This window comes from Martes martes (assembly GCF_963455335.1).
Source record: "Martes martes genome assembly, chromosome: 6".
Taxonomy (NCBI): domain Eukaryota; kingdom Metazoa; phylum Chordata; class Mammalia; order Carnivora; family Mustelidae; genus Martes; species Martes martes.
In genome coordinates this window covers 115,920,094-116,031,564 of record NC_137893.1, presented here as the reverse complement: position 1 = coordinate 116,031,564, position 111,471 = coordinate 115,920,094, and the positions used below count along the sequence as shown (strand labels likewise).

At 48.0% G+C, this 111,471-nt stretch overlaps 2 protein-coding genes across 2 annotated transcripts; both read left to right on the top strand.

The window, feature by feature from the left end:
• The first annotated feature begins 12,879 nt into the window (after positions 1-12,879).
• PPARD (peroxisome proliferator activated receptor delta) lies at positions 12,880-94,970 on the top strand. Its single transcript, XM_080806580.1, has 8 exons — positions 12,880-13,014; positions 16,766-16,849; positions 80,015-80,245; positions 88,992-89,146; positions 89,911-90,049; positions 91,307-91,509; positions 91,688-92,138; positions 92,875-94,970. Exons 3-8 carry the CDS (start codon positions 80,116-80,118, stop codon positions 93,120-93,122), a joined length of 1,326 nt encoding a protein of 441 aa, XP_080662706.1. The 5' UTR covers positions 12,880-13,014; positions 16,766-16,849; positions 80,015-80,115; the 3' UTR covers positions 93,123-94,970.
• Positions 54,570-57,599, top strand: LOC308343998 (large ribosomal subunit protein eL19-like). The gene has a single exon (XM_080805284.1). The coding sequence runs from the start codon at positions 56,047-56,049 to the stop codon at positions 56,677-56,679; it is 633 nt and encodes a 210-aa protein (XP_080661410.1). The 5' UTR covers positions 54,570-56,046; the 3' UTR covers positions 56,680-57,599.
• Positions 94,971-111,471: the final 16,501 nt, after the last annotated feature.

The following is a 111,471-nucleotide window of genomic DNA, read 5'->3' as shown; positions in this document are numbered from 1 at the left end:
CTTTATTTGAGAGAGAGAGACAGAGAGAATCTCAAGCAGACTCTGCACTGAGCCAGGAGCCTGACATGGGGGGGGGCTCAATCCCATGATCCTGAGATCATGACCTGAGCTGAAACCAAGAGTTGGACGCTTAAGTGAATGCACCACTGAGGCACCCAGAACTACGGTCCTCTTTCACACTGTCGCCTTCCCTACTTTCTGTAACAAGGTTCACCACTCCTTCACCCACTATCTTTCAATGGTGGACTGTGGCGGGGTGGGGGGATGCCCTGGAACACTAAACAAAGCAGCAATTTGCAATGCTGGTGCTGGCTGTGGGTGCTGAGAAAATGAATGGCTTAAAAGCTGGACAACAAATTCTTTTTGTTTTCAAGTCAGGAGGTTTCTAAATCTTTGCTTCAAAACCTAGAAGGACTTAATTGCACTGTCAGCTGAAAAATCATTAACAATATCTTTTCATAATAGATCTTTGTGATTTGGGGGGTTTTTTGGTAAGCAACTGGGATTTGGATGCCACTGCTGTATCAAAATTCTCAATTCCCATCTACTTATTGATGTGAAATGAAATAAGCATAAATGAAAACACGGGCCTGGAATTCATGCTGAATGCCGTCTCGTTCCAGCAATAACATATTCAACTATGAACATAGGAACTACCTGGGGAAAAAAGCAGCCCATCCATTCATTAAGAAATACATTTCTAAGGGTGCCTGGGTGGCTCATTTGGTTAAGTGTCTGCCTTTGGCCCAGGTCATGATCTCAGGGTCCTGGGATGAAGCCTCACACTGGGCTCCCTGCTCGGTGGAGAGCCTGCTTCTCTTCGCTCTGCTGCTCCTGCTGCTTGTGCTCTCATGCTCTATCAAATAAATAAATAAAATCTTAATTATGTAAGAATGATGATTCACAGACCTATACCCCTGAAACAAATAATACATTATATGTTAATAAAAGGAAAAAAATACATTAAAAATTGTTTTAAAAAAATTTTAATGTAAAAAAAAGAAAAGAAAAGGAATACGTTTCCAGGGCACCTGGGTGGCACAGTTGGTGGAGTCTGCTTGGGATTCTCTCTGCCTCGGCCCTCCTGCTCATGCTCTCTCTCTCTCTCTCTCAAAATAAATAAATAAATCCTTAAAAAAATACATTTCCAATGTATCATTTGTGTTTATGCATAATACTTATAAAAATCAGAGCATTTATGTTGTTTTGATCAATTGTGTGTTACTAATTTTGTAATGGTCACTCAAACCAGAAAAAAAATTCTCATTTAGAGTTTTATAGTTACTGGGGCCCCTGGGTGGCTCAGTTGGTTAAGCGTCTGCCTTCAGCTCAGGTCATGATCTCAGGGTCCTGGGATCGAGGCCCGCATCAGGCTCTCTGCTCAGCAGGAAGCCTGCTTCTCCCTCTCCCACTCCCCCTGCTGTGTTCCCTCTCTTGCTGTCTCTCTCTCTGTTAAATAAACAAATACAACCTTTAAAAAAAAGGTTTTATAGTTACATGAAACTTAAAAATTTTTTAAATTTTGGGGCACCTGGGTAGCTCAGTCTGTTGAATGTCTGCCTTAGGCTCAGATCATGATCTCAGGGTCCAGGAATTGAGGCCCTCTCCGCCCACTGAACGAGCCCCCAGGGTTGGGCTCCCTGCTTAGCGGGGAGCCTGCTTCTCCCTCTCTCTCTGCTCTCCCACTCATGCTCTTTCTCTAAAATAAATAAAATCTATTTTTTAAAAAATTTCAATGTATAGACATATTTTGGTTGCAGAGATGTATGATATGGTAATCAATAAAACACTTAAGCAAAAAAACATGTTACACTGATCAGATTTTTGAGGGGAAAGTGGAATGGAAATGCAAGTAGAAGGACAGAAAGAGACAATGTAATATTTTCTATTGATAAAGAAGAGCTTCTTCATGTATTTTTAAGATGGGTGATGGTAAGCGTCACATCTCTATGGGATTTGGGTCTTATTCAATACATTTAAAAGGGTAGTAATGCAGTTTTATGTGAAAATGTCAACATTTACAGAATAGTAGAAATGACATCCATTCTCTATGTTTTAAGTTTTTCAACTAATGGTGAAAAATATCAGATGTCACCTTAAAAATGTGCAAGGAGCTTCACAGTTATATTTTCTTTTAGGAATAGAGAGGCAAAAAAACTTGAAGACTACTTCCATGAAGGTAGAAAGGACTAGGAAGGTAGAATGAGGCCTGGTTATAGACATTCTTGGAAACTAGGTAGAGTTTAGACTTGAAGTGGCAAGCCAACCCTTAAGCTTCAGGGTCAATGGGGTCCATTCCAGACTTTTGAATATTCTATGACTGGCCACAGGGAGGTGTTGGTGGTTGAGGTATTAGATACTGAAAGGCAGGTCAGCCTGATGCCTGAATACCATCCACATTGGAACTGGCACAAAAGGCTCTCAGTCTTGAGGGATGGAACTGGGTGGGGGGGCAGGAGAAGTTATTTTCCAGTCTTTAATTCCAGGATTAGAAAGTAAGTCCTCTGCCCTTTCCAACATCCTGGACAAAGGAGAATGTAACCAATCTCGGATGCCCTCAGAGTTCCTCATAAGCTCTGGAGACCACGTAGACAGCACAGCCACGGCGGGCCCAAGTCATCCCTGTAGGTCTTCTGTATGAGGAAGAGTGGGGAGGTAGTGCAGTCAGCCAGAGAGCAACAGCCTGGTTGCAGACTGTGGCCAGAATCCATAAGAAGCCTCCTCCTCCAGGACAGTGTGCATCAGGCTCCCTATTCAGCAGGGAGTCTGCTTCTCCGTCTCCCTCTGTGATCTCTTTCACTCTCACTCTCTCTCAAATAAAACAAATCAAACCAAAACAAAACAAAAAAAACCTTAAAAAAAATGAAGATTCAAGAAACAGAAACTGACTGGTTTAAGTAAAAAAAAAAAAAAGATTTTATTAATAGCATATAGAAGGGTTCCTTAAGTAATTGGGAGGATGAGCGAAAGACAGTTCAGAGGCTGTCTGGTCAGGAAGGACACACAAGAGTCCTTATGAAGACACCCCAGCTGCTTCATCTGGGTACAGATGCCACTGATTCCATGGCTGATATCACGCTACACTTACAATTGCTGCTTCTTATGGCTAGAGATTGGGTGGACCTGCAGCTCTGCCACTTACCCAAGTGGATTCCGTGTGCTTCCCAGGTTTTCCTTTCCCCAGCTTCTGGTGGAGCCTTTTGTATGGTGATGCCCTAGCTGAAAAGGGGGACAGAAGTAAATGCCTGGCATTGTGGAGCTTCCACAGTGGAGGAAGAGTCTATGGTGGGAGATTCCCCAAATATAGGAAAGTGATCCAGAAGTGAGGTGGCAGAAAAACCAAGAAGCCTTGAAGAGGATGGATATACACAAAATGGCACATTCTGAGGCTAGCCGTCCTGTGGCAAAGGGAGCCATCATCGTTTTATATGAGGTACAAGGGATGTTGTAGGAAAGATACAGGGGAATGGGACCAGCATCAGAAGGTCTCGTCTATGGAAAACAATCTGACTTAGTTTACTTCCAAGGAAGAGGACTGACACTACTGGATAGGCACACTAGAGGATATAAATTTCTGCTCAACATAAGAAAGATGTTTCCTTTTCGTTCTTAAAAAAAAAAAAAAATGGGGAGGAAGAAAGATGGCAGAGGAGTAGGTGACCTAAATTTCATCTGGCCCCAGGAATTCAGCTAGATGCTTATCAAATCATTCTCAACACCTACAAACTCAACATGAGAGAGAAGAGAAGAAGAGCAGCAATTCTAGGAACAGAAAAGCAACTACTTTTGGGAAGGTAGGACTTGCAGAGAAGTGAATCCGAATTGACGGGAAGATAGACCACGGGGGGAGGGGCCGGCTCCCGACAAGTGGCAGAGCAGTGGAGCACAAAATTGGCACTTTTAGAAGTCTGCTCTGCAGAGGGACGTCACTCCAGAGGCTAAGTGGGGGTGGAGCCCTCCTGGGGACAGTGTGGTCTCAGGACCTGCAGGGTCACAGAAAGACCAGGCGTGTCTGAGTATGGCAGAGGTGCCAGGTATCAAAGCGGAAAAGGGGCTCTCAGCTCGGGGTTACCTTAAACCATGATCCAAGGCACAGTCAGGCCACTGTTAATCAAGCAAGGACCCCACAAGTGGCAGATCTAGAGAGACCCCCTTTTCCCCTTCAGAAGGAGTGGCACGGAAGCATGTGACAGGAATCTGCTGGGTTTGGAGACTCCAAACAGGGCCATGCGCCAGAGACAGAAATGCTTGGTCACAGGCTGGGTGAGCTCAGACCAGGGAGATAGGAGGGATTGACGGCTTTTCTCCGAGGGTGCCCTGAGGAGAAGGGCCCCAAGCTCTTGGCTCCTCCGGGCTGGAGATTGGGAGGCTTCCATCTTTATTCCTGTCCTCCAAAGCAGTATGGAAAGGGTTCAGGGAACAAAAGCTACTGAGACCAAAACCGCGCAGATTACTTAGCCTGGCCCCTGGCAAGGGCAGTGCAATTCCACCTCAGGCAAAGACATTTGAGAATCACTGCAACAGCCAGCCACCCCACCCCCCGCAGAAGATCAGCAAGAACATCCAGCCAAGACCAAGTTCACCAATCAATGAGAACTGTGGAACTCCAGAGCTAGAAGAAAGCAACACATAGAATTCGTGTTTTTTTTCCCCACGATCCTTCAATCTTTCAAAGGTGAATTTTTTAAATTTTATTTTTTTCTTATTCTATTTTCTTTAACTTTTCCTCTTTCTTACTTTAACATTTTTTAAACTATTTTATCTTATCAATAGCTTTAAAAAAAAATCTTTTAGGGGCGCCTGGGTGGCTCAGTGGGTTAAGCCTCTGTCTTCAGCTCAGGTCATGATCCCAGGGTCCTGGGATTGAGCCCTGCATAAGGCTCTCTGCTCAGCGGGGAGCCTGATTCCCCCTCTTTCTCTGCCTGCCTCTCTGCCTACCTGTGATCCCTCTCTCTGTGTCAAATAAATAAATAAAAATCTTTAAAAAAAACTTTTAAAATTTTCATTGTTATAGTCATATTTTAGCCCCTCATTATACTTAACCTTATTTTTGGTATATATATATATATATATATATATATATATATATGATATTTTTTCTTTAAAATTTTAGGATATAATTTCTTCTAATAGATCAAAATATACCCTAAAACTAGCACATGGCTTTATTCTAGTCTCCAGACTGATCACATTCTCTCCTCTTTTCTTTCTTCTTTTTCCAACCAACTTTTTATTAATTCCTTTTTTTAGAATCTTTCTAAATTTTCACCTTTACAGTCATATTCCATCCCTTCATCGTGTTTACCCTTATTTTCATATATATATATATATATATATATATATATATATATATATTTCTTTCTTTAAAATTTTGGGAAATAGTTTCTTCTAAGAGACCAGAACAGACCCAAAATCAAGTGGGTGACTCTGTTTACCAGTCTAATACATATATATATATACTTTTTCTTTTTTCTTTTTAAAATTTTTCCCCCTTTCTTCTCCCCCCAGTTTCGGGTCTCTTCTGATTTGGCTAGTGTATATTTTTCTGGGGTCTTTGGTACCCTTTTAGTATTTTGTTCTCTCATTCATCTATTCTTATCTGGATAAAATGACAAGGCAGAAAAACTCATCACAAAAAAAAGAACAAGAGGCAGTACCAACAGGTAGTGACCTAAACAGTACAGATATTAGTAATATGTCAGAACTAGAGTTCAGAATGATGATTATCAAGGTGCTAGCTGGGCTCAAAAAAAGCATGGAAGATATTAGAGAATCCCTTTCTGGAAAAATAAAATCCCTTTCTGGAGAGATAAAAGAACTAAAATCTAACCAAGTTGAAATAAAAAAAGCTATTAATGGAGGCTCTTACTGCTAGGATAAACAAGGCAGAAAGAGAGAACTAGTGATATAGAAGACCAAATGACGGAGAATAAAGAAGCTGAGCAAAAAAGAGACAAACAAACTACTGGACCATGAGGGGAGAATTCGAGAGATAAGTGATATCATAAGATGAAACAATATTAGAATAATTGGGATCCCAGAAGAAGAAGAAGAAAGAGAGAGAGGGGCAGAAGGTATATTAGAGCAAATTATAGTAGAGAATTTCCTTAATAAGGCAAAGGGAACAAGCATCAAAATCCAGGAGGTACAGAGAACCACCCCAAAATCAATAAAGATAGGTCCACACCCTGTCATCTAATAGTAAAACTGACAAATATTAGTGACAAACAGAAAATCCTGAAAGCAGCTTGGGACAAGAGGTCTATAACATACAATGGTAGAAATATTAGATTGGCAGCAGACCTATCCACAGAGACCTGGCAGGCCAGAAAGGACTGCATGATATATTCAGAGCACTAAATGAGAAAAACATGCAGCCAAGAATACTATATCCAGCTAGACTGTCATTGAAAATAGAAGGAAAGATAAAAAGCTTCCAGGACAAACAAAAATTAAAAGAATTTGCAAACACCAAATCAGCCATATGGGAAATATTGAAAGGGATCCTCTAAGCCAAGAGAGAGCCTAAAAGTAACAGACCAGAAAGGAACAGAGACAATATACAGTAACATTCCCCTTATTGGCAATACAATGGTACTAAATTAATATCTTTTAATAGTTCCCTTGAATATAAATGGGCTAAATGCCCCAGTCAAATGACACAGGGTATCAGAATGGATAGAAAAACAAGACCCATTGATATGCTGTCCACAAGACACTCATTTTAGACCCAAAGACACCTCCAGATTTAAAGTGAGGGGGTGGAAAACCATTTACCATTGTTAATGGACATCAAAAGAAAGCTGGGGTGGCAATCGTTATATCAGATAAATTAGATTTTTAAGCCAAAGACTATAATAAGACATGAGGAAGGACACTATATCATACTTAAAGGGTCTGTCCAACAAGAAGATCTAACAATTTTAAATATCTATGTCCCTAACATGGGAGCAGCCAATTATATAAACCAATTAATAACAAAATCAAAGAAACACATTAACAATAATACAATAATAGTAGGGGACTTTAATACCCCCCTCACCAAAATGGACAGATCATCTAAGCAAAAGATTAACAAGGAAATAAAGGCTTTAAATGACACACTGGATCAGATGGACATCACAGATATATTCAGAACATTCCATCCAAAAACAACAAAATACACATTCTTCCCTAGGGCACATGGAACGTTCTCCAGAATAGATCACATCCTGGGTCACAAATCAGGTCTCAACCAGTACCAAAAAATTGGGATCATTCCCTGCATACTTTCAGACTACAATGCTCTGAAGCTAGAAATCAATCACAAGAGGAAAGTTGGAAAGAAGTCAAATACATGGAGGCTAAAGAGCACCCTACTAAAGAATGAATGGGTCAACCAGGAAATCAAAGAAGAATTAAAAAAAAACTCATGGAAACAAATGAAAATGAAAACACAATTTTTAAAAATCTTGGGACACAGCAAAGGCAGTCCTGAGAGGAAAGTATATAGCAATACAAGCCTTTCTCAAGAATCAAGAAAGGATTCAAGTATACAGCCTAACCTTGCACCTAAAGGAGCTGGAGAAAGAACAGCAAAGAAAGCCTAAACCCAGCAGGAGAAGAGAAATAATAAAGATCAGAGCAGAAATCAATGAAATAGAAACCAAGAGAACTGTAGAACAGATCAACGAAACTTGGAGCTGGTTCTTTGAAAGAATTAATAAGATTGATAAACCCCTGGCCAGATTTATCAAAAAGAAAAGAGAAAGGACCCGAATAAATAAAATCATGAATCAACGAGGAGAGATCACAACTAATACCAAAGAAATACAAACAATTATAAGAACATATTATGAGCAACTCTACGCCAGCAAATTTGACAATATGGAAGAAATGGATGCATTCCTAGAGATATACAAACTACCATAACCGAACCAGGAAGAAATAGAAAACCTGAACAGACCCATAACCAGTAAGGAGATTGAAGCAGTCATCAAAAATCTCCCAACAAACAAGAACCCAAGGCCAGATGGCTTCCCAGGGGAATTCTGCTAAACATTTAAAGAAGAATTAATATATGTTCCAAAAAACAGAAATGGAAGGAAAACTTCTAAACTCATTTTATGAGGCCAGCATTACCTTGATCCCAAAACCAGACAAAGGCCCCACCAAAAAGGAGAATTACAGAGCAACATCCTTGATGAACACAGATGCAAAAATTCTCACCAAAATACTAGCCAAAAGGATCCAACATTACATTAAAAGAATTATTCACCATGACCAAGTGGGATTTATTCCTGGCCTGCAAGTTTGGTTCAACATCTGCAAATCAATCAATGTAATAAAATACATTAATAAAAGAAAGAACAAGAACCATATGATACTCTTAATAGATGCTGAAAAAGCATTTGACAAAGTACAGCATCCTTTCCTGGTCAAAACTCTTCAAGTGTAGGGATAGAGGGTACATACCTCAATATCATCAAAGCCATCTGTGAAAAACCCACAGCGAATATCATTCTCAATGGGGAAAAACTGAGAGCTTTTCCCTTAAGGTCAGGGACACGGCGGGGTTGTCCACTATCACCACTGCTATTCAACATAGTACTAGAATTCCTAGCCTCAGCAGTCAGACCACAAGAAGAAATAAAAGGCATCCGAATTCGCAAAGAAGTAAAACTCTCACTCTTTGCAGATGTTATGATACTTTATGTGGAAACCCCAAAAGACTCCACTCCAAAACTGCTAGAACTCATAGAGGAATTTAGTAAAGTGTCAGGATATAAAATCAATGCACAGAAATTACTTGCATTTCTATACACCAACAGCAAGACAAAGAAAGAGAAATTAAGGAGTTGACCCCATTACAATTGCACCCAAAACCATAAGATACCTAGGAATAAACCTAACGAAAGAGGCAAAGATTTCTGTACTCAAAAAACTATAAAGTACTCATGAAAGAAATTGAGGAAGAATCAAAGAAATGGAAAAATGTTCCATGCTCATGGATTGGAAGAACAAATATTGTGAAAATGTTTATGCTACCTTAAGCAATCTAAGCATTTAATGCAATTCCTATCAAAATACCATCTATTTTTTTCAAAGAAATGGAACAAATAATCCTAAAATTTATACGGAACCAGAAAAGACCCCGAATAGCCAAAGGACGGTTGAAAAAGAAAGTCAAAGTAGGTGGCATCACAATTCCAGACTTCAAGCTCTATTATAAAGCTGTAATCATCAAGACAGTATGGTACTGGCACAAAAACAGACACATAGATCAATGGAAGAGAATAGAGAGCCCAGAAATGGACCCTCAACTCTACGGTCAACTAATCATTAACACAGCAGGAAAGAATGTCCAATGGAAAAAAGACAGTCTCTTCAATAAGTGGTGTTGGGAAAATTGGACAGCTACATGCAGAAGAATGAAACTGGACCATTTCCTTACACCACACACAAAAATAGACTCAAAATGGATGAAGGACCTCAATGTGAGACAAAAATCCATCAAAATCCTTGAGGAGAACACAGGCAGCAACCTCTCTGACCTCAGCCTCAGCAACTTCTTCCTAGAAACATCACCAAAGGCAAGGGAAGCAAGGGCAAAAATGAACTAGTGGGACTTCATCAAGATCAAAAGCACGGCAAAGGAAACAGTCAACAAAACCAAAAGACAACTGACAGAATGGGAGAAGATATTCGCAAATGATATATCAGATAAAGGGCTAGTATCCAAAATCTGTAAAGGATTTATCAAACTCAACACCCAAAGAATAAATAATCCAATCAAGAAATGGGCAGAAGACATGAACAGACATTTCTGCAAAGAAGACATCCAGATGGCCAACAGACACATGAAAAAGTGCTCCACATCACTCGGCATCAGGGAAATACAAATCAAAACCACAATGAGATACCACCTCACACCAGTCAGAATGGCTAAAATTAACAAGTCAGGAAATGACAGATGTTGGTGAGGATGTGGAGAAAGGGGAACCCTCCTACACTGTTGGTGGGAATGCAAGCTGGTGTAGCCACTCTGAAAAACAGTATGGAGGTTCCTCAAAAAGCTGAAAATAGAGCTACCCTATGACCAAGCAATCACACTACTGGGTATTTACCCTAAAGATACAAATGCAGTGATCCGAAGGGGCATGTGCACCTGAATGTTTATAGCAGCAATGTCCACAATAGCCAAACTATGGAAAGAACCGAGATGATCTAGATGACCATGAACTGATGAATGGATAAAGAAGAAGTGGTATATATACACAAAATGGAATACTATGCAGCCATCAAAAGAAACGAAATCTTGCCATTTGCAATGACGTGGATGGAACTAGTAGGTATTAAGCTGAGTGAAATAAGTCAATCAGAGAAAGACAATTATCATATGATCTCCCTGATATGAGGAATTTGAGAGGCAAAGTGAGGGGTTTGGGGTGTAGGGGAGGAAAAAATGAAAAATGGGATCGGGAGGGAGACAAACCACAAGAGACTCTTAATCTCATGAAACAAACTGAGGGTTGCTGGTCGGTTGGGGCGGGTAGGGAAAGGATGGCTGGGTTATGGACATTGGGGAGGGTATGTGCTATGGTGAGTGCTGTGAAATGTGTAAGCTTGATGATTCACAGACCTGTACCCCTGCGGCAAGTAATACATTATATGTTAACAATAACAACAACAAAAAAACCCCAACCATGTTTGCATTATGAAAAAGACATGCTCAGAATAAAAACGTGGAAAGATAGTAACTCCTAGAAACACAACCCAAAGACAACTGCTGACAAGATATTGTGTTTCCTTTCAATTTTTAAAAAGATTTTATTTATTATTTATTTGACAAAAAGAGACACAGAGAGAGAGGGAACACAAGCAAGGGGATTGGGAGAGGGAGAAGCAGAGTCCCGGCTGAGCAGGGAGCCCAATGTGGGGCTCGATCCCAGAACCCTGGGATCATGAACCCAGACAAAGGCAGATGCTTAACGACTGAGCCACCCAGGCGCCCCTCCTCTCAGTTTTTTTCTATCCTTTTTTTGTTTCCCAAACGGTGTACATAGTTATACATGCTATATATATCTCATCAGATTTTGCCTTTTCCCACTAATATCATATGATAACATTCCTTCCCCCCACCCCTATTTTTTTTTACCAACTTTGCGGAGCATAATATTCCATCAGGAGCATACAACATTATTTACTAAACATTTCTCTGTTGTTGACAATGACCTTAGCCCCTAGGTTTTTGTTTTTTAAATAATATTGCAATGAGCAATGGAATTATGTGGTCTCAATATTAAATGCATACTTATTAAATATATTAGTCTCTCTCTATATATCTTTTAAATATAAGTATGAAATGAGGTGGAAAATGTAGTATCTTGAGAACACTCCCAGAATTTCTCTTAGGAAGGGAGCTATTTTTACTAGGAGAAATAAGACTCTTAGTGGTACAAAGGAAGATCTTTAGGGCACGAGTGTTAGCGGGAACCCTAGCAATGAAGAATAGGGTTAAGTTGTCTCTATCTGCCTGGAAATCAGGAAGAATTTGTTTTTCTCCAGAGAGGGTGGGATAGAGAAGAGAATGGTCCGGCCGGGAGAGGAGTTAGTGATCTGGGAGAAGGCTAGACCCTAAGCAGTGAAGGGCCAGTTAGAATACCTCAAAAGCATTGTTCAGAAAAGACTCTAAAGAATGTCTGGTGTGTGAGCCTCAACTGTTTGCAATGCATCATGGGACCCTGTTCCGGGGCTCAGCACATCAGAATGTCTTCTCTACTCATGAATGTTTTGTGTGGGAAGATACGTGGGCAGTCCTCAGGAAGAGCTGAGTTTCATCTCTGCATTTTTGAACCGTGGCACTACAACAGCCTGGCAGAAACAAGAGCCTGAAGGCATCGAGATTTAGAACACAAATCCCCGGAAACTGGCAGAAATCTAGGGAAGGCTTTGACCTCCACGATTCACTCTTACTTCAATCGCGAAGGGCAAGGAGTTTGACGTCTGAATGCACATTACAAAGTAATGCACATTTATTTCAAAAAGTACAAAAGAGAGGGAGAGAGAGAGAAGCAGGGAAAAAAAATCACTCAGGGTTCTATCATCCAGACATCTGAGGGTGTGGCCTGAGGAATATATTTGAGAGGGAAGGGGTAACCTTAACTTTAAGGGCGGTGTTGAGAAGGGAGTTACACATTGCTGGTATACCTACGAGTCAAGTTTTGTTCGTCACTAGATGACAAACCCAACTTCTCCCATACTGCCTACTAGCTGCTAGGTATCTTTTCATGGTCTATCTGAAGGCACAGGTTTGGGATAACAGGTCCCTTCCAGGTCTCAAAAAACTAGGAAGCAAGAGCAGAATTTGCTACAACAGTAAGGAGAATGCTCCCAGTTTAGGTGGATATTCAGGAAGATAGGTAAAAACTCCATAACTATAAATTTCTAGTTGCAGAAGCCTGTAAAGGGAGAAAACTCATTAAAATTACAGGCAGCATTGGCTCCTTCAGCGTGGTCTGGAGACCCAGGTTCTAACCTCGGCGTTGCTTCTCACTGCAAGTCACTCACCTTCTCTGGGACTGTTTCTTCACTGTAAGGACGTGGAGGCTGTATTAGACGACCTCCAAATTCCTTTCCAGCTTTAAATTCCCTTTTGTGATACTTGCTGGACTTGTTTTACTGGCCCTGGAACAACCCCCCCTGCTCCTCCCTCAGCCGCCGCGCCCGCATCCCGCACCAGAGGGCGCTGCAGGCGGGCCCTGAGGGGCGTGCGGTGGGCGGAGTGCAGAATCAGAGGAGTCTCCAGGAGGCTCTGTGATTGGCCCCGGCCGGGGCGGAAGGGGGCGTGGAGAAAAGGGAGGGGGCCGAGGTGCGCGGTGACGTCAGGGTGGTGGGGGCGGGCCCGGGCCGCGCAGCGTGTGACGCCGCGGCCGCCGCGGAGCTGGGGATTAATGGGAAAAGTTTTGGCAGGCTTCGGAGGATCCTGCGGAGCCTGCGGGACGGCAGCGGCGGCGCGGGAGACGGCCAGGACAGGTCAGCCCGGGTCGGGGGAAGCAGTAGGCGGGCGGCAGAAGGAAGCGGCTGGCCCGGGCTGAGGCGGCCCACGGGGCCGGGGCGTGAGGCCCGGCGGGGAGTGGAATGGGGGGAGCGGCAGGGGTCCGCGGCGGAGCAGCTGCGGCTTCCCGACACCCCGGCCCCGGCCGGTCTGCGGGTCTCCTGGCGCCCCGCCGCCCCTGAGCCCCCGGCCTTTTGGACCCCCATCACTGAGCCCGAACCGCGGGCCTCCCCCACCCTACTCTGTGCCCCCTCTTGGGCCTAGTGGCTTCGTCTCCTCCCACTTCTGTGGCCGAGACCCGAGAGCCGGGTCTAAGGCTCGGGGTCCTCTCTCCTTCCCTACTGTTGTCTCTGACCTCTTCCTTCATTTCTTCCCTGGTGTCTCCAAATCCATTGCCCCCTCTCCCCAGGGTCTCCTCGGGGGAATCTTCTCTGTCCCTCTCGTTATCTCCTGCCTTCGTCCTCCCACCCTTGCCCTGTCTTTGCTCTTTTTCCGTCCCTGTCCCTTCCCCCTCCCCCCCCCCCCCCCCCCCCCCGTTGCCTGGCCCTTCTCGGGATTACGGCTCCCGGTCATCTTTGCGGTGTTATTAGGCTTTTTCTGTCCTTTGCCAGCAAGCCCTGTCTACCTAAGCCCCTTCTACTCTAGCTACCCTCAGAGGCCCAATTTTTGCCCCTCTCTCTAATTTCCTTCTGATTAAGCCCTGTCCGCTGCATTCCTGTCAGCTGCCTCTCATTCCCTTCCGGTCCCTTACCTCTACTTCAGGGAGAAACATTAGCTCCACACACTACTCTGCTTTCCCTTAATTTGCTATTGAGATACCCGGGGTGGGGGGGGGGGTGGGAGAGTGTCCAGCCCCTGATTGAAGTAAGAGCTGAGGTAAGTAGCAGCCATGTCTGTGTGGGAGCATTTACTCAGGTGTTGCATCAGGGATGGTGTCCAATTTGTAGACCATTCTAATCTCAGCTTTAATACTTCCCCTTTATGGGTCTGTTGACTTCCAGGAACCCTTGGGGAGAGAGCAGCCGCTGACTTGGGTGTGTGCCAGGGGTAGCTGGAGGCCTCATCCAACTCTTTTCCCCTTCCAGGAAACAGGGCTCTCTGTCTTTCCACTCTGGATGTACCAAGCACAGTTACACCATGATACTCCAGATTATCTCTGGCCTCACTCCCACCCTTCACCCTTTGCCCCATCCCCAAAAGCTAAGAGGAGTCTCCAGAAGTTGTGTCCCAAAGAATCCCTTAACCTTTTTCCTCTGTACTGGCTCCAAGACATTTTTTTTCCTACTTGAGTTTTGAAATAGATTGCTAGCCTGATAGCCCTGGGGCTGGCAGGCATCTGTTCCATTTGTTACTGGTCACCTGAACCAGCTTCTGATTTTCACTCATGTATCTCTGATCCATTGAATGTTAGGGCCTCTGATGAGTAGGTTCTCTTGAAGGTTCTTCTCCCTCCCGTTTTCCTTGAGAGCTTAATTTCCTGTGGATCCAGGAGGAAGGCTGACCCCTAAGTTCTGGATCCTTTGCCCTGTCAGGTGGATATCTGCCTGGGGAGTTGGTGGGGCTTCATTAGATGGACGGTGTCAATGTTTCTGGCCACTCACAGAGATATATTCTCTGGGGCCAGAGAGCCCACCACCTTCCTGCTATGTCTGGGGGTTTAACCTTCTTGTCAGGCAGAAGTTCTTTTCAGATGCCTTCAATTTGAGCTCCTTTATTTGGCATTGGTCCCCTGGAGAGATCTTTAGGAAATAACATTATCCTGTTTCTGGCCAGACTGATCTTGGAGGATTCTGAAAGCATGACCCACTCTCACATTTAGAAATGAAGCCCTGTTGTTTCACCTGGCTCCGGGTTTCTAGGTCTCCTCTTTTGAGGATCGTGCTCTCTGTCTTTGAGCCAGAATTGGACACAGAATTGGCAACCTTCAGGAGCTGTGGTGGAGAGCCAAGTGAGCCAGCTTAGACCAGACTTTAAAGTTTGGGAGCCCTCTTGTGTATTGACCCTTTTCTGTGAAAGGAATAGGACTGTGGACGTCTGAGCCACTCCCCTCTCCATTGACCCCTGAGTCCTTCCCTGAGCAGTGCCTGGGTGGAATTTGGATAGAATGGACCAAAAGGGGTCCCTTGTTCTTACAAAAAGCATCCCTCCAGAGTTTTAGTGCGTCGTTCTGATGAAGGTGAGGTCGTGCGTTTGGCAGTAAGTTAGTCCAGTCTGACTCCCAAGGACTTTACCTGACTCTTTCGAGAGGTTTGCTGCTCCTCTGTCTTTGCTTACCCATTAGTGGTACTCTCCACTGAGGCAGCAGGTAAGAGGGGCTTAAGAAGAGGTCAACCCAGTCCTTATGGAACAGCTTTGGCACCACCAGCTCTGGCTGGTAAGCTTCTTGCCATGTGTCCACCCTGTGGCCTTGGCGGTGGTCAGGGTTATCAGTGACCACGTTCCCATTCAGTGAATTTTGCAGAGTTTGGGTCAGCCTTCTCTCTTTTTCAAAGGTGTGGGCAGGCAGGCCCCTGACCTCATTCTACAGAGGATGTAGCCCATCAGCTCCTTAGTTCTTTTGTTTGGCTATTTCTTCTTGCCTCTCCACTACCGTTTTCCTCCTTTGGTGTAGGCCTCTACCCATTCCAGAAGAATGGCCCTTACCCGACCTGTGGTCCCTCAGGGCCTGATAGAGGCCAGCCAGGGTTGCACGCTGGCCTGGGCAGCAGGTAGGCCTCTGCTCTCGATAGAGTGCTGCTGTTCTGGCTGTTGTGCAAGCTGTCCCGAGGGCCTGCAGATCCCGGCATGTCCAATCTCTCTCAGGAGGAGTCGGACCTGTCACTTCTAAAGGCCTCAGCTGTAGAGCTCGTCACTGCGGCCCACCTCCCAGGGTGGTCCCTGCTGGCTGGGGAGCCCAGTTGCAGGGCCCACTACCCATGCCTGAGCAGGGCCTGCAGGTGCCAGGAGTTGCCTCACTGCCCTGCACTGTCCACACTGGGATCACTCTCTTCTTCCTCCCCGCCCAGTGTCTCCACGAACTTTGTCTGTCCCTCCAGGCTCTGGCTTGTGTCATGTCAGAAGTTCTGTGTGCAGTGCCCTCTTCTGTGCCACGTTGTTGCACATGGCACGGCATCTTCTGCTTGGGGATGGTCTGATGTTCCTGAGTATTTTGCTGTGCCTTTGGATCCAGGGGGAGGAGCCATTTGCAGCAGCTTTGTTTCACCAAGTCAGAGGAGAGCTGGGTGCTTGCTCGAACCTGGCAGGGAGGAGATGGCCCCTTGCATCAGGTTTCAGCCATGTGGGTCTTCTTCTTGGCAGATGGTTCCTGGCCTCCGTGGCTCTGAGGCTGGTGATTCGGGTGTGACTGTAGTCCTGCTGCCACAGGGCTTTGGTCAAGGACTCAAGCATGACTCAGGGCGTCTCCATTTCTGAGCTGCCACCTGTGGGGGCTGTTGGGCTCCAGGTCCCTTCTTCCCTTGGCCAGCTCCTTCTGCCTCGCCCAGGGAAAATGAGCAAAGCTGGTGTCTGCTTACTGAGAAATGAGCAGACTCCTTCCAGGATCGGGAAATATTTGCTGACTCAGGCTCAGAATAACATCTCAGGCTGTGTGTGTGTGTATGAGGGACAAAGAAAGAGCCCGCTTACCTAAAAGCAGTTTTGGAGCCCTCGTGTTTACTTAAAACATGAACGCTGCTTTTCTGACCCCGGTGCCTCTCTGCTAAAGATGTTGGGTTTCTTTCTGTCCTGCAGTGTTGTGTGGCGTTTGGGGCATGCACGTGGTACTCACGCAGTGGCTTCTGTTCACCAATAGATGAGGACAGATGCGCCAAAGAGGTAATCCCGTTTTCCTTACACAGGACCTCTGACGACCGACTGAGACATCCCAGGTTTAGGATCCTGGCCTAAAAGATGGGACAGTTTCACTAGGGCTGAGTTCCCAGATCCCAGGTGCCTGTCATAACATGTGGTACTCGTTGCTTCCACATAATGGGCGCTTATTAAATAATTATTAAATGTCTATGGCTTATGTAGTTTTTTGGGGAGTATTGATATTTCCTCACCTTTGCACCCACTAAAACATAAAATCCACAAAGGGCAGAGACTTATTTTATTTCCTGTTGTGTCTAGGACTGCCTAGTGCTGAGGAGATGCTAAATATTTGTTGAATGAATCGTGCACAAACTTTTCTTCTCTGTCCATATGGGTGCCAGGCCACAAAGATGGTGCCTTTCATTCTCTTTCATTTATGCAGCGGGCATTCCTGAGTGTCTGCTAGGTACCAGGCACAGTACTAGACACTTGGGAAGTGATGATAGGAAAAAAAAAACCAGATTCAGTCCCTGCCTGATGGGTCCAAAGTTTGTTGGCACACATGAGATCTGGGCATAATACACAAGAGTTTTTCCTTCCATCTCTGCTGGCATAGCAGGCCCTCACCAGTGTCTGAACAATGTGGTCGGCCTCTCATCACTGTTTCCATGTTTGTTCTCAGGATGCCTGACAGATTTTATAAACTCTCAGAAGGGGAGCTGCAGGGAACTCGATGTTCATTGTCTCAGCTATCTGGGTGACCAGGGCTGTGGGGAGGTCCCTGCTGGGGGCCAGGGGAAACATGGGCTCCTGTCTGATTTGTTTTAATCTCTGAAGTTCAGTGATTCCAGCAGCTGTTTATGGGCTTCACTTCCCTTTCTCTGCCTTTAACACGCTGTGGGTTTTCCTGTTGCCAAACAGGGTGCTGAGCCCACACGTCTGTCTGTCTGTGGGGGCCAGCTCGCTTGTGGATCTTGCAGGAAGGCCTCAGGCAGGGGCCCCTCTGGTTGTCAAACCCATGCCCAGTCCTTCCTCTGAAGGAAATGTGAATGAGGAAGAAGGGGGGTGTGGGAGGCCGCTGAGGTTCCCTGAGAGGGGATCAGGTAGAAGGGAGAGCCACTGAGTTCATGGCTTTGTCATTCGTTCCAGCAGCAGCTGGCCACAGAGCCACATGTCCAGAGCTCACTTGTCCGGTTTATCCCTGAGCTTTGAGCTCCCAGTCCCAGCCAGAAGTTTTCCTTCTTAGTTTCCACTGGCAAAGGTGAGCCTGGGGCGTTATCAGATTTTTCAGTGCTAATCTCAGAAGTCTGTGGTGTGGTCTTTATCTTTGTCTTTCCCATCTGAGGTCAGGTCCTGTGACAGATGTTTCAGATAACAGCCCTTGGCTTCTCCCCCTCTCTCCCCACCAAGGGTGTGGAGTCCGGCTGGGGAGAGAAGACATATGCACAAAAAGATTTTGAAGATATGAAGAGAGCTGGTGGGTACGAGGATAATGGCAGGGATACTCATTTTAGAGTTGCTGATCATTACTTTGGATCAGCTTTGTTCCTGAAGAAACTGGGTTTCAGATTGGGCCTTGAAAGAAAGTTGGTTTGTTTTGAGGTCGGGGTTTTTTTTGTTTTGTTTTGTTTTTAAAAGATTTTATTTATTTATTTGACAGAGAAACAGCACAAGTAGGCAAAGTGGGCGGCAGAGGGAGAGGGAGAAGCAGCCTCCCCACTGAGCAGGGAGACTGATGCCGGGCTTGATCCTAAGATGCCTGGATCACAACCTGAGCCACTCAGGCGCCTCAGTGGTTTTGTTTGTTTGTTGTTTGTTTTTAAGATTTTATATATTTATTTGCCAGAGAGAGAGCACGAACACAAGCAGGGGGAGCTACAGGCAGAGAGAGAAGTAGGCTCCCTGCTGAGCAGGGAGCCTGACACAGGGCTTGATCCCAGGACCCTGGGATCATGACCTAAGCTGAAGGCAGATACTTAACCAACTGAGCCACCCAGGCGCCCCTGAAGTCAACTGTTGTGCTGTCGTAAACAATGAATGTCATAAACATCATAAACGTCATAAACAATGATTCTCAAACCTTTTGACCTCAGGACCCTTTTACAGTCTTGAAAATTATTAGGGGCACAAGAACTTTTATTTATCTTAGTAGAAACTAAAAACTGAGGAATTTTTTTTTAATTGCTAACTTATTAATCCATTTAATAATAAACCCATTACATTTACCACAAATGACATGTTTAAGAAAAAATGGTTATTTTTCAAAACAAAGTTGAGAGAAGTGGCATTGTTTTACATTTTTGGCGATCTCTTAATGTCTGGTTTAACAGAAGACAGCTGGATTCTCATAACTGCTTCAATCTGCTTTTGTCTCTTGAGATATGTTGTTTTATTTGAAGGCCATGAAAAAAATCTGGCCTCACACAGATAGGTTGTTGAGAAAGAGGGGGTAAGATTTTAATAGCTTTTGTAGATAATTGTGGATATTCTTCTTTGATACGATACCAAAACAGGACGAATGGTAGTTTCTTTTTTTTTTTTTTTTTTAAGATTTTATTCATTTTATTTGACAGGCAGAGACCACAAGTAGAGAGAGGCAGGCAGAGAGAGAGAGGAGGAAGCAGGCTCCCCGCGGAGCAGAGACCCTGATGCGGGACTCGATCCCAGGACCCTGGGATCATGACCTGAGCCAAAGGCAGAGGCTTTAACCCACTGAGCCACCCAGGCGCCCCACGAATGGTAGTTTCTTAAAGGGTAGTTGGAGTGTGGAGTCTGAAACCTTACCAATGGAGTTTTCATTCTATAACATTAAAATCCATGGGTTCCTCTTGTGCTTTGAATGGATCTTTTACTTTAAGTTGGTCACCAGAAAATATTGGTTCACTAAGTCACATAAATCTTCTAAATGTTAACATATTTCATTTTACAATATCAATAAATCATATTAATATCACTGATCTCAATAGAAGGGCATTCAAGTGTTGGGAAGCTGTTAAGCTCAGAGAGGTGGATACAAGTTTTCCATAATTTGGATTTTCTCTTGAAAGCTTGATTTTTATCACTGGTAACATACTCTCAGGTTTTTTTGTTTGTTTGGTTTTTTGTTTGTTTGCTTAAAGATTTTATTTATTGAGAGAGAGCACGGGTATATGTGTGTGGGGAGGGGCAAAGGGAGAGGGAGAGAGAGAATCTCAAGCCAACTACCCACTGAGCGCGGAGCCTGCCACAGGGCTCGATCCCATAACCCTGAGATCATGACCCAGGCCAAAACCAGAAATAGGACACAACCCACTGAGCCACCCAGGTGCCCCCCCATACTGTCAGGCTTTTTATTTGAATCTCCCTTTCCAAGAAGAAGTCTGTCAAATATTCAAAGTCTAAATAATTATAATGTGTTACTCTTTTCTTTGAAGTAAAAATATTTCAAGAAGAAAATGACTAGCTTGCAACTCAGTCTCACAATTTTTCTTGAGACAACCATATGACTCTCCTTACAAAGAATATTTAAAAGACACATACTTAAGGGTCATGATTTAACAAAGTCAGTTTTTATTGTCTCATCCAACAGTTCCTTTCCTGATTTACCAGCTGTGGCCCTGGGGGCCTCAGTGTGGGGGAGCCGCCAGGTTCTGTTCAACAGTTGGGTGTTCTGGGTGGTGCAACATGACACCCCTTCTTTATTTTATTTATTTTTTTATTTTTTTATTTTTTTGAGTCCAATCTTCAAAGCCTAACTTCCACCCAGCCTTGTCATCATCTCCACAGCTCTCCAGAGATCATTGGCGAATTCTCCACAGCTCATAGTGCCACACCTATGAAAGAGTTCTCCCACGGGGAGGACACTGGAGGGAGAGGCTCCCTGTGTTGTGGGAAAACCACTTCGTGCTTAAGTTCATTCCTCTACTGTTAGGCCAATAGGTGCGTCAAAGCAGATTTTCATTGCCTTCATTTGCAGTCTTCTGTAACTCCTTGGTCCTTGTCTTAGTACTGCTCTTGGCACTTCCCTCGTCCAAGAGTTGTAACCTCAGAGGCACACAGTTCTTTGGCTTCCGCTCCTGTGGAAGACCAGGCCAACTTTGCTCTCCCAGTGGCAGCTGTAGCCAAGCAGGCCACCCTACATATCCAACAGTCTGTGGGCCCACTCGCTCCTCAGAAACAGGCCTTCCTTCACTCTGCCAGAACCCAGAGCTTTACCTCTCATCCCCTTTCCCAAACAAGCAAAGAAGGTACACTTTCCTCAGTGTCCCTTTGTTGCTTCCAACATTGCCTTGTTTGTGTCTCTCACTCTCTTCACCTCCAGTGCTATAGACGTTTTGGGTTGGGGAATTGTTCATTGAGTAGGCTGTGTATTGTGGGATGTTTAGCATCATTCCTGGCTTGGACCCACTAGATGTTAATAGCAACCCTCCCCTGCTTCTGCCTCCCTTCCCTGCACCAGTTGTGAAAACCAAGAATGTCTTCAGACATTGCCACATCCCCCAGTATGGGGCAGACTCACCGCTCGTTGACAACCACCGCTCCATTGCTTTGCCCACTAAATATTTCTGGCCAGCTGGGTCCTCTGGTGAACATGACATCAGTAGAACAAATACGGGAAGCATGCAGTTCTTACACTGGAAAAGTCTCCTCCTCAATCATCTCACTGAGCCCTTGAGGGCTTTGGGGAGGAGTGAAATAATTCACAATGAGCTGGCATGTTCCAACTCAGTAAGAAGCCATATGACGTCTATGCAACAGAGGGACAGTGCCCAAGGTGTAAAGCAAGGTTCTGGATTGGTTGTGTTTGTCGTGGCTTGCTTATCCAAATATTTCAGTGTCTGTGCCAAAACCATCTTCCTATACCTCTCAGAGGTGCCAAGTAGAATAGAGTTGGTGATGTGTCACAGGTAGACTGCCATTAACCTGTCTGTTCCTGGCATCAGACATTACCAGCTGATGGGCTGCTCTGATCACAGCAGTCTTCCTCCCCTCGCCAAAGCCACAGGGGTTCTCAGAACCCTCTACCCAAGGCAGTTCTCATGAAAGAAGGCTTACCTGCCATCGCAGATCGTGAGCTTGTCTGTCTGGTCCAGACCATTTCTTTCAAGCTTCCCCTCCTGCAAAAGCCTTCAAGAGAGCCCAGAGATCGTGGTGGCTTCCCCTGGGCTCTCAGCACTTGCATCTTGGGATGCACTCCTGCGTGGTCCATTGGAGGCCACAGATTGCAGATGACCCTTCAAGGGTAGATCTCCAAGGAGGCCCACCAAAAGCTAAAGTGCTCAGTTCCAAGAAATTAATTCCCCACCCCGTAGATAATAGCAAACAATGATAGCAAAAGAAAGCACCTGGCCCAGGACACTGCCAAGATTCCTGCTCTGGTCTTTCTTTCATGTAGACCAGAGGTCTAAACTCTGTTTCTTCCACACTCTTGCAGTCTGTCTGCCATGGTGGTAGATTGGGTCATGGTCCCCAAAGGTATGTAGACTGTAACCCCTGTGACCTGTGGATGCTACCTTATATGGCAAAATGGACTTGGCCAAGGCGATTAATTTAAGAATCTTGCAATGGGGAGATTATCCTGGATTATCTGAGTGGGCCCTAAGTGCAGTCATGGGTGTCCTGTGAAGAGGATGGCAAAGGGAGATTTGATATAGAAGAGGGCAGTGGGACTGCAGGCTGCACCCCACAGGCTCTGAAGATGGAGGAAGAGGCCAGGGAGCGTGAGGAATGCAGCTCTAGGAGCTGGAAAAGGCAAGGAAGCAAACACTCCCTGAGAGCCTCTGGAGGAAGTGTGGCCTTGCCAATACCTTGATTTTGGAGTGAAACCAATTTTGGACTTTGAGCTGTAAAAGAATAAATATGTTTTGTTTGAAGCCACTACGTTTGTAGTAATTTGTAGCAGTGGCAATAGGAAACCACTCCAAAGCTCATTTGCCTCCAGGCCCAGGGGGTGACTTGGCCAGCCCTCACTCTTGTTCTGAGGCAGTCTTAAAGCACCCCTGTTGCAAGATTCTAGGTCCTGCCCTTTCCTAGACTAATCTTTGAAGCAGTATGTTCTTTGAGGGGACCTTTTAGGGAGTTCTTGGGAGTAAAAGAAAAGGCCTCAGGTAGTGTCTGATCCTTGCTTTTGGAAGTCACCCCACATCTTCAATCAGTTGAGTAAGAGGGGGTTTCTTTCAGACTGTTGAGGATCCAGGATTAGTGTAAATCTGACCCCACTTCCATCTTCCACTCATTAATGTGCAGTTATTGGGTACCTCGTATGTGCTAGGCGTTGGGGCTGAAGAAGTAAATAAAGCAGATAGAAAAAGTCTTGTGCTTTCATGGTGGTTATGGTCAAGAACCAGGAGAGAGCCAGAATTATGTAGTTAGCATGTCAGATGGTGGTAAATGCTATATCAAAAAATAAAGTAGGAGGGGGTGCCTGGGTGGCTCAGTTAAGTGTCTGACTCTTGGTTTTAGCTCAGGTCATGATCTCAGTGTCATAAGTTCAAGCTCAGCGTGGAGCAGACCTAAAAAATAAAACAAGGGGCACCTCAGTGGCTCAGTTGGTTCAGTGTCTGACCCTTGGTTTCGGCTCAGGGTCGTGAGATTGAGCCTGGTGTCGCACTCCGGAGTCTGGTTGATTTCTGCCCCCCCCCCCCCCGCCATTCGTGTGCATGCACTCTTTCTCTCTCTCTAATAAATAAATACATAAATAAAGTCTTTCTTAAAAGGCAGGAAAGAGTAGTATTACTTTTAAATAGAGGACTTGAGGACAGTCTCACTGAGAAGGTAATATTTGAGCTCAAAGAGAAGAACGAGCCATGTGTGGGAAGAACCTTACAAGCAGAGGGAAAGAAAGTGCAAAGACTCTGAAGCAGGAACATGGCTGGTGTGTTTGGGAAATAATCAGGAGACCACAGTGGCTGGAGCAGAATGAGGGGAGAAGACCCTAGAAGGTGATGAGATGAGGTCAGAGAATTGACAGGGGCCAGATCACTGTTGACCCTGAAGAACTGTAAAATTTCTCCCTTCGCCTGGCTCTAAGCCTCCTCCCTTCTTTCCTCCTCTTCACACCCCCCTCAGCCTTTATGCCTATGTTCCTCAATTCCTTCCCATCGAATATTTGTCATGTCATACCTAGGGCACATCAGCAGGTAAATATAGTCAACTTAAAATACTAGGAGAGGGAGAAGAAAGCAACCTTTTCTTTCTGAATAATAAAGGCAGCTGCACTGTCTGTGGAGGCATGGAGCGGTGTTCCTAGAAATGCAGGTTGGCCACTTTGCTCTCCCCAGGCAGTTCTGGGGGGGTCCCTGGGGGTCCTCACTTCAGTTACCCTCCTCAGACCCATGAGGACCTCCAGGCCCCCATGCCTGCTACTTTGTCCCACTCCACTCTTCCTGGACTAGTCAGCATGGGTCCCACGGCTGCCCACCTGAAATTCTTTCTTACAGCTTGTGCACCTCCCTGCCCTTCCTCCCAGGAGCGGCCCCATAGCCTACCTTCTCCCCAGCTGCCCAACCAAGAGGCTGAGGGTTGCCAGAAAAAGAGAGCCAAGGACAGGAGCTTGTGCCACTGCATGTACATGGTTATCCCTTAGATTCGCCTCCTCCACGCACCCCACTGCCCGCCCCGTGTCTCAGAGCCCTTGATCTGCCCACTCCTGAGAGGGTCCCACTCCCAACCTCAGGGCTCTGCCTCCTCCAGGTCTTCATGGCATCACTTGGGTTTCTAAGAACCCGATCCCAAAAGGTCAGGTAAGCTCAGCTTGAAAAGTCACGCTCTCCCCGGATAGTGACCCCATGAAAGTCCACTTTCCAAAATGATAGCCTGCTGGTAGTTCATGGTAAGCTTCATTGTCATCTGGGGTTGGTTACAAATTGTCTCCATAGATTAAATCCTCCATGCCTGTGTTCCCTCATTTTGTAGTCCTAGGTGACTCTTCCCAGAACGTGCTCTAAATAATGACATCAAATTGTTACTGAAAAATTTAAAATGCTTGGTAACAAACAAATTGACCAATAATAATTTCTGTCTCCCAAGTGAAAATTGCTAGGTGAATAAATTCTCTAACTGCAGAATGTATCCAATCAAACTTGTATTATTCTAGTCTTGTTTATCTTAAAATCTTAAAATCTTGTTTATCTTAAAACACATATATATTATATATTAAGATTTTATTTATTTGACAGATTTTTAAGATTTTATTTATTTGACAGAGAGAGAGAGATCACAAGTAGGCAGAGAGGGAAGCAGGCTCCCTGCTGAGCAGAGAGCCCGACCAGGGCTCAATCCCAGGACCCTGAGATCATGACCTGAGCTGAAGGCAGAGGCTTAACCCTCTAGCCACCCAGGTGCCCCATAGTCTTGCTTATATTCTATCCCAGTGTATGATTTCTATGATGTTTCTTTTTTCAGCATCTTAATGTCCCAGGGTATTTACAACAGCTACTTAAAATTTGCCTTTCATATCCTCACAATCTGACACCTTGCAGAAAAATATTGTATCCATTCTTTAGCCCATTCCCTGACCTACTAGGTTTATCTGCACCCAGGTCAAGGCCTGTCTCTGGTCCCCTGCAAGCCTAGCATAGCCTTGTCTTTTCACATGCTACCATGTTTTGTTTGCTTGTTTGTTTTAAAGATTTTATTTATTTATTTCACTGACAGAGATCACAAGTAGGCAGAGAGGCAGGCGGGGTGGGGGGGAGCAGGCTCCCTGCTGAGCAGAGAGCCTGATGCGGGCCTTGATCCCAGGACCCTGAGATCATGACCCGAGCTGAAGGCAGTGGCTTAACCCACTGAGCCACCCAGGTGCCCCATTGTTTTGTTTGTTTGTTTGTTTGTTTTAAAGATCTTACTTAGAGAGGGAGATGGATCATGTAAAGGGGGAAGGAGCAGAGGGAGAAGCAGACTCCCTCCAAGCAAGGAGCCAAATGCAGGACTTGATCCCAGGACCCTGAGAACATGACCTGAGCCGAAGGTAGAGGCTTAACCCACTGAGCCACCCAGGCGCCCCAGGACAATCTGTTTTTGATTCACTTTTGTACCCCCACCCTGGGCACATTGTAGACAACCAAGAATACCACTCATGAGCTGCTTCCAGTGCTCCCAGGGCTTCTGTCCTTATGCTGCTTTCTCTCTGTGGACTGCGGTCTGAACCTTGCCCTCCTTTCTGCCTTCTGTTTCCATTGTGAGAAAGAACTGGTCCTTTCCTCTGATGTTCTCGGTGAGTCAGAGACCTTGTTGAGTCGCAAGGGAGCAGCTGCAGTGTGCAGTCACGTTCTCGATCCTGACATGTGTTCATTAGCCACAATCAAAGATCCATTTCCCCAGAAACTGGCTCCTTGATGGGCAAGAGGTGCTCACCGAGCGCTTGTCAGACGGAAGAGTGCCTGGATGGCCAGCCTAAGTGGCTTGCTTCCCAGGATGGGCTTAGCATTGACCTACACCAGAGCCCTGTCTGGGAAGTCATTTCACGGGCCAGCAGTCAGACATCGGCAGATGGAAACTTAAGGTCCCCTTTCCTAGTTGTTGCTCTTCCGTTTGGTTGAAGCTTAGTGGAGACAGCTGAGGTTTCTGGTTTTGGCAGTCTTTTCCATATGCCTCCTTCTCTGCTTTCTCCACTGGGGGTCTAGTAAGGGTCCTTTCTCCTACCTCTGGCTTAGTACCTACCGTAGTATGTTATGGTGGAGTTATTGCCTTATTGCCTGCATTCCAGGCTCGGACTGTGAGTTCTGAGAGCTGGGCTCACCTGTGTCTAATCCCCTTCCCATTCCCATACTGCCAGAAGTCAGTAGCTATCCAGGAGCCAAGTAAGCTGTGGCTCTCACGTGTTGAATGCACTGTGCCAATTACTTCCCATGCATTGCATTGGTTAACGCACACAACGTTGAGAGGTAGGAATCCTCATACCTCTTTTACAGATGAGGGTGCTGCGGCTCAGACTGGTTAGGACAGTTGCCTGAAGCTGCATAGCTAATAAATGGCAGAGCTGAGATTTGAACCCAGGTGTGTAAAGCTGTGTCTTTGATTACCACATAGCAGGGCCTCCCCAAGGAGGATGGCTGGTTGAATCTAATTCTTCCAGTTTGGAAAGTACCTGCCTGACTGGCCAGACTGGTGTTGGCTTCCAAGAACACTCCCTGCTTTCGAGCACAGCAAAGTGTCTCTTTGGTCACTGAGCAGAACCAAATGTTGGCAGGCTTTAGAGCCCCCTGCAGTCTTGTTCCAGGTCAGCAGGAAGAGGAGGTCCTGAGAATGGCTGCATTTAGTGTCTCCCTGGATCTGCTTCAAGGCAGTGAGCAGCCCCACATCGAACCAGAAGAAATAACCAGCTAGCTGGTGGGCCAGGCATGTAGAGTGGAAGGGACTTGTAGGAGGGAAAAAACAATCTCTGATCCAAGTGATTAATCAGCCTGTTTTCAGTCTGGTGAAGGGAGAGACAAAGGAGAACGGGGCCCGGTGAGGCACATATGGAGAGAAAGAAAGGAAGGGAAATTGCCTTTATTCGGCTTCTCCCTTGGGCCAGACGTCACCCCATGGATGAGTTCACTGTCCCTCACACCAGCCTGCAAGAAGCGGGTATTGGTATACCCATTTAACAGGTGAGGAGCTGTAGATCACAGAGGTTAAACAGCTTACTCAGGTCATACACCTGACAAATCATGGCCTGAGGTATAAACCTTTTGATCCCCCTGTGCTTCTCAGTTCAGTGCCGGCTTTTCTTGCTCATGTCACTTTTACAAATGTGTGCATGTGTGCATTTGTAGGCCGGGAGCAGAGGCTGGAGGGGAAATCAGGGCTCTGGCTACCTGTCCTGCTCAGCAAATTGGGCCCTACCTAGTCCAGCAGGACCCTGGGCTCAAACTAGCAGTGGCCTTATATTTTTCCCCTTTCTTGTACCTTGCCATCCCTGGTTTATTTTTAGAGAGGTATTTTTATTTCTGCTCCCACTTCCCTGGCTGGAGGCTGGGGTTAGGGTGCAGGGAAAACATGGGGCATCAGAAGAGGCAGAGGCAGGCAGAGGCGGCATCTCAGCGGTGCACTCGGCTGGGCTCTGGGGACTGTGCTCACCTGCTTGCCTTGATGACCTCTCCTCCGGTCACCTGTGGGCCCCGGGGATCCTGGACAAGAGGACAGTTGCCCTTCTCATTTCTTTGCCTTCTCAGAAGGGAATGAGCTCTCCCCTGGAGCAGAACAGGAAGTAGCATGTGGCACTCTTTATATTTTTAGCTCACTGGCTGTTTCTGAGGCTAAGAACTTTGAGAGAATATGGGGTACTGGTTAAAAGCCAGAGTATGTGGGGCTGAGGTCTGTCTCTACTGGTAGCTTTGGGCAAGTCACTTTGTGCCTTCATGGCTTCCTCATCTGTAGCTTGGGGGCACTAACCATAGACCTCTCAGGGATGACCTGAGAATTAAAAGAGCTCATACAGGTACAGCACAGCTGTGGCACTCATTAGGTGTTGATTGTTTTATTGTCGGCCTGTCTCTGGACCCTGGACACCTCCCGCCAAGGGGTGGTTGCCAGTAAATGTTGACTGGACCGAACAGAACTTCAAGACTATTGTTTGGGCCCTGTTTCCAGCTGAGCGTTGGCTGGGGTGGATGTTGGGTCTAGTCAGTGATGGCCTGCAGGACCCCATGGAGTAATTCCCCTAGCAGCTGCCCGCAGCCCACCCCCTCCAGCCTTGACCTGGGCCTTGGGAAGAGGAGTCTTCCAGCCTGAGGACATCAGGAGCCCCTGGCCTTGTGTTTGGTTTTGTACCTTTCTGAGGCTCTGGCTTTGGATTGTGAGCTCTGGAGGGGTTGGGGAGTATGTCCCGAGGGTGAGAACAGTAGCAGGTGCTTCTGGGTGCTTGCGCCAAAGGTTTTGAAGGAGGAGCTTGCCCCTGGCCAACCGTTTTAGCTAGTAATAGTGAAAGACATCTTTGGAAGCTTGTACCTGGGGGCTGAGAAGCTAATCAGATACCATCGCTGCTGGGATTACTGGTGTTTGGGAGGCAGTGTTTCTTAGAATGTGAGCTGGCACTCAGGCCCAAGCATTTCCACGTGTGTGGTTTTTAATTTATCTGAAAATGTTTTAATTAGATAAATAGTGCTTATTCATAATAGACAATTAAAAAATACTTAAGTTGGGGCGCCTGGGTGGCCCAGTCGGTTAAGCATCTGCCTTTGGCTCAGGTCATGATCTCAGGTCCTGAGATGGAGCCCCACGTCCATCCATCTGTCTGTCCATCGTCCATCGGGCTCCCTGCTCAGTGGGGGGTCTACTGCTCCCTCTTCCTCCACCTCCCCCGCTCATGCACGCTCCCATGCACTCTGTCTGTGTCAAATAAATAAAATCTTTTTTTAAAAAAAGAAAAAATTACTTAAGTCATGAGGGTAGAATGGATAGCATGCAGCATAGTCAATAATATTGTATTACAGATTCGAAGGTTGGTAAGAAAGTAAATCTTTAAAGATTTTTATTTATTTATTTGACAGAGAGAGATCACAAGTAGGCAGAGAGGCAGGCAGAGAGAGAGAGAGAGAGAGAGAGAGAGAGGAGGAAGAAGCAGGCTCCCTGCGGGACTCAATCCCGGGACCCTGAGATCATGACCTGAGCCGAAGGCAGAGGCTTAACACACTGAGCCACCCAGGCGCCCAAGAAAGAAAATCTTAAAAGTTCTCATCTCCAGAAGAAAAAAATTATTTGTAAATTTGTATGGTAACTAGACTTACTGTAGAAATCTTTTTGCATTGGATATAAATGTTGAATCATTATGTTGTACACCTGAAGCTAATGTATGTCAATTATACTTCAATAAAAAAAAGAAAATACAGCTGAGCACTGAGAAGGAACTAAAAGTCATACATAATCACGGCATCCATAAGTGGCTGGTGTAAATTTTAGTCTGTGTTCTTTTAGATTTTACTATGTGTAAAATAGTTTTCTTTGAACAGTGGGGTATTATTTAACATTCCATTCTGGGACTTGCCGTTCCTGTTTTTCAGGTGGTTTCTTCTTTCTGCTCTCTAACCTTCCCTGCCCTTTGTGAGTGAGCAAAGAAAGGCGTCTTGCCCAAAGGGGTGCATTTGGGAAGGACAGTATGACTGTTCATTGCTGTGATGGTTTAAAGGGCGGAGGGCAAAAAGGTGCCTATTTCTCCCCATTCGTATTTCTCCCAACCCCCCTCCCCGTCTGTTCTCCCTCCCCACCTCCTGCCTTTTTCTCCCCCTCCTTCCAAACAAAACCCAGAAAGGATACCGCCTCCAGTCTGAAGATTTCTTTTCATGGCTTTTAGGGAGAACCCTCTCATGATTTCAGAAAAAAAGGTACACAGAGAAGAGGTGGGAAGGATGGTGCCTTGGCTTGGGGCAGGGGGAGTACTTGGGAAGAATAATAGAGAGCAGGGCCTGGGTTCCTGGCTGTATTCTGAAACAAGAAGGAATTGGATCGTAGGCTGGGGGGGTCAGGGCAGTGGAAGATTGCAATGGGATCCCCTCACTCCGAGAGCAGGCAGGGCGACCAGGCAGAAGCCTAGAGAATAAGAAGCCCAGATATGGGTCAGAAACAGGGAGAAGGAACTACGTCTCAGTGGGACATCCTCCTCCACCGAGGCTCTGCTCTTTCCATGAACTTGCACCTGGTCTGCTTTCCCCACCTGGCAGTGCCCAGGTGGTTTGACAGGTCTGGTGGCCCCAGCCCTGCTGACGCCCGCATGTTCGCAGCTGCTCTATGGCACCTCGCTGGGCAGTGGGCAGGGGTCTGAGCATAGTAGTCCAGCATAGGGAGGATGTTCCCACCATCCTCAACAGCTCCAATTCTGTTCTAGATAAACAGCCCAGAGTCAGGGAGAAAACTGAAGATGGGGTATTCTGGGAGGGATAAGCTCTGCCTCCCCTTTACTTCTTACAGAGTGAAATGGGGGTCCCGGCAATAGGAGAGGAAAAGGCCTATCTGGGCCCTGAGAGTGAGTGAGACTTGACATCTCAGGTTTCTTCTGGACCACTCTGGTCTGCACATGGGCTGGTGTTGCATGGCGGGGCCAGGAATTCATGGTTATGAGCAGGATGATTTCCATAAGCTGTGTGTCCCTGTGGGCCTGACTGGGTCATACTTGTTTTCCTGTGGGATCCCAGTCCTGGTGCGACCTGTCAGATGCTGTCTGGGCCACAGAGCAGGCTAGCTTCCTGTGTGTCCCCTCAAGGCTGCCCTGCTCCTCTCCCTTCCTCCACTCCTGAGCTATAATTAAGTTCCTCCGTGAAACCAAATCCCTCAGCTGACACAAGCTTGTAACGGCAGTCCTGGTCATTGGGCAGCTCGTCTGGGGTGACTCTGGGGGCTGGTGTCTCAGCCTCCAGACGGTCCTGGGTAGGTCTGTGTGGGAGGTGGAGACCCGCCAGGAAAGGGGTGGGTCTGGTGAGGCAGGGGGCAGGCCTTGTCCAGGAGTCAGAAAGTGGGAAGTCATGAGGGTGATGAAAGGCTGGTAAGCAGCCAGAGAGTGCCAGGGTACACAGAGGGTAGAGGAGGACAGGCAGACTTGCAGGGTGAGAAAGCGTGGACAGGGACAAGCTTTTGAATCACTGAGCCACGAGGCAGAATGTGAACGGCTTATGTTACTTTTTTTTTTTTTTTTTTTTTTTTTTTGAGAGAGAGAGAAGGGGCAGAGGGAGAAGCAGACTTCCTTGCTGAACAAGGACTCATTCCTAGGACTCCAGGATCATGACCGGAGCCAAAGGCAGATGCCTGACCGACTGAGCCACCCAGGCGCCTGGTTCATGTTGCATTCCATATCTTTTTCTAGCATTTTAAAATTGAGATCTACTTCACATAACATAAAATTCACTACTTTAAAGTGTGCACTTCAGTGGTTTACTATGTTGTATCACCACTAATTCCAGAACATTCCCATCACCCCCAAAACAAACCCTATGCCTATTAATAGTTAGTCCCAGTACTACCCTCCCCTCAGCCATCACTTAGCAGCCACTAATCTATCCTTCTCTAGGGATTTCCCTATTTTAGACATTTCGTATAAATGAAATCATACAACGTGTGGCCTTTTGTGTCTGTCTTCTTTCAATCAGCATAACGTTGTAAAGGTTCATCTTTGTGCTTGCTAAGTAGCACGTAATGGTACTTCATTCCTCTTTATTTCTACTTGATGTAAAGTACATTTTGCTTATCCATTGGGTTGCTTCCAATTTTTGGCTGCTATAAACATTCCTTTACAGGCTTTTGTGTGCACATACGCTTTCAGTTCTTTTGGGAATAAGGGTTGGGATTGCCGGGTCATGTGCTAATAACTCTGTGTGTGACACTTTGAGGAACTACCAAAATGGCGGCACAGTGCCCTCACTGTATTTATTTATTTGTTTGTTATGTTTATTGGCTATTTATTTTTCATTGTAAAATAAACATAACATAAAATTTACTATTTTATCCCTTCTTTAAATATACAGTTCAGGGGCATTAAGTATGGTCACACTGTTGTTCAACCATCACCACCATCCATCTCCAGAACTTTTTTTCGTCTTGCAAAAATGAAACTTTGTAGGTAATGCCCCACCCTACCCCTTGCCCCCAGCCCCTGGCAACCACTGCCCTCCTTTCTGTCTCTAGGCATTTGACTAGGCTCAGTAGGTCATGAGTGGAATCATCCAGTAGTTTTGCTTTTGTGACTGGCTTACCTCACCTAACATAATGGCTTCAGGGTACATCCATGTTATTGGTTAAGTTGATTTCGTTACCTTTAAAGGCTGAATAAACTCCCCTTTATCTGTATACAGGCATACCTTGTTTTATTGCATTTCATTTTATTGTGCTTTGGAGAGAAATTCCTTTTTTTTTTTTTTTACACAAAGTGAAGGCTTGTGGCAACCCTGCTGAGAGCAAGTCTCTTGGCCCCATTTTTCCAACAGCATTTGCTCATTTCACGTTATTGTGTCCTATTCTGGTAATAATTGCAATTTTTTAAACTTTTTCATTTTTATTAAATTTGTGGTGATCTGTGATCAGTGATTATGACTCACTGAAAGCTCAAATGAAGCTTAGCATTTCATAGCAATCAAGTATTTTGTAATTAAGCCATGTCCATCTTTTAAGACATAATGCTGTTGCACACTTACTAGACTGTGCCATAGGGTAAGCATAATTTACTTGCCCTGGGAAACCAAAAGCACTGGACTCGCTTTATCGTGATGTGCGCTTGATTGCAGTGGTCTGGAACTGAACCTGCAAGTATCTGGGAGGTATGCCTCCAGCGCATTTTTTTTATCCCTTCATCTGTCGATGATCTTGTTCATCTGTAGCTTTCACCTTTTGGCTCTGTGAATGTACTGCTATAAATATGGATGTAAAAATATCTGTTTAGGTCCTTGTTTTCAGTGTTTTGGGTTCTATATACCCAGGAGTAGAATTGCTGGGTCATGTGCTAATTTTAGTTTTAATTTTTTAAGGAACCGCCATACTGTTTTCCATAGTGGCTATGCTGTTTGACATTCCCAGCAACAGTGTACAAGAGTTCCATGCCCTCCCTCTTGATCGACAGTTTGATTGAGTATAGAATCCTTAGAATTTTGAGGTCACTGCTCTATGTTTTAATATGAATAATGAAGTTAATTGGATTTTGGGTACTTTGTAGTAGGTAATCTGTTTTTTTCCCTCTCTGAAAGATGTCAGGATTTTCTTTATTCTTGGAGTTCAGGCATACCACCAGGATATAACCAGGTATTTATCTTCTTTCCTTAATATCTGCAGGGCCCTAATGGCTGAAGAGTCCTTGGGAAATATTCTACTATTTGTTTCTTCAATGTCTCTAACCTCTACTTCTAGAACTCTGAATAGACTTTGGACTTTTGGGCTTTTTGGTTCACTGCTAGTGTGTAGAAAGATGATTGATTTTTAAAAAACGATTATTGACGTGCAATATTGTATTAGTTTCAGGTGTACAACAAAGTGATTCAATATATACATTAGAAAATAAGTCACCACAGTAAGTCAAGTTACCATCTGTCACCAAATATTGTTACAATATTATTGACTGTATTCCCTATGTGTACAGTATATCCTCATGTCTTGTTTATTTTGTAACTGGAAGTTTGTACCTCTTAATCTCTGTCACCTATTTCATCCACCCCCCACCCCCTGGGACCCATCAGTTTGATCTTTGTATCTGTGAATCCCTGTTTCGTTTGATTGTTTGCTTTTTAGATTCTACATACAAGTGAAATTGCGTGGTATCTGTCTTTCTCTGTCTGACTTAGTTTACTTAGCACAATACCCTCTAGGTCCATTCACGTTTCACACATGGCAAGATTCTATTCTTTCTGATGGCTAAATGATATTCCATTGTGTGGAATATCAGTGGACACTTAAGTTGCTTCCATATCTTGGCTATTGTAAATAATGTTGCAGTGAACATAGGGGTACATATGTCTTCTCAAGTTAGTGTTTTTATTTTATTTTATTTTATTTATTTATTTGAGAGAGCAAGTGAGCGAGAGCATAAGCATTGCGGGAGGAGGCAGAGGGAGAGGAAGAAGCAGACTTCCCACTGAGCAGGGAGCCCTATGTGGGGCTTGATCCCAGGACCCTGAGATCATGACCTGAACCGAAGCCAGAGGCCTAACCACTGAGACACCCAAGTGCCCTGGTAGTATGGACATTTTAACAATAGTAATTCTTCCAATCCATGAGCAGGGTTTATTTTTCCATTTATTTGTGTTGTCTTCAGTTTTTTTCAGCAGTGTCTTACAGTTTTTACAGTACGGGTATTTCACTTCCTTGGCTGAATTTATTCCTAGGTATTTTGTTCTTTTTGATGCAATTGTAAATTTTCTTAATTTCATTTTCCGATAGTTCATTGTTAGTATATAGAAATGCAACAAATTTCTGCATATTGATTTTATATCCAGCAACTTCACTGAATTCATTTATTAGTTTCATGGTGTAGGCTTTATGGTTTTCTATGAAAGTATCGTGTCATCTACAAAAGAGTGACAGTTTTACTTGTTCTTTTCCAGTTTGGGTGCCTTTTATTTCTTTTTCTTGCCTAATTCTTGTGGTTAGGACTTACAGTACTATGTTGAATAAAAGTGGCAAGATTGGGCATCCTTGTCTTGTTTCCGATCTTAAAGGGCTTTCAGCTTTTCACCACGGAGTATGATGGTAGCTGTGGGCTTGTCATATATGGCCTTTATTATGTTGAGACATGTTCCCTCTATACCCACTTTGTTAAGTTTTTATCATAAACTGATGTTAAATTTTGTTAAATGCTTTTTCTGCATCTATTGAGATGATTCTATGATTTTACTTTTCATTTTGTTAACGTAGTGTATTATGATGATTGATTTGTGGATAACGAACCATCCTAGCTTCTCTGGAATAAATCCCACTTGATCATGGTGCCTGGTCTTTTTAATGTATTGTTGAATTCAGTTTGCTAATATTTTGTTGAGGATTTTATGATTAAAAATTATCAATCTTCTATCGTTCAAACTTGCTAAATTTATTTATTAGTTCTAGTAGTTTTTTTAGTGGATTTCTTAGGATTTTCTAAGACCATGTCATGTAAGATCATGTCATCTGCTAATATAGTTTTACTTTTTCCTTTCCAATCCAGATAACATTTGGCTCTTTTCCTGTTTCCTAATTACCTTGGCTACAATCTACAGTACAGTATTGAATAGACATGGTTAGAGTGGATATCCTTGTCTTATTCCTGATCTCTGGGGGGAAGTTCTCAGTCTTTGGAGCTGTTTATTTTTGAATAGGTAATTATTGACATGCTACAAAATTCACAGGATGATCCCTCTTTCCCTCATGGAGGGAGCCCTCATGGTCACTTTCATTTATGAGCGTGTAACTTTATATTATTCTATTATTACGTTATTACCTTTCAGGCAGATGGCTGTCTGCCTTGTTCACTGGTCTGCTGCTTGCTTTACATATTGTATCTTATGCCTCCTGGCATACTAGTACACTGTGGAGCTTCCTCATTCTTTTTTCCTGCTCCCTCATTTGTTGTATGGGTGTGTCAGTCTCTAGTCACAGATGTCCAGGTGATTTCCAGTCTTTGGCTGCAGTGAGTAACCTTGCCATGTGTCATTTAGCACACAGATAAACAGATTGACAGTGATACAGTGTGACAGATGCAGAGATGGAGAAGAAGATGTGCAGGAAGAGCTTGGGGGGAGAGGAAAAGGCTCCTGGACGAGGCTGGTAGATGGCACTTTAAGAAAAGCCTCAGGCTGAACACTGGTATGGGAGGTAGTTCTGGCAGGCTGGGAAGGTCGCACTACGTGAGATTTGGGAAGGGCAAATGTGAGTAAAGGAGCAACAGCTCAGATGTGTTTGGGAAGATCAAGAGTATTAGTTATCTATTGCCTTCTAACAAATGACCCCAAAACTTATTGGCTTAAAACGACATTTGTGATCTTGCGGGTTTTGTGGGTCAGGAGGAAGGTATTATAGTGAGCCATTTTAGAAGACTGCCGCCAGCAGCAAGTCGTAGTGAGGATGGGATTGGCTCGGGCAGGCCAGCATGACAGTGTGCAGCCATTATTGTAGCTAATCCGACACGCTTGGCTGAGAAGCTGAGATTGATGCGAGAACGGTGGGAGCCAGCGAGGGCCCTTGAGTAGGAGAGTAATGTGGTAGCTGTCATCTTGGACAATTAATGCACTAGCATTATGCTAGAGGGGTCAAAATGGAGAGAGATACACAGCAGGAGAATTAGATGAGGAGATATCTGTATTAACTTAGGTGAAAACAGTTGCTTTGTACTGAGCACTTTCTCTGTACCGTGTGCTTTGGGCTCTAGGTTTTCTTATCTTAGAAAGGACTACAAATTTGGTTTGCAGCTAAGGAGACTAACCTCAAAGAGATAAGAAGCTTGTGTATGGTCCCCAGCTAGTAAGTTGCAGAGTGGCACTCATATCTGCCTGGCCTCAAAGACTGCCTTTTGGGGGCCATGGAGATAGAGAGGTGGGGGTGATTGGAGAGGTGAGGTCTTGGCCATGCCTGGGTGCTAAAGAGAGACAGAGGAGTCTCAGAGGTTGACTTTTTCAACCTAGGTGACTAGGACAAAGACGACACTGTGACAGGAAGAAGAGAGGCCAGAAGGGACACTGGTGTGATGGGAGAAGGTGAGTCATCCTTGGAATACTGGGCACTTGTTGGCAGGGTCCCTCCCAGTTGTAGGGGAATCATAAGTAGTTCCTGTACTTTGTATATGAGGTACCCTTGGCCGAAAAGGGCTCCAGAGTGGGAGCTTATTGGTGAAAGGGTACTTCCTGTGGGGCTGTTGTTTGGTTGAACACTGGGTTTACACGTTCTCTCAGCAGCCTGTACACTCCTTGGTGGGGCCTCTGCCAAAGGCTGCTGGTCAGAGCAGTCACTGGCCGGCCCAGATTCAAGGAGAGGAACTAGACTCTGCATCTTGAGGCAGGAGTAGCAAGGGGATGGTAGCCATCTTTAATCCACAGATAGCTGGTAATGGAGAACAGGGATTTCAACCCAAATCTATATGACTCAGACCCAGAGCTCTTTGTGCCACAGCACACCATGTCCCTTTCTGCTGCTGATTCCTTGGGGGCTGCAGAGCTTGCTGGCTCATGTTTGTGTTGTTAGAGGGCAATGATTCTTCCTTTAGTCTCCCAGAGTAGAAGTGGCACTGGTTACCCATTTTTCCCAGGTGAACATCCAAGATCACTGGGCCTGAGAGAACCGTCTAGAACAGGCTTTTTCATAGGAATTTGCTAGCTGCCTTCCCAGGCTCTAGCACCCATTGCTAGACATGCATGGGATTTCCCCATGGAGTTTCCCTTTCTGCACTTAGTAGCCTTTTGATCCCTAGCACTGGCCCTGTGGGATCCTTGTGGCTTTGCAGCCAGATGTGCAGGCTGACCTTATCGTTGGTTGTCTCAGACAGTGTCTAGTCCCATGATTCCAAAACATGGCTCAGCCGGCAGATCCGCCAGGGAATTTTGGAAAAAAATGTAGATTCCTCGGCCTTGCTTCAGGCCTCTTGAATTAGGATTTCTAGGAATGATGTCCAGAAATCTGCATTATAAAACTCCCCATAGACTTGAGGCAGCAAACCTGATTGGGGAAACCACTGACTTCACAGAAAGGTGCCTCTGAGATCATTGGTCAGAGGAGTCAGAGGGACCTGACAGTGATGGTCCTGAGGGCCTCACACTTCACAACCAGAAATGACTCCTGAACACACCCAGGAGATTTCTTACCGCATCTGCTCAAATCTTTGACATTCTTCTGCATTCTTTGATAGTATCTGAACTTTATGGAGACAACTGGTTTTCTTTCTTTTTTTGTGGGTGGGGGTGTGTGTGGAGAGGGGCAGAGGGAGAGAGAAAGGGAGAGAAGTAGACTCCATGCCCAGCACGGAGCCTGAGGTGGGACTCTGTCCCATGACCCCAAGATCATGATCTGAGCCAAAGTCAGGGTCAGACACTTAACCACCTGTGCCACGCAGGCACCCCACTGCTTTTCTTTTAAAGCATTTGCAGAGGGGAGTAAATTCTGCCAGCTGTTGGCAGACCCTTCTTAACTGGGACCTATTTGGTCTGATTTATCTGGAATATACAATTTGTTGGCTTAGTTCTCTGCTTATCTTTGGTGCAAAGACTGTGACAACCCTAGATATAGCCAAGTTAAGAAAATAGACCTTTCTAGTTCTGCATCTTGGATCTACTTAAGGTCCTCTTGTATCTTTTGAAATCCTAGCTGATTGGTCAGTTAAACAACTAACATCTTCATTTTAGAATATTTGGAAAATACAGAGAAATATAAAGAAGAAAATAAAAGCTACCTTAGAATCTTCCTCCCAGAGAATTACCACGGTGAATATTTTCATGAATATTCATTCTTTCCTGCCTTCTCTCTCCCTCTTTCTCTCTCTCTCTCTCACACACACCTTCCTACACTATCTTTTTGAAAACCACGTTGAAGTCATATTGTGATACTATTATTTAGTAGCTTTACTGAGATATAATTCAGATACCATGAAGCTCACCAGTTAAAATGTACAATTTGATGGTTTTGAGTATATTTGCAGAGCTGTGTAACCATTGCTCTAATTTAATTTTAGAACCTTTTCATCATCCCAGAAGGCAGTCTTGTATCCATTAGCATTCACTCCCCATTATCTCCTCCCTTGCCCCCGGCCCAAGGCAACCATTCAGCTACTTGTTGTTTCCACAGATTTGCCTTCCCTGGACATTTTATAGAAATGGGGTTATACAATATGTGGTCTTTTGTGATTGTCTTCTTTCACTGAACATAATTGTGATACTTTAAACATTTATATCACTAGCAATTTGAATATTGTTTTCAAGAATGCATTTTTAATTTTATTTAATTTTATTTTATTCTAAGATTTTATTTACTTACTTGAAATTTGAGAGAGCACAAGGAGGGGGTGATGCAGGGAAGAGGGAGAAGGAGAAGCAGACTTCGTGCTGAGCAGGGACCTCCCCGCCCAGGGGATAGGCACCCCCAAGAATGCATTTTTAACAAAGCAGAACAGTATTCCATCTTATGAGTGTATCTGAGCTTATATAATCAGTTCTGCTGATAATTATTTATCATCTTCTGCTATTATATCTAATACTTCCTTACTCAAAAATCATCTTGTTTGTTAATTTATTGCTTAACTGTCGGGGCACCTGGATGGCTTGCTTGGTTGAGTGTCGGACTCTTGGTTTCTGATTGGGTCATGATCTTGGGGTCATGGGATTGAGGCCCCCCATTGGGGAGGGGGGTCTTGAAATTCTTTCTACCTCCCTCTCTCCCAGCTCTGCTCCTTTCCTTCCTTGCTCACGTGAGCGTTCTCTTTCTCTAAAATAAAAAAATAAAACCTTTTTAAAAAAAACCTTATTGCTGGGGCGCCTGGGTGGCTCAGTGGGTTAAAGCCTCTGCCTTCAGCTCAGGTCATGATCTCAGGGTCCTGGGATCGAGCCCCGCATCGGGCTCTCTGCTCAGTGGGGAGCCTGCTTCCTCCCTCTCTCTCTCTGCCTGCCTCTCTGCCTGCTTATGGTCTCTGCCTGTCAAATAAATAAATAAAATCTTAAAAAATATATATTTAAAAAAAAACAACAACCTTATTGCTAGGGGCGCCTGGGTGGCTCAGTGGGTTAACCCTCTCCCTTCGGCTCAGGTCGTGATCTCAGGGTCCTGGGATCGAGCCCCGCATCGGGCTCCCTGCTCAGTGGGAAACCTGCTTCCCTCTCTCTCTCTCTCTCTCTCTCTCTGCCTGCCTCTCTGTGTACTTAGGATCTCTCTCTGTCAAATAAATAAATAAAATCTTTAAAAAAAAAAACAAACTTACTGCTAAACTGTCTGAATTCCTGACTAGAACAGAAGCCCTTTGAGGATTCCCACTTTGTCTTGTTAACATTGTCTCCCCCTCCCCAGCCTCGTTCCAGGCTACTTAGTAGGTATTCAGTTTTAAGAGTGTCTTTGTGTTTATATATAATTTTGAATGAACCAGAATGTTAAGGCCATCGATAAACTTCACCAAACTGCCACATTCCAGAGAGGTATATTAATTTACTCTCTGTCTGCAGTCTACAAGAGCGCTTGACTTTATAAAGCTAATTTACAGAGGAAGCCCTGCGATGTTTTGTAAATTGGCACTCTCTCACCTGTGAGCCAGTTAGTTTAGGAGTGCGTGCTCACCTGTCCCCTTCTGTGGGCCCCAGAAGTCCTATCTGTTGGGTAAGATGGTGGCTCTGACCTCTTGGGTCTTCCTCATGGCCCTGTGGTACTGTGCCGTTCCCCGTTGCCCTTAGAGAGGCTGCGAGGCATCTTCTGACCACGTGCCCTGTGGTGTGTGGATGTGCTGGGGAGTGAGTAGAGTTGGGTTGGTTAAGTATGTATAGGACATTGGTTCCGGCTGCTGATTGAAACACCATTTGAGGGGCGTCTGCGTGGCTCAGTGGGTTAAGCTTCTGCCTTCGGCTCGAGTCATGATCTCAGGATCCTGGGATCAAGCCCCGCATCGGGCTCTCTGCTCAGCAGGAAGCCCACTTCCCCTTCTGTCTCTGCCTTCCTCTCTGCCTACTTGTGACCTCTCTGTCAAATAAATAAAATAAAAATAAAAAAAGAAACACCATTTGAAGTCATTGGGAGACATGTCACTTTGGAAGTCATGTGTCTTCACAAATAGAACTGAAGAATGCTTTCAGGAAGTGACACAGTCAGCCCAGTGTGCCCCCTCTGAGGGTGGTGGGCACCCCCAGGGCTGGTAGACACTGCCTGAGTCACTGCAAGCCGCAGGCCCTGCTCCTGTCTATACAGTTCCTGTCTGGGAAAGCCGGCTACCCGCCCAGGCGGATAAGCCGCCCAAATAGCTGCCAGGGCTGCAGGCAGGTCTCCCCAGGTCGGGGCGGCAGTCCTTTTCTCCGCAGATGAGCTGTGGCATCTGCGTGTCTTCTAGGGAAGCATGTGGAACAGACACGGGATTTGAAGGAAGAGCCGTTTGGCCGGGATAGTGCTTGTGTGTAGCAGAGAGCGCATGTGTCCTTGTGCGGGGTCAGTTAGAGCCCTGACAGTTCACCTTCTTCCACAAATGCTGGCTGCAACTCTTATTCACCTCCTGTGGCTTTCAGATCACATTGCACGTAGAGTCTGTGCCAACCGTTCGCCCACTCACCCACGTCTCTGTCCTGGGATGCTGCCTCTTGGAACCACGGACATCACAAGCACTACAGATGCCATCACTTCTTTTTTTGTGTGTCTCCTAAATTTCTCCTGCTTGGTCTCTTACACAGTTGTTCACTGTTTGAGTCTTACTTCAGCTTGCTCTGTGCCCACTGCCGTGGTAGACTGTAGAAATATGCAGCAGAAGATTGGCCTGCCCTCTCCCAGGCGAACCATCTCACTCCTTGCCTTGGCCCCAGGTCCCTTCCTCTCTGTGCCTTTGCTATCCTCCTCCCTCTTCCTCTTTCCTGTCTGCCCGTGAGTGTGCTCAGTGCTCTGTCCTTTCTCTGCTCCTCTCACCCTCTTGGCCCTTCCTGGCTAAGAACTTCTTCCCTTATAGGGAAAAATACTGAACTACTTCTCTTTTTTTTTTTTTTTTTAAAGATTTTATTTATTTATTTGAAAGAGAGAACACAAGCATGGGGAGGGGCAGCCGGAGAGGAAGAAGCAGACTCCCCACTGAGCAGGGAGCGCAATACACAGGGTTGGATCCCAGGATCCTGAGATCATGACCTGAGCTGAAGGCAAGACGCTTAACTGACTGAGCCACCCAGGGGCCCCAAAATACTGAACTTCTTGCCACGAATCCTTTTCTGCTGAATGTCAGACCTGTATGTCCCCCTGGCTACTGGAATGCTCAGTTTTCAAGGCAGAACTCACCTCTGTCCCCTCCCTTCCCTTGTTTCCGCTTTATCCGTAACACATCATTCTCAGTTCCTGGGAGCCAAGTGACGGCTTGAACCCTTCTCTCTTCTACCATCCACAGGTGTCCCTCCCATTCTGTCCGTGTGTATCCCCACTCTTCTGATTTCACCTCTCATGGTTTGCATAGTGGCTGCCCAAGGGACATGTTCGTGTCCTAATCCACAGAACCTGTGAATATGACCTTCTTTGGAAAAAGGGATTGTGGGATTCTTGCCTACACTGTGGCTAGGTACAAGCCTGTGCTCGCTGACCTCTGGGCCTTCCCTCGGCCTAGAATAGGGACAGTGTTCCCAGTGCACAGTGATTCCATGTTCTTTATTTCGTTCAGTCTTCTCAAGTCCAAAGGCAGGGTTCTCTGCCTTCCTCTTCCTCCGCATTCCTAGGTCTAGAGAATATGTTCAAGGCTTTATGTCTGTCTAGCAGCTACAAATCCGGTCTGGGTTTGGATTCTGGTTATCTCACTCATTAGCTGAGGGCCTTTGGTAGATTATGAACCCCCTTGAGCTTCAGTTTCCTCTTCAAGAAAATGGGGCTGATGGATTGTCATGCGGGTTAGGTTATGTGGTAGTGTCTAGCACTGTGCTTGACACTGTTTTATAACTGGAGAGATTCACTGAGCTTCTACAGCGAGCACTCAAGCTGGGGCAAGCCCAGGACCTCTGACTCAAATCCAGCCCCTCCCTCTGTCGTCCTGCTGCAGAGTTCTCATCTGTGTACTGTGCTTGGTGCTAGCTGCGGCAGGGGTCTATGATGATGTGATCGTCTAGGAGCGTAAGCAGAGCATGTATACACGTGATGTGGTATGACAAAGCAATTATAAGTGTGGGCTCTGGAGGAGTGCCTGGGCAGCTCAGTTGGTTGAGCTTCCCACTTTTGGTTTTGGCTCAGGTCATGATCTCAGGGTCATGGGATTAAGCCCCATGTGGGGCTCTGCGCTCCGCACAGAATCTGCTCGAGGTTCTCCCTCCTTCTCTTTCCCTCTGCCCCCTCCTTGCTCGTACTTGCTCTCTAAAATAAACAAGTAAAATCTTTTTTTTTTTAATAGATTTTATTTTTTATTTGAGTTATAGCACGAGCAGTGGGGAGGAGCAGAAGGAGAAGGAGAAGCAGACTATCCCCTGAGCAGGGAGTCTGATGCTGGACTCCATCCAAGAACCCTGGGATCATGACTTGAGCTGAAGGCAGACGCTTAACCAACTGAGCCACCCAGGCGCCCCAATAAATAAAATCTTAAAAAAAGGAATGTGGGCTCTGGAGATTGACGTGGTAGATACAAATTCAGGCTCAGTGACCATACCTCAGTGACCTTGGGCAAGTTCTCTTTGCCTTTCTAAGCCTCAGTTTCCTCACCTGTGAACTGAGAATAAGTGGTACACACCTTAGAAGGTAATTGAAAGGATTGAATGAAAGCATGCTCATAAAAACATTCAGCGCATGCCTTCCTCTTTATAAGCCCTAATAAATATTGTTAGAAAGGACCAGCTTCCACTATGGAGAGCAGTAAGTGCTTTGAGGCCCTGAGCCCCTGGGAGACACAACTGTAGAAATCCTGGTGCCCCTAGAATTATGTAACAAGGGGACATGCAGAAAGAACATTTCCAATGTTGCCTCTTCTGTGAACTCATGATTCTTCCCCTGCACTGCACAGGGGAGCTTGTCATTCTTAAACCCAGAGCTCTTGGTATTTCTCTTATGGGGGTTGTTCTAGGTTTTTTTTTTGTATTATGGTTTTCCTTTATACCAACGCACACCCCCTGGGAGCAGGATTGGGCACTGGGTAACTATTTGATTATTGGAGTTGGACCTGGGGATTCAGCAGTGGGAGTAGTCAAGCTACTGCTAGCAAACCAGAGGGACCCTCTGGCTCCTGACCCCCACTTCTAGCGAGTCTTTTTCCCGTGGCCATGAGATGTAGGGTTCCTTCTTCCAAAGAGCTTTCTACTCTGTACATGAGACCTTATGTGGCTCCTGAAGCCCTGTGCACCGCCCCTCTTGGAGTCAGTCGCTGCCTCTCTCACCATCCAACAGGGGCATTGTTTGGATGGGCCAAGCATCAAAAGGAGATACAGATTTAATGCCAAGGTCATTGTAATTCTTGGGACTAGGCACCTGGGGTTTGGTTGTTTTGGGGATTTTTTTTTTTTTTTTAAGAAAGAAGATTTTATACATTCCTTTTTTTTGGTGGGAGGGTGGAGAGGGAGAGAAGCAGACCCCATGCCGAGTGTGGAGCCTGATTCAGGGTTCAGTCTCACAACCCTGAGATCATGACTTCAGCCAAAATCAAGAGTCAAATGTTTAACCAACCAAGCCATACAATCGCCCCCAGGAATTATGTACATTCTTAATACTGAGTGTTAAGATTCTTCTCTGGAAAACTGCAGAATAACCCACTGAACTTGTGACTATCTGTAACTGCTCATGAGACATCATCACCTGGGGGTCTCTAGGGTTCCAGCAATTTAGTATGCCCCAAAATGACCCCTGTATTTTTGGCCAGACCTCCTCTTCCAGAGTTCCTACCTTATTGGGAGCGTCCCCATACCCCCGGTCACCTCATAGTGGCCCTCCATTTTTTCCGTCTCTCCGTGGCCTCTTTTATTCAGTCACCAAGTCTTGTTAATTTTTCCTTCTAAATATTTCTTCTGCTTTTTGCCTTAAAGTTGGATGACATTAGCGCTACTTCAGCTTGGGGCTTGTTATTTGCGTTGATTTTCAACCTTCTGTGTCCTCATGTTCCAGGAGTTTTCTTTCATAAATAGAATGTGGCTGCATTTAAATTTTTAAATCAAATCTGAAAATCTGTCTTAAGTCAGTATAATTATTTACATTTTTGGTATTTGACTTAAATATATCGTGTTTTTGCATACTTTCCTTATACCTTCCCTTTTTTGCCTATTTTTCTCCTTTCCTGCCTTCTGTCAGATTGCTGGAGTTTTCTTTATTCCCTTTACTGGTTTGAAAATTACACATCTTGGGGCATCTGGCTGATTGGAGGAGCATGCAGCTCTTAAAGTCCAGGGTACTTAACATCATACATTTATTTATTCATTTATAAAGACTTTATTTTTATTAGAGAGAAAATGAGCAGGGAGAGAGGCAGAGGGAGAGGGAGAAGAAGACTCCCCACTGACCAGGGAGCCTGACTTAGGGCTTGATCCGAGGATCCCCAAAGGTGGACACTTAACTAACTGAGCCACCCAGATGCCCTGTAACATCTTATATTTAATTCTTTTTTAAATTCTGGGACATTCTCAGGGTACCTGGCTGGCTCAGTCTTTAGAGCATGTGACTCTTGATCTCAGGGTCATGAATTCAAGCCCCACATTGGGTATGGAGCCTACTTAAAATTAAATAAATAAATAAATAAATAAAAATAAAATAAATTCTGGGAAATTCTTTATCTCTTCAGCTCTCTCCCATTTTCTCTACTCTGGCCTTCTGGAATTCCTCTTAGATATATGTTGACCGTTCTACCATCCAAGTCTCCATATCTGTTTTTTTACTGCTTTAGCTCTTTAATGATCTTAAATGTTCTCATTTCTAAGGCTCAGATTGTTTTATTATATCTGGTTTTGGGGGTCATACTACTCTTTTTTGGTCTCTTCCTCTTGGTGGTTTATTTCCTTGCATGCTTTATGACTTTGGGTTGTGAGCCTCATCTTCAGGAAGGACTCTGCTTTAAGGGTAAGTGTTGTGTCCTGGGTTATGAAACTATCCCTAAGAGCAGTTTGCTTCTGGTGGGAACATTGTTGTTTCAGTGGTCCTGGCTCAGTTTTGTGTTTCTTTTTGGTTTTTTGTTTGTTTGTTTGTTTTAAGATTTTATTTATTTATTTGACAGAGAGAGAGCACAAGCAGCAGGCAGAGGGAGAAGCAGACCCCCTGCTGAGCGAGGAGCCCAATTTGGGGCTTGATCCCAGGACCCTGGGTTCATGACCTGAGCCAAAAACAGATGCTTAACCGGCTGAGCCACCCAGACGCCCTATGGCTCAGTTCTTATGTTTATTTCTCGGTTTGGCGCCTCTTCACCATTCTGAGTGTCAAATCAGGTTCAGTTCCATGGGTGTGGCTAGCTGAGCAGTTTAGCTTCTTAATAGGTGACCTATCCTCCAGTAGAGCCTTGGAGAAAAGTGCCAGCTTCTTGTTGCTTTTCTAAACTGGGCAGCCCTTTGAGGCTCTCATCTTGGTATTGGGACTCACAGCCACAGCCAGCCATTAAAACCACTTCAGATGTGGGTTCAAACGTCCGTGGGTCATTTTGGTGTCAGTTCCACTTACTGTTCATGTTTCCATTGTTCTTGTCATTTCTGGCACATGGGGCTATTTCTCTTTCAGATTTGGCTGTATGTTTAAGAATATCTGTTTTCTAGTGTTTCTGTGTGACTGTAGTGGGACGGGGAAGCTCTTTCTTAGTAATTCAGTCTACTGTATTGCTGAAAGATCAAGCCCACATTCTTAGCATCGTGTATGAAGCCCTTCATGGTCAGCCTCTGCCTGTCCTGCAGCAACTTAGCTCTTTAATTTGTGTTTTGTTTTTTGTTTTTGTTTTGGGAGAGTGCAGGTGAGAGAACAGGGGAAGGGGCAGAGGGAGAGGCAGAGTATCTTAAGCAGGCAGAGCATGGAGCCTGAGACAGGGCTGGAATCTCACTGCCCTGAGATCATGGCCTGAGCCAAAATCAAGAATTGGACGCTTAACTGAGCCACCCAGGCGCCCCTGCATAAACTTAGCTCTTAAACTTTACACTTCAGCCAATTGAACTCTGCACACAATGTGTCCTGTGATGTTTGAAAAAAAGCTTAGGTTTTAGAATCCACCTGTTAGTTTTGGAACCTGTCTTCATCCTTTTGTAACTTGTGATTTCGGTCAAGTTACTATCTCTGTGCCTCAAGTGTTCTCATCTGTAAAACGGCAGCACCAGGCATATAGTAACCTAATCCCCATTAACTCCCTCCATGGATGCTGTCTCCAGCAGGCCACAGTCTCAGACCCCTGCACATGCTCGTCCCTCCCGAGAAGTGCTTGTCTCCCCGTGACTTCCTTCCTTGATTTCCCTTGGCAGAGTGGCCATTACTCTGTCTGTGCTTGGGGTCTCTTTCTACAGTAATTACCACTCTGTGGCTGCTTGTTTATGTGTCTCCCTACCATACTCTGACCCCCTTTTGAACAGGGTCTTGTTCTTCTTGGTGCTTTTTCTTTCTGTCACTTAGTGGCTGCTCTGTATTGCCTGTGGAATGGAACTGCATTGAATTTCTCTAGTCAAATAGAAGCAAGCTGGGAGTGGCAAGAGACACCAATGCAGAGAGAGAGAGAGCAGGTAGAGAGAGAAGGGAGTTCGTCTTTTTGCGAGTTTTATGCCCAGTTGATGGCAGTGTGTCAGGGACACGAGGTAACAGTTTTCAACCTAGCTGCTGGTGCCAGAGACTTAAAGCAAGACAACAGCCAGAAAAAGCCACGGAATCCTGCAAATTAAAGTGGTTTCTGGCCTTAAGGATGCATGCCCACATTCCGTCTCCAAACTTGCTTCTCCAAGTGCCAGGGAGAGTAGTACAAACTTTATTATAATTATAATTTAATTTATATAATTTACATAATTATAAATTTATATAATTATAATTTAATTATAATCCCTAGTGGACCCTAAGAACCTCTAACTTCAGAATAAGGCTGCAGTTCTGAAAAGGGCAGTTGCTTTAGGAGTGGACGGTTCTGTGTTGGGGCCTCCAAGGAGACCAGGGTGGAAAAACTCTGGTGTTTAGAGCTACGTGTCACCTATGCCCATGACTGAAAGCCCAGTTCAGGTTTCTGTCCCTTAGAAAGGGTGGCTTGGGGGCGCCTGGGTGGCTCAGTGGGTTGAAGCCTCTGCCTTCAGCTCAGGTCATGATCCCAGAGTCCTGGGATCGAGCCCCGCATCAGGCTCTCTGCTCAGTGGGGAGCCTGCTTCCTCCTCTCTCTGCCTGCCTCTCTGCCTACTTATGATCTCTGTCTGCCAAATAAATAAAATCTTTTAAAAAAACAAACAAAAAAAAACCCAAAACGGTGGCTTGGATAGGCCTGGGCCAGAGCTAAACAGGCCTGTGCCAGCCTTCTTTGGCTTTGCCTGAATCTTCTGGACTCCTGGGACTCCAAAACAGGAATAGCTTCAGAAGAGGAGGGAACCTGATCTTTGAAGATCCCCAGAGGGTGTCTGGCAGACAGTAGTCTGGTGGGAGGATGAGCAATGACCACACTGACTCTAAGTCCCCATGTCTGGGGCTTCAGGAATCAACCTCAACTCAGGGAGGCATAGGGCTAGGGGTTGGTGGACAGCTTGGCCCACACCCCAATTCTCTTAGTTCTTTCCTGACCATTCTCAGTCTGTAGCCATGAATTAAGAACCTGTGTGCTCGCTGCTGTGCTGGGCCTTATTCCCGAAGACACCAGAACAGTAACAACACAACCCCTCTCCTGGGACATGAGTTGGAGAGAATTTCTAGCACACAGGAAGCTGCAGGCAACCATGGGAGACCAATTCGGAGTGGTGCTGCTCTGTCCAAAGATTGCCCTCACAACAGCCTAGTTCTCCTGCTTTGGGCGGTTTGGACCATCAGTGTATTTTTTCTTGGGTGATTTGCTAGCACTGTTACAGACTGGTCTGAGATGACTAGGGCCACCTTTTAGGTTTCTGAGGAATGGCCCCAAATGTGTCTTTATGAACTTGTCCTTCATTCCATTTCTTTACATAACGGCAGGTTAGTTTTACAGTGGCACTTGCTGGTCTCCTGGGGGCAGATCAGCAGCCAGCAATTACTGCTTTTCAGGCATCAAGGATTTTCCTACGGACTCTCAGATTGTTCCTTTGCCTTTTCTAATCTGACTCCATTTTTCTAGGAGAGTACATCTCAAAATGATTGCTGAATCAGGATCTCTGGGAGTGGGCCTTGGAATCTATTATTGAGGATTGGGGGGAAATTGAGCAAATTGAGGTCTGAAGATGTTACAGGTGGATTTATGGATAGGGACTCCAAGTGGTTTAGGTAGTCTGTAGTCTCAGGTAGGTGTGGAAGCTCCACTAAGTCATAAAGGACCCAAGCTCCTTCCCATTCCTTGCTCTGTCATTCTTAGGGTGTGACTGTTGTTCAACATGGTTGTCATGGGCCTAGCTATCACATCTGCATTCCAGGCAGCAGGATAGAGAAAGAAAGAGGGAAGAGTGACATCTCTCCCCCCTCCCTTTTAAAGCTACATCAGGAATGTCTTCTGCCTCTACCACTTTCTGTGACTGAGGGGAAATTATTTAATATCTCAGAGCCACAGTTACCTCATTTGTAAAATGGGCATGATAGCACTGACCTCAGGGGGACAAGGATTAGAGAGGATCATCCATGTCTGGCATGATGCCCAGGCCACAGCGCGTGCTCTCTAAGTGGTGACTGCTGTCGCGGCACATCTTGACACCGTTCCCTTCCCCTTCCCTGCATGGTTCTGCCCTGCTTCTCGTCTTTCCCTTTCCTTTTCTCTGACACACTTTGCCCTCTGTTCCTACCCTGCCTTCCCCCCACATCCCTCTCTTTTCTGCCCCTCATTTTCCTGCTCCCCTTCCTGCTGCCACCTTTATCCCCTACCACCTTGTACCACCTCATCGTTGTATTGTTTCTGTCCCTCTGTCTCCCTGGTGTCCCAAATTAATGGCAAATCGTTGTTGTATTGCAAGAGCCAGAGAGGTTAGAGGTGGTGACTGGCCTTTGAACTGCAAGTCAGCAATGAGTAAGTTAAGAAAACATGTTTAATTGGCTTATTCATGAATCAGTTGCAAATTGCATTTGGCAGTTGGTAAGCAGAGATCAGAAAGAGCAGTGGCTTAGACCAGTAGAAGTTTATTCTCTGTTAGGTTTTTAAAAGAAATCTGGGGAAGCCTGTCTAGGGCCAGCCTCTCTGTTCTGCCATCCCTAGTGTGTGGCTTCCAAGCCCAGACCTGCATCATGGTCTAAGATGGCTGCGGAGCTCCAGCCATCAAGTCAGGTTTCCAGGAAGGAGGGTGGTGAGGGGAAACAGAAAAGACTTAATGCCAAGCTGTCTTTCTCCCTCTTCAGGAGCTTTCTTGGAAGTCCCCCCCCCCCCCAATAGCTTCCACTTCCCTCTTTGGCCTCCCATAGCTGCAGGGGAGGTTGAGAAGTCTTTTAGCTGGACATGTTGCCACCTGAAATAAAATCCAGATTCTATAACTAAGGGGAAAGGGGGGAGTGGATATTGAGTTAATGACTTGTAAGGAGAGTCTGCCACGATTCATTCAGCATGAATTTAGCACCTACGGTCTGCTAGTTATTAGGACAGACCAGGAAGTCCCCGTTCCAGAGAGGAGACACAGATATGTGAACAAGCATAGCCAGCACGGGGTCATAGAAAAAGAGGAGTGGCATGGAAGAAGGCACAAGCAAGCACCCCTCCCACACCTCACATGCCCGCCAGGCCACCCAGGCATTCTCCTGAATTTGTCACCCCAGCCTTCTTCTGTGCCCTCTCCTCTGCTCACTCTCGCTTCTATTGCCATCACCAGCGTGGTCATCGTCGCCGGGCTTGTTTTTGCCCCTTCATTCTGGCCCCGGCAACAGCCCCTAGGACCTGAGGAAGTGGGAACAGTTGGCAGCTGAGTGGGAAGCTCTGGGCTGAGGCCACCCATCCGGAGATCCAGGTTGCAGGCCCACAGGCAGTTAGAAGCTAGGGACAGGCACATTGCCCTCTCTCACTCCGGGAAGAGGGTGGACATTGGTAGGGGTCTTCCTCACCAGCCCACTGGCATTGGCTACGCTCTGCTGTGTCCCTGGCAGCTTGTCATCAAATGAAACCTTTAGAGGAGTAAAATCCTTCTCCTGGTCCCATAAGATAAGCATGATTATTTCATCCTCATGAAGTAATCAGGTGCCTCTTTGACCTGTGGTCTCTTTGATTTTGATCTCAGGGATACCACTGGCCCTCTCTCCTCCTCCGCCCCTCACCCAGCTCCCTTTGGGAATTCAGGGAGGCCCCCAGGAAGCTTGCTGCCAAGATTATTTTTAAAGGTGTATTCTGGCCCTTAAGGATGTAATCTTTCAGGGATTACTAATGGGTTAAAAGGTTGACATTTATGACCCAGCACACTCCTTATGAGCTTCACTGTGACCCTGGGCAAGTGACTTAACTAGGCCCTCCTTGGTTTCCTCATCTGCCAAATTGTGATCCTGGTTGTTACAGAGATTAAGAGGCACGTGGGAAGCACTTGGCCCACATCAGTTCTTGTGACTGCTCTTCCCCACAGTGCCTGGAACGATAGATTGGGGCCAAGGCGTGGGAGGCCTTGGATGCCACAGGAAGGAGTTGGATTTTCTTTTTTCGGCACAGTGAGCTGCAGGAGATTTGCAAGCAGGGCTGTGACAGATCGTATCCGGACTTAAGAAATGTCCCCAGCAGGTGGATGGAGTCTGGACTGCAACAAGGGAGTACCTGAGGGCAGTTCTGGGTGGGGTTGTCCAGGGCCCGAGCCAGCGAAGTCAGGGTAAGGGGACAAAGGACAGTTGAAGAGTCAGTAGTGAGAGAGGACCTGATCCTGATGTTTGAGCCCGTGTGACACAGGGATGGCGTCCCACTGACAGGGACAAGGAGTGTGGGAGGAGTTGCAGGGGGAGGTAGCAGGAGAGGACATGAGCACTTGCCGCCTGCTGGGCATGAGGGGCAGGGCTGCCTGGGGCCTGACCCAGGGATCACTGGGTTTGGGAGGCATGACAGGGTCCTGTGAGGCCTCTGTGTGCTGTTGAGGTAGTCAGCAGGTGAGAAGCCCGGGTCGGAGATCTAAGAATGTGGTCACTGTGTGAAAACAACAGTGATGGTTTGTGCAGCAAGGAGGGGAGCCAGCCAGGGACAAAACCAGGGAGGAGCCTGAGGGGAGGGCCATCATTTTAAAGGCTGTTGAAGGAAGAGCCAGCAGCAGAGTGGGTAGTCCCTAGAAAGGCTGGAGAGAGAGGCAGAGCCCAGATCAAGAAGGGCCTTGTACAGCCCAGCCAGGAGCTTGAGTTCACTCTTAGGGCAGCAGAAAGTTTTTGAGGAGTCCTAAGGACGGAAGTAGATGTGATTCAGTTTGTGATTTCAAAAGTCATTCTGGCTGCAGACTGGGGAGGGGGCAAAGAATGGAGGCAGGGTACCCTTTTAGAAGATTGTTGTAGTCATTCAGTTGAGGTGAACCAGGAGATACTGGGCACTTGGATGGACAGTACTTGGTTCACTGGGTACCTAGACTGTTTGGATCTTGGGGGCTCCTTAGGGGATGAGGGAATAGCTCAGGGAGTCTGACTTCAAGGTTGAGATGTCAACCAAGAGGCCACCCAAGCATAAACCAGGAAGGTGATAATGGAACCCACCTCACTGCTCATCTGGCAGCTGGAGTTTCTTGGTTGACCTTGAAGCTCCTGTAATTCCTCAAAGCCAAGGATAAGGCTTCAGAATGGGTGGCCCTGTGGATGAGAGAAAGAGACAGACAGGCCCTTGCAGAAAGGTTGCTGCAGTCTTCTCTCCCACTTCTGGGAGAGCCAGGAAGCCTAGAAGCCCCCTGGGGGCCCTTGTCCTTCTGCCCCTCCCCCTTAGGTGACTTCTCCCAACCTTGCGTGTGCATGTTCATTGGGAGGTGGGGAAGCCAGGCCCCTCTGAGGCCCAGACCCGTTTGAGCCGCACAGCAGGGTGGGCAGCGCTTTGCCCGATGTGGCCCTAGGCTCTGAGCTCTTAGCTTTGGGCTGCTAAGCAGAAGGTAACATTGCATCAGACACTGCTCCTCCCGAGGCCCCAGGGGTTGGCACAGGTGAGCCCACAGGCTGTTGTCATCTCTCTGACTTGTGCTGAAATTCTGCTGCCAGGCCTGTTGCAGTGTGTGCCTGGAGTCTGGGGCTCGAGTCCAGTTGTCAACAGGCTGTCCTCAGTTTACCCTCAGGATGAACTTCCGTCATTTTACCTTGTTTTTATGTTAAAATGTCTGTTTATATAAAAATACCCCGCCGACAGGTGAGACAGTTATAGGACCAAAAGCGGCTGAATGGCTGTGGGACTGCAGCCCCACTCCCCGGGGAGGGTACAAGTAAGGGTGTTCAGTTTCTTGTGTATTCTTCCAAAATTTTCCAGGCACAGACTCAAGTGTATGTGTATTTCTCCTCTTCCTCCTCCTATTCCCTGTGGCAGTGGGGAGCATAGAAATTGTTTGGACACCTGGCTCCTTGCTTAAGTATGTCTTTGACCTCTTTCCCCACCAGTAGGTACAGACCCACTGCATTTTTTTTTCAATCTTTTTTGTTGTACATATAGCCAATAATTTTCCAGCAGTGCCTTAGATTTGTCAAGTGAACTGTGGCTTATAGAACATTCTTACAGCTGTTTTCTGGTGTGATCCTCCTAGCCCTAGGAGGAAGACAGACGGGAAGAAATTTTTTGCGGCTCAGGATACGCTGTGAGCAGTGAGGAGGCGAGAGAGGTTGGTTCTTGTTTAATGAACAGTAAAACAGCGTCTGTCCTCCAGTTGTTTGGGGAGCAGGATTGAGAGGTTCATACATATGTGCCCAGAAAGGACTTGGGAAGCAGCATCTGTGGAATGAATGTGGTGGGCGGAGGATGCCTTGGGGCAAGCTTCCCCAAAGGGAGTGGAACTTGAGCCAAACCTCTACAAGAGATGGGGGTAGGAATGAGACCAATAAAAAAGGAAGGACATTTCAGGCATGAGCAGAGGCATGGAGTTGCAAACATTGGCTGGGGTTTGGGGCCCCGGGCACTCTTGCTTCCCCATCTAGCCTGGTCTCGTCATTCAGTTAGCAGATGCTCACAGGCCTGCTTTGTGCTCAGCCCTTTTGGTGTCCAGAGAGCAGCAGAACAACTCCGTGGGTGCTCACACTGCAGCCAGGAGACACTGTGTGCGTGATAGGCAAAACTGGTTGGTGTTGGTATGGGTCAGACTCGTGGTTCCTGACTGGGAAGGGGCCAGAAGAACCTTCTGGGGTGCTGGAAATGTTTGGGATATTGAGCTGGGTGATGATCTTGTTGAGAAATATAAGACTTCGCGGGGCTACATGTGGAAGATTAATGCAAACCATACCCTGTGACCCTAGGTGTGTTATATTCCTGTTACAGAGTAAGGAAAGGAGCAAATAAATAGCATATCCCCAGAATAAATCAGTGAGTAAAATGCAATAGCCGGAAAGTGTGGGAAGGGCTGTGCTTGCGGAAATACAGGGACTTAGGAGCACATCGCAGGAGGCTTTTCTGAGGAAATTGTCTATTCGCTGAGATTTGAAGGATGAGGAGGTATTAGTCAGGTTAAGAAAGGTCAAGTGTCCCAGTTGGGAGGAACAACCTGTGCGGAGGCCCAGAGGCAGAGAGCCCGATGTGCTGGAAAGTTCTGGGTGAACATAGTGTAGTGTTTGGAAGGGCTGAGAGTTGAGAGTTCAGACCCTCACCCTCTCTCACTGCGTTGTTTCAGAAACCCCCTAGTGAGAGTCTCTCAGCCTCTCTCTGGTCTTACAGGCATTGGAACCAAAGCACTTCTCTGCTTCTGCCCTCCCCCTTGCCTCAGAATTAAGTCCCACTTAGTAAGTAGGAAGTCAGGGCCATCCATATTGGGGCCCCTTATCTGTCCATCAGAGAGGCGGACTCCCCAGCCAAAGCGGGGAACCCCTCTGTTCCCAGAGCTGCTCTGTGTTTTCAGCTGCTTTGCCTGCTCACTTGGCCTTCCCTGGGAGTGCCTTTCCCAACTTTCTGACCCCGTTGGAAGAAGGACCATAGCAACTACTCCAAAACGATCCCTGCTCATCCCAAGTTAGAAATATTTCTTCGTCAGAAGTGTCCACCTCCCATGTGGCCTCCGTCACACAGCCTGTGTGTGCTCGCTGTCTTCAGGGGCAGTCTCTGACTTACTCCTTTTGGCATCACCCTGTAGGAGTGAGTCTAAGTCAGTGCTGGTGCACAGAGTTCCCAAATCAATCCTGTAAACAATTTTTTAATAGAGGGGCTCTGGCTAGAGGTAGGTGGAAGGTTGCTAGGTTGGTGGGGTCCTAGCAAAGCCTGCCTGGCAAAGTGTCAAGATTCTGGTGCTTCCAAATTCCCAATGTCTCCTAACTTTTCAGGATTTGGGAACCAGGAATTGAGTTTCCTAGGAATTCCCCAAATCATAAGTTATTCTGTATCTTTCATAACATTTCATTTATGAGTTTTTAGTCATATTTTTTTAAAAATTACTAAGTTTTTAATTTTAATTCCAGCATAGTTAACATACAGTATTATATTAGTTTCAGGTGTACAATATATAGTAATTCAGCAATTCTACACGTTACTCTGTGCTCATCGTGACAAGTGCACACTTTTAATTCCCTTCATCTGTTTCGCCAACCCCCCCCACCTCCCCTCTGTTCACCACCAGTTTGTTCTCTGTAGTTAAGAGTCTGTTTCATGGTTTGTTTCTCTCACCCTCTCTTTCTTTCATTTTGTTTCTTAAATTCCACACAGTGAGTGAGATCATACGGTATTTGTCTTTCTCTGACTGGCTTATTTCACTTAGCATCATATTCTCTAGCTCCACCCATGTTGTTGCAAATGGCAAGATTTCATTCTTTTTTATGACTGAGTAATATTCCATTATATGTATATATACCACATCTTCTTTATCCATTCATCACTTGATGGTCACTTGGGCTGCTTCCATGATTTAGCTGTTGTAAATAATGCTGCTATAAACATACATCAATGCGTGTATCCTTTTGAATTACTGTTTTTGTATTCTTTGGGTAAATACCCAGTCGTATGATTACTCGATTGTAGGGTAGAAACACTTGTCATTTTTCACATATATGAGTTTTAAATAAGAATGAGAGGCCAGGTCTTTTCTTTCGGCGCTGTGGCAGCCACCATGAGTATGCTTGGGCTTCAGAAGAGGCTTGCCTCCAGTGTCCTCCGCTGTGGCAAAAAGAAGGTCTGGTTGGACCCCAACGAGACCAATGAAATCACCAATACCAATTCCCATCAGCAGATCCAAAAACTGATCAAAGATGGGCTGATTATCCGGAAGCCTGTGACTGTCCATTCCCGGGCTCGGTGCCGGAAGAACACTTTGGCCCGCCGGAAGGGCAGGCATATGGGCATTGGTAAGAGGAAAGGTACTGCCAATGCTCGAATGCCCGAGAAGGTAACCTGGATGAGGAGGATGAGAATTCTGCGCCGGCTGCTCAGAAGATACCGTGAATCAAAGAAGATTGATCATCACACGTATCACAGCCTGTACCTGGAAGTGAAGGGTAATGTGTTCAAAAACAAGCGGATTCTCATGGAACACATCCACAAGCTGAAGGCAGACAAGGCTCGCAAGAAGCTTCTGGCTGACCAGGCTGAGGCCCGCAGATCAAAGACCAAGGAGGCTCTCAAGCGCCATGAAGAGCGGCTTCAGGCCAAGAAGGAGGAAGTCATCAAGACTCTGTCCAAGGAGGAAGAGACCAAGAAATAAAACTCCCTCTTTTTTGTCTGTACATAGTGACTTTGGCAATAAGACAGATCGGTTATTCAATAAAACAAACTTTTATCTGCCTCAAAAAAAAAAATAGAATGAGAGGCCATAATCTGATTTATTTTTCTGTGGTAAAAGTTTCAGAGGTTTTCTGTAAAAATTGAAAAAACATAATATTAAATGCAGGGTTTATTATTATGAGGAACACTATATTGTGACAAGACTATATATTTTATTAACATGTAAAAATGATTGCTACCCGAGCTAGATATTTGATCATAGAATGTTAAAGGATGAGAACATTAATACAAAATGAATGCCAAATAGAAATAGTGGAATGACTTAAGGATAATACTACAAACATTTAATATTTAAAAGTCATTCTTAAAAAAAAAAAAAAACACGAAAAAAAAAAAAAAAAAAAAAGGGGGCACCTGGGTGGCTCAGTGGTTTAAGCCTCTGCCTTCGGCTCGGGTCATGGTCTCAGGGTCCTGGGATCGAGCCCCGCGTCGGGCTCTCTGCTCAGCAGGAGCCTGCTTCCCCCTCTCTCTGTCTGCCTCTCTGCCTAGCTCTGATTTCTCTCTGTCAAATAAATAAAAAAAAAAAAAAAAAAAAAAAACATAAAAGTCATTCTTAAATAATTATAAATTTTTATTTCTAAATTTCCAGACACTAAAATTCACCCATTTTGGTGTGCACTTCTGTGAGTTTTAGCAAATTTATAGTTATGACCCACCACCATGATTCAGGTAAAGAACTGTGCAGTTACCCCCTCAAAACAATGACATTCCCTTGGCCCACTCCTTCATAGTCAAACCTCCCCATATCATTTACTCCTACTCCATTGTCTGTTCCTATAGTTCTGCCTTTTGCAGAATGTCATATGAATGGAGTCATAAAGTACATAGCATTTTTTTACCTCTCACTTAGCACAATGTATTGAAATTCATCTGTTGCTACTGCATTCATTTGTTCCTTTTTATTGTTGAATAGTAGTCCCTGGTAAGTTTGTTTATCTGTTCTTCACTTGAGGGACCTTTCAGTTTTCAGTTCCTGACAATTTTGAAAAAGCATTCGTATGCTGGTTTGAACAAAGATTTTCATTTCACTTACGTGAATACCTTGGAGTGGATTGCTAGATCCATGGTAAGAATATATTTATCTGGCAATCTCTTTCTCACAGTGACTATGCCATTTTGAATCCTTGCCAGCAATGTATGAGAGTTCAGTTGCTCTTTAACCCTATCAGCACTTAGTGTTGTCACTTTTTGTTTCATTTTGGCCATTCTAATAGGTATGTAGTGGTCTCTCACTGGTTTTAATTTGCTTTTCCCTAATGATTAAGGATGTTGAGCATCTTTTTGTGTGCTTGTCATCTATTTATCTTCTTTAGTGAAGTATTTGTTCAGTCTTTTGCCCATTTCTTTTGTTTGTTTGTTTAGATTTTGTTTGTTTATTTGGCAGAGAGAGCACAAGCAGGGGGAGCAGCAGGCAGAAGGAGAGGGAGAAGCAGACTCCCTGCTGAGCAGGGAGCCCCATGTGGGATTCGAACCCAGGACCCTGGAATCATGACCTGAGCCAAAGGAAGATGCTTCACTGACTGAGCCACCCAGGCACCCCAAATCAGATTGTTTTTTGTCTATTTGTTTGTTAAGCATGTTTCCAAAAACATCCTGAAATTGGACATCAAGGCACACGTTACTTCGTATAGGCTCATTTCCTTTTGTAGTGATGAAAATAATTTGCTTTGATTTAGTTACTGCTTTTACTAATCAGTGATGCTTTATTAGTTCAGATTTTAGATCCATTTCTGACTTTGTGTCCTAGAATTCCACAATACTCATATATTTTGTCTGTATCTCTCCCATATCAAATAGACACTGGAAAATGCCAGTGAACATTACTGAGTAGTTAAGTAGTATTTGAATAACCTAACAGGTGGATCTCCTAACAAAATTAAGAGCACTACACAAAATCATGTGTCAAAATTGCCAATTTAGGGGCTTTCTTTGCTTCTAGACTTATTTCTTAGAATGTACTAGTAGGATTTGTACATACTATGTGTTTAAATATATTAATACATATTTGCAAGAACGACTCACCATTAATGGCAGACAGGGCCATAAACACACACATACAGCATGGCAGTGGCTACAAGCAAGACTCGATTAGATTGTGACCACTTCTCTCCTTCACACACCTGTCCTGGTTCTGAGATGCCAGCCTTAACCTTCAACTCTGCATGTTAGCTTCTTGCTCCTGCTTTGACTTGAAGTCAGTGGAGTCTTTCAAACCAGTAACATCTCTAGATTGATTAAGCTTTAATTTTCACCAGAGGATTATCATACTTTTTCCTATTTTCCCAATTTTTCAGTTGATGTTTCTCAAGTTTGGGGATTAAATAAAACAGATAAATTTTCCAAGAAATGTTGAGAAGGAAATTTTGTATGGAAGTACAGTCAAGAGGTATCACAAGTCAGCATGGCTCAGTTGGTTAAGCATCTGACTTGACCTTGGCTCAGGTCTTGATCTCAGGGTCATGAGTTCAAGCCCCACATTGGGCTCCATGCTTGGTGTGGAGCCTACTCAAAAAAAGAGAGAACGAGATCACAGGGCAGCACTTGACAAAAGCCAACTCTTGTGCCAACTATTGTATGGTTCCCTACCAGGTAAGCTCCACAGGGCAGCCACCAAGTCTGGTCCATTATAATGCCTCTGGGGCCCGGTTTGGTGCCTTTACCCAAGGTGGGTGCATGACCCTTAGAGAATACTCCATGAAAGTTGTTGGCTCAATAAATGGGTTTCCAGCTAATGGCTGGCTGGCTGGAAGCAGTGTGTAAACAGCTGTGGCTGACGATGGTTCACGGTTTAGAGTTTTGTGGAAGATGAGCTTCAAAAACCCTGTGAGATCGTTATTGTGCCAAGCTTTGCACGACAAGCAGAGAAGCCTGAATTTTTATATTCCCGACACTGGATAGGGAATGGAACACGATACATCCAAGTCTCTGTTGAGAGTCATGGGTGAGCTGAAGGCAGAACAGCCTTTTCCTCTCTGTTTTTCATTTGATAAAAGGTCCAAGCTACAGGCGAGTTGAAAGAAGAGTGTGGTGAATGTCTCTTGCTTCCTTCACTAAGATTCATCAGGTGCTAACAGTCTGTGCATTTGCTTGACACTGTGTCATCGATAGTCCACATTCCATATTTGGTCATTTCCTTGTGAATAGATTTCCGGTTATCATTTTTTGGTGCGAACCCACATAGGTAATGAGTGCTTCCTGTTGCTCCACATCAGGCTGCGTGATGGCCCCAGTTGGCCCCAGTAAAGGTGATGCTAGCTTGAATCACCTACTTAAACTGCTGGCTGGGAAGGCTGCTTTTGTTGTAAGGCAGAGCACTTTGGAAGGAACTTTTCACCGATGTGTTTCTCTGTCAGTTGCACCTCCTACTCAGAAGCATCTTGTCTTCTTTAAAAGAAAAAAAGGGGGGGTGCGCCTGGGTGGCTCAGTGGTTTAAAGCCTCTGCCTTTGGCTCTGGTCATGGTCCCAGGGTCCTGGGATCGAGCCCCACATCGGGCTCTCTGCTCCACGGGGAGCCTGCTTCCTTCTCTCTCTTTGCCTGCCTCTCTGCCTACTTATGATCTCTATCTGTCAAATAAATAAATAAAATCTTAAAAAAAAAAAAAAGGCATCTTGGTGTTGTCAACAAGGCCCTGGAAGCCAGGAAACTGGGGCGGGGGGACCAAGCTCTACAGCCATCTCTCCCCAAAACCGTAGGCAAATTACATCATTGCTCTGGGGTGAGTAGTTGTACATAAAAGGAAATAGCTACTCAGAGAGGTGAAGCAATTTGCCCAAGGCCACTCAGCTAGTGAGTGGTAGAGCTAGGATTCCCAAGCTGTTCTTTCAGAACCAGAACCCTACCCTTGTCCTTGATGACAGTCTGCTGCCTTGGAGGCGCCCCATCATTCTTTTGGTGGCACCAGGCATTCGGTAGTGCTGCTCAGAACACAGCAGGGCACCAGCCCTTGCAGGATTCCAGGCGAGAGGGAATAGAGACGCCTCTCCGGCACGTGGCAGGCTGTGCTGTAGGAAGGCGTGGGTAACTCAGGCAAGCTGGTAGGCGAGCTCTCGGAATCTCCTCAGCCACCTTTGGAATAAAAGCTTTTGTGTGGATGTTACAAAGGTGAGGCCCTGGCACCATTCCAGCCCCCTCTCCCTAGACAGGGAAGTGCAGGTTTCACATACCCAGCCTTGGCTTATTCTGGGGTCAGCGCCCAGGATCCCCAAACTGGCCTGTGAATTCCAAGGGCAGTCGAGATGGGTGGAGGGGGTATTCCCTCCGCCTGCCTGGGTTCCTGGGGGTGGGGAGGGAGACAGGAAGTATTAATGGGGGAAAGGTGTGCAGAACCTTGCCAATCAGGTCACTGTGGGTGGGGAGACACTGCCTGCGTGCTCTGGACGCCCTAGGAGTTGGGTGGAGGTTCTCAAGGAGGCAAGAAGAGAGGAAGACTGCGGCAGTGACTCTGGAGTACTCTGGGGCCGCTCTGCCGGCCCTCTGCTCTGGCGGCCCACCAGCCCACCACCTGACATCTTCCCAGTTAGCTCTCTCCAGAGCAAGTAGCACCTGAGCACGTGGTGAGTAATGTCTGTTCCTCATGCCCTTCCAGTGAGCAGTTGTTGTGAGGAAAACAGTGGCTCCGGCTCAGGCAGGATATGGTGTGTCAGGACCCCGTTGTCCTATTGCTGTGGAGCTGAGAGTCCAGCCTTCCTGAGTTCCTGCTGCTTCTCCTTGAGTTGTTCATCTTCACAGGCCTCCCGGGAAGTGGACAAATCCGGGACAGGGCCACAGTGGCCTGACCAGGAGCAAGCTGTGCCTTGTGGGCCCAGAGGGGAATTCTGGGGAGTTCTTCTACCTCAGCTGATGGCCTCCCTGGGCCCTGCATCTTGGAGAGACCCCTTAGGGCTCTGGCAGCCAGGTCAACAGGGACAGAGGGTCCCCCTAGAGAGAACCCCAGAGGAACAGCGGTGTTTATAAACAAGACTCCCCGTCATCACTGGCGGTAGCACTCAGGGAACAGTGGTAGTACTTCACCTGATTCTTTCCAAGAGAGCTCCTTCTTCCTCCTGCCAGATAGGGCAGAAATCCACACTGGGAGCCTGACATGACCTGACATGTGAGGCCTTCCGCTCTCTGGATGAATTCCCCAGGTGTCGTCCTTCTGTCGCTCCACACCCGGTATTTCCCCATCTTGTCCTGCGCATCCCTCGTCCTGGCTCTGAGTCCTGAGAAGTGAGACAGCAGATTTTTTTTTTTACCAGCTTTCCCACTGAGAGCTCTGAAGGCTATCTGTCGTGCAGGCGTACAATCCAGAAGCTGCTGCCCAAACGATAACACAAATTGGAAGGTGAGGGCGTGGGCCAGTTTTCTGACTCTCCAAGGGGCTTTGATGTTGAAAAAGTATGTACTGGTGTTCCTGAGACTTGAAGACTCTTGTTTGGTTTGCGCTTTCATTCCTTTACCTCTGGTTCTGGTTTCCTCTTTGGGGGGGCTTCATGCTTTTCAAATATTTGTTAACTGAGCCCTTATCTAGGACCTTAGAGAGCAACCGCATAGGTGTGCACTTGAAAGCGCCGAAGGTGGGGGATGGCACCTGGGTGGCTCAGTCCGTTAAGCGTCCGACTCTTGGTTTTGGCTCAGGTCGTGATCTCTGGGTCATGAGATTGAACCCCATGTTGGGCTCCCTGCTCAGGGAGGAGAGTCTACTTGAGATTCTCTTCCTCTGCCCCTTTCTCTCTCTCTCACTCTCTCTCAAATAATCTTAAAAAGAAGGAAAAGGACAGGGAGAACAGAGAGCAAGTTCTGAAAATGTCTTTTGAGATCCAACACCAGACAAGCTTTGCCTCCTCTGGTGTCCATATTCACCCCTAGTTCCCAAGCTGGTTTCACTCAAGTGAGATCCAGAGCTTTCATTAGGGAGAAAGCAAGAAGTTTTTAAAGGAGACTCCTGGCTCTTCTCAGCTCCCTTGCAAAAGACATTGATGCCTGTTTTTATTTTTTTATTTTTATTTTTTTTAAAGATTTTATTTATTTATTTGACAGAGATCACAAGTAGGCAGAGGGGCAGACAGAGAGAGAGAGGGAAGCAGGCTCCCTGCTGAGCAGAGAGCCCAATGAGGGACTCGATCCCAGGACCCCAGGATCATGAGCTGAGCCGAAGGCAGAGGCTTAACCCACTGAGCCACCCAGGCACCCCTTGATGCCTGTTTTTAAAAACAATTACAGCTACATAATTCTAAAAACTATTACTCTCCCCACCATCACACTCCTCCTTCTTCCCTCCCATTCCGGACTGTTTTCCCTTAGTAGTTGTTGGGTTACTGGGCAAACGTGTGTTGGCTGTGTACATTGTCTTAAACGAAATGGGTATGTGGCAGATGTGAGAAGGGACTCCTCACCATCCCCTCCCAGCTGCGTGTGAGGGCCATCCTGCCGTGGTCCAACATGTGTACCGTCTGCTGCTGTGGTGGGGGTTGGGGTTCTGCAGAGAGTTCCATGGCAGGAATGTGCCAGAATGTCACATCATGAGATTGACTTCTTTGGCTTGTTCTGCTTCATCTTGCTTCTCTAAAATAATGATGTCTCGTGTTTGATCATGCTTTTAAAACTTTTTTTTTCTTTTTACTTACTGAACAGCTCATGTTCGTTATAGAAAATTTAGAAAAATCACATAAGCAGTAAGAGAAGAAACAAATATTACCCCTAAGAGATCACCACCATTGATATTTTGGTGTGCGAATTGTATAATACAGATGTTTTTCACATTGAATATCTTACCCAAGCCTTGCTTCTTCCATTCAGGATGGCATGTGGATACTAATCCCGTCTCACAGTTGGGAAAACTGGAGCACAAAGAGGTTAGAAGGTCACCCAGAGGTTCACGGCTTATTAGAGACCAAGCTGGGAGTACACTTGTCATATAGGCCTGAATTAACACTCTACTTGCCTCCCCTCCCCCGTATCTGCTCCACTCTCTTCTCACCTCCAGACAGAGAAGAGTCATGCTGGGGGTCTGGATTTCAGCAGGACCGGGGCAGTCACTGTAATTTATCCAGTTGCCTTATCCAGAGGTTAATGAACAGCACCTAGAGGAAAGCATCTCATGACACTTTGGCCCCTTACTGACTTAGGAGAAAAGATAGGTTTAAAGTATTACCACTCCAACATTCTAGCTTCATCTTGACCATTGGAGGTTTTAGGAGCCACACAATAGGAGGGCATGATAAACGAAGGAGGAGCAGGGTCAGGAACGGGTCCGGTGACAAATGCTTCCGTAACTGAGGTCTCATCTGGATAGGATGGCTTGAGGGGAGGGAGAGGTGCAGGTCAGGACTTGGTGACCAGAGACCAGGAAATGGACAGGACCAGGAGTGGAGGTTTGTTGGAGGATGGGTTCACCCGCCAGGATGCAGGAGCCTTTTTAGCATCAGAGAGGCTCAGGAGTGGGGGCGAGGAACAGTCCATTGGAGAGGCTGAGAGCTCCCACCCTGAAGGCAGACTGGCTCATGGCTCTGCGTCCTGATCCTGGCTCTGTTGGGCATGGAAATTACTTCACCCTCCCCTGCTCTGTCCTGTCATCGGTAAATGGGAATGATAATAGTACCTGCTTCCTAGTTCCCACTTGCGAAGCCCCAGGGAGTCACTAATGTAAGGAGCTTACAGTAATGCCTGGCATGTAGAAACACTTTGTACGGTGCGCTTAACGCAGAAGTTGGGTAGGCCCCACGTGAGAGCTGCAGGAGGGTCTCCGTGCTGTGGTTTGGCTATGACCTCCTTCCCCAGCCTTCTCTGGTCCCTGCCATCCTGTCTGCTTGTGTCTCTCTCCATCCACCCCCTTCCTGGGCCTAACACCCTGCATTTCCCCCACGTAGAACAACTAGCCCTCAGTCTATAGTTAAAAAGCAGTCTCCCTTCTCCTTGATTTTATTTTCTTCTCTGAATTCTGAAATGTTTTCTTGAGCACATTTTACTTTTAAGATCATTTCTTAATGATGTTAACCCAGCTCTCCTTAGCCTTGAACCCTCCCTGAGGCCTCCAGCAGAAACTGTTTCTTCTTTCTCTGGACTTAACCACTCTCCCCCACCCCCTTCCCCGTCTGTGTGCAGCTTTCCCTGAGGTTGTGGTAGATACGGCCTACCTTCCTCCATGATTGGAGTGTAGACACTGAAGGATTTGTCACCACCTCCCCACCCCTGTCCTGAGAGGAGCCGAGGCCTATGAGTGACCTGGGCCATTTTCCAGTGACTGCTACCCATGGGGTCTGCTCAGTGAGAGGATTTTAGAATCAACAGGAGGTAGGAGATAGATGCCCCAATACTCACTCCCCAGGGGGATAATTAAGCCAAGAAAAATGAACCACTGCCTTCCAAGGTCACCTGACAGATTAGCAAAAGAGCTGGTCTGGATCACAATGAGGTACCCACAGCCAGCTGATTCTGGACTCCCTGTCTTCCCCTACACTGCATTTCTACTAGTTTATTGCGGTCCTGATGAGCTCCTCTCTTGACTGGAAGGGTCTGGAGAGCAGGCTCAGATACCTCTGGAAAACTGAAACTGAGACCAGATCTCTGCGGGGCTGTTTCAGGCCCGGCCATGAATGGAAATCTTTTTTACAATTATAAAAAGTTATTCATTCATTCAGTACATATTTATTGAGCAGTTACTATCAGCCAATCATGGCTATAAGACTTGAAGATCAGTGTGACTCTAACAGGTGAAAAATTTTGCCTTGTGGGGTTTATATTCTTTTGGGGAAAGACAATCAGTAAACAAACAAGTCTTTAAAAATACTTACATATATGTATATGTATGTATATACATATATGGGTGTACTCACACCATTCCAGACAGTGGCAAGAGCTATGGAGAAGATTGAAGCAGGAAGGGAAATGGAAGTACTGAGGGTGGGCTGGGATGGTTTTAAATTGAGTGGTCAGGTGTCACTTCGATCAGAGGGCAGACAGAGAGCCGAAGAAAGAGGCAGGCCACTCCAGGTTAGCACTGGACAGTTTGAATAAGGAAAGGGAGCTTGCTTGCAGGGTTTATCTGCGTGGCAGCAAGACAAATGGATCCCCACCCCAACCACCAAATCTTGAACGCTTACCAGGAGACCTTAACTAGTCAGTCATGTACACCACACAGGTGTTTTCAATAACACATCACTATCTCAAGGCTGTGTCCCTGGAACAGCCTCTGGGGATCAGGAGAGGCAAACAGAACCCACATTCCAAAGACTAGGAAGGGGGTGAGGAGCTTTCACTCACCTGGGTCTGGCTCACGGGTCCATTGCTGGGTTGACTGTCACGGGGGAGCAAAACCCTGAGGAAGTACATTTTAGCTGGAGGGAACAGCTGCAGAGACACTGCAGCAAGCTATCCCTGTTGCGTTCAATACCATCGGCAGGGAGGCCATGTGCCTGTGCACAGTATGCCAGGAAGGGAGCCAGAGGGCAGGGCACCCATTCTGAAAGGCCTCACGGGCCACTGTAGAGATGAGCAGGAAGCTCCTGGAGGGATCTGGTTACAGGAAGGACAATATTGGACTTAAAAGGATCAATCTGCTGTGTGGAGAGTAGAGGGCGAAGCCCGAAGCAGAGAAGCCAGTTGGGAGGTTGTTGGAATAATCCAGGCAAGAGAGGATGTTGGCTTAGACCAGGATCATGGCAGTGGAGGTGGTGAGAAGTAATTAGGTTCTGGGTATTTGTTAAAGGCAGAGGCCATAGGATTCGCTGACTCCAGAGTTTTGGCCTGACCAACTAGAAGGTTGGAGATGACCTTCACTGAGATGGAAAAGACCTTGGAAGAAGGTCAAGGGCTCTGTTCGGATACCACTGGACATCCATGTGGAGATGTCAGAGAAGCTGGAACTGGAGAACTAAATATGGGAGTCATAAACATATTTATTGAAGGTATTGAAAGCCACGAGCCAGCTTCAGATCATGCAGGGAGCGAGTGTAGCTGTAAAACGAGAGACCTTCAGACTGGGAGTTGACTGGGACCAGCAAAAGAGATTGTGTGAGAGCAGCCAGCAAGCCTAGGAGCCAAGTAAGAAAAGGTGTAAGGAGGGAGGATCCAGCAATGGTATCACATATTGTGATGGGTTAAGTGTAAGGTGAAGGTAATACGTGTTTGGTATATTGAGTTCAAAAAGTACAGCCACATAAAAACAGTAAATCACTTATCATCTATGCATATGAGGAAACTTGCCTCCATTCTTTCTCTAGTCATTTTTATGGGAATCCTGCTATCTGTGTAGTTCCGTATTTTATTATTTTTCACTTAAAAAGAAGTTATTAAATATTGTACAGAAGTGTAAGTTTCATAGCTGGGTGGTACTCCATTTGTCAGGGGATGCCTAATTTATGTAACCATTCTTCTATTGGACATTGAGTCATTTCTGTTCTTTTTCATTATAAATATTTCTCCTTATTATAAAAAGTTGTTTCATTATTATAAATAACACTGCACCGAACAGCCCAGTGCATTTTCCTACGAGGGGAATTACAGAGTCAAAGGACATGAACACTGTTAAAGGTGAAGCTTGAACTTAGGTGCCGCAGTTTCTCCTGGACAGAACTGACCAACGTTGGCTTAGCTATAGGGTTCTTTCCTGTCTCCCCTCCCCTTAGAGAGGTTCAGAAGTCACTCAGGCCTGCCTACCCCCATTTTGACCTCCCCCTTCCAACTATGAGGCCCATTTCTCCTGGGCTGGGCCGAGTTTCGTTCCCTCTCACTAGACCTGGCACTGCCTCCATGTGCTGCGCACCCCCTGTTACCACCAGCCTCTGTTCCCTCACCCAGTTTGTTCACGTGGCCAGCAGGAATTAGAGCTTCCCTTGGAGGGTCATCGCGGTGTTAAAGTGAAATAATCCATTCTAGTGCTCAACACACATTAGTCCTGTCTGCCGCCCTCCCACAGGGTTGATTAAACGGGATTGTGTACACGAAGGCATTCTGTGAACTTTAAAGAGCTAGCTGGTGTCCTGGTCTTTGTTGTTTAAAAAGAAAAGGGTATGTGTAGTGACCTTTGGCCCCTGCCTTGTAACCACATAGCTTCCAGATCCGGGCCGCTGGTCCACAGTTCAGTGTGCGGGGCACGAGAGCTATGTGTCGGGAGTCCGGGGGACTTGGATGGAGTGGTCAGGCCCAGGAAGGTGGCCACTTGTGGCAGTCAGCCTCATAGCAAGTGCCACGTCTGCTCCCCAGATACGTGTGTGTGTTTGTCACAGCTGGGAATCAGTAAGACCAGGACAGTGCGAGGGGGCTGGAGAGAAGGACGTCGGAGCCTGAAGGGGCCTTGGAGGTCATCTAAGCCCGCACTGATGTTTTACTTGGAAGGCACAGATGGGGCAGCTGGAGAAGCACACAGCTCGATGCAAGAGCCTCACCCCTCCGCTCTGTCGCGCTGGTCTTCCCGGGAATGCATAGGCAGCTGCATCCCATGCCCAGCCTTCCAGGGCTCTGGGAGGTGGCCTTCTCCTTCCTATTGGTGGCCCAGCTAGGATTGCTGTTACCCTGGCTTTTCTGAACCCAACTGAAACCGTCTCCAGCCTGCCCTCCACAGCAGCCAGAGAAGCTCTTGTTTAAATGCAGCTTGGATGCTGCCCATGCCCATCCTCTTCAGAGCCCTCCTAGGCGCTCTGCTGCTCTTTGGATAAACACCCACATCCTCAGCTTGCCCTTTGAAGCCCCAGGTGATCTCCAGCCCCAGCCAGACCAGCCTTCCTGTGCTCTCAGAGGGGCCCTGCCATCCTCCTCTCTCTGTGGGGCCTTATCACATCTCTCCTCCCCACCGCCCCAGGATCCTGCAGGCCCACGTCACAGTCAGAGGCGTCCACTGAGCACCCACACTAGGCTACCATGCTCTGAGTGTGACCCCGCTGTGCTTGGCCTTTGTCCTTCAGAGCACTGGTCGTCATTCCTAGTTACATATTTATGTTGGTTACTTGCCTGACGTAGCCCGGCGCGTGATAGTAGGTACTAAACAAATATTTGTTGAATGAGTGAATGAAAGCAGCTGGCAGCAGCTGGCAGGGCCTGGAAGAAGAGTAGAGGGGCACTGACAGCACCAGCAGCTGTAGCACCTGAGGTCCTCAGATGAAACGTTCTGGAAAGGTCCCCTGGTGTGGCCCCTGCCTGCTGGCACAACCACCCTTACCTGAGGAGGCTTCTCTGAGCAGTGATGCATCCTCCTTCCTCCCTCAGGCTTCCAGGAGGAAAGATCTGGGTCTTTTCTGGGCAGGCCTTTCTCTTACCTCATCAGTATCTCAGCATATGGTTCAGTTTTCTTTGTTCACCACACTTCTTTAAACATCTCCCCCACCCCCATCATTAAAGTAACCTATGCTCTTGGTGAGGAAATTGGAGAACACAAGAAAACTATAGGAAAATAAGAATCACCCTTAGCTGGACCCCTCAGAGAAAAGTACCATTCACAGTTTGGGCCATGTCTTTCCAGTTTTGTTTCTTTTTTTTTTTTTTTTTAAGATTTTATTTATTTATTTGACAGACAGAGATCACAAGTAGGCAGAGAGGCAGGCAGAGAGAGAGGAGGAAGCAAGCTCCCTGCCGAGCAGAGAGCCCGATGTGGGGCTCGATCCCAGGACCCTGAGATCATGACCTGAGCCGAAGGCAGAGGCTTTAACCCACTGAGCCACCCAGGCGCCCCATCCAGTTTTGTTTCTTTTGCCTTGTGTATGTGTTTCGACATCGCTGAGATTCTGTTGTCTATAAAAACTGTAGTTTGTTTTTTTTTTAAGATTTTATATATTTGAGAGAGAGAATGAATGAGAGACTACAACTGGGGGGAGGAAGATGGAGAAGCGGACTTCCCTACCAAGAAAGGAGCCCAACACAGGGCTTGATCCCAGGACCCCAGGATCATGACCTGAGCCAAAGCAGATTCTTAACTGACCAAGCCACCCAGGTGCCCCCAAATTGGAGATTTCTGATATGTCCTTGGTCTTCAATAGCTCCAGCCCAAGACAGCCAGTGCTCAGTGCCTTAACCCTTACAACGGGAAAGGTGATGGCTGGGGGTCCGGGTCTCCCAGCATACTCAGGCAGGGTGGATCCCGGATGAAGAGTTCTCTTTCCCACCACCCCCCCATCTCTTCTCTGCCACACTCTGTAACTGCCTGAGGTGACTTTTCTTTCTATTTTAGCTTAGCTAGCTCCACTCTGCAGGGCTTAGGGGCCTGACTCTTACTGGAAAAATTACATAATGTGAGGGGCAGGGGTGGCCTCCTGCCTGTCTTTTCTCTGGTTCCCGATCTCTCTGAATAAAACCAGCCCCCACACTACTTCTGGGGGGTTGGCTTCAGGTGGCCTGCCAGCTGTTCATTGCCACACAGGCCTCTCCTATGCCCTGAAAGGAGTGGGGTGACCTGGATTGGCAAATGGGGAGCAAAGAGCCCCGTGGAGTTGCTGGCCTGGAAAACCAGGGCACTGGGTTAGTACCTGGATTAATGATTGATTGGAAAGCTTGGGACAGAGTCAAGCAGGCCCATTCTTCCATGGCCTCTCTCACTGCTGATCCTGAAAGCACTTGCCAGGGAAATGGGGCAACCTCTGCCCTTGATCTGGAGACTGCTGATCCTCATCCTCCTGGAGTGGCGTGAGGGGAGAAAGGGCAGCAACTGGGTCATCTGCATTGGGGTGGGGGAGCACAAGAAGTAGAGGAAGGTTTGGGCCCAGCTCTCTGAAGGAGAGGCACATGCCTAGAGTAGGGCACTCCCTGTCGGTTCTCTTCTACACAGCTGATTGTAAGGCAGGGGATTGGGAAGTTCTGGGTCTGCTTAGGTCCCTGGAATAGGGACATTTCCCTATTCCTAATGGGACTATTCCTAATATTCCTAATGGGGCTAGCACATTTCTAGATCTGCAGTGTCACTTGCTCCCTATTATCCCTTAGGATGAGCCAACCGTGACAATCGTGGCCACAGCCACCGTCCCTGTTTGTCAGACATACACCGTATACTCAGCACTGTTCAGCCCTGGCTGTGTGGTTATTTAATCCTCCTGACATCAGGAGGATTCAGCTTGGGGAATAGCATCCCAAATGTTGGGCTGAGGAGCTCTGAAGAGTTAGTCTCTTCCCCGAGTCCCAGAGAGGGTGGACCAGAGCCAAGATCTGAATCCAGGCTGGATGCAGAAGTGCCTTGAATTAACTTCTATGGAGTATTGCATCTTGGGGCGGTAATACACGGAAACTGGTACCGTGGCAATGCCAAATAGGACTGAAAATACTATGCCTAAAGTTAACATCTGTGAGTTCGTCTAGCAAGTGTGTGCAGAGCACCCACTAAATGCCAGGCCCCGTGCCAGGTGCTGGGGACCTACCTTAGCAAGACAGGGGGCATTGTCTGGGAAACTGGTAACAGCATGGTGAGGCCAGACCAGCTGCCTGACATTGCACTTTGCTGCAGTGATCGCAGATCTGGAGGGCCCAGCTCAGGTTTGCCTTGGGAAGGAACAGAATGAGGCTGGTCAGTGAGCGTTTCCTCCTCAGGGAGGGGGTGCAGGAGAGCCCACTCTTGAAGAAAAGGAGTGGAGGGGGCAGCATTCTAGGCTGAGGCCAGTACGAGCCTGTAGGGTCAGAGAGTGGTGCTGGCACACAGGGCAAGTGGGATGCCTGGAGAAGGAGTCAGGGACCAGAGCCTATGGCTGTCTTTAGCCCACAGCAGTCATTTTCTGGCAGGGAGTATCCAGAAGGACTTTGACCCAGGATATTCTTGACAGATAAACAGTTGGGGATTGGCGGCTAGACAAAGAATTCAACAGCGATAGCTCCAGACCGAGGCTAAGAGCAGCTTCTAGATCCAGCAGGGCAGGGACATACCATCTTCTGGACATACCAGTCTTACCTAGCACCACTTGCAAGGCCCATAGTACAGTGATTAACACCTGAAACAACCTGCCTGGACTCCAGTCCTGCTGTTCCAATTACTGTGACCTTACTCTGATTTCTGTGTGACCTTGAGCCAGTTACTTTCCCTCTGTGTGCAAATTCCTCATCAGTTAAATGGATGTAGTAATAGTACTCGACTGTTAGTGTTGTTGGGAGGATTATATGTCCGGACACACAGAGCCTGGGATATGGTAAGCCCCAGGAGAAGGGAAGCCAGTACTGCTGGGATGGAGGTGGTGAGCTGGAGGCTTAGAGCTGTGACCCAACTTGGGCTCTGGTGCAGGGAGAAGCCTGTCAAGCTGCACCACAGCTCTGAGAGATGAGTGGGGCTCCAGCACCCTGCCTGACCCCAGTCCGAGCAGGCAGCCTGCTGGTGGGTGGCAGGGGCGCTCTGCCTCCTGAGGATGTCTAGACCTTGAGGGATGTATTAGGGCCCCAGGCGGCTTTGTTGCTTGGACGCCAGACCAGGCCTCTGTACAGCTCTGGGTCATTTGGGCTAAGCTCCTAATTACCTCTGCCCCTGAACTAAACCTGCCTGATGGCAAGTGGATGGAGTGTGCGTCTCCCCCTTGCCTTCCCTCCCAGAAGGCCTGGCATTCTTCTTGGAGGAAGAGAGTGGGTATTGGAGGGGTAGCTCGGTTAATTAGGCATCCAACTCTTGGTTTCGGCTCAGGTCATGATCTCGCTCATGGGATCTAGCCCCACGTTAGGCACCATGCTCAGCATGAAGTCTGCTTGAGAATCTCACCCTCTCCCCCCACCCCTCCCCCGGCTCACACACACACTCTCTCTCTCAAATAACTAATCTTAAAAAAAAAAAAAAAAAAAAAAAAAAAAAAAGTGGGTACCAGAGTGGGAGCACTGGGTTTGCTTGCACTGCTGGCTTGTGTGAGCATGAATACAAACAACACACATGTGTACGTGCCAGAATCAGGGTGGGAGGGCATTTGTTTTACAAGAAATTCTCCCGCCAGAGACTCCATTTTGTGTCTGAGGGCGGCAGAACAGCACCTCCTCATTCTGGCTTCAGGACCCTTGTCCTGTCTGATGACAGCACCAACCTTGTAAGTGGGCTGACCCTGGGACACAATCAGGGGTTTCTGGCTCTGGCCCAGTAATGGGGGGTGGCAGCAGGAATACCCTGGGCTTCCCAGCCACACCAAAGTTAGACCTGGCGCCTGCGTGTGCTACTTCAGTGCTAGGGCTGCAGAAAGGAAGGGGAATAAGGTCCACTGTAGAAATAGTGGTAGTGGGGTGGCAGCCCCCTGCGAAATGGCCAGCCTGTGGGCCTGGGCCTGGTAGGGTCAGGAGAGGGCCCTGGGATCAGAGTAACCCCTGACCAGGCAAGCTGAGAACAGCAGTGGCAGGGGGGCGGCCTTGGCTGCGGACAGATGGGCAGACCTCAGCTGTAAATGGAACAGCCGGGGCTGTGTGAAAATGTGGTTTCTGGCAAAAAGCAAGGATGGGCTACAGCACAGCGGTTCCATCTAAATATGAAACAGCCCAAGGGATGTGCGTGGGTTTTAGAACAACCAGACTGCTGTTCCCCTCCCCCTCCTGCTGGTCACAGCCAGAAGGGACAGCTCCAGTGAGGGGAGGAGCATCCGCCTGGAATCCAGGGCCCCTGGCCCCAAATCCAGAACTCTAGCCAGAGCCCAGATCCACATCTGTTTCAAGAGGCATCCATTTGCACCCCCTGAAACTGATAACAGTTCCCCTGGTCACGTGAAATAACCTTCTGTGGGTGGCAGAAGCAGAAGCTGAGGCTGAAGGTATCAGAGGCATGTGAGGTGGTCCACTGCCCACGGTTCTTCGGAAGCCTGGCCAGGCTCAGACCCCGTGATGTCTGAGACCCTGTGGTCTTCTGCTTTATCCTTGGCATGTTCTCCAGGAGACAGGCTCTGCAAGCCTGAGCTTTCTGTCACTTCCCTCCACAGGGGAACTCACAAGGCTCGGCTGCGAGAGCTGGGGAGAATGGAGCAGAGCCTCTTTTCCATGCACCAGACATGACGTGTAGTGGGTGCTCAGTCAGCTCCCACCCCGCCCTTCCAGGACTCAGGACTGACCGTGAACTCTGTCCCATCTCCCCAGAGTCACTCAGAGGATCAGAGAGTGTGAGGGAATGAGCGAGAAAAGGTTTTGTCAAGTTATCTATATGAGGCCGTGTTGTAGTTTTCCCTCGTGTTTCCAGCTGCTAAGGGGGACCCCAAATCTTCATGTCCTTCCTCCCCAGTTCTCATCACCACAGTCTGGTGTGCATTTCCCCGTGTCCACTGACAGCCAAGCTTCGCAGAGCCAGAAACAGTCTGTTCTCAGCCTCACGCCACTTACCCTGTGGTCATCGCCTCCACTGTGCTTGCAGCTTGTGGGAGTCACATCTGAGCCTTCTTCTGTTAGCATGCTGCCCCCTCTTCAGTCCTGTGGAGCAGGACAAATCAGTGTCCCTGGTCCTTGTTACTCAGAGAATTACTGATGTTTTTGGAGCGTTTACTACATGCCACCATCTCCACTGACTGCTCTCGGTGATCATGACCAAGGTCCTTTTCCCATTGTTGGCGCCAGCCCCCTCCCAGGAGTCCATTCCCCTCTTTAGCTCAGTGTCTGATACCGCATTGTTTCCGTTAGATTGTGCCTGCAGCTGAAATCTGGCAAACAGGGCTTGTGAAACGGGTGTTTCCTTGTCTCCCGCAGCAGGGAGTCCGGAGACAGGCATTCCAGGGCTAGGGGAGCAGCAGCTCGGGACCCCTTCTCTCCTCCCGGCCCACCCTCTTAACCTGTCTGCTGCTGCTCCAGCTCCAGAGCCAGTATTCCTAAGCCCAGGCGGGGAAAGGGAAAGGTAGACGTTGGTCTCTTTTGAACAGAAGGCACTCCCAGTAGATTTCTGTTTATGTATTGGTCAGCATAGTCTCACGTGAACACAGTAGCTGCAGGGGAGCTTGGGAAATGGAGTGTTTGACTAAGCGCGTGCCTGATCCAAAAAATTGGGCCTCAGTAAGGAAGAAGGGGGAATGGCGTTGGGCAAACAACGAGAAGGCTGCCCCTTGTAATCAGAGCCACATGGCAGGGAACCGCCGTGCTCTGGGTCTAATTTTGATGACCAGTGATTGATCCTTGAGGAACTGATTTATGCTAACTAGACTCAGATTCCTGCAGGAGGGGACACCTCACACAGTGGGCATGAGCAAAGCAGCCAAGGAAGTGACCCCGCAGGAAATAGCCGGAACCGTGGATGTCAGTGGCTAGCACCTGTCCAGATAAAGGGGAGGCCACTGCTCAGCTCCCAGGGTGGTGTTGGTGCCATGCGGGCACCCAGTGGCCAGGTCTGCCCAATTTTCAAGAGAAGCCAGAAAGCCAGGAGTTTTTAAGCTTTAAAAAAAAAATTCTATTTTGAAAAAACCGGAGAGTTACAGAAATCTCACAGAGATCGCACAGAGTTCCCATGTGCCCTTCATCCAGCTTCCCCTAATGTGAATATCGTACAAAAATGCCAGACACTTACCCAAACTAAGAAATGAACATGGCTTCAGTGCTACAAACTAAGAGGATTTTATTCAATCCTACCAGTTCTGCCACCACTGCCCTCTTTCTGTTCTAGGATCCAATCTACCTTACGTCACATTTTCTGTGTCTCCATAGTGTCCCATCTGTGAGACTTTCGCAGTCAGAAAGCTAGAGTTTTACATGACTTCTAAGTTTTCCTGTTCTACTGTAGTAATTTGGCAACCACACATGCTATTTATGGTATCGTAGTGGTTACCTCAGACATTTATCCATCTGTATTTGCCCAAGCACCTCCAGCTGTCTCCCTCTCCTCTTCCACATTATCATTTGTAGGTTTTGCCTCTTTATTCCAGTTTAAATACTTTTCAGAACAGATAACATGCCTGTAGTTCAGAGTTTAAAAGGCACAAAAGGTACTGTGAAAAAAGCTCTCTCCCGCTAGCGACCCAGAAGCGACCAGCATTCCTAGTTTTTCTGGAGCCTTCCTGCCTTACACACACTCACACATACGCAAGCAAACACAAACTTTGGTTTATCTTTTTTGCATGAGGTGTAGCTCTTCAATTTCTTCTGCAAGTTCCTCTATTCCCTTTTTTTTTTTAAGATTTTATTTATTTATTTATTTGACAGACAGATCACAAGGAGGCAGAGAGGCATGCAGAGAGAGGGGGAAGCAGGCTCTCTGCTGAGCAGAGAGCCCGATGCGGGGCTCGATCCCAGGACCCTGGGATCATGACCTGAGCCGAAGGCAGAGGCTTTAACCCACTGAGCCACCCAGGCGCCCCGCTCTATTCCCTTTTTAATATATGGATGAAGGTATGAAGATACTTCCATTCTGGTCCATAAACATCATGATTCTTGTTTGTGGCTGCATGGAATTCCTGTCCCCATGTCCTAATTTGTTTACTAAGCCCCCTGATTATAGACATTTGGTGTGTCCCTTGCCTCTTACTAGTCCAATAGTACTGTAATGGATAACTGTGTACTAACGGAAAGTTCTATTATTTTGCTAAAGTGGAAACACAGCTGTAGCATAAAACCCAGAAGTGGCATTTCTGGGTCATAGGGAATGTGCACCTTTAATTTAGATAAATGTAATCAAGTTACCCTCTTCGGAGGTCATGCCAGCCTACCTCTCCATCAGGGCTGTGTGAGATTATGTTTACCCACGTGTTTAGCAACATGTTAGCATTTGTTTTAATCTGATCTTAAAAAGTGTATTTGAGTATTATGTATTTCTTTTTTTTATGAGTGATGCTCAGCAGCTTTTCAAATGGGTACCTTTTCTGTATACATGTTTCATATCTCAGGCCCATTTATCTGTGAGTTTGCTGGCCTCTTGTTTATAGGAAATGAAGAAATTAGCCCCTTGATGAGAGTTGCAGATATTTTTCCCAGTTTATTATCTTTTTTTGTTATGATTTTTTCTACCATTTTGAAAGTTTATATGTGTGTGTGTGTGTATTTGTACATATATATAATTTTTTAAAGTATTTTCTGTGCCCAACATGGGGCTTGAACCCATGATCCTGAGATCTAGAGTTCCGTGCTCCATGGACTGAGTGAGCGAGGTGTCCAATAATGCATATGTTTTGGGTGGGTTGTTTTTTTTTTAAGATTTTATTTATTTATTTGACAGATAGAGATCACAAGTAGGCAGAGAGGCAGGCAGAGAGAGAGGGGGAAGCAGGCTTCCCGCTGAGCAGAGAGCCAGATGTGGGGCTCCATTCCAGGACCCTGAGATCATGACTCGAGCTGAAGGCAGAGGCTTAACCCCCTGAGCCACCCAGGAACCCCTATATTTTTGTTTTAACTTAAAAAAAAATTTTTTATTTACTGGGACCTCATCTTGATAGAAGATTTGAGGTAGGGATCCATCTTAATTTTTCCAGATGGCTGCTCTGTTGTCCCATTACCATTTATTGGAGAACCCACTTGTTCTCTTTGATGTGATGTACTGTCTTTATAACATGTTAACGTTCCGTACGTGTTAGCATCTATTTATGGACTCTGTATTGTCTTTCATTGATTATCTATTCGTGTGCCAGTGTGACACTGTTTTAATTATCGTGGCTTTGTTATACTTCTTTTTATTCTTCTCCAACTAATTCTGTGTCGTGTTTGCCAAAGTGCCTCCACCCAGCCTCTTTGCTTTCTGCAAGTCCCATCTTTTACTCTCAGTGGACAACTTTCCCTCCCACTTTATTAACTAAAAGACTGAGGCCATCCCATCCAGTATGAGCTTTAACAACCTCCTCCCCAGTTGCCATGATACTTCTTTGTATATTCTTTCTCCTGTGCCCTTGAATTAGTCCCCTCCCATCAGTCATTCTGTCCCAGCTTCCCCGGCCTTGAATCTTCAGATGGTCTTTCTCTGCAGACCTCTCCTCTGCCCATGGCTTACTCGAGTCTCCTCTAGTCCAAAAAACTTCTTCCTGACTTTGCCACTTTCTCGAGCCAGTACATTTATTTCCTTGACATATTTACCAAAAACCGAGTCTCCATTCACCATACTGCCTCCCTCCCTCCCACTTACTCTCCAGAGTCCCAGTTTCCATCCCAACCACTTGACTGAAACTTGCCTCACAAGGTCACTGATGACCTGGTGGTCACTGAACCCAGGGGTCATGTGTCAGTTTATCAGCCTTCAACTCTGCAGCTTTTTTTTTTTTTTCCAAAGATTTTATTTATTTATTTGACAGACAGATCACAAGTAGGCAGAAAGGCAGGCAGAGAGAGAAGGGAGGAAGCAGGCTCCCTGCTGAGCAGAGAGCCCGATGCGGGGCTCGATCCCAGGACCCTGGGATTGTGACCTGAGCCGAAGGCAGAGGCTTTAACCCACTGAGCCACCCAGGCGCCCCGTACTCTGCAGCTTTTGACATGGTTGAGCCTGCCCCTGTGAAACAGCCCTTCCCATGACTCCAAATTGTCTGGTTGTCCCATGTCTGTCCTGCACCTGGCCAGTGCTCTGTTGGCTCTGGTGCCTATGCCCCTGACCTCCCTTGACACATTGTTTTTCCTTTGGTGAACTGAATCCCTTCCCATGACCATCAATCAGATCAATGAGGATGCCCGGCACATCTCCACATTCCCAATTTCCCAGCTCTTAGACTCTAGGGCCAAATTTCCAAACTGCCTTTCACGGACAAACTAGAAGAGGTTGTTGTCCATCCAAACAAGGGGAAATGAGAGCCTCCTGGAAAGGATTGCTGGGAGAGGGAAGATTTACTGTCCGCTGGAAGCAGCCTTGCTATGGAGCAGTGGTTCTCAAGCTTGGCTGCACATGACAATCACCAGGAGAATTAAAAACAAAGATCCCAAGTGCCCGGGCAGCATCCCCAGACCATTTGATGAGAATCTCTGGGGACAAGCCCAGACATTCCTATTTTGAAAAACTCCCCAGTAGTTGCAGTGTCCGGCCAAGTGTGCAAGTGTGGAACAGCGTGGGAGAGGGAAGAGTCTCCGTTGACCCCTGACTTCTGGGTTTGCTAAGTGGGTAGATGGGCAATGCAGATCACTAAAGTAGGGATTACCAGAGGAAGGGTGGGTTTGAGGGGAGATGGTGGGTTCTGTTTGGATAGGTTGAGCTCAAGCTGCCTGTGGCACATCTAGAAAGCCCACAGATGCTTAGATTTCCCTAAAGCAGGTCTTTAATGCTCTCAGTCCTCCCACAGCCTGCACTGCCTTGGGATAGAGTCAGTCGCTCATGCGTGCCTGGACGCAGCCCACCTTCCCAGCCATCCCTCCAAATCCTCACTCCCACAGGGCTCGCTCTGTGGCCACTGGGATCCTCACTGCTCCCCGCTGTGCTGCCTCTGAGTCTTTTCTCATGCTTTTCTCAACACAAGTTCCATGCCATCTCTGGTCAAAGTCCACCCCACTCTCAAGGCGTCTCCCTGCTGGTCCCTGCCAGGACAACTCCCCCACCCCCCCACAACACCTCATGGTCTTACCACCACTGACGCGATTGTGGCATTTGTGGGCAATATGTCACTTGCGGAGGGTCGGAACTGCCTCCTCCATGCAGGAGTCCCCACCCAGGACCCCACCTCGGAAAGATTCCTGGACAGAGCGCCTGGCCCCTTACCTGCTGGCTGCGTTGCTGAGGGTCTAGTTGCAAATCTGCCAGCTGCAAGCCCAGCACCCAACAGAGCCTCTGGTCTTTTTTCTTCCCCCCCACACCCACACCCACACCCAAACACAGGAAGGATAGGACTTACTCCCTTCAAAGCTTGTGGCATGTGGGGTGCCTGCGTGGCTCAGTGGGTTAAGCCTCTGCCTTCTGCTCAGGTCATGATCTCAGGGTCCTGGGATCGAGCCCCGCATCGGGCTCTCTGCTCACTAGGGAGCCTGCTTCCCCCTCTCTCTCTGCCTGCTGCTCTGCCTACTTGAGATCTGTGTCAAATAAATAAAATCTTAAAAAAAAAAAAAAAAACCAACTTGTGGCATAGGAGAGCCTGAGTGCTGGAGGGGAAGGACGGGGGTTAGGAGGCATGATGGGTGTCAGGATCTTGAGGAGGACTGCAGAGTTGGAAAAAGCCCCTGAAGTCATTCTGATCTAGCACAAAGAGCAGGATGGGGCCGAGGAGGGAAAGAGGGTGCAGGGGTGTGTCACCCTGTCTGGTTCGTGGAGACTGCTCCGAACCCCCCAGACCTGCCTCGGGAACCAAGTGGACGGAGGGCAGGAGGAGAAGGGACACGGGGTACAAGGAGCGGAGCCCGTGGGCTAGAGCTACAGGGAGGAGGCGTGCCTGCCGTGAAGGAGCAGAGCAGGGGATCCCCCTCCATACTGCCCCCCTGTAAGGGTAGCCCTCTCGCATGCCCTCCTCCCTCACCCTCTCACCCTCTTCCTGTCTGCCCCTTGGCCCAGGCTGATGGCAGCTGCCCTGTAGAGGTCCCTCTGCGTTCAGATCCAGATGATGCCAGAGCTATGAGCGGGCCTGCAGGCGTGGCGCCGAGGGGAAATCAGCCATGGAGCAGCTGCCGGGGGAAGCCCCTGAGATCCGGGAAGAGGAGGAGAAAAAGGAAGTGGCAGAGGCAGAAGGAGCCCCAGAACTCAATGGAGGACCAGAGCGCTCTCTTCCTTCCAGCAGCTATACAGGTGAGGAGGGGGCAACAGGGATCATAGGGCAGAGGACGCCGAGTGGGCCGAGCAGGAGCCCTGCCCTCTGCAGACAGCATCATGGGGCCCAGAGGGGCAGAGCCGGGCAGCCAGGGTTCACAGCTCTGTGCTGGTGCTTCTTGGCAGCAGGACTTCAGGCCAGTGCACTTCTTCTTTCTGTGAAACCGACAGCTTGTAGGGGATGTGGACAGGGGCTTTCATGAGAATTCAGTGAGTTAGCATTTGGGATGCATGTCGTCATCTGTATGATTCCCCTGCTGCCGCCCAGGGGACCCAGAGCCAGTCTGCATTAACCCACGCTGGGAAGATCAGCTGTACCTGTGATCGTAACAAACAGTCGCAGCACCCAGCTCCATTGATCTGGTGCTAATGACACACATCATGGAGCAGCCCTGTAATTAGGAGTAAGTGCTAAGCGGCCCATCTGAATGACTGTAATTAAGGTTACTTTTGTGCAGCGAGCCAGTTTTTAGGTTCTCTTATCGCACTTGTCAGTTCCCTGGGACCATGCGTGTGCTATTCTCTCCCCATCTTCATCATCATCGTGTTATATCCACCTTCAGGGGCACCCAGAATCCACTCCTTGGCCTCTGGTTTTCCCTGCTGCTGATGCTGCCCCTTCCCCAGCTTCTCTTCTTCTCTCTCCACCTAAGTGCCAGCACATTCAGCTGAGTCTTGCTCCCTTACCCTCTTGGGGAACTCAGGTCACGAGAGGATGCACTTCCGGCAGGGGACATCCCGATCTGGCCGCGGGTTTCAGCTGCAGGAGATCCCAGCCACAGGTGGCGATTGAGGGCAGAGGAGCAGGCCCACCCCACAGGATGGTCTCTGGAGGGCTGTGTCAGAGTTAAGGTAGGGCAGGGCTGCTGAGGTGAGCAGGTTCCTGGCTGGCCTGTAGTTAAGAAAGGCCCAGATCCTGGAGCCGTACTACTTTGAACCTGTAAAACAAGTTCCTGGATTTTGCTGAGCTGCTTCCTCTTCAGGGCACGTGGTGGGTATGGTAAGGGAAGGGCCATGATCCCATCCCTCTGATCCTGCCCGCATATCCAGGAATAACACAAGTGGGCTGGTTGTGATTTCAGGACTCAAGAGAAAGTCTCCCCCACCCCCACAGTAAACTGTGTGTTGGCTGGTCACTGGGATGAATTTAGAGCCTTTCCCAGAAGAGGAATGGCTGACTGGTGATCAGTCACTCAGTGCTCATAACATGTACTATTCTGAAATTGAGATGGGCAGGGAGGGTTAGGCAGCAGAGAGACACCAGAGGCTAAGAATGAGCAAGGTCTGTCACTGAGGAAGAGTGAAGAGGGAAGAGAAGGCCATGGACTTGGTGGCCTTACCACCTGGCCCGGCCCACTCTGTCCCCACATCTGGGGCCAGGCCTACAGAAGTTACCTGCACAGTAATGTCCTGGAGTTTCCCTACACCCCTTGTGGGGACTCTATCCCCACATGATACTGCTGTTAATGGCGGACCAGAGCACAGGGCCTGGGTACACAGATAGAGCAAGGTGGACATGGTGATGGCTTCTCGGGGAGCTTTATCGGTGGGATTTAGGGCACACAGGTTGCTGTCTGGGAAAAAATTTGCCCAACCCTCCCCCTTATGGTGCTATATGTGATGTGATTTTTAATGGATTCCATTTACCAATAAATCGATGAAGTAGAGCTAGAAAGACTTCCCTGTTCAATAATTGAAACAGGAGGGGGTTTAACACAATCATTATGTGTTAAAGCCATCGTATAGGAAAAGTTCCTGCAAATTCTACAAGACAAACAACAGAAAAACAGAAACAGGCAGTTCACGGTTGGACAAATACAGATGGCCAGAAAATAAAGTGTTTTTTCAATCTACTCATCAAAGAAGATATCTTCAAGATGAGATGTCATTTAGCCTGTCAGATTAACAGAGAGGACTCTTGTGGCCAGAGGTGGAAGACATGGCCCTCCAGTCACCCAGGGTGGAAGGGCAGCTTGGCTATGCAAGCGAACACTTCTTTCATTCCTTTGACCCTGCAGTCCCCCGTCCTAGGAACGTATCCCATGTAAATACTCGCTGGGAGCGCACAGAGATTTCCACACTCACTGCAGCGCTGCTCAGAGAAGCAACAAATGGGCAAGAGCCCATCTGTGGGGAATCAGTTATGTAAACTGTGGGAAAAACCGACTGTGGAATGCTGTGTAGTCATTAACAAGGACTGGGCGGGTCTGAATCTACCAGCGGGAGAAAGAGCTCCTGCCAAATGGGGGATCCCATTGCTTAAAAATCTTTAAGTATCATGGAAGGCACTAGGAGAGTGTACATGCAAAGGGCTGTGCCGTTAACTTAGAGGAGTAGGATCGTGGTGGAGAGGCTGGGTCACACGGTGGTGCGCGCCATTACGTGTTCTTCTCAAGTCTGCGGTACTCTCACCGTTTAAGAAGCAAACGCATCACTTTTCTTTAAAAAGTAAAGTAATTTTGTTTCCCAAAAAAGGCCAGCAGGTGAGGGGCCCTGGGGACACAGCCTCATCCTGTGTCTGGAATCACACAAACCAGGGCAGGGATCTCAAGTCTGTGACCATCAGCAATAGGTTTTGCTGGTGCCTTCACTTCTCCAGTCCCAGCCTCTACCTTCGAAGTCTGCCCACCTCAAGAGCTGGCCGGGTGAGGTTCTCTACCCTGCCCATGAGTCTATGACTTGGGCCTCTGGAGTCCCCTCAGGAATTCAGGAGGATGGAACACAGCCTTGAGCCTTGAAACTGCAGGAAGGTCCCGCAGTTTGCTTCCCTTCTGACCCCTCAGAAGTTCTGCAGCTCTGTCCCGAGCTCAACACCTGACAGAGAGGCAGGCAGGGTAGGCCTCACCATGAGCACTCGGCAACCAGGGAACTCACATGCCCAGGGTCCCCCAGCTGGGTAAGGGTGGGGGCAGCTGTCCCCTCCTGCTTCAGTGATGGGCATCCCATCCACACCCTAGGAAGAGGTCAGGGGTCTTAATGTGGAGCTGGGGCTGAGGAAGACCAAGTGTCCTTCCTCCTGGCCTTAGCACCTCCTCTCTCAGTGGGTGTCCAGGCAGGGGCTGGCCTTTCAGTGGAGGACAAGACTGCACGCCAGCCCTGAGAAGCCCACTGTGCGAGTGAACAGGATGACAGAAGTAAGGAGGCTGCTTAATAACCCAGCTCCAGAGTCCCACAGAACTGGCCCTGCCTTCAGCAGCTAGTTGCCTGTGGGACTCTGCCAGCGAAGTAAATAGTGTTGACCCTCCCGGCCACTGTCACAACTCTGGCAACAGCATACCTCCAGTGATGGAGATGAGATACGTGAGAGAACTCCCCTCCGTATGGAAATGATGCAAGCAAGGTCAATAGTGTCTGCTGAACTTGCAGTCCAAGATGGTACAACTGATAGTTCACTCCCTGGGTGTTGGGCTTAGTGTTTACGCTGAGTCTAAACATTCCAGTAATGGCCTGGTGTCATCCTCAGCAGTGACCTGTCTCATTGCTTGTCATAGTCATGAATTATTGATTAGTAGTAATGAATAGTACGAGCTCAGCCCCAGGGGTTGGGTGGTTCTAGGTTATTACCAATAGGATGTGTGCACACATAGAGAAAGAGAGAGAGAGTATGTGTGTGTGTGTGTGTATTTAAGGCCTTGGCTCACACAACTGTGAGGGCTGGCAAGTTGAATTCTGCAGGACAGGCCAGCAGACCAGAAACCCCAGGGCACCTGATGCTGTAGCTTGAGTTTGAAGGCAGTCCAGAAGCAGAATTCTGTCTTTCTTAGGGAGGCCTTGGTCTATTTTCATAAGGCCTTCAACTGATTGGCCCAAGGCCTACTTACATTATGGAGAGTAATGATTTCAGTGTTACTCACATCTAAAGAATATCTTCACAGCAACATCTAGACTGGTGTTCGACCAAAAACTGGTCATCATGGGTACCATGGCCTGGCCAAGGTGACACGTAAAATTAACAATCTGGCCAATGCCACTGTCAACATGTTACTTTACCTCACCTATGAAAGGGTCAGAAGACCTTCCTTGAAAGGTTATTTTAAGGTTCCCATGGGATTAATGGTATAAAGTATCCAGCAGAATGCCTGGTGCACAGAGGCTCACAAAAAAGAGATTATTAGTATAAACACACAGTCTTTACTGGGAAGTCAGGTTTAGGTTCAAGTCCCAGTCCCAGCAGGTATTAGACAGGTGACCTTGGCCAGGTCCCTTAACCTCACCAAGCTTCAGTTTCCTTATCTTTAAATGGTATCAGTCACTATCTTCCAAGGTGATATGGAATGATACTAACAAGCTCTTGGTGGGGGCCTGATAAATGCTGGTTCTTTCCCCCTCGTTTCCTGGGGTAGAGGTAGAGGTGGGCCCTGAGGAGATGTTTAGGGGTCAGGCAGGGTGTGGCTAGAGTGGAAGTTCAGAGGCAGGGCTCAGGGCCCAGATGATGGCCATTGGGTGAGCAACTACATTTCCTGAGAGCTGAGGAGGAGCCAGGGGAAGGATGGTGCTGGGCTGATTGGGAAGAGCCGCTGTGCTGGCAGATGGCCCTCAGACTGGTATGGCCCATGTCCCCACCCAGCATACCTGAGAGGCAGCAAGGCAGGGACTCCTGGTAAGGGGGATGGCCTCTTGGAACCCCAGTCTCACACCGGGAGGTCATGGGCAAGGCAGTGGGACCTTCAGAACTTGGTCTATAGAATGGGGAGCATTCTGCCATCATTACTTTTGGGTCAGATTCAGGGATAAACCCTTAAGCCAGGTAGTCAGCCAGGAAGAAACAGAACCTTTATTTTTGGAAAATCCACTCCTGGAGCCTGGGTGGCTCAGTCATTAAGCACCTGCCTTCAGCTCAGGTCATGATCTCAGGGTCCTGGAATCAAGCTCCACATCCGGCTCCCTGCTCAGCTTGGAGCCTGCTTCTCCCTCCCTCTCTGCTGCATCCGTACTCTCTCTCTCTCTCTCTCTCTCTCTCTCGATCTCTTTCTCTCTCTCTCTGTCAGATAAAGAAACTCTTAAAAAATAAAAAAATAAAGAAAGAAAGAAAACCCACTCTCAAGCCCCCACCACTTCCATATCCCCACTGTACATGCACTCCAGCACAGAGCCTACCCCCGGATGGTGCGTACACTTCTGCCCACCCCAGTGCCTCACCTCCTCTGCCTCTCTCCGCCTTCTGTGGCAGTTATTTTTATTCTCCAAAATTTATTCCAGACAGGCACGGGGTGCCCCTGTCCCCCTAACCGGCCACCTCCAAGCATCACCAACTGCTTTCAGGTTCTGCAGCCTGTGTCTGCTCACCACCCAGGGCTAGGACAGCCACAGCCCAGCGACCTGATACTTGCCCTGGGCCTGTTTCCCCACAGTCCGGTTTCTAGCACTTCCTTCTGAGATGTTCGCCCCGGGCATCTCCTCAGATCTGGAGCTCAGGTTGCCCCAGGGGCTGGTGGGGCTGGAGCTTCTTGGCTTCTCCCGAGGTTCCCAGTGATCCTAGTGCTCTTGAGCCCTGGGCCAGTGGCAGGCCAGGGGACATGAAAGGAGGCTAGGTCTGGTTCTGGGGGCTCTCTGGGCCTCATAAGACATCCCCCCTTGAATTTCTTTATTTCTTTCTTTCTTTTTTTTAAAGATTTTATTTATTTATTGGACAGACAGAGATCACAAGTAGGAAGAGAGGCAGGCAGAGAGAGAGGAGGAAGCAGGCTCCCTGCTGAGCAGAGAGCCTGATGCAGGGCTCGATCCCAGGATCCTGGGATCATGACCTGAGCCGAAGGCAGAGGCTTTAACCCACTGAGCCACCCAGGCACCCCCCGCCCCCCCGCCACATGGAATTTCCATGAAGCTGTGGGAGAGGAGGTACAACCCAGGAGGACAGGTCACAGTCCCTGCCTGTGTGGGGTACACAGCTTGGGGAGTGCAGAATTGCAGCTTTCTGCCAAGCACTGTCCTAACTCATGCTGCTGTTCACGTGCACTTTCAGGTTCTAGGGCTCTTCTCTGTAGTACCTCTGTTGCTTTTCACCATGGCTCTCAGGTAGATGCTCCTGTCATCTCCATCTTACAGAGTAGGAAACTGAGGCCCAGAGGGCAGAGCTGGGGGTTGAGCCCAAGACACCAGTTTGAACTCAGTCACATTCTTAACCCTCATGCCTGCTCTTCCCGAGTATCTAGAAGCCGACTTGGAAGTCTCCCAAGGATCTCATCTTTGAGCCCAGAGAGGGGAGCAGTCACCTTTCCCAATAGCCTCTTGCTTGAATGGTGGGCGCTTCCAAGTCCTGAACCATCTGCCTGCCTCTTGGCCTGTGTTGCCGCTGGCCACATCGTACTCCAGCTTTCTCACCTCGTTCTGGCCTCAGCTGGTCGAGGGCAGGTCTGGATCCTTCCCTGCACACAGCAGGTGCTCATCAAACATCTGCTGCATGAAGGGAGAGGGTGGCTTGGCCACGTGCATTGCAAATGCCTAGATGCCTGCCCAGCCTCTGGGGCCAGGACGGAGAGCAAGGAGGGCACCAAGAGATTGGTGGTTTTGGACAGGACTCGTTGCTGGAGGTGAGCTCTGAGATCCAAAGGCAGTGTGATTAGAGATGTCCCCCGTCTAGCAGAGGAGGCAGATGTGTCAGCCACAAAAACACAGCTGCTTACAAGAAGTGACACAAAGTGAACCTGCACACAGACCACATGGGTTGGAGGAGGAAGTGCCAGAAACCCTCCTGCTCATCTCTACCAAGGGTTTTCACACATGATCTCATTTTCCCATATTCCCACGACAGCTCGTACCATGAGTTCTCTTGCCTCTCTTAGGCTGCCTCCAGGCGCAGCAGGGACTGCCCAGCCCCTGCAGCCAGTGGGCGCCGAGCGTAGGACCAACCCAGGGAGCTCGAAGTCCACTCACTCCACCAAAGTCATTGCTCCATGCCTGCTCCCTGTCCCACAGCAGCACCCGGGGGCAGCATTCCTGCCCGGTGGCCCTTACATTCTGGTGGAGGGCCCCCAGCACTGAGTGAACGCACACGGACTGTCGTGTGGTGGCAAAGGCTATGCAGAAAACCAGAGGGGCTTTGCCCTCCCGGGCATGGTGCCCAGGAGACAGAGGGAGCCCACTCTCCCCCATCTGTGGTTACACCACTCAGAATGACCAAAGGTTGGGAGTGAAGACCCTAGGAGGGACAGGCCATTTCACCTCAGGCCCCTGCCCTTACCAGCCTGGGAAGGGAGCAGGCTCCCTGGTGCTCTCTGGATGACAGACAGGGGACAGTACCAGCCTGGGAAATGTTCAGTCTGGGCTCAGCTCCACAGCGTGAGTCTCCCTGAGGTGCCGGCCCGCTCTGAGCCAGTGATTCTCTGGTCTGGGGATTTGGCCCCCGCCCCTGAGGAGGTTGCTCAGTCATCAGGAAAGAGAGCAGAGAACAGCAGATTCTAGCCAGAGTGGCAGAGGCAGGACAGGCAGCGTGTGGGGTCATGTGGCTGGCCCTGGGCCGGGAGACCGAGGCTCGGGCCGGGCTCATTGCTGAGTGTCCAAGGGAGAGATTCCAAAGAGAATCCCAGAGATTCTTACCGTGTCATCTGAGAGCACCTACCCCTGAAGTTATTGCCATGGTCTAGTGCTTTCCTTGCTTCCACTCATAACACCTGGTTCAAACGTCCCATACACTTAATAGAAAAAAAACCTGGGGAAATTCAGTTTGCTGCCCAGTTGACGTGACTGATACCGCCTTCTTTCTGCTTGAGCAAGAAGTTTCGTAAGAGTGGCTTTGAGCTTCTTGGGACACCTGGGTGGCTTAATCATCTGCCTTTGGCTCAGGTCATGATCCCGGGGTCCTGGGAGTGAGCCCCACATCCGGGTACCTGCTCAGCAGGAAGCCTGCTTCTCCCTCTCCTACTCCCCCTGCTTGTGTTTCCCTCTCTCATTGTGTCTCTCTCTGTCAAATAAATAACTTAAGAATCTTTAAAAGAAAATAGAAAAGATTGGAACTTCTTGAGAAATTCTTTACAGCATCTCTGGAGCCCACTCAAGAGTTGAATTTCCTGGGAGAGGTGGATAGAGGGTTGGTCTCCCTCACACACATTCCGTACAACCCCACATGGGCCCAGACAGTGGAGCCTCTCATGCTAAGAGAGCTACTTCTCAAGTTCAGTCTAAAGAGATCTTGTCTGGTGCCTGGGTGGCTCAGTGGGTTAAGCCTCTGCCTTCAGCTCAGGTCATGATCTCAGGGTCCTGGGATCGAGTCCCGCATCGGGTTCTCTGTTTGGCAGGGAGCCTGCTTCCTCCTCTCTCTCTCTGCCTGCCTCTCTACTTGTGATTTCTCTCTGTCAAATAAATAAATAAAATCTTTTAAAAAATAAATTAAAGAGATCTTGCCTGCTTCCTCTTGCTCCCTTCCCCCCAAAACACAGTCATCCTCCCCAATGCACACGCATGCACACGCACCCCTCTTTCCTGCCCTGAAGTCAGTACAGCCCAGGAAGGCTCTGACTTCCCCCCGGTAATGATAGCTGCCATTTCCCAAACACCTGCTATATGGCAGGTCCGGGGAAGAGCCTCATGTTCTCTATGAAGAAACCAACCCTCAGAAAGGTTGACTGCTTGCGGCACTTAGCTCTTAAGTGTCTGAGCTGAGTGAGGGCCGCTTGGGAAATGTGGGCTCTCCCCCACAACCCCCACTGTGCCCCTGTGGGCTCTGGTCATCTCCACTGGCCCCCTTCCCAGCCAAAGGTGAAGGCACCCCTGTGTCGTGTGTCTGCAGACCTTTCCCGGAGCTCCTCACCACCCTCCCTGCTGGACCAGCTACAGATGGGCTGTGACGGGGCCTCGTGTGGCAGCCTCAACATGGAGTGCCGTGTGTGCGGGGACAAGGCATCGGGCTTCCACTATGGTGTTCACGCGTGTGAGGGGTGCAAGGTAGGGCCCGCGGCGAGTGGCGGTTGGCAGCTGGGTCTGTGTTTACATGGAGAGCTGACCGGCCGGAGAAGCCAGGCCCTCACAGTACCTGCTGTGGAATTCCCACCCGGGAGGCAGCCAGGCCCTTGGGCTCCTTCCAGGCCTCAGCTCTGGGTATGGCTGGTCCCTTGTCGGCCTGCCCTGTTGGGCACCACCCCAGCCCCTTGCGTGGGCTGCCTGGCTGCTGGCGCCCTCTGGAGACATAGCTCTAGAACAGAACGAGGGGCTTGGGCTCAGCCATCACGCTGACGGCAAGTGCTTCCTGCACTTCAAGGCCCAAGAGGGCCCCTTGGAGGGAAAAGAAAATTTACATTTCTTTCTCCAGGGGTGCTTTGGGGTTCATCCTCCTAACTGCACACCCATCAAAATGGTACATATTATTTTACTAAACCACTGCCTAGAAAATACCTGGAACCAGATACATTTACGAATAAACCAGGTTAGCCATGATACAATTTTATGTTACCAAACGCACAAAGAAGCACTTAAAATGAAGAATTAGACAGACAGATAGATAGATAGATAGAGATATAGATAGATATATCTCAAAGGCTTTAGCGTTTTCTATCTTCCTCCCTCCCCTCCAAAAGAAACTCCCCCCCACCCCGTAACTTCCAAATTTCAGGAATTCTGACATTTACACACAGCACTGGGGCCCCTGACATCCCAGAATCCAGGGTGCAGAGCAGGATTCTCAGCTTTCTGTGACCGCCCCCCCACACCAGGGCTTCTTCCGTCGGACGATCCGCATGAAGCTGGAGTACGAGAAGTGCGAAAGAATCTGCAAGATCCAGAAGAAGAACCGCAACAAGTGCCAGTACTGCCGCTTCCAGAAATGCGTGGCCCTGGGCATGTCACACAATGGTGAGAGCTGGCCCGGGCACAGCACAGCCAGAAACCAGGCCCGGCGGTGGAGGGGAAGGGGTTGCTGAGGTGGGGTGAGGAGGCCCTCAGAGCCATGCCCAATGTGCAGGAATCCCAAGACCAAAGTGCCTTCCCCAGACGGCTCCACATCCGCTTTGGGGCCCGGGCCCAGAGTGGTCACCCGCTTTCAATCCCCAAGGCTCACTGGGAATTGACCCCAGCTCCAGTCGCATTGGAAACACCATTCCCAGCACCCCAAGCCTGTCTCAGATGACCTGACAGCGCAAAAAGCCGCTGCCAAAGCCTGGGATCCCCTGGCCCCTTGCTGCTTAGTGAAGGCAGGCAGGAGCCATGAGTGACCACAGGTGTCCGCTGCCGACAGCCAGGCAGGAGTTTTCTGGAGGCTGGCCACTCCTGGGAGACAGAGACTGCCCTGCACTTTGGGCCTCCTATGGTATTGTCTTCAGACCCCATACAGTAGGATTGCATAGAGCCCATCTGCCCCCCACTTTGCCTGTCTTGAGTCAGACCCCCCTCGGGGGATTGGGGAGAGCTTTTTGTTTAAATGCCTCCACCCACAGCTACCCTTTCTTGCCTTTTAGATGGTGGCAGGACCTGAGCCCTCCAACTGAAGCCTTTCCTCCATGGTGGGGTCTGGCAGGTCTGGGGCTTGGTCCCTCCCTCCAGTCTGTATCTTCCCAGGCTCTGTTCCTTAGGTGGGCTGAGCAGATTTCCTAGGAGATCTCAAGGCCAATTCAGTTCTTCTCACTTCTTCTCTTAGAGAAGCCAGATTTGTATCCTGTTCATTACTAATAACTAATTTTTTAGTGCTTACTGTGTGAATATTCTTATTTAATTGTTTTGACAATCCAGTGAGATTTCAGTATTAGCCCATTTTTCTTATGAATAAAGGTGAAATAGCCTTCCTCTTCCTGCCTCCTGGAACTCAGAGACTGTCTTCCCACCTGTCACACCACACTGCCTTCCAGCCACAGTGGCTCAGCCAACTCCCTGAATTAGGGCTCTTATGTGCCAGGCACTATAAACAAGACAGAATCCCTTCCCCTTGGAGCTTATATTCGGGAGGGGTTCCCCAATATTCCCGTGTGCTGGTTGTAGAGCTTCTGAGGGTCCTGGGCTCAAAAAGTGGGTCTCCATTTTTGGCCTCCGTACCTGTTGTGAGACAAGGAGGTTGGAGGTGTTGGCTCCCGCCTGGGCTCCTCGATGACTTCTCTTCACCCCCAATCCCACACACAGCCATCCGCTTTGGCCGGATGCCAGAGGCCGAGAAGAGGAAGCTGGTGGCGGGGCTGACGGCAAGCGAGGGGAATCAGCACAACCCACAGGTGGCTGACCTGAAGGCCTTCTCCAAGCACATCTACAATGCCTACCTGAAGAACTTCAACATGACCAAAAAGAAAGCCCGTGGCATCCTCACTGGCAAGGCCAGCCACACGGCGGTGAGTGTCACTGCTCGGTCTGGCTGCCCGGGCACTAGGCCCTGCCTGCCGCCTGCCTGACTTCTGGGAGAACCGGGCTACTTCCTTCCCCTCACTTCGGGGAAGAGGCCAGGGGTATGGGGAGCACATGGGCGGGGGTCCCCCCAAGGCCTGGCCTCTAACGGGGCCTGGTTTTCAGCCCTTTGTGATCCACGACATCGAGACATTGTGGCAAGCAGAGAAGGGCCTGGTGTGGAAGCAGCTGGTGAACGGCCTGCCCCCCTACAAGGAGATCAGCGTGCACGTCTTCTACCGCTGCCAGTACACCACGGTCGAGACTGTGCGGGAGCTCACCGAGTTCGCCAAGAGCATCCCCAGCTTCAGCAACCTCTTCCTCAACGATCAGGTGACCCTTCTCAAGTATGGTGTGCACGAGGCCATCTTCGCCATGCTGGCCTCCATCGTCAACAAGGATGGCTTACTGGTGGCCAACGGCACTGGTTTCGTCACCCGGGAGTTCCTGCGGAGCCTCCGGAAGCCCTTCAGTGACATCATTGAGCCCAAGTTTGAGTTTGCAGTCAAGTTCAATGCCCTGGAACTTGACGACAGTGACTTGGCTCTCTTCATTGCGGCCATCATTCTCTGTGGAGGTAAGTGAGGCTGGGGCTGGCGGGCCTGCCCCACACATCCAGCCCTTCTGGGGGTTGGGCCTGAAACCAAACAGTGTGGGGCAGTGCCCGTGTGATGATGGCAGCACGACACATGAGGTGCCAATGGCGTGGAGGACCAGCTCCCTCTTCTCGATGGAGAGGAGGCAGACAAGACTGAAGAAATATGCCAACATGTTCATGGGGATGATTCTTCGTATTTTGCCTCCACTTTTTGGATCCCAGTGCAATAAATAGAATCATCATCACACTCACAGTGCCGTAGAGCTCACTTCGTGCCAGGCACTGTTCTGGTTCCTTTTCCTAGATGATAACTCACTTGGTTCTCATGGCAGCCTGTGCAGAAGGCATTTCTGTCACCCCATTTTACAGATGATGGAACTAAAGTCAGAGAGGCTGCAGGGAGTGGCCAGTGCAGTCTCCTCGCTAGTCTGTGGTGGGGATGGGGGTTGAACCCAGGCAGTGAGTCTCTTTACCATGAGGTCATACTCCCCTTTCTCAGAAGAGAAAACCAAAAAAGCGAAGGAGATGGGCCGGGCTCTGGGGTGGAGGAACTAGAACTCTCTGTGGAGTAGTCACTGACAGGACAGGGCTCGGGTCTGTCACGGCAGCGGGTCTGCTGTCCTCTGGGCCAAGTCACCCACCCAGGTCAGAGGTAGGGGAGCTCCTCCGCCCCCTCCGCGACTCCCTCCCATACCTCTGCCCTGTGTCCCCACAGACCGGCCAGGCCTCATAAACGTGCCCCAGGTGGAGGCCATACAAGACACCATCTTACGTGCCCTCGAGTTCCACCTGCAGGCCAACCACCCCTACGCCCAGTACCTCTTCCCCAAGCTGCTGCAGAAGATGGCCGACCTGCGGCAGCTGGTCACCGAGCACGCACAGATGATGCAGCGCATCAAGAAGACCGAGACGGAAACCTCGCTGCACCCCCTGCTCCAGGAGATCTATAAGGACATGTACTGAGGGGGCGGGCTGCCGGCGCTGGGACATAAGTCACCCACGGGACTTTTCCGGACCGTGGCCCCCCTGCTCCTGCGCTCAGACACACGGCCTCCTGCTCGCCGCATTCCCTGCCTCCCCTTCTTCACCTGCCTCTCTCTCAGATCCTCTTTCTTCCCTGATTTCCTTGCTCTTCCTCACTCTCTCTTCCTGCCTCTCTGTAGGTTTCCCTCTTCCTTCCTCCCCTGCCTTCCTTTCTCTCTCTCCCCATCCCCGTGTCTGTCCCCCATTCTCTTTCTGGGAGACAGTTTGTGTTACTTCACCAGCAGCGTGGAACAGGTCCTCTGCTTTTGTCCACCCCGTCCCCTGTTCCCCAGGAGCAGGGGGGAATGGGCCTGCCCTCTGCACCAACAGTCCCCTGCAGGGGTGGGCGCCTCCCTTCTCCTGTCTGCACAGCAAAGGACTCGGGCCAGCCAAAGAAACACTAAGCTCTCTAGGCCCGGCTTCCTGGGGAAGCCATGCGGGGCCTGGGCTGACTGCAGCAATGGACCCCGAGTCACCGGGGCCCTGCCGTGAGGGCCAGGGTGCCTCCCCCAGACTGTCACTGCCCTCCTCTACCCAGCCAACCCCTCTCCAGCAACACACCCCAGCAACACTGATAGCAACGCCCTCTCTTCTTTTCACCAGTTTGCCAGGCCAGTGTCACTGATGGTCCCCTGCGCTGGCCGCCAGGGGACACCCCCAGCCTGGAAGGAGACAAGCTTCCCTCCAGGTGGGGTCCCCCACTGAAGAGGAGCAAGCCTCAAGGGAGGCGGAGGTTGGCCAAAAAGGCAGCAGGCGGTGGACTTAATTCTGAGCCCAGACCTGGGGGTCATCGGCACCCCCTCTCCTACCACTCTGCAGCAGCCACCAACCACGACTCCTGTTTCTCAGGAGTTCCTGGGCCTCAGCCTCAACCTGGAGCCCCGATGAAGCTCACGCACCTCCCCCCCACCCCCGACCACGCACGCACACACAACACTCCAGCACACACAAGCACTGAATCACTTTACCTGGTTGCACCCCTCCCTTCCCTTCCCCAAGGCAGATAGGCCAGAGGGCCCTGCGCAGGGGTGTCCTGCTGAACCAGCCCAGAACCTGCTCAGCGGGGAGGTGCCCTGGGTAACTGATCCCACTCAGTGTGTTTGTCCCAACAGTCGTGCTGCCCTCACCTTTCCCTGCACTCAGCCCAGCCAATCGCTGGGAACTCCGCCTACACAGCCTCTGGTGACCTTAGGACCTTGCCAGGCCCAGTCCCACTTCTCTGGCCCTTGGGTCTGCCCTTCCCCTCCTCCCAGGTGAAGTACTTGGCCTCAGGGGAGGGACTGAAGCCCAGCTAGGATGCTGTGTCTGAGCAGGAAGTCAGAGAGCCCCCACCCCGCCCCCAACCTGCTTCTCCAGGAAGGAAACTGTCCTGGAAGGGTCAGGGACTGGTGGAGGGTCTCTGAGAAAGGTTAGGGAAGACCTGAGGTTAGAGTCCTGTCTGTCCCTGCCTTCCAGGCCCCGGGATCATTCTCTACTGACAAGATTCTTCTCTCTCCCACCCCCACGCTCAGCTGACCAAGGATTGGGGTTGGGGTTGCTCCTTTTGAGCCAGCGCTGTGAAGGGAGGGATACTGTGCCTGCCCCCGCCTGCCACCCGCCACCACGCACCCCCTCTCCCACCCAGGCCTGGTGCTGAGGATACAGCTCTTCTCAGTGTCTGAACACAATCTCCAAAATCGAAATGTATATTTTTGCTAGGAGCCCCAGCTTCCTTTGTTTTTAATATAAATAGTGTACACAGACTGACAGAACTTTAAATAAATGGGAATTAAATATTTAAGAGTTGATGTAGGCCAACACTGTTTTGTACAGGTTTTTTTCCTGGGGGCTGATTGGACTCCGCCCCCTCTTCCTTATCCAGTGAGGAAGGGGGAAACTGGGCTGGGCAAATGAGACTTTGGGGCACAGGCCAGGAGGGCTGATCTGTCTTTCCCCATCACCTGTTCCTCACATGTCAGCAAGGGCGGAGGACCGAGGTCCCTGCCTTGCACAGAGCATCTGGGGGACAATGGGGAGAACAGTATACACGCCCTTGGTGCCATGGTACCAACCTGGTCGGCGGGAGGAGGGCCGGGGAGGGTCTCCAAAGGGCCCTAGAGGAGGCACCACCCCCACAAGAGACCACGACTTTCCTCAGCCAGCACCCCAGTTTCCTCGTTTACTTCCTGGGGTACCACCTTCACCGAGGCTCCAGGAGAGCCGGCACTCTGCAGCCCATGGGCTCGATGGCAGAGGCAAGTTCAGGGTAGACTCTGGTGCTTGTCCAGCCAGGAAAACAGGCACCCCAAAACATTTCAAAGTGGGGAATTTTCTATAGGAAAGTGTGACTGAACTATTGAAAGGAGTGAAAGATCCAAAGAGGAGAAATTGAGGCCATCCATTAGGAGCTGGGCAGATGCTGTCAGCCCCAGGGCTGTGTGGGAAGTGGGATCATCTAGTGGCCAACATCATTAGAATCCCCAAGGACACTGCAGGAATGGGGAGCCCAAAGCCACCCGCCGGGGTGACTGCAGAACCAGAGTCCACACGGGACCTTGAAGGCTGCCAGGCTGCTGGCGATCACCAATGCTGCTCAGTCCCCGGGACCTCATCCCCTGAGCAGGAAGCCTGGGGGGCCAACTCAGCCACTCCTGCCAGAAGTGCCATCAGAGTACAGGCTGGAGAGGCAGTGTCTCCCTTCCTCCTGTCTTCCAGTTGGCTGGACCTCCCACTGAAAAAAAACAACCGTAAAGAAACCTGGGAAGTGTAGTGTGCAGACTTCCAGCCCCAAAGGTACAGAGGAGCATAGGGAGGAGTGGGAAAGGCACCCAGAGCCAGCGATAAGCCAGCACAAGTACAGACACCAGCTCGAGGTGAGCGGCCCCAGTAGGCTCAAGCTTAAGGCTATGGTCAAGTCTGACACTTGCCTCCCTGTTTTCTCTGTTGCTGGCCACAGCGATCTGAACCCTGTAAAGTCCCATAGGGTTCATCTCAGCCGGGAGAGTGACAGTCCCAGGGGAACAGGAGGACCTGAGGAGGAGGAAGAGGAATGCTTGGAACAGGGGTGGCTCTGAAATGGATAGTCTTGCTTATGATGGAATCTTCTGGTTTGCTTGATTTATTTTGCTCATGTCAAGTGGAAGACTGCCTCAGTTGTTAACTCCCAATCCTCTAACCAGCGCTAAAGAGGTAAGAATACAGGATACCAGATAACCAGATGGCGCTCAGTTCAGGGAGAAGGTACGTCTCGGTATGAGTTTTCTGTTGGTACCTGGCTTCCGGGGCTGCAAAGAGAAGTATTGTTAGTATCACTAAGTGATATTCTTTATTAAGCACCTATTTCGTGCCAGCTGTTCTACATACTCACCTCTTAATTCTCACCACTACCCTACAGACAAATATTATCACCTGCCCTTTACAGGTGAGGACGCACAATGAGATTAGCAGGTGTGCCTGGGGCCACTCAGCTGGGAAGAGGCATACTGATCCGGGGCCTTAGGACCCCTGATTTTTCCCCAGGAGTAAAACTTGGGGAGCAAGTCCATCTCTTTTTAATGATGCTCAGGACAAATGAATCAAATATTTAGACTAAAAGAGAAGAAAGTGACCTTAAGAAAATTAGGAGCTACTACCTCTGTAATAGCTTTTTAAAACTTCAGCACTAAGAGGCACCCAGGTGTCTCAATTGGCTAAGTGTCTGCCTTCGGCTCAGGTCATGAGCTCAGGAGCCTGGGATCCAGCCCCGCTTTGGGCTCTCTGCTCAGCGGGAAGCCTGTTTCTCTCTCTCCCCCCGTGGTTGTGCTCTCTCTTACTATCTTTCTCAAATAAATAAATAAAATCTTTTTAAAAAGAAGAAGAAGCAGGTTAGACACCGCCAAAGAAGTCATTTTTGCACCTCATGAAAGACCTATTGAAATTACCCAGAAAATAGTATGGGAAAGCCCCAAGATGGAAAACATCAGCAGGAAGAATAGCAGTACAAATTCTTAGACACTGAGAAGGGAGTAGAAGTTGGTATGATCTTGAAAAGCAGCTTGGCAAAACCTAGTACGCTTAAAGTGCCTGTGGCTGCTGGGGGGGGTGGGGTGCGGTCAGGGAGGTTCCATCCCTCAGAACCTAGCCATTAGTTGCCATGGCATCAGGCCTCCCAGCCCACTTCCTCTCGGGAAAGTGCTCTTGCTGAAGGCAGCTGCCTTGCCCCAGATAAGTCCACCTCCCAGGGGCAGCCTATAGCCAACATGGGGGTATGAGGCCAAGCCACCTAGCCCCAGTACGGGACAGCTGGAAGGATCACCCCAGCGCCAGAGGCAAGGCTTCGCTGCAATTGCCTTGTAGTTAAACTTCTCTCTCTATACCAGCCTGCCTCCTTCCAATTCCCTACAGCTGTTGTTCCAAAGAGCACCCAGCGAGCACCCGGCCCTGAGTGTCCTGCAGGTAAACCTCCAAATGTACTTCCTGGAGAAGCCGACCTGACCCCATAGTCTGGGGTGAAAACCACCAAATTACACAGCAGACTCCCATAGATTTTCACTGCAGCAATAACAAAAACTTGGAAACAAAAGAGCGTTCATCAATAGGAAAATGGATACACTTGAGCTCAGTCATAAACAGTCAATAAATACGCTATTTACACAGTGTTAAAAAAAAGAACTAGAAGAAACACGTGGGAAAAGATTTTTATATAATCTTGAACTGGATAGACCTTTCAAAAGTCTATTGTATACACACACAAGTTTCTAAGTTTCATGCAGTATACACAAAACTTAGAGTCCATAAAATAAAAAATGAAAAACCTTACTATATATACATCTTAGAAATTAATTCCTAGAACTAAAACCCTAAGACATTTTAAATCAATCATGTAAAAAAAGTGTGACATAATCAGACAAAGAGCTAATTTCCTTAATATATAAAGAACACCTTCAGATCAATAAGTAAAAGGTCCACGACTGATAGAAAAATGGGTAAAGATAGAAAAAGAGAAAGAAATGCCTCTTAAACATAAAAAAGATTCCTGGGGCACCTGGCTGGCTCAGTTAGTAGAGCATATGACTCTTCACTTTAGATCTCTGGGTCTTGATCACAAGCCCTACATTGGGTATAGCGTCTACCTAAAAAACAAATATGAAAAGATGCTCAGTTTTACCCATAGTAGGAGAAACACAAATTAAAACTACAATGACATACTGTTTTTTAAATCACCAAGTTAAGAAACACTAACAAGTGTGATAACATTGTTTTGGCAAGGGTGTGCAAAACCAGGCACTCTCATACTGTTGGTGGGAATATAAATGGGCACAGCCTCCACAGAGGGAAGATTGGCAGCTCCTATAAAATTTTTTAAAAATAATTTCAATCCATTTACAACGACATGGATGGAACTAGAGAGTATAATGCTAAGCAAAATTAAGTCCACCAGAGAAAGACAAATACCATATGAGCTCATTCATATGCAGAGATTAAGAAACAAAACCAACAAGCAAAGGGGAAAAAATCAGCAAACCAAGAAAGGTCTCTTAGAGAACAAACTGATGATTTGCTTGGGAGGCAGTGGGAGGATGGGGGAAACAGGTGAATGGGGATTAAGGAGGGCACTTGTGATGAGCACAGGGTGTTGTATGGAATTGTTGAGTCACTATATTGTACTCCTGAAACTAACATAACACTGTGTGTTAACTAACTGGAATTAAAATAAAAACTGGATATAAAAAAAATAATTTCGACCCAAAGTGGACTCTGTAGCTCGGTGTTCGGAGCAGTGGTCTTATAATAATTTTGATCCAGCAAAAGTAAAGGAAATAACAAAGATGTCCAAGACTATTGGTCCCAATCTATGATCTCAATTTACTGACAAACATAAGTTGTTTAAATTCAATTTTTAAATCACTCCTTTAATTTTTAAGTGAAATTCCTCTTATTTGGTGTTTTAAAACTTCTCTTCCATAGGGGGCAGTGCAGTCAAGTGCAGAGAGCACTGGCTTTGGAGGAGTAAGATGGGACTGGGGCAGGGGGTGGCTTAGAGATAGAACCACGGAAGGGCACGTGGCTGGTTCAGTCAGAAAAGTGTGTGACTCAATCTCAGGGTCCTGAGGTTCAAGGCCAAACACTGGGCACAGAGATTACCTTAAAAAAATAATAAAATAAATGGGACAGGAAAGACTCCTAAACCTCACTGTCCCCCTTCCTAGCTCCCCACCCTCCTTGGGCCCATCCCGTGGTTCTCCCCATGACAAGCCATGAATCCACCAGGCGTTTATCCTGCCCGAGAAAGAGGCTCTGCTTGCCGGATGGCCTGTCATCTAATCTGAGGCTTCCTCATTGGATAAAGTCTTGCCAAGCCCCTTCCTGGCTGCCTCTCGTGGTAACCCTTGCCGAGGCACAGACTCTAGTCCAATTTCTTGTGCCCAGGAGAGCAAACTTGCTTCAGTGGCATAGAGCAGGCCACGGTGACTTTCTGGAGAAAGAACATCCTGGTCCTGGAGGGAGGTCCCCGGAGCCTTTATCCAGGACCTGGCCACTCTGGATGGCCCTCCATGGACCCCATGCCTGGCTTCCGCCACCTCCTGAACGCTCCAAAGTCTCCCACCCTACCCTGATTTCCCTACCAAGCTCAGCTCCACATGTGGGTTTGTTGTTTTTTTTTTTAAGATTTTATTTATTTATTTGACAGATCACAAGTAGGCAGAGAGGCAGGCAGAGAGAGCAGGGGAAGCAGGCTCCCCGCTGAGCAGAGAGCCCGATGCGGGGCTCGATCCCAGGACCCTGAGACCATGACCTGAGCCGAAGGCAGAGGCTTAACCCACTGAGCCACCCAGGTGCCCCCACATGTGGGGTTTATGTAGCCCTGGAGTTGAGCGAGGCCATGCTCTGGCCTCCTCCGTTGTAAACCCCTCTCAGACACCACAAAGCACTTCCTCAGCCCTGAGACTCCCAGCCTCCTGGGCCTTTGGTCCTGGGTCCCAGGTCCTTGCATCCCCTCCTCACCCTGTCCCTCCAAACCTTTGAAGTTTTAACCATTCCCCAGTTTCCTCCAGTAATCACCTAGGAGTCCCTGAAGGTCCTCATGCCCGATCCCTTCCACTTCCTGGAGCCTGGGCTGGGCTGCTAAACCCTCCCAGCCCTTCTGCTTCTGCCCTCTATCCCTGCAGGCCTGGAGCCGTGCGAGGGGGCAGGTCTGGCTATGGAGCCCCTCCTCCTTCTGGCCCTGCCCGTGGAGGGAGGGATAAAGGTGCACCTGAGGAGCCTGCTTGATTCTCACTAGTGGCTGCCGCTGGAATGGACTTCACGGAGGAAGATGGCAGCCGCCACGGTAGAGAGAGGCCCAGCTCCCAGGGGCCATGCAGGTAGGGCTCGGGGTCCCAGTGGAACCCAGGGAAGGTGGGAGAAAAGGCTTTGAGGTTTGGCCTAGATTTGAAAGCCCAGTGTCTAAGAATGTGGGGTGCATCAGGGGGAGGAGGGGCTTCCTTGCCCCCACCCCGATGCTGGAAGGGTCTAGAGATCATTTCCCATACCCTCATAGTCCAGAGGAGGAGACTGGGACCAGAGAGGAGAAAAGGTATACCAAGGCTGCCCAGCTCAGTCAGGGCTAGCTCATGGTCTGACCATTCCCCAGTTGCCTTCTTTCTCTTCCACTCAGCAAAGATTTCTCTGCTCAGAAACCCCAGAGGGTGGGATCTGGTGTCCTGGTGACCTCTGTAGCCCTGGCACTTTGCAGGGAGCCAGATGTTCGTAAACGTTTGAATGGAAACAGGTCATGTTGAACATTACACCATGAGAGAGTCATTCCTTTGGGTATGCTCACTGCTCCAGCACCCCAAGCACCAAGCCCCTTTTGCTGTCTCCCCAGGCCTGGATTACCTGTGCCTTTTGGCTCTGTCCCTCCCCTTTGGCCTCAGAGCTTGGCTTGAGAAATTCCCCAAATCAGGCAGCCCTTGCCCTAGACAAGTCAATCTTGGTTACCTAGAGAAAAATTGGGCTGAATGAGGACACCTGGGTCCTAGCTCTTGTTCTGAGTCTGTCTTCTCTGAGCCTCAGATTTGGAAAACAAAAAATGACTCCTGACTTTTAAGGCTTGTTTTGAGGATTAAATAAACTGGTCTGATATTTCCACAAGCAAAATGTGTTTCACTGGTATGCTTAATGTGTGTGGATGGAGGGCCCAAACAAATAACAGTAAAAACAGGTTTAAGCAATGCTGGGTTAGATGGAACAGGTTCCTTTGCAGGACTTACCAGAGCCTTTTTTTTTTTTTAATATTTTTAAGATTGATTTATTTATTTTAGAGAGTGTGTGTGAGAGCATTGGGGGAGGGACAGAGGGAGAGAATCCTCAAGCAGTCTTCCTATTGAGTACAGAGCCCACGAGATCATGACCTGAGCTCAGACTGTGAAGGAGATAGTTGGTGGCCCCCCTCTTGGCGGTTCTGGAGATTGGCCTCAGTGCTGGTCCTTGGGGAAAGGCAAAGCCATCCCACCACATCTCCCCTTCCAGTGGATTTCCATCCTTGGACTGAAGAGGAGACCTACAAGTGCTTCCTCTGAGGGTTACTGGCTCCTCTTCTAGGGTTACCTCCCCCCCAACCTTCCCTGGTGACTCTCTTTAACACCTCACCTCTCACCCCTCCCTCCACCTCCCCCAACCTTGCCGAACTTTGTCACCCACTGGTCTGGTCCCTACTCCAGCCCAGCCTCTTCTGGTTTACTCCCCAGATTGTAACTGGGAACAGAAACCTACAGACTAGGCCTCTTTCAAAACCTCCTAAAAGAAATCTGGAAAACCACATGTCCCGTCCAGGTACCAAGTTACCTAGTGGTTTGCACCATCATCACATAAATTGTTGCAAAGAGGATCATGTCTTAAAGTATTACAAATACTCTCACTTTATAATAAAACAATTACTTTTGGGGAAAGAAATCCAAAAGAGCTTTTTAAAAGATGTGTTTAAAGAGAAGTTACATCACTAAATCACATGCTTTTTGCCATTTCTGAATCCTTCCTCTCCAAGGCTGGCCCTTGAGGTGAGATTTTGAGGGATGTGTTCAAAGCCCCGAGCCCACAAGAACTTGCCCTCAGTCCTGCAGCAGCTTCTCACTTTTTCCAAGCCTGGCGGTGAGAATGATAAGCAGGCATCACGGAGCACTGGACTAGGGCACGCTGTAGTCCTGGGTAGAAATCTCATTCCAAGGTATTCGGGGCCACTGGCTGTGGGTCCTGCCAATGAACTTGGTGTGTGGGCCGCTGACCGGAAATGGCAGGTGAGCAGGGTGGCTGTGAGTAAGTACATTTTTCTTTCATATATCCAGGGGCATCTAACTACCAGAGAGATTTTACATATAATGTCCTCCATCTAAAAATATATATAATATATGTATTTTATATATGTGTATACACACACACAGGCTGTACGGGTTTTTAAAAAATATTGATTTGAGAGAGAGATTGCACGAGAGCAGGGTGAGGGACAGAGGGAGAAGCAGACTCCCTGCTGAGCAGTGAGCCTGACTTGGAACTTGATCCCAGGATCCCGGGGGATCATGGCCTGAGTCGAAGGCAGATGCTTAACTGACTGAGCCACCCAGGTGCCCCAAATACAGGCTCTTACAATTTTACATAATTTCTTTTTTTCCTTGAATGCCTTCTCTACTTCACTGCCCCACAGGATTTTATCTTAACATGTTTCTATTCTCAGATTCCGTCTTTTACTGATGACAATAGTCTATGCTCCTGTAACAAAAATACTTGTGAAACTTACTTTTTTTTGGATTTTGTTATTAGTAGTATTCAATTGATCAAAACAACTTGGATATATTATATACTTTGTCAGTTAACTATTAAATAACAAAGAATTTTCTTTAGAAAACTTTCTCCTGAGATAGGACAGTTGCTTTTTCTCTCCCCACCCCCCTGCCCCTTCCCCACCTCCAAAAGCTCATGTGTCCGTGGATAAATGTTACTTTTTGCTAGAATAAGCCAGCGCTCAACATCAATTTCTACTTTCGATTTTTATTTTTTATTTTTTTAAAGATTCTATTTATTTATTTGAGAGAGACAGAGACAGAGATAGTGAGCACAGGCTTGGAGAACCTGGCTCCCCGCTGAGCAGGGAGCCCAACTTGGGACTCGATCCCAGGACACTGGGATCATGACCTGAGCAGAAGGCAGTCACTTAACTGACTGAGCCACCCAGGCATCCCCTACTTTCAATTTTTAAAAAAAGATTTATTGGAGGGACGCCTGGGTGGCTCAGTCAGTTAAGCCACTGCCTTGGGCTCAGGTCATGATCCCAGCGTCCTGGGATTGAGTCCCACATCGGGTTCCTTGCTCAGCAGGGAGCCTGCTTTTCTCTCTGCCTGCCACTCTGCCTGCTTATGCTTTCTCTCTGACAAATAATTAAATAAAATCTTAAAAAAAAAGATTTTTGGGGGCACCTGGGTGGCTCAGTTGGTTAAGTGTCTGCCTTCGGCTCAGGTCATGATCCCAGCGTCCTAGGATCAAGTCCTGCATCAGGCTCCCTGCTCAGTGGGGAGCCTGCTTCTCCCTCTCCCACTCCCCCTGCTTGGGTTCCCTCTCTCCCTATGTCTCTGTCAAATAAATAAAATCTTTTAAAAAAATAATTTTAAAGTTAAAAAAATTAAAAAGATTTATTTATTTTAGAGAAAGCACACATGTACCCAAGAGTATTCTTTGAATTTCCTCTGAATTAAATGCCAAAATTTACATAGCAGTCTATCAAAAAAATTACCATCTAACGATCTTACATTGCACTCCTGGCCCTCATAATAGCTTCCATAAAAATAGCAACAATACTGGGGTGCCTGGGTGGCTCAGTCGTTAAGTGTCTGCCTTCAGCTCAGGTCATGATCCTGGGGTCTTGGGATCAAGCCCTGCATCTGGCTCCCTGCTCCAGCAGAAAGCCTGCTTCTCCCTCTCCCACTCCCCCTGCTTGTGTTCCCTCTCTCACTGTGTCTCTCTCTGTCAAATAATAAATAAAATCTTAAAAAAAAAAAAAGGAAATGCAATGGTTTCCCACATTTCCAAGGCAATTAAAAAAAAAGCAACAATACTACTATTATCATTATATTATGTAACAACAGAACATTCTATCTGGAATAATGATTATTACCTCTTGCGCCTCCTCCAAGGCCTTCCCCAGCCACCCTGTCAAAAGTCAGTCCCCACCTTGCCTGCTGTTTGTCCCGGCTGAGTCTTCGTCACGGCTGGAGTTGGCCTGGATCGGTTTTGCCCTTCTTACGGGGCCTGGACTGGGGGAGGCAAATCAGATAACTTGTGTGGGACTGAATCCTCTCTTTGTTTATGAGTTTAATATTTTGGTCATGGTAGAATTTCTTGAGCATGTATTTTGATGTTTAAGATAGGATTTCTTGTGTTAGGTTTTGGGGGGCATCCTCTGAAATTTTGTGTCTGAGGGAAATGCCTCACACCCCACCCACTAGTCATGGCCCTATTTCTTGGTTCTCTGTTTGGTTGTTTCAATGGGAGCTCCAAAGGCAGGTTCTTCATCCGGGGGTTCCATGCTGTTGTTGTAAATGAAGGACCATGTGACCCACAATCTGGCACCTTCCCCAACAAGCCCAGAGCAGGGGGGAGCTGTCATCCATCATCCCCTCCCTCTGCCTGCTTCTTTCCCCAGGGCTCAGCATTGGCCATTCTTGGGGCAATGGTGCTGGCTGCTCTAAGGTGGACCGTCAACTTGGGCTAGTGTCTGTGTTCTCTTGAGACCTCCCATCCCTGATGCCCTGGGCACCTCATGTGTGGTCTCATTTGCCCTCAAAGCAAGGAATCACATGACAAGAGTGGACAACTGTCCCGATTCCCAGGCCTGGGCCTGAACATATAGTAGATTCTCAATAAACACCTGCCCAACCCAGCCTCCTCCTTCCCTTTTCTGCCTCCCAACTTCTCCCTCAGAAGCCCTTGTAGTAGTAATGATGAGGATGAAAACAGCTAATGTTTATTGAGGGCTTACTATATATACTGTCCTTTTTTAAAATTTTTTAGAAGATTTTATCTATTTATTTGAGTGAAAGAGATCATGAGAGCAGGGTGAGGGGCAGAGGGAGAAACAGACTTCTGGCTGAACAGAGAGCCCGATGCAGGGCTCGATCTCAGAACCCCAATATCATGACCTGAGTCAAAGGCAGATGCTTAACCAACTGAGCCACCCAGATGCCTCCATATATTTGTCTTTAAATATATTGTGTCATTTAAATTTGACCTCACCCCATGAAATAGGTACTAATATCCCCATTTTACAGATAAAGAAACTGAGGAATGGAAAGGTTGTCCAAGCTCACACAACCAAAGAGTAGTGGTATCAGGCAGAACCGGCTAAGGAATCTGTGAGACCCAGTTCAAAATGAACATCAGGGGCCTCGTTCAAAAATGTAATCATTTCAGGAGCGCCTGGATGGCTCAGTCAGTTAAGCATCTGCTTTCGGCTCAGGTCATGATCCCTGGGTCCTGGGATCAAGCCCTGCATCAGGCTCCCTGCTGAGTGGGGACCCTGCTTCTCCTTCTCCCTCTTACCCTGCCCCTACCATGTTCTCTTTTAAATAAACAAAACATGTTTTTTTAATGTAATCCTTTCAAGAGGATAAGAGCAGATCATTAAAGCAAGTGCAGGGCCCCTGTGTGACAACACAGATCTGTGCCCATGAGGCTGGCCCTGGTACTGGAATTTGAACCCAGAGCTCTGACTCCAGAGACCACAAGACTCTGTGCTTGGAGGAAGGAAGAGTAATCACTGTGATTTACTGAGCACCCACTACGTGCGTTATGCAAAAATCTTTAAAGAACCCTTGCAACAACCCTGAGGCAACAATAAGGCATTGCTAACCTAATTCTAAGGATGAGGAAACCAAGCTTTAGGGAAGTTGAGTTGCTCACCCCGGGCACCCCAGAAGGTCAGGATGTGAACACAGGACCAACTCCAGAGCCTGTGCTCTCCGATCCTACAGCCTCTCTGTCTAAGGATCACAAAGGCAGGAGATAAAAACGGGCAATCTCGTGGGACCTCTGCCTGAGGGGCCCGTCGCTGGGGAACGAGCTACTACTTTGCATAAGGCAGGAAGGAGTCCCAGGTCTGCAGATACTTCTGGCAAGGTTTCTGCTTCCATGGAGATCAATGCATGTAAGCACTCCTATCCTCGAGTGGGGAATAGGACTGGGGACACAGGAGGAACCACCATGCATCTTCCCAAAGCCTCTTCTCCCCTCTCGGCTCCAAATTCTAGGCTGAGCTAACTCCGAGCCCTGGGTGGTGGTGGGGGTCTATCTGTGTCTCCTCACTCTTCTCTTTCCCAATGCAGCTATCAGTACCCGCAGCCCCCTGGCCACCTGGAATGGGGCTGGCGCCATTCAGAGCCACGTGTCACCCTGCCAAGACCCCGGCTGGGGCTGACCCGCAGGGGCTCCGAGCCTACCTACCTGCCCTCTGTAGCTATGGGCTGGGACTGGCCCAGGGCCTGCTGGGGCAGGGAGTTTGCCCTGGCAGGGTTGCCAGCAAGGCCGATGAGGTTGGAGACGGTTCCTGGAAATCCCTCTCACCATCCTGTAAGTCATCAAGGGCCCTTCTGGGGGTGGGGGGTGGGATGGGGGCCCAAGTGGGACCCAAGACCAAGGTTCCTGTGTTATCTCTGAGCGAGGTTTATATTTCTTTTATCCCTTTCTCACTTCACGATTCTCAGCTAGAGGGAAACTTTCCCCCAGCTCTGTCTTTATCTATGTTCTAGAAGCAGAGTATCATGGGGCCTGTGGAGTCAAGCTACCTTAGTTTCTTAGGCCGGCTCTGCCACTTAGCAGCTGTGTGATCTTGGATAAGTCACTTAACCTCTCTGGACGCCCATGTCCTCATCTACAAAAGGACGCTGATAACAGTACCTGTCTCACAGGGTTTTATGAGGTGCAGTGAGTTCATAAATGTGATGTAATTAGCTCACAGTACTGGATGCAGAGTAAGCAGTAAATGTGAGTGGTTATTTTTTAAATTACTGCTCTAATTTAGTGCTGTCTAGCTGATATAGAAGACACACATATAATTTTTTACCAGCTTTGTTGAGATAAAATTCAGATTCACCAATTTAAAGTATACAATCCAATGTATATTCAGAGTTGTACAAACGTTACCACTATCTAACTTTAGAAGATTTTCATCACCCCAGAAAGAAACCCATTAGCAGTACCTTCCCCTCTCCCCTGCCCCCAGCCACTGGAAAACATGAAACTACTTTCTGTCTCTATTGGATCGGCTTGTTCCAGACATTTCATATAAATGGAGTCACACACCATATGGCCCTTTATGGCTGACTTCTTTTCCTTGGCATAACATTTTCTAGATTCATCCATGTTGTAACATAGATCAGTATTTCATTCTTTTTTTTTTTTTAAGATTTTATTTATTTATTTGACAGAGAGACAGCATAAGCGGGGGGAGCAGCAGGCAGAGGGAGAAGCAGACTCCCTGCTGAGCAGGGAGCCTGATGCGGGGCTTGATTCCAGGACCCTGAGATCATGACCTGAGCCAAAGGCAGCTGCCCAACCAATTGAGCCACCTAGGCACCCCCAGTACTTCATTCCTTTTTATGGCCGAATAATCTCCTGCTGTATGAAAATACTGTCTTTTGTGGTTTTTTTTCATCAGTTGATGGACATTTGTTTTGCTTTTTGGCTATCACAAATAATGTTGATATAAGCGTGCATGTATAAGTTTTTGTGTGGACATACATGTTTTCGTTTCTCTTTGGTATATACCTAGAAGCAGAATTGCTGGATCGTATAGTAGCTCCATGTTGAGTATTTTGAGGAACTGCCAAACTGTATTCCGAAGCGGTCACAATTCATATATGCAATTTAAATATTTCTAGTAGCCATGTTAAAAAAGTAAAAAGCCAGGGCACCTGGGTGGCTCAGTTGGTTAAGTGTCTGAATCCGAATCTCAGCTCAGGTCTTGATCTCAGGGTCTTGAGTTCAAGCCCTGTGTTGGGCTCCATGCTGGGTGTGGGTGTGGAGCCTACTTAAAAAAAAAAAAAAGTAAAAAGCAATAGGTGAAGTTTAATTTTCATACTGTATTTTATTTAGCCCGATTTATCAAAAAGTATATATCCAATATTATCCCAGCCTGTAATCAATATAAAAAGTTATTAATGGAATATTTTAGTCTTTTTTGGCACTCAGCTTCAAAATCTCCTGTGTATTTTACACTTTCGGCCTCTCCGTTCAGACGAGCTGCCGTTCGGGTGCTCACTAGCCACATGCGGCCAGTGACTGCTGTTATTGGACAGCATGGTCCTCAATGGTTGTATTAGAGACTTACAATTCTGCCTGGATTCTGAGCTACTTGGGGGCCGGACGTTGCGTGCCTGTAGAGACTGGTGTGCACCAGATGCTGGGTAGATGTTGCCTGAATGAGTAGATGAATGAATGGATCCAGTTTCCCCCAACAGCTGCTGATGATGAACACAGCTACTCCCAGGAACATCAGCCCCCATCAGATCCAGTCCGGGAGATCATGGGCCCACTTCAGAGCTTGGACCAGAAGGTACAGCAGGTAGTGGGGGAGGGCCAGTGGCAGAGGATGCCTGGCTGGACCTCTAGGCCACCCAGCCCTGCTGGAGGAGGGTTCCATGGTCCCCGGGGCTGTATTTGGGGCGGCAGTGTGTCTGGGCGGGAGGAGGGGGACTGAATATGGATGTGCTCTGCCCCTGCGTGTGGCTGCAGAGGGAGCAGGACAGTCGGGATATTGTATGTGGCATCTGCATGGACAAAGTGTGGGACAAGCCAGAGGCTGAGTGGATGTTTGGCATCCTGCCCAACTGTAGCCACGCCCACTGCCTGGGCTGCCTGCGCACGTGGAGGAAGAGCCAGCAGAACTTCCCACTGGACGTCATCAAGTCAGTTTCAGGAGGACCCGGGAGGCAGGGAGGGAGGGAACCCCTCAGAGAGGTCTGGGTTTGTGACTACTTTCCACCCCCTACCACCACTATAGGGCCTGTCCCCAGTGCCGGGTCCATTCCAGCTACATCATCCCCCACAAATTCTGGGTGAGCAAGGGGGCTGAGAAGGAGCAGCTGATCAGGAACTTCAAGGCTCGGACCAGGTGAGCCTGTCAGGAGGACCAGAACCACTTAGGGGAGAGCGGAAGGCAGCCCCTGCTCCACTCCTGCTCAACCTTGGTTCCCAGCCTGGGACCCCCCAAATCCTAGACATTCAGAGTGATGGAGATGACAGACGAGGATGTGAGCTCTTTCCGCTATTTCAGAAATTGGCTGAGATGGCAGCAGCAGATCAAGCCCAAGTATCTCTTCTAGCCTGGCTCAAGGTCAATGCTGGCCAACTCTGGTTTTCTCAGCAAAACGAGAAGCCCTGCTTGGCTCTTCTGATTTTTGTTGTTGTTGTTTGTTTTTTAAGCAAGACGGTAGATTGATATGAATACATGTTGTTGTATAGATGATTTTTGAAAACATGGGGTCTCAGAGAAGACAAAAAGGTCAGCCCTTGGAGCAAGGGAAAAGGTGGGTAAGTTTTCATCCATTGGGGAGGGCGGGCATACATCCATATCTGGAATTAGGTACAATTAAAGCTTCTTTTTTTTTTTTTTTTTTTAAAGATTTTATTTATTTATTTATTTGACAGAGATCACAAGTAGGCAGAGAAGCAGGCAGAGAAAGTGAGGGAAGCGGGCTCCCCGCTGAGCAGAGGGCCCGACGTGGGGCTCGATCCCAGGACCCTGGGACTTTGACCTGAGCCGAAGGCAGAGGCTTTAACCCACTGAGCCACCCAGGCACCCCACAATTAAAGCTTCTTAATGCCATCTTCCCAAAGGGTTACTTATGCATGACATATGCAAAGTATATTTGGATAAAGGGTGGGATTAAAAAAGATCATGTCTCTACCTTGAGACATACGACCTCCTTGAGGCACCTGGATTTTGTCTGTGGATTATAACAGTTAGATCAACAAAATGACTGAGACAAAACTCTTGGGTGAATCTCATAGAGGAGGAAGTATTTGAGCTGGGTGTTGGAAGAGAAGTAGGGGCCCCTCAGGAGGAGAGAAATGAGAGCACTCCAGGCAGAGACGGGCCAAAGTGTGTGACTGCTGGCATCTGGGGTACCAGTCAGGAGTCGCCAGAAGGGAGCACCCAGGCCCAGGGGTGCTAGAAGAGGTATGGCTTAATAAGTAGAATAGACTTTGCACATAATCAGTTCCATGAAGTAAGGCATCTTACGACCCTTGTGCTGCAGAAGAAGAAACCGAGGCATGTCTTTATGACTTCAGTGAGAAAGTGGGGCTGGAACCCAGGCGTTCTGACTCCTAGTGCATCCTGGGAGGAAAGGGGTTGGGGGGGAGGGACATGGACTTAAAAGGAAAAAGGGCTAGACCTGGGTGGCCAACTGGCCATGAGGTGGACAAGGAAGATTTAAGATGATGAATATTGGGCACCTGGGTGGCTCAGTGGGTTAAGCGTCTGCCTTCGGCTCAGGTCATGATCTCAGGGTCCTGGGATCGAGCCCCACATTGGGTTCCCTGCTTAGTGGGGTATCTGCTTCTCTCCTTCCCTTTACCCCTCCACCCTTCTTGTGCACGTTCTCTCTCTCACTCAAATAAATCTTAAAAAAAAAAAAGTGAATTATTTTCAGCATAGGTGGCCACAGAATGTCACTATCACCTGAGTGCAGAGAGAGAGGAGCTGATGAGGGAGTTGGACAGGTTGAGAGCGGGTTTTTTGTAGGCTGCCCAGATGGAGGGGGTCCTGTCTGACGCTAGGTTTGGGTAAATAGGAGGAGGAAGAAGAGAAATGCAGGGGGGTCCTGCATTCACCCTGGGGCTGCAAGAAGTGCAGACTCAAAGGTGTAGAGCAGGGAGTGATAATGCAGAGAAAAGGCTATTAACAGGCCCTCTATCCTTTTCTTTCTCCCTCCCATCCATCCTTCTCAGCAAGAAGGAAGCTGGTCCTACATAAGCCGATCACTGGTGGCCCACAAATTTCTCCTGTATTTGACGTTTCGCTCCTTTGGTGGTATTATTGAAACTTCGTTCAAAGAAGGAAAAGAGATTCCCAGGGTCACTGCTGCCCCCAAATAGACCTTGGGGGACTTAGAGAAAGGCATCGCTTAAGCACTTTACTGCCATCTGCTGGAAAATAGTTGTAATAAATGTAGTAAAATCTATACCCTGACACCAGTGTTGGCTGCCTAAGAGTGGTACCCTTGTGGTATTGTACAACCTACCCAACCTTACGTGTTAGCCTTTTATTTTCCTGGGGCAACAGGGCTTGAAGGCAACAGTCTTC

Coding starts and splice junctions, on each gene's coding strand:
- LOC308343998 (XM_080805284.1), top strand. CDS start 56,047: ATGAGAGGCCAGGTCTTTTCTTTCGGCGCTGTGGCAGCCACCATGAGT.
- PPARD (XM_080806580.1), top strand. CDS start 80,116: ATGGAGCAGCTGCCGGGGGAAGCCCCTGAGATCCGGGAAGAGGAGGAG. Junction 89,147..89,910: donor ACGCGTGTGAGGGGTGCAAG/GTAGGGCCCGCG, acceptor CCCCCACACCAG/GGCTTCTTCCGTCGGACGAT. Junction 91,510..91,687: donor GCAAGGCCAGCCACACGGCG/GTGAGTGTCACT, acceptor CCTGGTTTTCAG/CCCTTTGTGATCCACGACAT.